The 144,179-nt window shown below is 39.9% G+C and overlaps 4 protein-coding genes across 14 annotated transcripts; all 4 read right to left on the reverse strand.

The window, feature by feature from the left end:
• Positions 1 to 7,668: 7,668 nt before the first annotated feature.
• Positions 7,669 to 22,974, reverse strand: LOC134646267 (nectin-4-like). Of its 5 annotated transcripts, XM_063500110.1 has the most exons (8): positions 22,705 to 22,974; positions 17,314 to 17,655; positions 16,895 to 17,197; positions 15,687 to 15,780; positions 11,926 to 12,080; positions 11,315 to 11,414; positions 10,038 to 10,107; positions 7,669 to 9,813 (listed from the first exon to the last, which is right to left on the reverse strand). In XM_063500110.1, the coding sequence occupies exons 1-8, from the start codon at positions 22,796 to 22,798 to the stop codon at positions 9,766 to 9,768; spliced, it is 1,206 nt and encodes a 401-aa protein (XP_063356180.1). In that variant the 5' UTR covers positions 22,799 to 22,974; the 3' UTR covers positions 7,669 to 9,765. The 5 variants fall into 5 exon arrangements, with proteins under 5 accessions (XP_063356180.1, XP_063356183.1, XP_063356182.1 ...); XM_063500113.1 differs by lacking the exon at positions 11,315 to 11,414; XM_063500112.1 differs by lacking the exon at positions 10,038 to 10,107.
• A 354-nt stretch (positions 22,975 to 23,328) lies between these two features.
• LOC134646252 (poliovirus receptor-like) lies at positions 23,329 to 57,642 on the reverse strand. Of its 5 annotated transcripts, none has more exons than XR_010096633.1 (8): positions 56,580 to 56,745; positions 54,119 to 54,460; positions 53,706 to 54,008; positions 52,390 to 52,483; positions 47,778 to 47,932; positions 46,199 to 46,298; positions 44,735 to 44,854; positions 44,163 to 44,623 (listed from the first exon to the last, which is right to left on the reverse strand). XR_010096633.1 is itself a non-coding variant. In XM_063500080.1 (8 exons), exons 2-8 carry the CDS (start codon positions 56,668 to 56,670, stop codon positions 44,842 to 44,844), a joined length of 1,098 nt encoding a protein of 365 aa, XP_063356150.1. In that variant the 5' UTR covers positions 56,671 to 56,679; positions 57,441 to 57,642; the 3' UTR covers positions 44,163 to 44,841. The 5 variants fall into 5 exon arrangements, 4 of the variants coding, with proteins under 4 accessions (XP_063356149.1, XP_063356151.1, XP_063356150.1 ...); XM_063500080.1 differs by adding an exon at positions 57,441 to 57,642 and having other exon boundaries at positions 44,163 to 44,854; positions 56,580 to 56,679; XM_063500079.1 differs by lacking the exons at positions 44,163 to 44,623; positions 44,735 to 44,854 and adding an exon at positions 23,329 to 26,690.
• A 731-nt stretch (positions 57,643 to 58,373) lies between these two features.
• Positions 58,374 to 101,797, reverse strand: LOC134646151 (poliovirus receptor-like). 3 transcript variants are annotated; one of them, XM_063499888.1, is made up of 11 exons: positions 101,575 to 101,797; positions 95,469 to 95,654; positions 94,904 to 95,206; positions 82,544 to 82,637; positions 79,753 to 79,907; positions 76,683 to 76,779; positions 63,012 to 63,105; positions 61,341 to 61,486; positions 60,486 to 60,585; positions 59,344 to 59,421; positions 58,374 to 59,017 (listed from the first exon to the last, which is right to left on the reverse strand). In XM_063499888.1, the coding sequence occupies exons 1-8, from the start codon at positions 101,690 to 101,692 to the stop codon at positions 61,412 to 61,414; spliced, it is 1,122 nt and encodes a 373-aa protein (XP_063355958.1). In that variant the 5' UTR covers positions 101,693 to 101,797; the 3' UTR covers positions 58,374 to 59,017; positions 59,344 to 59,421; positions 60,486 to 60,585; positions 61,341 to 61,411. The 3 variants fall into 3 exon arrangements, with proteins under 3 accessions (XP_063355958.1, XP_063355956.1, XP_063355957.1); XM_063499886.1 differs by having other exon boundaries at positions 95,313 to 95,654; XM_063499887.1 differs by lacking the exons at positions 58,374 to 59,017; positions 59,344 to 59,421; positions 60,486 to 60,585; positions 61,341 to 61,486; positions 63,012 to 63,105 and adding exons at positions 72,085 to 75,536; positions 75,640 to 75,727 and having other exon boundaries at positions 95,313 to 95,654.
• A 13,148-nt stretch (positions 101,798 to 114,945) lies between these two features.
• On the reverse strand, positions 114,946 to 121,296 carry LOC134644161 (nectin-3-like protein). The gene is made up of 6 exons (XM_063496911.1): positions 121,257 to 121,296; positions 119,760 to 120,116; positions 119,347 to 119,649; positions 118,696 to 118,789; positions 115,047 to 115,206; positions 114,946 to 114,954 (listed from the first exon to the last, which is right to left on the reverse strand). The coding sequence occupies exons 1-6, from the start codon at positions 121,294 to 121,296 to the stop codon at positions 114,946 to 114,948; spliced, it is 963 nt and encodes a 320-aa protein (XP_063352981.1).
• Between the last annotated feature and the right edge of the window lie 22,883 nt (positions 121,297 to 144,179).

The following is a 144,179-nucleotide window of genomic DNA, read 5'->3' on the forward strand; positions in this document are numbered from 1 at the left end:
ATTCAGTTTGTTATTTCACATTTCATTAAAAAGACTGAGACAATAAAGAAACATAACCTACCCAACACAAATCAAGCATGCGGCTCACAAAGAATGAGATTTCCACACTGGATCAGTGGGTGGCTGGGTTTATAATGAGGGTTTACAGTGACTGTCTCCAGTGCTTTTGGCCAACAGGATGCTGGTAGAAACTGTGCTACTGTTGGCCAAACACAGGTCACTTGAGACAAACAAAAAGAAGAAATGAAATGAATGTTTCAGCTGAAACTGTTATTCAAGCTACTTTACCTGCTCCATGTAAAATTTGCACTTGGGTTGGCTTCTGTCACACAGTCAAATGAGTCCCCAGAACTTGCTCTAATGTTCACTTCTGTGGGAGAGACTGAAAGAGCAGAAAGACAAATAACATGAAAATAATGTTTCGCCTCTGTCTCCTACACCTTCGATCCGAAATTGACAAACTTTTGGGACTGAGGCTGATGCTGTATGGTTCAGGCCATGATTCAGTCTTTAGCAATAATTGTGAAACAATGCTCTTTTTTAAAATTAGTCTAGATGTTTTTGTCTTTCAGGAAGTATTTTCCCATCTATTGTGACAACATGCTACTGTGTGACAAACACGAGGCAAAGTCATGAGATCTGGGATATTTCACTCCCATTCATTTAAAAAACAAAAGTAGAACAAACTCCAAAACAAACTTTCTGGAGTTGATTAGTTTTAGTCATTTCTTTGAGGGTTTTGTGAAACATCAAAGTAAAACTACCTCTGTTTACATCATTTAATGATGTAAGGAGTCAAACCAAAGTTTGGTACATAGGATGTTTTGTCTTTACTACACATGAAACTTTTAGCAATTTCAGAATTGGGAAACAGATCATATCTATCAGTCCCTCGGTAGAGCTGTAGGTATTTTGTCTTTTGTAAATCAACTGTTCAATCGTTTCACTAACAGAGTCCTGCGACTGAGTCTGTTCATACATTGCGACAGATGTGTCCACTGGCTAATCCACTAGCAAACTTTGCAGAGATTTCCAAGGAAAAATATAACAAATACATCAACCGTGGATAAAAGACAAATAATAAATTACATCAGCAGCTAATAGTCACAGTAGATCTGTATGGTGAAGGGCAGGGTTTCTTCTGTAAAAAGGGAGTCACCACTGATGACACACTGGACCTGGTGACCGTTAATCTCTCTCGTGGGAACGCCAAATAGAGAGCTGACTGTGGTAGTCGTACCGTTGTCATACTGGGTGGAGTTTGTTGTCATCCTAACTTTTTCTCCCAAAGCGCTGCAGGCGACGGCGTGGAAGCCAGAGACGGTGGCACTGCAGGCGACGGCGTGACAGCCGCAGGTGGTGGCGCAGCAGGCTGGACGGATCCCTTGGACCCTCCAGCCACCTCACCTCTGCAGGAGGCTTCAAGTCAGCAGCTGTGCAGGTAGCAAATAAAACCTCTTCTGTGCCCAAAGTGGGAAGATTGTCCTTGACACTTGTGAAAGGAGGCACTAGGAGAGTTAGAGCACACAAATAAATCAGTATGCAAGCAGAATGGTGAAAGTAACTCTGTCTCACATACAAACACAAGAGTATTTTAAAATAAAGAAAAAAAGTTTACTATACAGAGAAGGTTAAGGGGAATCTCAGTCTTCTGATTTCCACTTGGAAACAAGGTGAAGATGCACGTGTAGCTGCCTTCATCCTTCAGGGTAACACTGGATAACCGGAGAGTTCGATTTTTGTCATTAAAATTTCCGATATAGCAAAACAAAACAGGAGCACTAGAAGGTCATAAAACAAAACACGAGTCCAAAACCAAAAGAAGACAAAAAAGAAACACACTGGAGCCCAAGAAAACAAAGTCCAAAACAGAACAGTTCAGGGGGCCGGCCCGGGGGCCGACAACACAGGAGCCCGAACAGTTCGGGGGGCCGGCCTGGAGGCCGACAGCACAGGAGCCTGAAAAGTTCAGGGGGCCGACCGTGTGGACGGCAACGGCGTCGTCGTTGGTGAAGGCGATGACTGAGCTGGTCCGGAGGCTGGACCAGGCGAGGCTGAAGGCTCGGAGGCTGGACCAGGCGAGGGTGTGGAAGCCGGAGACGGCAGCGCTGCAGGCGAGGGCGTGACAGCCGGAGACGGCGGCGCTGCAGGCGACGGCGTGACAGCCGCAGGTGGTGGCGCAGCAGGCTCCAGCGATGACAGGAGACGAAGGCCGACGGGCCCCTTGGACCCTCCAGCGGAGACTATCACAAAGCCAGCAGGCACGGAGTCCTCTGGCAGACACGAAGGCAAAGGGTGCTGTGCTGAGCAATGGCTCTGCCCAGACAGTGCTGACACGGAGTAGTTCTCTGAGGGCTGCTTAATCTTCAGGAGTCCAGAAACAGCTGGGGACTGAAACCTAGCTTCTAGGGAGGCCCTGGAGTGCCCGAAGCTGCTAAAGCGCGAGAAACTCCCTGATTGGAACTTAGATTTTCTCCCTGCATAGAGTGAATGTGTGAGACTGGTGACAGAATGAATGACGGAGCTAGCGGCGACACTGGAGCCACGGGTAGCAGGGACACTGGAGGCACTGGGGACAGAGCTGAGGGTGGCTGCTGGGCAGCTAACTGAGCTGAGGGTGGCTGCTGGTGAGCAGATGATAAGCTGTTCACATTACTATCTGCAGCACAAAACACAGCCCCTGAATGAACAGTCCCACAGTTCGACACAGAAAGAGAGTCCTCACTCACCACAGCCGGCGATTTAGAAGTCCGAACGTCCGGTTGTGGGGTGGCGCGCCAGCAGCGCGATCATCATTTCTTCCCCACAGACGGCTCCGACGGGCCAGACAAAACCACATCCGGCAGGTGAGGCTGACGCAGCTGCTCCGGGGTGGCCGTTGTCTGTTGCTGCTGGACCAAGTCCGTTATTTCCCGAGCTCGCGCCGCCTCCCGGGCTTCATACAAATTGGCCAATAAGTCCAAACATCTTCTGACCTGGCGGAGATAGGGATTTCCTTTGAGGATCACCTCAATAGCATTTATCCCCACGATCCTTGCTCTCATATTAGAGGTGTGGGTTATCCACTCGACCAGGCATTGGACTCGCATCAGATCGCTCTCCCCAGGTAAGTCTGCTGGATCCATGTTGTGGCTGGTTCGTACTGTCACGGGTTGCCGAGGCAGGCCGTGTGTGACTATAAACGGACCCAAGATACAGACTGCTTAAGTTGTGAGCGAGCTTTATTAACAAAAGGGTGAAACAAACGGGGACGAGGAGGAAGAAAACCAAAACTTAAGAGTAAACTAAACTGGGAAAAGCTAAGCAAAAAACAAACCTGAAACCTTGAGACGTGAAACAGAGCTGCAGGGAGAATACACAAGAAAATGGAGGGGAACAACACAGACGAACCAGCAACTACTAAGACAGAAGACACGACTTAAATACACTCAGAGAACACAGGGAGATTACACACAGGTGGGGGACACAGCTGGGAGTGGTTAACGTGATGAGAGGAGGCAAACTGAAAACACTCACATAAGACGCAGACCTTCACAATAAAACAGGAAACCCATACACTCAATGACACACAGTGTTGGGAAGGTTACTTTTAAAATGTATTCCATTACAGATTACAGAATACATGCCCCAAAATGTATTCTGTAACGTATTCCGTTACGTTACTCAATGACAGTAACGTATTCTGAATACTTTGGATTACTTAATATATTATCATGCTTTTTACAACTACATGAATGTACTATTGCTGTGATTTATTACTGTTACTGAAGGTCCGCGGCTCCGAACCGTAGTAAAGGGACCTCTGGCTAATACGGCGGGTTCCGTGTCGGGCTCGTAGCCGAAAAATAGCTTTACTTTGTTGTGTGGGTCAACTTTACTTGTGAGAGACAAAGAGAGGTGTTGAAAGGCTGCTCCAACGGAACTTATTGTTTCGGAGGAAAACACGAACACAGTCTACAGTCGAGTCTTAATAGCTTACTTACAACTGGGCTCGTCAGGCACTCTTCTTGGCTGCAGTGGTTATTATTATATTTACATGCTTCCAGCTCCCGTTTTTGCTCGATGACAACTCATACTTTTCCACTCGCCTTTTTCTGCCTCCTGGCGCTCACAGACACATAAAGAATATGGCAGTCCATTCTCCCTGCAGCACGGACTACACTGCCCATGATGCTACATTCTTTAGTAGCATTCTGCCTATTAGCTTAGCACAACAACAACAACAAAAAGGCGCTCTCTCACCTGGGAAACAAGCAGAGAGAGAGCTTCACCCTGTAACCATGGCAACCGTAACGCTGCCGCATGGAACAACAGAACGTAGCTGTCAAACAAACCCAAACAGTCCTGACCCGCCACAATATGAAACAGGAAAGTACCGCCGTGTAATCCATTTATTTCAACAAAGTAACTGTATTCTGAATACCACCTTTTTAAACGGTAACTGTAACGGAATACAGTTACTCATATTTTGTATTTTAAATACGTAACGGCGGTACACGTATTCCGTTACTCCCCCCACACTGATGACACAACACACAAACTTAACACAGACTGGGGAACACAGAACATAGGAACATGAAACGTGAAACAGAAGAGTACAAAAAACCCAAGATAACCAAAACCACAGAATAATAATAACATAAACACGGAGTCACAGACTCCGGACCATGACAGTAAACTTTATTGTCATCTCCGCTACATACAGTACAGTATATAGATAGACGAGACGACGAGGCTCTAGTTACAGAAGTGCAAGTAAACAAACAATAAATATAAGAAGAGTAAGAAAAGAAATATACACTTTAGGCCTAGGGGTAAAGCGATCAATAACAATTTAAAATTTATAATTTACAGTTTGATGATTTAAAGTCTCACACACAACCTGTCGAAAGGGGAGGGGGAACAACTGCTTCCAAATAGAGCACATTTCATTCATAATGTTGTAAATCCAAGCTCATTATGTATTCATGATTTGAATCCTAGGTTGTGCGAAACCCCGAAATAAACCCTAGACAAAGTGAATCTGTGAACTAAGGTGTAGGTCTATTAGGTTATGTTGTGGTGATCCTTGGGTTGGGGGGGATGGGTGTTCATACTGGAGTGCAAAATTAAAACCAATGGGAGATGGACAAGAAAAAAAAGGCCTTTAGAAAAAAGAGAAAAGAAGAGGAGGAGAAACGAGCAAAAGATACAGGTAAGCAGATGTGTCCTTGGATAAAGGCAGGTCATGTATCCTGAAACAATCAGAATCAGAATACTTTATTAATCCCTAAGGAAATTATGTGGGTTACAGTTGTTCCAAGAAGAAATTGTAAAAATAGCAACAGTAGCAGACTAAGCTCCAAACAATACATCATGTGACAGATTTTACACATTTAAGAAATAGCACTAATATATACAGATCACTCAATTATAAATATCAAGGATTAACAGAGGGGATTATAAATATAAATATAAACAAAATTGAAAAGAATATTACAGAGTAGAAAAGAGTGTGTGTAAAAAGGGTGTAACTATTGCAGTGTTTACAGTGTATTAGATGGAGGAGTTGTACAGGGAGATGGCCACAGGCAGGAATGATTTCCTGCTTTTTGGTAACCTCAGTCTCTCACTGAACGTGCTCCTGTTACTAGCCAGTACGTCATGGAGTGGGTGGGAGGTATTATCCATGATTGTCCTTATCTTGGACAACATCTGCCTCTCAGACACCACCCTAATGGAGTCCAGCTCCATCCCCAACACATTACTGGCCTTGTGGCCTGTTTATTTAGTCTATTGGCATCTGTGACCCCCAACCTGCTGCCCCAGCATGCAGCATAGAGGATAGGACTGACCACAACTGAGATACAACAAGATAACATTTATTAGTAGGTATAGTGAAAACTTCTGTTTATGTTTGTTGGCCACTTGGCTATGATTGTAAACAGTAGACACTGATGTAGCTTACTGAATCTTTTGGACTGTGTTCAGCACAGTATTAAGTAATGATTGTCAATTGTTGATTTTGTCATGGCTGTGCTGTGTGGCAGGCAGGTAGGCAGGAAAAAGGACCCAAAACGCAGGACTCTCAAAACGGGAGTGGAACTCAAAACGCAGCTTTATTGCTGGCAAAACTTTCTCGTAAAATAAAACTCACAAAAGCAAAGCAAAGCAAAAATAAAACAAGACTCAGAACAGAGGTGCTGGAACACTGGACATAACAAACACACAGCATGTTGAGGGTACAACGCGACAGAGAGCAAAGGCAAACACAGGGCTTATATAGACAGGGGAGTAACCAGGGAATGGGAAACAGCGCCAGAGGGAGTGTTCGCCCAGGGCGCCAAACAGGCTAGAACCGCCACTGGGGGCAGCATGAGTACGAGCAACTTTTTTTTCGCCGATACTTGTGATGCTGTCCCCCACCACAATGCCACTCCCTGGGCAACTGCCCATGTCGCCAAAAACCGCTACTGTTCCCAGAGCAGGAGAGCTGAAGACATTCCTGTTAAACTGTCACAAACACAGGTGCTGTCCAAAAAGGTGAATTGAAACATTTTAAATGATTTGAGAGACATCTTATTGTGACACCTGATTGTTTTGTAAATAGTTGTACAAAAAAAACCAAACAAACACCCGAGGCATTACCTTTTTGTGTAAATTGCTGAATATAACTTTGTTGTTTGGAAAATATGGACATATATTTTTGAAATTTACAAATTATATTTCAGGTTATGAAAACGATTCTTTAAACATGTTTGTGGTTTTTACACAAATAATCTGACTTTTTTCTACTCTGATTTTATCGGATTTTTCTGGGTTTGTAATTCTAGTGTATTAATACAGTATGTCAAAAAAACCTTTAAAACATGACACATGAAATTGCTGTAAAAATGATACCAAACAATTCAAGGTAAATCGTTTTTAAAGGTGAAATATAAAGGTAAAATCGAAAGTGGTCAAAAACGGCCAATTAACGGGTTAATAAGGTGATTTTTGTGTTTTTTGCCTTTGTGTCCACTAGAGGGCAGTGTTGATGAGATCCAGTCCACTGTAGCGTTGATTCTATTTTTTTTTTGTATTATCTGCTTCTATCCCATGGTTAACATTATATTTTATTGTGTTATTGACTATAATACTTAATGCTAAAAATGATGATGAGAATGATGAGATGTTTATATTATTTCCTACTTGTACTGATTTCATCATCACCATCCACCCGTCTGTTTGTGACACTTATAAAGTACTAAACACAGTTTGTTTGTTGTTTTTAAATTGGAGCTGGGATGAAACAGAAGAAGGATGTAAGTATGATTAACTGGTCATGCGAATGCATTGTGAAAATATAATTTAAAATTGGTTCTTTGCTAAGCTATCTATTACTTGTAGACACAACACTGGCTCATCTCCTGAGTTTGGTGCCTTTTGTTTAATGCATAAATGATTTACAGTTCAGTGTTAAGTAGCTTAGTGTTCTGGGCCAGCCGTGAGAACAGTGAGCTACTGTGGTGTGCTTCGACTGAGTTTTAACTGAGATCTGTGAGTAATGCCTGTCCTTTTGTTTGGTTGATATAGTTGCAGAGCAGTCTCAGCAGGCTTTGTCTTTTCCTGGTCCTACTACTGTCTTCCGTCCATCCACTATCCCCTTATTCAGGGGCGAACAGTTAAAAGAGGACAACCAAACCATTTTCAAAACACATTTATGTGAGAGGTGCCCCCCAAAATGTACAACAAATATAAATCAGAGTGTAGAAGCACTAAATAGATTAAAACACATATACAAAGGTAATAATGCTGGTACATTACTTAAGAAGAATAAAACTAGGGCACACATTTAGTTTGCTTTTTTTTTACATGTTGCAGACAACAGTGAAATAGATTACATAAAAATCAGTAATGTTACACAAAATAATAAAAACAATTCAAAAACAAACTTCCATTTTAAAATTTTCATTAAAGAACATATTTAAAAGTAATGTACATGTAGAATGATCCATTTAATATGCAGAGCAAACACCATGCTTTAATGATTTAATGTTTTACAAAAAGCTGCCACATTTGAAACTCCAGTGTGAGATATATGATTAAAATTAATTGTGATAGAAAGCTTTACACACACGAGCCCAACTGTATAATGCTTTAGCAAAGTGGTTCTCGAACATCTTCTGCCATGCCCTAACTCTTAAAGTTTAATCCTTGTGCAGTTTCTGTCATCAGTCATTAACAACCAGCAATGTGCAAGATGATATAATGTTAAAGGTCAGCGTTTACACATAATCAGACTTCTGTTGTTTTGTTGACATTTACATTTAATCAACCAACAAACAAACATACAAAAACATATCAGTTTACCTTCATTTCACCTCAGTCCCAAACCCCCTCACCCACCCTGCTGATCCATGGTTTTACAGCAATGACTTCCAGCAGGGTATGCCCAACAGTTTTTGAACCACTGTTTTAAAGTGCACATGAAACACTACATGCATAGAGTCTAATTTACATCATGGAGCCCTGCTCTCAAAAACTGACATAGATTTAACACTGTCTGTCAGTCTGGATTGAAGAAATAAGTGCTTACAGTTAAAGTTTTTGATTAGCGCCAACTTGTGACAGTACAGAATATTACATCAATGAGTTGGTTGGTTGGTTGGTTGCGACAAATAGACTTAGGTTAGCTTATGTTAGCTAACTAGTGACAGAACCCGGTGACATAATGATCTGTACTAGGACATGATGTCGCTATACATATTCTTAAACTTCCAGCACGTATTTCTTAAATCAAGCTTCACAGACAGTGCTAAATCTACAGTTGTATGAAAAAGTGTTTGCCTGCTTTCTAATTTTTTATTTTTTGTATGTTTGTCACAATTAAATATTTAAGATCATCAAACAAGTTTTAATATTAGACAAAAAATAACACAAGGAAACACAAAGACTTGATTACAGATGTTCCTGCTAAGGGTGGCCCAAACAGTTATTAGGTTTAGGTTAGTAGCTTAGCTTAATAACTAACACTTTATTTTAGCAACTGCTTTTTGTGTTTATTTGTGTCATCTTTGTCCAGTGTTTAAATTTGTTTCATGATCTGAAACATTTCAATGTGACAAAAAAAAAAGAAAAAGAAAAGAAAAGAAACCAGGAAGGAGGCTCCATAGTTTAAATTGCAGCTCAGTGGCTGCAAGTTATGGGCAGAGGTGCTCCCAACCAACCTCTTTTCTGAGTCTGGTGTGAATGTTTGTGCTTTCTGAGTGCTGTATTAAACTGTCTGCATGAGCTTCTGTGGTTTACTGGTAATACATCTGTTGTTACATATGAATGGTTGATATGTCAGAACTTGTGTCCTTGCATTAGATTGTAAACTTAAAATGTAACATTAATATTGTTACCCTTAATGAAGGGACATACTAATATTCAGGTGGGGGAAAAATAAACAAATGAATTTACAGTAACTACATTAATACAGCTTCTGATGAAAGCAGTTCACACTCTTGGTAGAAACACAAGCACAGACCGCAAGTGCCATTAAAGTTGTTACACATGAAAACAAAGGAACAGGCAGTTAAAGCCACATCCAAAATGCTTGTCGCAGAGTGGGAGTCAATTAACAATGTTTTGCTTTTAAAATACTGTAATTACTGCAAATATAAGGTATAGTGACAGCAAGACAGAAACATTCACATCTATGAATTAAAAAAAAAATTGATTCAGGAATATAAAAGCACCGAGTACCTCGACCTGTTCATCTGTTCATCTACCAGCTGACCCTAGAACACGCTGGTGGAGCCTTCAGTCCAGATGTGGTCCATTACATGCGCCCACAGCTGTCAGAGGATGCTGAGGCAGATAATTCAGAATATATAGGAAGTATTCAGCTTCTAATAATGTTGCAAACATCTATTCAACTTGATACAAGTTACAATGTTTCAACATCAGCTTAATTGTTGGCTGATTTATTGTGGTGTTAAAAATAATTCAGAATGATTAACTACAAGTTCCAACGGACAAGACGAGAAACAACATTGTTGTAAACACACTGAAACAAATTTGCTGTTACTGACTTCTCCTTGCTGTTCTTGCTCTGCTCTCCCATCTGCTGCTTCATTTGCTGAGAAATTCTGCCAACAAAACCTAAAATGATTTTTAAAAATGTTGGGCCTGAATGTTATTGTACAGCAACACAACTGCAGACTATTAGTTTTAACCTCTTAAGACCTGAACTCTTTCATGGCATGCATTTTGTATTTCTCTTTACTATTTGTTCTGATTGGGACCTGATGAATGTAAAAACAAAGAATCCACATGTGAATTTGTTTTAAGTTTTGATAGAACAGTGAACATACTTGTAAGTTGATATCAGGCCCTTTATTTAATTTAAGAATTCAAGTAAAAATGTACATTTTTTTGGTCTAGACAACCCAAAATGTGATGTCCACATATGTGGAAGCCAGGTCCTAGGAGGTTAATTCAAGGCTTGCACATAAAATACTGCATTGTCTGCAGCTGAAATCTAAAAACAATGTAACAAGTAAACAATCATGAAACAGACTATGCTGTCTGAATACTTTGTTGAATCCTTTGCAGGCCACAAGTGAAAGTCTGAACTCTCATATATCCTCAAATAATGAGTTTCCTTCTTTGTGATCTTTTACTGTAGTTGGCTTCATTTATTTTTTCTTTATGAAAGAGGATGTAGTACTTTTTTCCAAATGATGATCATTTTCCATTAATTTTCTTCCCATAATTTTAATACTTGTTGTATTTCCATCTGCTTCATTAATAGAAAGAAAGCTGTTAGATAACTAGTAGTCTGTCTTTTTTTAATAAATTTCTTTTCTATATAAAGCCTGAACTTCTTTTGATTGTTACTGAGCCAACTAATACACTTTGCTATTCAAAGAATGTACCACTCCCAATGTTCCTGATCTCTCTTTGATGAATTTCTGTTGATACAGCTTGTTTAACTTACACTCGGAGCTCCTTTGATCACATGTTGGGAGCTTCTAGGCTGCAAATGTCACAGTTGCAGTCTACTCAATACCTTTTACCTATTTCATTTACAAAACAGCTTTTTGATGTTTTTGAGGGAATTAACCAATTATATTTGTAACTGTTAAAATTTACTTGGTTGACTGACAGTTGTGTAAAAAAAAGACAAACCCTAAAACAACCAACTGACTGAATTAAACCTGAGAATCTGCACAACTGCAATATTTTTGTTTTTGTTTTAACTTACCAAAAATTCCCAGAATAATCTGTTCATTATGTGTGTATATACTTTTTCATCCTACATATTATGCTACATATTAGGTGTATGCAGAGTTATTATTCTGAGCACCTTTGAAAACGTCCAGTTTTATAAAAGCACCATGCTGCCATCCCAACGACATTCAGGAAAAGCAAAACAAGAAATAAGGCCCAAGCTGCAGAGCATGCTCCTAAATAAACACAAGAAGGAAGAATAAAATAAGATTAGGGTGATCTATTGTTCTTTCTCCCTAGAATAGAATAGAAATGTATTAATCCCCTCAGAGATATTATGATTCTGGTAGCACAACACCAGTTTATAATAAACAAATAACCCAAATGGGTACAAATAACTGACTTCCTTAACATTTAATTTTATATTTCACATTCGAAACTTTCTTGTACTGAAAAGTTTTAGGATACAAAAACACAAGATGGACTTGATATGACCTTGGAAGAACCTTTCACAGGGTAGGAGAAGTAATGGATTTCAAACCTCTCATTTGGGCATTGCTTTAATATTCAGTCATTCATTTTAATATATGTCTAGATGCTGAAGTTCCTTTTTTATTCCTTTTTAAAGAAGTCCACAGAAAAATAAAACAGAATAACTTCACAATGACACCACATCCACCAAACCTCAAATTTAAAACTCAAACAAATCCAGAAAGATTTAGACAAACTGCAGAGCTAAATCCTCACCTGATGCCACATGCACATAGAGCCGACCGTGTTTACTTCCATATGTGTTAGATGCTTCACACTGATAGAGGCCATTTAGATCGGAGTTTAGACTCAGCAGTTGTAGTTTTGCACCCTCCACTCTTACAGCAGACTGCAGCAAAGACTGGCCAGATCTGGAAAAACATGAAAGCGCATTAACATTAAATGCACAGAGAGGGCAAAAAAAAATATGAGTTGTGCCAGAAGCAGAATAAATTTGAATTATTATCTTTTGCTCACACCAGGATTTTTTGTTGTTTCATTTGAACCTAAATACAAGAGTAAACCACACTTTACATGTTAATTTCTGCTTTTGTGAAGACAATCTTAGTTTTAGTGAGGTTTCACACCACACTCCTTGTTTCTACAAGCAGAGTCCTGCTAACTCTGTGTTCACGTTCAGGGAATCAGTCTGCAACTTAAGAGAATAAAACATTGACAAATGTCTTCAATTTTCTTAATGATTTGAGAGCATTGACCCAAGTATTCAATAATATGCAGCCAAACAGTATCAAGTTTTAATACCAGACAATAAAACAATTAAGTTTCACCACAGGGCCCATCAAGCTCGCAGTTATGTCACATGATTAACACCAGTGGAAAGTAGAAGAAGAGTTTGCTGTCTTAAGCAGTGAAAAAAATCAATTAATGTAGTTTTAGAGCTACTTACTGCAAAAAAGAAAACACTTAATATTTAAACACACAAACACTGCATTTACCAGGAATTTCTCACTTTTAATGGATCAGCAGTGAAATATAGACAGAGAAGCTTCAGTACAAATAAAACTGCTTTGCATGTGAAAAGAATATTGTAATTTGTATGTTGTTTGTAATTTCACTGTCAATTTATGAATTAATTTTGAAAGAATGGAGCTTAAATGCTGAAGATATTTAATGAAGTTTTACAGAATCAGTTATAATAACACATTTACACAGATTCTCTTGTTATAAATATGAGTTTCTTTTACTTTTTCTGTTTTATGCTGATAGTTGTAAAATGCTTGGTAGTTGTAAAATGTAAATATACTCTTGCACCCTTTACTCCAACTCATTTGATAATTCAAACAAACATTGCTTAATTTTAGGAATCAGTATTTCATATTACTACGTCCTAACTTTTCGTATAAACTGCATGCATAATGAAAATAACCTGCGTTAAAGAACAAGCAATTCTAGATCTCAGAACCACTTAAAAAGATGATGATTTATTTGGTTAGTACTTATTTTGGAAAGTGTCATCCAGTGACATCACCTCTTGGTTCAAACGAGACCATTTTTTCATCATCTTGTCTGGTGAGCTGAAACAGCCCATGCAATCCTCCACAGTTCCCAACAACACTACTGCAAAGGCAAACACTGTCCAGGTCTCCACCCAGCAGTCCATACTCAGAGAAGTTTGAAATTTTCTTATATTGCAGTGGACGTACTCCAGTGTCACAATGTCCCTTGACTACTATGCAAGGAAAAAGCCATACAAACATATCTGCTCTAATCTTTCACTGGACTTTGGCATTGGTTAAGGATAAAAACAAAACAAAAAAAAAAAACCTTACACTTTTTCTCTAGAGAAAACGTAAACAAGAAATAATCAAAAAAAGGGGGTTTATATCCATCATTTTTATTGTGCTTTTAAGCCAAAGAAGGCATGATTCATGACTGTACTGGATCAATTCATTGACCAACAGGATGCCAATGGAAAATACACTGCTGATGGCCTTCAGCTTTTAGGCCCATCTTCTGTGGAACCAGCTGCCAGTTTGGATTCAGGAGACAGACACCCTCTCTGCTTTTAGGATTAGGCTTAAAACTTACCTTTTTGCTAAAGCATATAGTTAGGGCTGGCTAACGATGATTCAAATTTGGTTAAGCCACATACCTCAGATTGATAATGTTCTACCTAAATGTAAGAACTTTTTTACCAATTTGTAAACAGTAATTATAAACAACAAAAGGCAAATGTATATTTCTGGATAATATAATAGTATTGCAAAGACAATCAATAGGAACTCTTACATACTGTTTCACTCACAGTTGGTATATATATTAAATGAGGATATTTAAATCCATCCAACCTTCAACACAGCATCTCTGCATTCCTATACATACACAAAGGAAATGCCTCAAACATTCCAACACCCAATCAGAGGACTAGTGAGATTTACTTGACTAATGTGCATATGTGTGCTAGGAGTCAAATGTCATTTGCAGAATCACCACTTTTATATACAAAAATTACATTATCAGCCACATTCAATATGTATTAAATAAATAAGAAATAGAAATACCAAGTCGCTGTGTAATGAAACTCATAAGTTAATAAATAAAATGTGCAAGCACCTGCATAAACAGCATAACAACGCCAAGCTAGCCAAGACCTCATAGGGATGTTAAAGCTTAGTGAATGATGAATCTAGACCAGCAGCCAGAGTCTGAACTTCAACAGGTAAAAACTGATGAGCAATCCATTTCTACCTGTTCAAGCTTCTACGGTAAAATTCCCAAGGCAATTGCTTTGTGCCGATTTTCATCTTTTCCTTGCGTTGTCAGCTTTGTGTTTATCCCCAAATTTAAGAAAGAAAGATCATTATATGTCCTCATTAGGATAGAGATTTGTGTTGGTGTGTGCGATGTAGTCTATAGGTTTACATTATTACATTTTCATAGAGAGGCAATGAGTTTCAGGTCATTTTATGGGAAAATATTTTTTCCCAAGTGGAGCATTACAGCTTTTGCTATAATGACCCACTTGATAGTCATATTTTATTAGATTTTTTATTAGGATGTTTCTATTTTTAGTTATTACAATCTCAACGCACACAAAAAGGATATAGTTAGAAAAAATGCAAAAGTAATGTAACCAGTTTTGTAGCAAATTACTTTCTCCTGGGAGTAAGGAGCTTACAGGATTACTTTTTTGAAAAGTGTTCTCTGCAAAATATGTAATACATTTTTTTTTTGAGTAACGACTCCAACACTGATCACAACAAAGAGGAGAAATACCTCCAAAATGCACTTAAATTTGACCACACAGCATGCAATTTGATTTAATCTGCATGAATGTAGTGTCTTTGATATGCTGCTTAGAGCTGGTGATGATTCTCAAAGCGGAGCAAATGAGAATTGATAAGGAAGCTCATAATTCATCACTCGCTATAGGTTAATGTGATGTTAAAGTGGAAAACCAAAGTGATAAGTTCTGGTGGCACTGGCTGTCTTTGTTGCAGAAACTCACAAGAATTCAAATCCACTGAGGAGGCAAGGAGGCCTCCAGACAGTCATATCCAACACTAATTAATCTAATTTCATTAGTTTGACTAATACTCCAGGAGGAGTAGTGATTCTTGTGAACATGGAAAAGTGCCTCTAAAGCAAAATATATGACCTTGAGCACAATTTCTGTAAATACCCATTAGGTTATAACTGTGCATATTTCACTAAAATATGAAGTGAAAATATGAAAAAAGTGCGTAAAATCCAAAATGGCAAATTGTTGCATTTTCTGTCACATCCTCCTGAGAACCACCCCGTTCCTTCCTTCCGCTTAAAGTGTTTACACCGAGTTCTCAAGTGATACCATAGTTTGTAGCTTATTTTCCAAAGTTCACTGCCAACACCACTAAAACAACTTTTAATAACATCTAGTATAGTTAGTATAATTGTAGCTTAATATACCTGTCTCTCTCTCTCTCTCAGCATTTAAATGAATATTTCAAATGTAAAAACTGTTCAAATGACTTTACCTGCTCCAGATAAAGTTTGCACTTGGGTTGGCTTCTGTCAAACACTCAAATGAGCCCTCTGAAATCTCTGTAATGTTCACTTCTGTGGGAGAGACTGCAAACAATGAAGACACAGATGTGTTAAACCTGAACTGATGAAATACTAATAATGTCAAAATAATGTTTCAAATTCTCAAATTGTAAATGCTTGGTACTGAAGGGGGAATGTCGGCAGAGAGAGCAACTGAAATCACAAAAAGTGACATACATTATTAAAAAATGTATCTAGCTAGAATACATATATAAACCTACACTGCACACAAAGATTGTAGATAGTGTATTGTACTACTGCCATTCAGTGAAGAAACACTGGTGTCTGGACTCAACAGCAATTATTTGATCCAGATTTCTTCCCCTATCAAAAAACATCATTGGAATGACTGACTGCTCTAATTTGCTGCATTTCAGCTAAATCGCCTATTATGTCAGGCAAAACCATAAATCTTGGTTTTCATTCAGTTTCTAGGAGTAATCCTCTCACACACATTCAAAAGTGTCACCGGCTCACTTACAATCACCTTGGATTAAAAACAACATATTAGGTTTCTTTTGGGGAATTCCACCAGAAACAGAACACCACAGTTATATAACATCACTAAAAAAGAGCACACAATGCTTCATTTTCAAAACAGCCTCAGTTAATTTTACTTTAAGAATACATACATGGACTACTGCCAGTAAATTAAGAAACAGACTTGTGTCTGGACTCAAAGTCAATAGTTTCATCTCATTTTAAATGTCTACTGTGGTATGACTTTACTGAATTTGTTGGTTTCGGGTCACATGGTTACATCATTTAGTGTTTTGCAATAATGGTGTAACAATGTCCTTTATATCAGTCTAAAGGTTGTCATTAAGTCTTTCAGGTCTTTCGGGAATTCTCTCTGTCTACTGTGACAACCTAGTATTGAGAGACCTAACACAGAGGCAAAGTCATGACAGCAGGGATAAGATTGTAATCTCAAACGGGGGGAAAAAAAAGACTTCTCCTGAACAAAGATGGAAACATGAGAACATTTTGAGGATTTATGCCTGTTTTTGTATAAAACAGAGTTTGATCCTGGGTGTGTCTGTTCTTTTCTAATTATTTCATTAAACTATTAAAATTCTTAAATGACAAAAGAACAAAAGAAGACAAATAATAAAATACATTAACAGCTGATACTCACAGTAGATCTGTATGGTGAAGGGCAGGGTTTCTTCTTTAGTCAGGGAGTCACCGCTAATGACACACTGGACCTGGTGACCATTAATCTCTCTCATAGGTACGCCAAACAGAGAGCTGACTGTGGTAGTCGTACCGTTATCATACTTGATGGAGTTTGTTGTCGTCCTCACTTTGTCTCCCAAAGCACCAGTGAGCCACCTCACCTCAGCAGGAGGCTTCGATCCAGCAGCCGTGCAGGTAGCAAATAAAACCTCTTCTGTGCCCAAAGTCGGAAGGTTGTCCTTGACGCTTGTGAAAGGAGGCACTAGGAGAGTTACAGAAAACTAATAATTCAATATGTAAGCGTGACAGTAAAAGTAACTCTGTCTACATCTCATATACAAACACATCTCTTAAATACATTTTTTGTTTTTTCTATACCAATCACTATAAGAGGTATCTCAGTCTTCTGATTTCCACTGGGAAACAATGTGAAGATGCACGTGTAGCTGCCTTCATCCTTCAGTGCAACACTGGATAACTGGAGGGTTCCATTTTTGTTGTTAAAATTCCCGATATATTTAAATCGATCATCATGTCCATTGACAAACCGTGGTCCTTCCCTTGGTTGGACAGTGATAAAATTGTCATTATGAGGTTTTTCTCTGGTTGTCCTCTGCCAGGTAATCTGCGTCAAATCATCATCAGTGTGGATGATTTGGCACGGTAAGATAGCAGTGCCTCCTTGAACCACTGTCACACTTCCACCAATCACCTGGAGAGCTGTAAAGAGCATGAAACACTATTAAAGCTCAGACCTCAGCGTAAAAATAGAAACAAGAAAGAAGCAGATTTGCATAAGGTAAAACACCAGTTTCACAATTACAGCTACAAATCCAAATAGGATCAATTTTTCAAAACCTGAACCAGGACTATCAGAGCAGCTTGGCGTCTGGTCTGGGTGAGGAATAAGGAATTAATACTGTACAGATCTAATCAGAGAACAGAACTGAATAGTCATAATTTTTCAGTTTCCTTTCTATTCAACACAATTTTATTTACAAACCGTCAAATCACAACAACAGTGACCTCAAGGCGCTTTATTATGTAATGTAGACCCTACAATAATAAACACAGAGAAAAACCCAACAATCATATGAGCCCCTATGAGAAAGCTCTTTGGTGACAGTGGGAAGGAAAAACTCCCTTTTAACAGGAAGAAGCCTCTAGCAGAACCAGGCTCAGGGAGGGGCGGCCATCTACTGCGACTGGTTGATTGAGGGAAGGAAGACAGGACAGAAGACATGCTGTGGAAGAGAGCCAGAGATTAATAACAAGTATGATTCAGTGCAGAGAGGTCTATTAACACATAGTGAGTGAGAAAGGTGAGTGAAGAAGAAATACTCAATGCATCATGGGAATCCCCCAGCAGCAAGGGCGTAGATTTGGCATGGACAGAAAGGACATGTCCCCACCAATATCCAACGATTATTGAATTGTCCCCACCAATAATTTGATCTCTTCCAGCAAAGAAAAACAAAACCGATAGCAAGAAAAAAAGCGATCTGTCAACGTCTCATTCACCTAGCGGTGCACAAAGAGTTCAATTACGTTCTCTACTGGACTCCTACATCATGTGACAAATATGGCCAATGTGATTGGCTGTGCCTTTCAGAGAGCTCTGTTTAGTTTTAGCAGCGGCAAGCCTGCGCTGTGAGGACCTGTAAGGAAGAGAGGAGGATGGCAGAAAAAAGGAAGAACCTGGATATAAGAAAGTATTTTTCAAATAAACCTGCAAGTCACTTAAAGTCAAGTTCACGCATAAAATGTGTCCGTCATAATAACATTACAGGCTATGCTAGGCCATACACTCCCGATTTTTCCGGGAGAATCCCGAATTTCAGTGCCCCTCCCGAAAATCTCCCAGAGCCACCATTTTCCCCAATTTCTCCCGATTTTCCACCCGGACAACAAAATTGAAAAACCATATCCCAGATTGGCCCAGACAATTCCAGTTTCCAACAATGGCTACTATTACTGCAACTACTTAGTTTTAATATTACTATTATTACTCTTTCTGGGTCGCAAAATAAACTTTTAGCATATTTTCAGGCGAGAATGTAACTGTGTAAACTTCAAATGTCTGAGCCGACGAGAACAGCAAACTCCGGGCACATTGTTTTCAAACCGCCGTGGTCTTTCGCTACTCAGGTTAAACATGATATAGAAGTTACTTAAATAACTTAAACATGTTATTGTTTGGCCTTTTTTAGTGTTTTATTTGTTCGTGAGTAAATCGGTTTGGCTGAGATTAAAGTTATTAGATTAGATTAAATAAAACTTTATTAATCCCTCTGGAGGGTTCCTCCGGGGGTTTCCACACAGCTGTATAAACGTCAAACAGAAAACTGATTAAACAGAAGCGTGAGATGGTCGAGAATTTACGCCAGCGTCCGGTTATATTTTAGATAGCAAGGAGCAGACGGCAGAGTTTCACTCCACCGAGAGAGCTCATGACGTAATTCTGAAGTATAGATCATCACAGTCGCTCACTTCCGGCCTACCCGGCTTTCGGAGGACTCGGCCCACTTAGACCGCGAAGGTCGGGTCCTCAGGTGGACGCAGCCTCTGAATTTGGACACCCCCGGCCTGTTTCCGGCCGGCAGGGCTGGACTGGGACAAAAAATCAGTCCGGGCATTTTGACTAGAGACCGGCCCACCAGGTATTATGGGAAAAACCATAAAGCCTTTGAATGAAAACAAACGTCGTTGTGACAGTGATGTACACAGTCTTGTTGGTATATATGTATCAATCTAGAACTTAACTTAAACCTACACCATCCTCCCTATTCTGGTATTCTAAACAGTACTTAGCCGAAACCCAAAGACTGCTTGGTTAACCTCCTGAACTATCTACAACATATGGTGGAAACTTGAAATTAAGACAGAGAAGACTAGAGGTGAGACATGATCATTACTGAATATTAAAAATAATAAATGACAGATTTAGTGATATTTTCATTAACTATTTATTTACCACATCAATAAACAGCATGGCAGGGTAAAATATTTTTTCTAACATGGCAACCTTTAAAAAGTGAAAGGAGACAGAAAGAAAGGTGAGAAAGAATAAAACTTCCCCACTCAAAACTTACCATCAAAACTTAATTTTGATGGTATTTTACACACAGTACTGGTACAGTATCTAGAAAATGTGGGAAAATACTGGCATCATATACAGTACTTACTTCTGAAGAAATTATGTTGGGACCCTGAAAAAAATTACTATGTACAATAATGGATTTCTATACATTTGACATCAGATGAAAACTTTGGTTGTATGATTCAGATAATTATTTGTTAAAAGCTAGAAATTTTAAATGAGAATAAGAAAGAAACACATTTTTTGTGCCCCCCTTTTCCTATTAATGCCCTACCTGCCCCCTGGCAAATCTTTCCTAGACCCGCCCCTGCACAGTTACCAGCTGTCAGCTACGTAGAAAAGGATCTTGGTGTTATTTGTCTCTCAGAAACAGTTCATAACTTCCCTTCAACTCATTCATGTCACCTAAAAGGTAAACCTGTTTCTCCATCACCTGTTCAGCTCTGATGATTCAGTAAGGACATCTCCTGCTTTCATCTGCATGTTTCCCTCTCACCAGATAACCAAACTGATATGATGACCAGTAGCTTTTACAGCTGTGGCTCCAGCAAACATCAGCTGATACTAGAAATTAATATTAAATAAATTCTAACAACAGCTGATCAAGCTTAAACGTGCTGCTGTTGTTTAACGCGACCTCCGCTGGTTTGCTCTTTCTGACGCAGAGAGAAAAGCCGATCAGCTGATCATTGATCATTGATCAGCTGATTGGGACAAATCGCGTTGCTTTTCACCTCAACTTTAAAGTTCGACCTCCTCGGCTGTAATTGGTCCAGCCCAGAGTCGATCATGACCAACTAGCCAATACACCACCATTCATTTATACCGTTGAAAAAAATAAAAGAAATAAAACCCCATCGGCCCATAAAAACGAAAAATCACGAGCGGCCCACCGGGCAAATGCCCGGTATGCCCAATGGCCAGTCCAGCTATGCCGGCCGGACAATAATAACGGTGACATTTAACTTATTTTATCCGATAAATAAACACTGTAAGATTCAAGTTTTTTGTATTTATATGTATATGTATACCACTCCCACCCCCCAACCCCCAACAGCCCTTTTGAATGTCTCCCTAATTCTGAGGTCTCAAGGTTGGCAAGTATGTGCTAGGCTTGGTCCACATCAGTCTAAAATTGTATGTAACCATGAATAACGTGTTGCCATGTCCACCAGGAGAGACTGGACAGTATAGATGTAAAACAAATATGCCAGCAGTTTATCTCAGCTAACGAGAGGAGAAGGCATGTGTTTGGCTGCTTCACATAGTGAACATTGAGTTGTTGTGTGGGGCACCAGTAGTCCATGTCTGTTGGTGTAACAGTAGTTCATGTTTAGAATAAAAAATCCCAGCTCACTGATTTGATAGGGGCAATAGTGTGCCTAAAATGTTGCATAATTTTGGTGAGAAATCTTTTACTTTGTGGTAATCTTAGATGAGTAGTTGTGTATAAGAGATGTTGGTGTACTATAACTGAAGTAATGTTGTTAAGTCCCTAAAGTCATATTCTTTTATTGTCATGACTGTATTTGAAGCTATTTTTATTTTTGTATGATACCTGATTTATATGGAATATGGCTGAAGTAAACTAAAGTCTAAAATACTTAGTCATTTGTTTAAAAGTAATTTAACATTATATAATTCACATATAAAACTATGAATTGTGATTTTAAATGGTTTAAAAGCATGTAGAATAGGATATGTAGGCAAGTATATTTCTCCTCTTTTTATTAAGAAGCAAAGACAAAAAGAAAAAAAAAAAGAAACAGGGCAGGGTTCTGTGGTTGAATCATCCGTCCCCACCAATGCCAAAACCAAATCTACGTCCTTGCCCAGCAGCCTATGGTTGTTGCAGCACAACAAAGGGAGGATTCACGGTTTATTTCTCATCTGTGAGACTTGGGAGAGGGAATGCTACACATGGGAAAGTTAACCTTCATAGCTTTCTCACCAAGTCCAGTCAGGAGGGTTTGTATATATGTGGTCACACGAATTAAAGTAGCAGAAGCCACAATCTTTTAATGAGAGGAGGGTTTGCAGCTAAAACTACTAAAAGATTTTAGAAAGTTTTTCCTGAACTAATAAAAACAAGTTTCCACAAAATGACTACAGTCTGTCAACTGCCAATAAAGTAAAAATTTAACCCGAAAAAACTCACAAACATTACGCTTAGCTAGTTGGTGTCCTGCAGGTTACAAAGTAACTATGTGTATTACAGCAATGGTGGGTAATTAATTTTCCCCAAAGGGCCACATGAGAAACTGGAACTGCTGTGTCTGTACCTGAGCCAAACTCGATTCTTCCCAATATCAAACTGGCTCTCTCTTTACAAACTGGTACAAGTAGTTGTTTTAATGAGACAATGAAAACGTGAAATAGGCATGGCAAAAGCAATAGCATTGTAATCACTATTTAATCAACATTCTCAGAAACAAATGTGATGCAAAATGTGTATATTTCTGCAACATTTCGTTTTATTCAAAAAGTGTTATTCCTGTTTCGGTTGTACTTCACTTACTTCATGTTCAGTTCTTTTTGCTTGTTCAGTAAGAGAACTCTAGTCAGTTAGTCAGATTTGGACAGCATTAATTGTAACACCTGCCAGTTCATTTCATTTCAGCCTAAGCCCATCCAAGCATAAATAAAACAAACAAAAACTTTGTACATACTGTTCGTTTCTCTGGTCAGCAGGAGCGCAGATATTATCGCCAAACGACATATAATCGTGGGAAAATAGCGCGACATGACTTCTCGTAGTAGCATAAAGAAAACAACACGCAGCTTCTTTTCTTCGCTTTTCGCCCTTGTTATTCCCGGATGACTGAGGAGAAAAACAGCCCTCCAGACTCCAGTACTGAGTCGTGTCTGGCATCCAGATGGCGAAGGATACTTCTACTTAAGTTTAGGACAAAGGGGTGAAAAAAAGAAGAACAATATATCAGAACATGTTGCCTTTGAAAAACTCTTCCGTCAGATAGAAACGGGACCGCGTGGTGGTGGTGGTGGTGGTGGTGGTGGTGGTGGGGGGGGGGGAGGGTTGAGGAACGAGAGGAGAAGTTGAATGGAGTAAAAGTAAGATTAGGATATTCGCTACTTAAACTGTTTGACAATTGCGCTTTGTGTGTGTGTGTGTGTGTTTTTAAACAACTATAAAAGATTGTTTTGAAAGCAAAAGATTTTCGGATTGCAAATATGTTGCCCGCTACACCCCAAAATCACACTGCTCAATCATAAAAGTCAGAATGCTAATGACTCGGGTGGGTGGAAAAAAGACAGAACAAAGATGTTTTCCTCTAAAATTTGTAACTTTTATTTCTTATTCCAACTGTGCTTGTTCTACCATATACAATAGGCCCTTCTCTACACCTCCTGTGCTCATTTTCTTTGCTGCTGCTCACTGATCATCACCTCTCTTCTTAACCTAGCTTCTAGGGTTAAGAAGAAAACTTATTATTTTCCAAATATTTATGTTATAGCTCATCAGCTTTATCAGAAAAAACCTTTTCCTTTGACACCTTGTTCTTTGCTGGACACCTAACAGTACACCCAGTACTCCTGTCTACTTTCTTTCTAATCTTTCTCACTATCCCACTTCGTCTTTAATTCACTGGGAAAGTTGATCCCCCAAAACAATGTTATACCATCATCAGACTAAACAGATTTACAAGCAGCTTCCAAGGCTGTTTCACCGATAATCTTGTAAAAGCAGCAGGTATGGAGCTCTCTCCCAACCGTTTAAAACAAAACAAACATCACAGACAGACAGTGCCCAATTTTGTTACAAATGGTTCAAGCAAAAGAGGAGAGAAAGACTGGCCTGCTGCATGCTTTAGATATGCTAGGGGTGCAGCTTAGTAGTCAAATGTAAAGGTTCCTAACTCAGAAGTACATGTGTAACAGCCATAGCAAAAGCCATCTGAAATCTCTAAGAAAGACCCTTCAATGCTTCACTGTGCTAAATAGCTAAATAACTGTGGCAAATCATGTTTTTCATTTCATTCCATGAGTTGCAGCCAAAAAAGTGTTAACAAAAGAGGAAATGACTTCTACTAGAAGTCATTTCTAGGGGGGAAAAAAACAAGGAAAAAACAACACACATTTTATTTTCACTTTCAGTTTTTATAAAGGAGTCATAACATTCTTTTATATGACCTGGGTGATACATTACTGTAAGAATGTACTGCTGTTAAATAGGATACACAAGCTGTAGTCCATCTTTGTAAATTTGGAAAAGCAGACATTGTCAAATTGTTAAGGAGTCAGCTGGAAGTGTGATTAGATCTTCTGCAAAGTCAAGGAAAAACTAATAGGAAATGTAGGTAGTAGTATTGGGAGGTTAGTTTTTTTTAATATACAAACATAACTGATGAACCTCCCAGCTCTGGCCATAGACAACATAAGTAAAAACTGAGAGGAGGGTGGCTGTCTCAACAGCCTTTTTATTGCACATGGAAAACTGGAATGAGTGAGTGGCCTGGATAGAGTGAGAAATGAAAGCACAAATAGAATTCCTTTTTTTACCTTCTTGAATCACTGAAAACACGACTTTCTTCAACACTTTTTCTTGGCTTTTATGGGCTCTGTAAAACAGAAGGCAGGTTTAGCACACAAGCCAGTGTACTGCTCCTGCACGTGCTCCAGTTTAACTGAGAATTCTGTGAACTGACCATTATGGGTTATACACTTTTGGTCCACATGTTTTTTTTGGGTTTTTTTGCACAGATTTGTTATTTTTTACAAACATTACCCAACACGTGTGGGTGTTCCAGGAAATATTTAGCAAGAGTAGAGTTAAAATTGTAGCTAAATTACCATAACTATGCATAATTGCAATACACACAAGTTTTAGTTTTACTTACATTTTTACTTATTTGTTCACTTTTTTATTCTGCTTTCTTTTTTCCTTAGAAAACTCACAGCTAGTGTCCAGAGTCTAAAAACAGCAGTTACACATGCCATGTTTTAAGGTCCACAACATCTTCTGCTCCTGTCTTCAGACAGTTTCAACTTTAGTTTGCATCAACTGTAATTTGTTTAAAAAACAGTCAAAACCATCATAGTCTGGCATTTTTCGAGATACATACAATACACAAACATCACATTTGGGAGACAGGTCAGGCTAGGTAGCAAAAAGGAAAAACAATGAAATGTGTAAAACAGAAGGGCAATCTAGGAGAAAAAAGGAAATTCAGCCAGTGTTGGGGAGTAACGGAATACATGTACCGCCGTTACGTATTTAGAATACAAAATATGAGTATTCCGTTACAGTTACCGTTTAAAAAGGTGGTATTCAGAATACAGTTACTTTGGTGAAATAAATGGATTACACGGCGGTACTTTGCTGTTTCATATTGTCGCGGGTCAGGACTGTTTGGGTTTGTTTGACAGCTACGCTCTGTTGTTCCAGGCGGCAGCGTTACGGTTGCCATGGTTACAGGGTGACGCGCTCTCTCGCTGCGTGTTTCCTGGGTGAGAGAGCGCTTTGTTGTTGTTGTTGTTGTTGTGCTAAGCTAAAAGGCAGAATGCTACAGGCATGGCCCTAAAGAATGTAGCCTCATGGGCAGTGTAGTCCGTGCTGCAGGGAGAATGGACTGCCATACACGTTATGTGTCTGTGAGCGAGGGAGGGAGAGAAAGGAAAGTCCGAGCTGTTACGGAGCAAAAACGGGAGCTGGAAGCATGTAAATATAATAATAACCACTGCAGCCAAGAAGAGTGCCTGACGAGCCCAGCTGTAAGTAAGCTATTAAGACTCGACTGTACACTGTGTTCGTGTTTTCCTCCGAAACAATAAGTTCCGTTGGAGCAGCCTTTCAACGCCTCTCTCTGTCTCTGGCAAGCAAAGTTGACCCACACAACAAAGTAAAGCTATTTTTCGGCTACCAGCCCGACACGGAACCCGACGTATTAGCCAGAGGTCCCTTTACTACGGTTCGGAGCCGCGGACCTTCAGTAACAGTAATAAATCACAGCAATAGTACATTCACGTAGTTGTAAACAGCATGATAATATATTAAGTAATCCAAAGTATTCAGAATACGTTACTCTCATGGAGTAACGTAACGGAATACGCTACAGAATACATTTTGGGGCATGTATTCAGTATTCTGTAATGGAATACATTTTAAAAGTAACCTTCCCAACACTGAATTCAGCTCATACTGGTCCCCAAAAGGGAGTCAGTATGATGAGAAAAACAAAAACTCATAACACATAAAGGAAGCACAGATATCACGAAACCATAACACAGTAAAACACAGACAAGCAACATGGGAAAATATTCCAGTGTGAACAGCTGCATCTGGGACACTGCAATCTCGCGATTGTGCCTCCAGCTGGGCCGCTGACCACATCAGATGGGAGGAAAGGATGGGAGGTGTTGGATTCTGGCAGGGGAGGGTGGTGGTAAGGGCGTATCAGTATCATTGTACATTTGTGCGTGTGTGTGGGGATGTGTATCCTGTGTTCAGCCCGAGACAGTATCCTTTCACCTATTAGGTGAAAATCAGCAGTCCACAGCCTACGCGGGTGGCCTTGAGGAATAGGGCAGGAGAGTCAGTTCATTCTTGTTATCATATCTCTGGGAAGAATTGTTGTTGTTCTCATCGGTTTCAACCTTCAAGCATTGTCCAGCTGGCGCCTTTTTAACCTGTTACCTGTTAAATGAGGGTTCAGTTAAAAAAAATGTGAAATTACAATATTTTACCCTCAAACATTTTATTTAAGGACTATCATGCCGTACATCCTGAACTCACCCAAATACTTTTTCAGAATCTCGCTCACCTTAACCAAAGAAACTATGCATAGAATAAACTCAGACAGGCTTTACTGGGCAAAAATTGCATTCTTGGGAGAAATCAAGGAGAAAACCACTGACTGCTGAGCAAAAGGAACACAATGGCTGGTCTCACATTTCCCATAAAACATCTTGATGATCCCCAAGACTTTTGGGAAGATAGTCTGTAGTTCAATGAAAATAAAGTTGAACCTTCTGGAATGTTTGAGTCCTGTTACTGTCATGGTGGGTGGTCGGAAGGACTCAAAATGCAGACTCACAAATCGACAGTTCAGTGCATTTATTTACAGTGCAGGCAATCTAAACAGGGAAGTAATGAATTTGCAATTGTATCTCGAGAACAGCAGTGTGGTGGAGTGAGCTCAAAGGGGTGGTGACAGGAGGCAGGTGAGGCCACAGGTGGTGGTGATTGAACTGATGAGTCTCTTTTCCTTTTATATTGAAGCATGAGACGCGCGCGGGTGTGTGAGCTGAGACCAGCGCTGAGTGGGGACTATGGCATTGTGTGTTTAATTACAATAAACACTGAGAACTGTGAACACAGCCATTGTGTGTGTGGGTCCATCTTACAAGAAGGAAATCCAGAAGGCTCCTGAGCCATGCTAAGGGGATGGCCACAGTGTGGTGGCGATTGAACTACTATATGCCATGCTTTGGTGGACACGGGCTGTACGCAGACCCTCGTGCACCAAAGCTTGGTTCACCCCGAGGCATTGCTGCAGGCAGAGTGGGTGGAGGTGAAGTGTGCTCATGGTGATATTCACAGGTATCCTGTAGTGCCGTTGTTGTTAAAATATAAGGGCAAAACACATAGAATTTAGGCTGCAGTTGCAGAAATGATTTTCCAGGCGGCTCGCAATAACCCCATGGCGGGGCATATGGGATATGAAAAATTCCGGAGCGAATAACACTGCAGTGGTCTCAGCTCAAAGTCCATGATTCTGAAGTTCATGCACGAGGATGAACGCAATTGGGATCTCAGGTTAGACCCTCTGTTATCTGCAGTGCGGGAGGTGCCTCCACGGGATTTTCTCCCTTTGAAATGCTGTTTGGCAGGAAGCCGTGTGGGGTGCTCGACCTGATTAAAGAAAGCTGGGAGGAAGGTTGCAAAAAAAGAGATTCAGTATGTGTTGGACCTGAGAGCAAAACTCCAAACTTTGGGGGGGTTATCACAAGAGAATTTGCTCCAGGCTCAGACAGTTTTAACCGGGAGATAAAGTGCTTATATTAGTCCCTTCCCCTAGCTCAGACCTTCCCAAAGTGTGGGGCCTGCCCCCTAGGGGGGGGGGCGCGGAGCCATTGCAGGGGGGGCGTGGTATGAAAAGGGGGGGAAAAAACAAAACGCTTGGACACTGCTAGCACGGGGCGGCCACAGAAACACAAAGCAGGAGATGAAGCATCGCTGAATATGTTTCCAAACCAACTTCATTCTAAGCCAAAGACTAGAAAATATGGTGAAGCATATCTTCCCTTTGGCTTCACCTGCACAAGTGCCAAGGTAGGTCTCCCCTGCAGAATTGGTTTTCCCTGCATGAGGAACACGCGCTGGGCTCTCCAAATCACGGACAAACAGTATCCCACATTCTTGATTTTTAGTTCACAAACACTTGTTGTAATGACTAACTACTCCTGACATTTTGGAGATGTTAGCTCTTTATACAGTAAAGTTACAGTGGGATACAAATAATATCAGGCTGATCCTGCCACGATTTGTTCCCCCTGTTCAAATCACAGACAAACAGTGTCCCAGAGTTGTTTATGTTCTTGAACCCATTTTGCACAGAGAGACAAGTGGCAAGGACCTTTTGTGGTCACACAGCGAGTGGGGGACATTGACTATGAGGTCACACGGTCGGACAGGGGAGAGGTCACGCAGATTTAACACCTCAGCATCCAGAAAGCATGGAAAGAGGCAGAAACCGCTTCTCTGGTGAGCCTGGCGAAGGAAAGAGATGAGTTGGGGTCGGAGATGCCAAATTCCATCATTCCCACCTCCCTCCATTGTGATAACCATCTCACACAGGCCCAGAGAGCAGATGTTGCCAAGTTGCAACAGCCCTTTGCAGACATCTCCCCCCTGTCCAGCCAAACATCGCTCATCGAGCATCATTTTGAAACAGCCTGGTGTGATGGTGCGCTCACACCCTACAGGCGTCCTGAAAATAAAAGGCAAATTGTTCAGAGGAAATTGGCTGACATGCTGAAACTGGGAGTAATAGAAAAGTCACACAGCTACTATATATTTGAAATTATATATAATTGTGGTGAAATTAAGGTGAAATTCAAGCTCAGAATCGTAGTTTTAATTCAAGGCTTTGAGAAAAATACTGTTTTACATGCAGTTTTAACCATAAATAGACAAATAAACATAATCGTAATGAGAATGTCCTGTTTGAACATTTTGGTAGATCCTTTGAAAGCAATGACTGACTTAAGTCTTGAACTCTTGGATGTCACCAAATAGTGATTTTCTTCCTTTGTGATACATTTGTTCAGTAGTAGGCTTCATTTTTTTTCTTGTCCATGTATTGTTGAGCCTTTATTCTTGTCTTCATCACAGAGGACTGAGTCGGTCAATGCAGAATCCTGCTCTACCTTCAAAAAGGTTTTTTTTGTACTGTGATCATTGTCCATATATACTGTCAGACACTGTCCAATCATCTTTACTGTATTTGGCTGAAATGAATTCATACAACAAGTAATGTTAAATCAAAAATAAACAACAGTAGTAGTAAATTCTCAGTGTCTAAAAGAGGATGTTGTACTTTTCAGATTATGAGCTTTTCCTTTCACTTTCTTTAAATCAAGCGACACTTGGAATCCTCTCCATACATTTTACCTATTTAATTTATAGCATAGCATATATAGAATGAAACTTGAATATATATAATTAAACTTGAATACATAGACTGTATGAACCTCATGTTTAGAGATGAAGTTTTTCTGAATTCTCTGCCTTTATAAAATGGCATCAGCTGAACTATTTCAGTACTTTGTAGAGCTTACATCGCATCACCTTGAAGAACACGTTTTCGTTATTGCAACATTTCTAGTGCTCATGAATAATGTTCAACGAAATGTTTCTGGGAGAAGATTATGCATGCTTCTTGAGGGAATTTATTAATCACTGATGGAGATGTCTTATCCTCCCTCGCACGGCGTTAATGTGCGCAGTGTTTATCCACTGCGCACATTAACGCCGTGGATAAAAACATGAAGTTCACCAGGGAAGACACAAAGGACAGCTGTTTGCCTTTCCTGGACTGCACTGTGCACATTGAAGAAAATGGCAACCTCAACATCGAAGTTTATCAGAAGCCCACACACACGGACCAGTACCTGAAAGGGAATCAAGGAAACTAGCGGATTATAGGAACCATCTCCATTTCAACCTAAGATGCAGACAAAGCAGAGTTGTTCCTAAGAGCTTGCGCCTTGGATCCACTGTCAGGGGATACAGAGCAGACTTGATTCTACAGAGAGCACAAAATCAGCTTTTAAGTGAAACAATAAGACAGGTCCATTTCACAATAGATGCCCTCCAGATCAAGATCAGCCAGACTCTGCAGGAACTGGAAACCCTTCTACCCTCTCCAATCTTAGAACAGGTTTACAAGTTTGAGGACAAGGCTCAGCGGGCCCAACACTCTAAAGGAAAAGAAAGACAACGCAGGAAATTTCACACCTTGCTTTCAAAAACACACACTCCTCATTCTGAACCTACACAACTCAGAGAAGAAAACACACCTGAAGACAGTCAGGAAAAATGGGTAAAGAACTTTTCAGACCGGAATCTCACTGAACCTGAAAAGAGAATATTAGCCAAAGGACTCAATTTTGCCATTTCTCCGCAACAGTTGCCCATAGTGGACCTCATCACAGCCACAGAAACCGCCATACGGATGAATAAATTATCACAGACAGAAGCAGAGCAAATCAGGATGAAAGTCTCAGCCACCCTCTCCAGTGCCAAAGTCCCTCCATCCAACCTCACAATACAAGAAAAGAAGGCCGTTGCTTCCCTGAGCAAGGACCACAACATCACTATATTACCAGCTGATAAGGGAAAATGCACCGTGGTCCTAAACACTACAGATTACCACACAAAGATCACTACTCTCCTCAGTGACAACAATACCTATGAAGCCTTAAAGCGAGACCCCACAAGCAGCTACAAAAAGAAAGTTATAGCTTGCCTTCAAGACCTTGAAAAGGACAAAATCATTGACCGCCTTACATATCACCGCCTTTATCCAGGGGATGCCATACCCTGCAATTACGGACTTCCTAAAATCCACAAGGAAGTGGTCCCACTCAGACCCATAGTCAGTAGCATAAACTCAGCCGCTTATAACATTGCAAAACACCTTGCTACCATCCTTGCATCTCTCGTGGGGAACACCCCACACCACATCAAGAACTCCACCGACTTCACCGACATGGTCCAGAAACTTACCCTGGATCCAGATGAAACCATGGTGTCCTTTGATGTAGTCTCTCTCTCTTCACTTGCATACCCACCACGGAGGCCGTGGAGACTGTCAGAAAACGACTACAAGAAGACAGCTCCTTAGAAGACAGGACCAACTTCACCCCCGATCAGATCTGCACACTGTTAGACCTCTGCCTTACCACAACATACTTCAAATACAACGAAGGCTTCTACAGACAAAAACATGGCTGTGCCATGGGCTCCCCCGTGTCACCTATTGTGGCCAACCTTTAAATGGAGGAAGTGGAAAGGAAGGCTCTTGGCTCTTTCAAAGGAAGAGTACCCAGCCACTGGTACAGATATGTAGACAACACCTGGGTCAAAATCAAGACACAAGAAGTGGAATCCTTCACTGCGCACATTAACGCCATGGATAAAACCATCAAGTTCACCAGGGAATACACAAAGGATAACTGTTTGCCTTTCCTGGAGTGCGCTGTGCACATTAAAGAGAATGGCAACCTCAACATCGAAGTTTACCGGAAGCCCACACACACGGACCAGTACCTCCTCTTTGACTCCCATCACCCTCTGGAACACAAACTTGGAGTAATCAGGACCCTACACCACCGGGCAGAACGTGTTTCCTCTAAGCCTGAAGGAAAAAAGAAGGAACACACACATGTAAAGGAAGCACTCAAAACATGCGGTTATCCTAATTGGGCATTTATAAAGTCAGCAAGGAGGCACAGAAAAGAAGATCAGACACCAGCGAGGGAGGATAAGAAAGACAGACGCAACAACATTGTCATCCCCTATGTAGCCGGTGTATCAGAAAAACTCAGCTGAGTTTTCTCCAAGCACGACATCCCAGTGTACTTCAGAGCCAGCAACACACTCAGACAGAAACTTGTTCACCCGGAAGACAAAACTCCAAATCACAAACTTAACAATGTGGTGTAAGCTGTACAGTGTAGCGAGGAATGCCCAGACCTCTACACTGGAGAGACCAAACAGCCACTTCACAAGCGCATGGCACAACATAGAAGAGCCACCTCCACGGGACAAGACTCAGCAGTCCATCTGCATCTTAAGGATAAAGGACACTCTTTCGAGGATGCCAATGTTCACATTTTGGACAGAGAGGACAGATGGTTTGAAAGAGGAGTGAAAGAAGCCATCTATGTCCACTGTGAGCGACCATCTTTGAACAGAGGTGGTGGTTTATGACACCAACTGTCTGCCATCTATAATCCAGTTTTGAGATCCTTCCCAGACGCCTTAACGCCCACTCACACCCTTGGCCATCTGACCTCAGGAAATCGCATGATAAGGTGGGGCCAGGTTTCACAATGAGCTCACCCAAAACCCTGGCTGATTGGGACCCACACCCGTTTTCACACCTTGGCTTATGTGATTAGAGGATCATCAGGGTGTCCTTTTGTCCCTCTTTGGGGGAAACTCCCACTGGGTTTAAATCTGGGACTCACCACCATTTGACCTTAGAACTGAAGAAGCTTCTCGGATGAGAGGTGAAACATCTTCAAGCAACTTAAAGAAGTCCAGACGCTTTTCTTTGCAAGCTCCTTTGACTACGATGACCTGGATGACTGAGAACCTTCACAGACATATTCTATACCTTAAATCCTTCCCAAATCAAAAACCCTGGATTAACGGAGATGTTCGCACAGCACTGGCGGCACGGAGCACCGCTTTTGCCTCCGCGAACACATCGGACTACAAACACGCACATTACCAACTCCGGAAGACGATCAAAGCAGCCAAACGTGAGTACAGGGACAAGGTGGAGCAACATTTTGACAACCCTCGGAGTATGTGGCAGGGACTAAACACGATCACAGACTTTAGAGGGAAAACCAGCACACCGCAGACCACGGCCTCTCTGTGTGAGGATCTAAACGTATTCTACGCTAGATTCGACACAGCGAACACCACGAGACCGGACAGTGTGCGCACCGCGGATGACGTCAGTGCGCACACTGTGTCTGAGGAGGATGTGCGGAAGTGCTTCAGGAGGGTGAACGCACGCAAAGCTACTGGTCCAGACGGGATTCCCGGCCGCGTCCCCAAGTCATGCGCGGCTCAGCTGGCTGGAGTGTTTACACACATCTTCAACCTTTCCCTCTCTCTGTCTGTAGTCCCAGCCTGCTTCAAAATGGCCACCATCGTCCCTGTACCCAAATCCTCCACCATCTCCTCATTGAACGACTGGCGACCTGTAGCCCTGACCCCCATCGTGAGCAAATGCTTCGAGAAGCTGGTCAGGGACTTCATCTGCTCTGCACTACCCGACTCACTAGACCCTCTACAGTTCGCATACCGCCACAACAGGTCCACTGATGATGCCATAGCCCTGACACTCCATGCTGCCCTGTCACACCTGGAGAAGAGAGACACGTATGTGAGAATGCTGTTTGTAGATTACAGCTCAGCATTCAACACCATCGTTCCCTCGAAGCTGGACAGGAAACTGCAGGATCTAGGACTGAGCAGCTCCCTCGGCAGCTGGATCCTTAACTTCCTGTCTGACAGACGCCAAGTGGTCAGACTGGGCAGCACCACCTCATCCCCCATCACACTGAACACTGGTGCTCCACAGGGGTGTGTACTGAGCCCTCTCCTGTACTCACTCTACACCTACGACTGCACGGCCACTAGAAACTCCAACATCATTGTGAAGTTTGCGGACGACACTACAGTGGTGGGTCTTATCACCAACGGTGATGAGACGGCCTACAGGGAGGAGGTCAGCGCCCTGACCCACTGGTGTCAAGACAACCATCTCACCCTCAACGTCGCAAAGACAAAGGAGTTGATAGTGGACATACGGAGGTGCAGAGGAGTACACACCCCCATCACCATCAACGGCGCCGCTGTGGAGAGAGTGAGCAGCTTCCGCTTCCTTGGTGTACATCTGGCTGAGGATCTTACGTGGTCAGTACACATAAACAAAACAGTGAAGAAGGCGCAGCAGCGCCTCTTCTTTCTCAGGAGACTGAAAAGATTCGGCATGAGCCCCCGCATCCTCAGGACCTTCTATCGCTGTGCCATTGAGAGCATCCTCACTGGATGCATCACCACCTGGTACGGCAACAGCACCGCTCACAACCGCAAAGCTCTCCAGAGAGTAGTGCGGTGTGCTGAACGGATAATCGGAGGTGAGCTTCCCTCCCTCCAAGACATCTACAGGAAGCGGTGCCTGAGGAAAGCGGGGAGGATCATCAAGGACTCCAGTCACCCCAGCCATAAACTGTTCAGACTACTTCCATCAGGAAGGAGGTTCTGCAGCATCCGGTCCCGTACCAGCAGACTGAGAGACAGCTTTTTCCATCAGGCCATCAGACTGCTGAACACTTCATAGACACCTCACCCTCACTACTGGAACTTCAACATTATGCACTCCATACTGTATATAAATACCACTGTTTTGCACATACCAACCTCTGTATATTTTATTTTATATATCTTATTTTATTGTTTACTTTATTTCATTTGTAAAACATGTATATACATACTATATACACACTCAAACACACACACGTAGAAAAACATATTTAGTATACACATTCAGTAATGTATATACCTTTACATATTGTACATATATTTATTACTTTTTAGATTAGCCATTTTTATATTTTGCTTGTCTTACATTATTGTATTTTGCACAACTCTGTTGCTTGTGAAGCTCGCACACAAGAATTTCACTCACATGTACTGTACCAGTGTACCTGCACATGTGATGTGACAATAAAAGTGATTTGATTTGATTTGATTTGATTTGACCTACTGCACAATCCACTTTGTATTGTCTCTGTCCTGTCTTTGTTTATTGTACTGTTAGTATTGTTCAGTTATCATTATAGTATTGTATAGTTAGTAATTAGTACCTTTTTATCCCTTAGTTTTACACAAATTTAGCATGTTATTTATTTGTAATTTCTAGTTTTATATCTCTTGGAGATATATATTTTATTTACTTATAAATGCACCAGTTTTCACAAAAAGGCACTTCATCTGAAGAGGGTATGTCTGTAGAGCATCTAGGACACCTAGAGACCTCAAGCCATCTCTGAACCTAGCCAAAATAAAACAAAATCTAGTTGTATTTTATATTATAAATATAATAAATATTATTATATTATATTATAATTATTATTGTTACTTACTATCCTATGGACTGATGCTCTGTATCAGGGGTGAACAACAATTTTTTCCCCTTACAGGGCCAGACTCAAAAACTTTCATAATTTTTTTATTACTGTGCTATTTTTTATAGTACAAGTTACCAAATGTTAGTTCTGAAAAAAACTATTGTCTATACAGTTACACCAATGAGAGTTTGGATGATGACACAATCATCTTAATTTTGCTGTGGACCCTGGATTTTAAAAACCAAATAATCAAGATGAGACTGAAATGGAATCTGTCAAGGTATTTTATTAAAAAAAAAAAAAACTGGCACCAGCTGATTAGGAATTACAGTCCATTTTATACATTATCCACCATCTTTAGAGGCTAAAGATGGTGCCTTTGAACAAGTGATTGGACAAGCTAGCACAATTCTATGTATTATTTTTAAGACAAGAATTAAAATTCAGAATTAAAATTTGGCAGCACGGTGGCACGGTGGTTAGCACTGTTGCCGCACAGCAAGAAGGTCCTGAGTTCAATTCCACCATCAGGCTGGGGTCTTTCTGTGTGGAGTTTGCATGTTGTCCCCGTGTTTGCGTGGGTTCCCTCTGGATGCTCCGGCTTCCTCCCACTGTCCAAAAAACATGCAACTTGTGGGGGATAGGTTAATTGGATAATCCAAATTGCCACTAGGTGTGAATGTGCGAATGGTTGTCTGTCCCTGTGTGTTAGCCCTGCGACAGACTGGCGACCTGTCCAGGGTGTACCCCGCCTCTCGCCCTATGACAGCTGGGATAGTCAGTGAGTTATCACTGACAGTGGCAGATGTTCCACTGGAGTAAGACTCATCCTCATCAGTAGCAATGACAGAAGGATTAGTGGACATTGTGAGGGTACAATGTAATTAAGGGAGTTTTAAATCCATCTTTGCCTTTCTCACTCTCATTTTATGAACATAGATACATTTGCTGACATGCTCGGGATTACTTACTGATTCATTGTCCTCACATAAAATGACCTTGTCAGGGCTGACATAAATTGACTTCTGATGAAACAGTTTTTTCACAAGGTCTCCATTCAAAATCTTTTTGGAAGTGAGTGATGGCTCAACTAGTTTGGTGTGGCATGCCAGCAAAATTTGTAGCCTAGGGAAGAAGAAAACATAGTGTATATGAAAGTTTTGTTCATGCTAATAGACTACAATACAATACATTTTGTTAACTCTAAAAGATATCAAACCAGTCATCTGATCAGTGCTCTAAGATCCTTTTTGGAAATATCCAAAGTTGACCTTTAATAGTATAATAGGAACTAAAAAAAAACAATTTCTGTAAAAAACTTTGTCTGAGTCCCAGTCACAGCTAAACTCCAGTGCAGATTTTATATGTCCATTTTCAAAAAGCCAAGCTTTTTTGTTACGCCTTGGCACATGTGCAGTTAGATGGTCCAATTTGCATAAACAAACACCCTCTAGCCCCGTGGTAGCTAGGATAAGCTCTTGGAATCCTAAATTGGATAAGTGGAAGAGAATGGATGGATGAATGGATAGATGATGGAACATAGTGGGTTGAATGGTGGAGAAACTTAACAATCACATGAAAAAATTTCTTAAATTCACAGAGTACTTTTTTTTTAAACTATGTATTGTAACAACTGAATGATGTGCTTTGCTTTTACACAATGTTTGCAGATTAAGCTTATGGGGTGTGAAATGTTATAGAAATCGCATGTTTCCACAATTAAACAAATTAACTGTTGTGCACAGTTTAGTCTCCACAATCACACGCTGTCAGTCTATCTCACACAGTTTTTTACTGTGATTGTATCTACTCTGGTCGAAAGAATCCACGCTTCGTACTGATGTCCACAATTCTTTTATTCCTCTCACAATCATGGAGCACCGTGAAAACTAGAAACAAGTAAAATAATATCAATAGCACATATGATATTCATCTCAGCCACTTATTTCCTTTCACAAAGTGCACAAGTGTTAAACAAATAACAGCATAATGTTTTTTACCGTGTACGCCTCGTAAACCAGCAGTAGAAAAGATGTACATTCCAAAAAGTCCGCCGTGTTACCGCTCTGTCTTGTCTCTCCCGCGCACCACTTCCGGTTCCCGCGACTCACAGGAAGTGACTAATTCACAATAATTTTAACAAAAACGTTTTTTATAAGCAGGATGTATTACTGGATTCACAGATTATCTTTTCCTACTGCAAATGTACACAAACATGAGTACCAAATAAAGAAAACAAACAGAAAACAACATAATGATCTCAGATGCGCTACTGGTGTTGTCATGGCAACCAACACAAACATTTCAGCGTCAGCTACACTCCCACCAATTACCTTTGATTATTACAATTGTGAATGTAAATACACTTGCATTGTTCATTAAATCAATGGTAATTCCCAAGCACCATGTTGTTGTTGTTGTTGTTAAACACTCTTGCATTGACATAAACAATAATCTTTCCTCAACAAATGAATTCAACAATATGAACAGAATTTACATCTCCATAACATGTGCATGAAGTACAGCATAATGACAACTTCTATTTTAGAAGTGGAATCTAATAAATGAATGACATTTTTTCTCAATTTTAGCTGTTTTTTTACCAGGACCACTAATTTCTGAATGGGTCTTTGAATGATGGAAGGTTGGACGAGGCGTTCGCCTCCTTTTCCTAACCTCCGATCACCAGTCTGGATTGTCACCTTCCGAACAAGTCCATCATCATCCTCATGTGCTTCCACAACCCTAGTGAGTTTCCATTCATTACGAGGAACATCTTCCTCTTTGAGAATCACAATGTCACCCACCTCCACATTACGTCTTGGTGTATGCCATCGCTGTCTCAGAACAATATTGGCCAGGTATTCCTTTCTCCATCTGTGCCAAAATTGCTCGGTCAGATACTGGACCCTTCTCCACCGTTTCTTGGCGTACAGGTCCTCCTTGACAAATTTACCTGGAGGTGGAAGTGGGATTGAGGATTTCATGGTGATCAAGTGGTTCGGTGTGAGTGGCTCCAAGCTTCTGGGGTCGTTGATGTTATCAACAGTGAGTGGGCGGTTATTCACGATTCACATAGCTTCATAAAGGAATGTTCTTAATGAGGCATCATCCAACCTTCCCACACTGCAGGCAAGGACCGTGCTCAGTACGCTTCTCACTGTCCGGATTTGACGCTCCCATGCACCTCCAGCATGACTAGAGTGGGGCGTATTCATCTGGAAGTCGCACTGATTTTCTGCTAGGTATGCAGTCACTCTTTCCTTATCAAGTTCTTTCAGAGCTTTTGCCATCTCGTTTCTTGCCCCCATAAAGTTAGTTCCCTGATCGGACCTAATGTGCCCAACAGCTCCACGAAGGGCAATGAAGCAGCGCAAAGCATTGATGAACGCGTCAGTCGTCAAATCCTCCAACATCTCTATATGCACTGCCCTTGAGCAAAAACATGTGAAGAGGAGGCCGTACCGTTTTTGATCTTTGCGACCTTGTTTGGTGTGAAAAGGACCAAAGCAGTCCATACCACAATAAGTGAATGGTGGTGTGGGATCAACACGGTCACTAGGTAGATCTGCCATCCGTTGCTCCTCTGGTGGTGCACGGGCTCTCCTGCACTGTACGCACTGCCTGATGTATTGGGCTACAGCCTTACTTCCACCAGCAATCCAGTAACCACTGGCTCTCAGTGCATTGAGGGTTTGTCCTCTCCCTTGGTGTTGTATCTTGCTATGATGGTGTGCAATGATGAGGTTTGTAACAGCACCATCCTTAGGAAGGATCACTGGGTGTCTTAACTCGAGAGGCGCAGATGCCTTCCTCAACCTTCCTCCTACTCTCATTATGCCATCTTGGAGGAATGGGTCAAGCTGAAAGAGTTGGTGGTTGCAAGGCAGCCTTCCTGGTTTCTGGCTGAGTGCGTTTAACTCCTCTTGAAAGGCATCTTGTTGTGCCAGCTTGACAAGAGTCTGTGCAGCTTGTTTTCTCTCTTCCACGTTTAAAGGCTCAGCGGTCCTGATCCTCTTTGCCAGCCGCTGGATACGAGCAATGACGTTGACAGCTGTAGTCCATCTTGAGAACCGCAGCAGATGCTTCTGGATGTCAAACTGCCTTGCTACATCAACCTTCAACACCTGAGTAGTCCTCACCTCAGGGTCTCCCACCAGCAAATCTGAAGTAGCCTGTTTTGTGGCTATCTCTCTTTCCCATAGAAAGCTGGGACCAGAGAACCAATTTGACTTGATGAGGTCAGCTACTTTGAGGCCTCTAGAGGCATGATCAGCAGGGTTTTCTCCTGTGTCAACATAATACCATTTCCGTGCATCAGTGGTTTCTCGAATTCTCTGAACGCGGTTTGCCACGAACACATGGAACCTTCTTGCTTCATTATTAATGTAACCAAGCACGACCTTTGAGTCTGTCCAGAAATATTCGTCGTCAATCTTGAGCTCCAGCTCCTCCCTTAACATGCTACTCACAGCTGCCGAGGTTACTGCAGCAGTTAACTCAAGTCTCGGTATGGTAACTATTTTGGTTGGTGCAACCCTTGCCTTGCCCATGACCAAGGAGCAGCATATCCTTTCTCTGCTTACCACTCTGATGTAAGAGCACTGGCCATACCCTTGACTGCTTGCATCAGAGAAATGATGAAGCTCGGCTCTCTGAATCTCACCAAGGCTGTCAGGTATGAAGCATCTTGGAATCTCAATTCTTTCCAGGTTCTCCAAATCCTTCATCCAAGTCTCCCACCTTAACTTCAGGTCCTTGGGTAGTGGCTCATCCCACCCTGTGCCTCTCTGACACATCTCTTGCAGCACTCTTTTTCCTTCAAGAATGACTGGGGCTAGAAACCCTAAAGGGTCATACAAGGAGGCCACAATTGAGAGAATCCCTCGACGCGTTGCTGGTTTCTCCTCAAGCGACACCTTGAAGGAGAAGCTATCATTTTCAATGTTCCATCTTATACCTAGCACTCTTTGGACTGGTAAATCATCGTGATTAAGATCAACATTCTTTATCTCTGTAGCACGCTCTGCAACATCAACAGAGTCAAGGACCTCTCGGCTGTTGGAGAGAAATTTGTGAAGGTGCAGCTTTCCTTTAGCACACACAGCTTGGGCTTCTTTGACCAGTTCAATTGCCTTACCCACCGACTCCACACTTATGAGACCATCATCGACGTAGAAATGTTTCCGGACGAAACTAGCTGCGGAGGGGTACTCTTTCTCACATTGACTGGCAAGGTGTTTCATCCCATAATTGGCGCAGCCAGGGGAGGATGATGCACCAAACAGGTGAACCTTCATGCGGTACTCTCTGGGTTCAGAGTTTGTGTCTCCATTTTCCCACCAGAGAAACCGCAAGTAGTCTCTATCATCCTCGCTCACATGAAACCTGTGGAACATTTTCTCCACATCACACATGATTGCGATGGGATACTTACGGAAGCGGCACAGCACAGCTGTTAGGCTATTTGTGAGGTCGGGTCCTGTTAGTAGATGGTCGTTTAAGGAGGTGCCTTCATACCTTGCAGAGCAGTCGAAAACCACTCTGATTTTGCCTGGTTTTCTGGGGTGGTAGACTCCTTGATGTGGGATATACCAGACTTTCCCCAGCTCTGCTTGGTTTTCCACTTTCTCTGCGTCACCATCCTTGAAGATGCCGTCCATAAATCTCACATAGTCTATTTTGAATTTTGGATCTCTGTCCAGCTTCCTCTTTAGATGCTTCAGCCGTACTAACGCCAGCTTTTTGTTGTCTGGGAGATGCGGACGAGCTTTGAAAGGGAGAGGCATCTCCAGGTGACCATCCTTATTTTGTTGGATTCTGTCTTTCAAGATCTGCAGGAAGCAAATATCTTCTTGAGATATGCTTCTGTCACCAGGTTTTGTGTCTGCAAAATCGGATTCGAGGGCCTTGATGACAGCAAATGGTGTTATGGGTGGCACCTCTCTGACAGACACTCGATGGCAAAAACCAGTCACATCTTTAGCCTGCATACGCTGTGGTGCGCTTCCCACAATGCTCCAACCAAGGTCCCTCTCAATGGCATAAGGCTCATAGTCGCCCCCAGTGATGACCCTTCTTGGAATTAACGCTCTGGAGCAGTCATATCCAATCAACAATCCAACACCACAGTCCATCAACGGAGGTATCTCCCGGGCTATGCTGACAAGGTGTTTCCAGTTGTTGGCTGTCTGACAAGTGGGAATATGTGCGCGGTCAAGAGGAATGAAGTCCCTTGTGTAGGCTGGAGGCAAGCTGATGGAAATGTTAGAGGAAAATCCTCTAACTTTGAGCTCGCATACTCTTTGACTCTTCACAACGGAGTCTCTCCCCATCATGGTGGAAAGTTTAAGTTTCACTGGTTCCATTGTTGCCTGCAGCACACCTCCTGATCAACAAATGTGTGACTGCTTTGAGTGTCCAATAGTGCATATACTAGGGTTTCGGTGTCCGGAGCACTAAGTGTTGAGATCCACACTGGGACTATCATCGATGTACTCCCACCTTCACCGCCACTCACACAACATGATAATGATGACGTACTTTCTCCAACTGCGCCTTGTGTTGATGCTGCTGTAGAACGATCTTCATGCAATGGCGTTGGGTGACTCTTTCTGCATATGCCACACATGGCCCTGTTCCTACAGTCTTTAGAATTGTGACCCTTTCTTAGACATGCAAAACACAACTTCTTTTCAAGTATGCATTTTTTCTTATCCTCTACAGACATGTCCATAAGCCTCTTGCATTTATGTATGGAATGGTTCTCACCACAGCAAACACACTGGCTATTATTGGAATTTTGTGTTGGTGTGTTCCATTTCTTTGGTTTCTCCGCATCTCTCAACTTGAATTCACCAAGGTCAGATTTGGCAGTGGAGTTTGATGGAATTGGGGGGTTCACATTTGTGGCAAACGTGTTTGCTTTTGAACGCTTCATCTCTCTTGATGGTGCCTCTGCAGAGTGCCTTAAGGCAAGTAAGGATGACACTGGATTGCATGCTATGCGTGACTCCTTAGAGATAAAGGAAGCAAACTCATGAAAGCTTGGATAGTCGTTCCCCCGATCCAGCTGCTCTGTGACATAACGGTTCCACCTAGATGACACCCAATCAGGAAGCTTGACTAGTATTTTCTGATTCTCCTCGCAGTCGTTAAGAACCTGTAAGCCCTTTATGTGAGGCATGGCATTACTACATGTTTGGAGGAAATCACTGAACTCTCTTAGCTTGAGATATTCCTTTCCACCAATCTTCGGCCACCCATTTAGCTTCTCTCTGAAAGCCCGCTGCACTACAAAGGAATGGCCATATCTAGCATTTAACCTATCCCAGGCTTGTTGATAGGCTTCTTCATCTTTTCTGTAGAAGCTGCCTTCAAGAGAGGATTTTGCCTCACCTGCTATGTACTTTTGCAGGTAGAATAGCCTGTCTGCAGGGTCAGAGCACCGTCTCTCTATAAGGGCTTTGAAGCTTATGCTCCATTCTGTGAATTTCAGAGGATCACCCGAGAATACAGAAGGTTCTGGAGTTGGCAAGTGAGTGAGGGCTAATGACTCTTGTAGCGATTGGACCAATGATGTCTCGTTTTGTGCGACCTGCCGTTCTTCATCTGGGATGTGGCGAGTGAAGGGGCGTGCATCACTCACTTTGCTGAATGGAGGACTGCGTGTCCCATCCCTTCCCTCTTCTTCAGTGTAGACATTTAGCTTTGCCTGAATGACATCAATGTCCCTCTGATTTTCAAGTTTTCTCAACTGCTGACGCTGAGCTTCGATGGCAGCTTCCATATCAATTTCGGCTCTCTTTGCAGCCAGCTGAGCAGCCGCTTCCGCCCTCATAGCTGAAATGCTAGGTGACTCTGAGAGATGGTTAGAATTGTGACAGCTGGGTGCAGTAACTCTGGAGGCTGTGGATCCATATATGGATCTAGCATATTCATTATCAAGTAGCATGCATAACCTTGATCTTTCTGCCACTGTGTCAAACTCACCTTCATCTTCAGTGAGACGTACTCTCATCAGCTGCAGCAAGTCGGCCGTCACGGCTGAGCATGCATCAATCTTTCTTCGAATTTCTTGACTTGGTGAGGTTTGGAGTCGAATTCTGTCATACTGTTCCTTTAATTCAGACTCTAGCTTCTCAGCCTCATCCATCATATCATACATGTCACTCTCAGAGCATACTTGCTTTAACCTTGTGCGAATGTCTCTTACGTTGCTTTTCCATTTCTCATATGTTGCTTTGAACCTTTTCTCCTTTTGAGTTAACTCTTGATCTTTCAGTTCCTGCATTTTTGGCGTTAATCGCCTTTCACGAGAGGATTTTCTTGTTTTTGTCTCAGATTTCTCAGACACTACACTTTTTTACTCTTCCAAATCCCCTGCGTCTTGTACTTCTGACATAACATCAGGGTGACTATGGCCATCTTTAGACATTTTCAGACTTTAAAAGGGGTATCTTATGAAGAGGACAAGATATCTAAGGTAATTACAAGAATGGAATGGATGCAATAGGCGGAGAATTATTAAAATTAACACAAAGGCACCTTAGCTTAGATTCTTACGTATGACAGCAAATAAAACTTCAGTTTCAGCCTTCTTAAAGCTTGCAACAATATGTAAGAAAACAACAATAATTTTCAGAACTTCAACAGATTGTCCTGTTTTTTTTTTTGTTTTTGTTTTTTTACACAGTCTGAAATTTGAACACTATTAATTTCTTGTCCATTATAGCAAATTTGCAGCTCATGTTCTATCCACCAACACAGGAGGCATAATAACTTCGTAATATAACCTGAGGACTCACGCTTCTTGAAACCGCTTCTTGAAACCGCTTCTTGGAGCGTCCGCTGAATCTGCAGCTCCTGATTGGTTGTTACAAAATGCAAAGCAACGTGTCCACTGAAGCCTGTAGCTCACTGCAGGATGAGAAGCAACCAAGACCTGTAGCTTGCTGCAGGATGAGAAGAGCTTTGCACACCGAAGCCTGTAGCTTGCTGCAGGAAGAGAAGCGCGTTGCAAACCGAGACCTGTAGCTTGCTGCAGGATGAGAAGAGCTTTGTACACCGAAGCCTCCAGATGGATTGGGACACGTTTTCACTGTATCTACTCTGGTCGAAAGAATCCACGCTTCGTACTGATGTCCACAATTCTTTTATTCCTCTCACAATCATGGAGCACCGTGAAAACTAGAAACAAGTAAAATAATATCAATAGCACATATGATATTCATCTCAGCCACTTATTTCCTTTCACAAAGTGCACAAGTGTTAAACAAATAACAGCATAATGTTTTTTACCGTGTACGCCTCGTAAACCAGCAGTAGAAAAGATGTACATTCCAAAAAGTCCGCCGTGTTACCGCTCTGTCTTGTCTCTCCCGCGCACAACTTCCGGTTCCCGCGACTCACAGGAAGTGACTAATTCACAATAATTTTAACAAAAACGTTTTTTATAAGCAGGATGTATTACTGGATTCACAGATTATCTTTTCCTACTGCAAATGTACACAAACATGAGTACCAAATAAAGAAAACAAACAGAAAACAACATAATGATCTCAGATGCGCTACTGGTGTTGTCATGGCAACCAACACAAACATTTCAGCGTCAGCTATAGTGATATTTTTGTTTACTTAGCTTAGTCTAGCAATTGAAACGTACGGGCAATTACTAAACTTCCACTAGTAATTTCAAGGCATTTAGTTCCGATCTTATCTCTTCTGCCTTGGGCCCTTTTGAGTGAAAGGTCTAAGATTGTAGATGGGACCTGTTGTGGGGAACACCAGTCATATGGTAGGCACGTTCTCTATAACGTTAGCTGGATAACCAGGAGCTATCTGATCGGAGAGTTTCACTGCATTTGGTCTCCCACGATGAAGCAGTGAATAAATTTCTTCATCAGTAGTACGATGCGGGACACTGGTACAAATATTAGGTTGGCCAGGACATGCATTTGCCAGGGTGTTAATTAGCTCCTCATTACTTAGAATTTGAGCCACAAGATTCCGTGCGGACTAGCTCATAGTGCCACTTCTCGCAGCTAAAAACAAGGAAAACACTAGATGGCGCAAGCGCCTCCGTGACGTCAAGTTTCATTCTATATATTCAGACTTTGATTGTAATATATATGTATACATATATACATATATATATATACACACACACACACACATATATATATATATATATATATATAGATAGATAGATATAGATATACATATAATATACATGCCCTTGGAATGCTGTTTAGGAAAAAATTATGGAAAAAATTATATCTCTATCTTTATCTCTCTCCCTCTCTATCTATATATCGCCCTCTCTCTCTCCCCCTCTCTCTCTCTCTCTCTTCTCTATTTTTCTTTCCCACTCCTCCTGTACACTTTCTTCCCGACTCGTCTTTTTTTCTTCTTTTTCTTTCCCATGTCCTCTCCTTGATAGTTTTTCCTAAGTGGACCATTATAGCAAAGCTGTAATGGTCCACTTGGGAAAAAATATGTTTCCATAAAATGACCTCTAACTCATCTCTCTCTCTCCCTCTCTCTCTCCCTCTATATATCTCTCTCTCTCCCTCTATCTCTCTCTCTCTCTCCCCCTCTCTCATTTCACACATACTCTTACTTGCAATTAAAGCTGACAGTCTGTCTCTCTATTGCATTTGATTGTTTATTTCAACCTTTAGACCTATTTGAACATTATGTGTATATGGTTTAATATCAGGAGAACTACATATTAAGTGTGTGAAGTGTTGCTGTTCTGAGTACCTTTGAAAACATCCAGATTTAAAGAAGTACGATGCTGCAACCCCAATGACATTCAGAGTAAGCAAAAGACCAAATAAGGCCCAAGCAGCAGAACAAGCTCCTACAGGGACACAAGAAGGAAGAATATAATTAAACTGATGTTGTTCTCTTTCACTTTCATGGCTTTTAGTTTTATATTTCACATTTAGATGACTCAGACAGTATTGCAAGTCCTCTAAATGGTAATAGGACACTTCAGGTGGCTTGGCTGTATTCCAAAATCATTCTATACCTGGACTCAACATATTTAAAAACTTCCATCTACTGGCAGGTGAGGCACAAAAATAAAAGACAAACTTGATATGACCGTGAAAGAACCTATCGCAAGCTGGCAGTTTTTGGGAGTAACAGAATACATGTACCGGCGTTACGTATTTAAAATACAAAATAATTGGTAACTGTATTCTGTTACAGGTACCGTTTAAAAAGGTAGTATTCCGAATACAGTTACTTTGTTGACATAAAGGGATTACACGCAGGTCTTTTCCTGTTTCATATTTTCCTTTTCCTGTTAGGCTGTCCCCTCTCTAGTTTTGGTAATTCCATGCTGGTGGAAAACCAAACAAAACACGCATTAGGAGGCTCTAATGTCTGTGTTTCAATCTCACGGCCCATGTCACCTCTACCTGCGGCCCGCATAATGATGTGAAGAAATATTTAAAAAAATTATTGTTCAAAAATTTATTTAATATGAAGGTAATAGGCAGAGTGTTACAGGCATAGCCCTAAAGAATGTAGCCTTATGGTCAGTGTAGCCCAGTTGTAAGTGAGCTATTCAGACTCGAATGTACACTGTGTTCATGTTTTTCTCCTTCTTTCTTCCGTTGGAGCAGCCTTTCAACGCCTCTCTCTGTCTCTCACTGGCAAAGTTGACCCAGACAACAAAGTAAAGTTTTTGGCTACGAGCCCGACATGGAACCCGACGTATTAGTCAGAGGTCCCTTTATTACGGTTCGGAGCCGCGGACCTGTTTTATATACGCACAGAATAGTTTTCTGTACGAGATCGCTGCAAAAACCTAATGTCCACCCCTCATTTTATGTTAAGATTTAAAAATCTAGCTGGTATTGGTATAGTAAGTAACCTTCAGTAATAGTAATAAATCACACAGCAATAGTACATTCATGTAGTTGTAAAAAGCATGATAATATATTAAGTAATCCAAAGTATTCGGAACACATTACTCTCATTGAGTAACGTAACGGAATACGTTACAAAATACATTTTGGAGCGTGTATTCTGTAATCTGTAGTGGAATACATTTTAAAGGAACCTTCCCAACACTGCAAGCTGGTACATGTTTTGAGCTTGTAATGGTGGCCTGAGTTATAACGATGTATTGCACTGAGTGGCGCTTGAGTCATCCATTCATTCACTTGTCAGTTTCATGCTGTTTATACTTTAAGACAATCTCTTCAAGCTAGTTGGTGTTCAGAACAAGATCAGAATGAAGCAACAACAGCAAAAGCTCAAATAAAACTCAGAAACAAATCCAAAAAGATTTGGACAAACTGCACAGCTAAATCCAAGCTGACCTCACCTGCTGCAACATGCACATAGAGCTGACCATGTTTACGTCCATATGTGTTAGATACTTCACACTGATAGAGGCCATTTAGATCAGAGGTCAGACTCAGCAGTAGTAGCTTTACACCCTCTACTTTGACACCAGGCTGTGGCAAAGGCTGTCCAGATCTGAAAAAAACATGAACAAGACTCTACATGAAATGTACAGAGACTTTTTTTCTACAAGGTGGATGGTAGGCCAGTCATGTTAAGAGATTTGTCCAGTGTCAGTAATGAAAAAGAATAAATGAGTGGCAGTCAGTGCTTGTAGGGCTAGTGCGCAGTGGACCACTAGCCAGCCTGTAGGCTGTAAAATTATATTGACAAAGAAAAAAAATGATATTGACCCGTCGGCCCACAAGTGTCCTGGCAAACTGGGAAAATGCCTGGTATACCAGATTACCAGTTCAGCCCTGGTAGGTAGAAAGACTAAACACAGATGGGCACAACAGACACAAACACAGTGAAGGAACACAAAGCTCAGAAAAAAGGAGTATCAAAATAAAACAGTAAGTAACTAATACAAAGGTTAAATAAAAACCTACACATACCAACTTAACATTGAGGGAAACACTGGGAAAGGATAGAAAACATGCAGGGCTCTAATTTCTCAATGGCACCAATGCAACCAGCTGCTTGAGTAAGAAAAAAAAAGTCTCCGTGTGGTCAGCAACAGACACAATATGCCTATATCGTGCTCTAAACTAATCAGAGATAGTCAAGGGCAGGACCTCTCTGATTGGCCGTGGTACAGATATTCCTGTAGGCCTACATGTGTACGTTTGAAAGTGCAGGCGGATAGAGAGAGGTGAGTAGCCTAGGCCCGATAGAAGTTGATGTAACTGTGGGTAATGAGAAAAGATGAAGACAACGAATTATAACTTTTTTGTTAAAGCCTGATCCATCTGAAATTCATAGCCAGCGTTCTGACACGGAGCCATCAAGCTCTTAGGTTATGTCTAACACTAGTCCAGAGGCGGCATCAGATAATGAGCCACATACGATTGACTCCGAGCCAGAGCCCACTGAAAGTAAAAGGGGGAAAGTGTATAAATTTCAAACAGAGTGGCTTGACCAGTTTCACTGGATAAGATACAGTAAAGCTGACAACGTGATGCACTGCATTTACTGTCGTGAGTGTGGAAAGACCCTGGCCGGATGTTCTGGGAATCCATCCTACCTGACAAACTATCATACCCATTGTTTCTGCGCATGTGCATAAAGTACATAAGGTAGGAGGTTTTGCCAAAGTAGTATGGTTTGTCAGAACACCAGCAATACTGCATTTGTGACTGTTGCTAAAAGGTTTCAGACTGAAACGCTGAAAAAGCACAGTGTATCCAGAAAACTCATTATATGCTGCGATAAATGCACTGCCCAAGTGTCCCCTCTCCCCTCTGCTGCCTTTCAGTGGCAGGCAGCAGTAAACAGGTCGTCAGAGGAAGCCGAGATGATGAAGTTTAACATTGCCTACAATATTGCCAAAGAAGAAGTTCTGTTCACTAAGTTCAAGTCCAAAAAAATTCTTCACAAGAAAATGGCTTTAACGTAAACCCATTGTACAGTAATGATGTTGCGTGCGCCCAGTTTATAGGTGTCATCGCAGATGCATTCAAGTTGGCCACCTAAGGACTGCAATGGAGGACAGTCCATAAGATATCAAGCTGTTCAGATGTTCAGATATTGAGATGTTATGTTTGAAGCCTTTGAGACACTTTAAGGCCCTTTTAATTTAGATTTTCTTTTTATTTAATACATCTGGAGGTGTTTTAAGTTTAAACTTCAGCTCAGAGAAGCACTTTAAGCACTAGCACTTTTTCAGTAAGTTATCTTTCTTGTAGAACTGTGCTCCAAATAAAGAACTTTGTGTTGACAAGATTGTTAGTTAATTATTTACAAATCAATATTGTCTGTATGGACAGCAATTTTCAAAAAAAAAAAGTGAACATTTAAAACTGCAGTGTTAAGCGATGCGGTAGAAAGATTTGGGTGCACCGAACTTTTGTTCTGGTGCACCTAAGAAGAATGTTAGTCTAGAGCCCTGACATGTACAAGACACTTAACAACTAAAAGCAAAATGATAACAGAAAAGCACTAAATAAGCCAAAAGTAATATTAAACAAAAGCACAAAAACCTTTTCTTTATATTAGTTTGTGGCACAGGCAGTTAAAAATCACTTAATTTAGATTTTGAGTACACCACGTGACCAGATGATTCATTATTTAGTTTCTTTTTTTTTTAAACATCTCTGTCCAGCCTTTCTATGGGGAGTTTGTTTGTTCTTCTCATATTTGCACGGGTTCATGGGTTCACCAGCTACTCCGGCTTCCTCCCACAGGGCAAAGACATGCAGTTACTGGTCCTCTGTTTTAGTAGGCTGGTGACGCGCCTCTTACCATTATAGCAACTAGGATAAGCCCCAGCCCCCACACGCATGACCCTGAATTAGATAAGTGGACAATGATAAGTGAAACTATGTGTCAACAGTCTTTCAGCTTCTGTCTCCTGAGCTAAAACAGCCTCCGCAATCCTCCAGAGTTCCAATGACAAAACACTTTTCTTTTTATCTGCAACATTTTTTTTCAGTCAAGTCACAATGTCTCTTGACTATTGCACAGCAATTGCAATAGGCTACAGCAGATCATTTTAAGTGGCTTTTTGAATGCAGTTTTCCTATCCTGTCACTGCACATTGACTTGAGTAGAAAAGATGATCAGATATGTTTAACTGGATATCATCAAAAGGAGGGTTGAACCACTATTTTTATGAGAACATTTATTTTTGGAACCCACAGTTCCGGTCTGGCTGGAGTGCAGTTTTACTGGGTGTCTTCTGGGTTTGGCCTTTATTCCAGTTTCCAGAGTGTTATGTGTATGCAGTCCCACACATCCCGACCATGAAAATTTGCTTTGATTCTTTCATTTCTCTGTTAGTGACCAAAGTCTCTTGTCACAACCCAGCTCAAAGGATGTGACAAGTAAGTGGGAGACGACACACAGGCTTTTAAAGGCTGTAAGATATTTTAGTGGAATAAAGTAAAGAAATTCAAGCATGTTGCACCAGGAGCTTCAAATTTGTTACAAAGAAAGACTGCAGCGTATTCCTGACTTAACAATCTGGCTCGGAGTCAACTGACTTAACAGTTAACAGGGTTGTTGAGCTGTAGGGTGCTGGTGGAAACGATACTGCTGTTTGGTGAAGAAGAGGATGAGCAGGACAGGCTGAGATGAAGGCAGATGAGCAATGATCCCTGAAAGGAGCAGCTACCAGAAGAAAATCAGCTTAAATAGATTCCATTGTAAATGAACTTTAATTTATGTGGTCAGTGCAAGATAATTAAAGGAATAGAAAATAAAAGGTTCAAAAGGTTTGATGAATTTGACCTGAAATAATTTTTGAGAAATACTTACTTTCTTACTTTACATGCAACTTGTTTTACTTGATTAAGATTTAATTTTGAGACTTTTTTATGTTTTGGAAAACTGTAAAATGAATGTCATAATTATGATTAGTAGTAGCAGTTTTCAATTATAGGCTTGTTTTATAGCCTCGGTTGTGGACATTTTGTTGTACTTCTTTTTTGCATGTTGTCAGAGGTTGTCAATAAATGTTAGTTAACCAAAAACAGCTGATGAGTTTGAGTGATACTGGTAGGCCTGTCATGGGACTAGTGAGCAGGGGGAGTTGTACTCTTGGTTGGGTTGCTAGCTTGACTTTGGCCACAATGTTCATCCTCAATCATTGGATTTTCTTGTTATTGAAGCTTTCTGGATTTTTGGCCTCCGTTTTTTTTTTTTTTGTTTGTTTTTTAAACTTTACAAAAAAATATTCACTCAGTTCGGACCATCCACACATTAACAGCCATGCCTTTGGGAGTTCTATAGTTTATGCTGAAGACTAGAATTCTCTGAGCATCTTCAACTAAAATTCAAATGCACATTTTGCACATTTATCTCCTGGAAAGAGCTCACTGTCAGTGAAAGGAAAAAAAACCTAAAAAAAAAACTCCACCACCACCACCAACAACAACAACAACAACAACAACAAAACTTATGGCATCAAGTCTATTCAGGTGAAAAAAAAAACTTCACAAACACAATCGTGTAATATACTTCTTTCAGTGTTTCCCTTTTCACAAGCAGTCGCGACAGTGGATGGCTCTGAATATTTGAGCTTGCAGGGGTCTCCTCCTGGTCTCAAACCAGCGAGATTTCACGTACGAATGTATAAACTACTACACTATGGAGTCACCACAAGTATCTAATGCAACAGTATCCAAATTTGCCCAACTTTAACAGAATTTTTATTTAATTTACTTTGTGATCTTTTCCATGTGAGTAGGCTACATCAGATTTGACAGTTGCTGCATGCAGAGCATTCATGGAAATAATCTTACACAGCTGCATTAGAAGCAGTTTGCATTTCACATGAGATTAACTCTTACACGTGACCAGTTTTTGTATAGTTTATGTGATTCTTAGGTTTGTGGTTATTTGTATGTCATCTATTAAGTATGTTTCTTTTAGTCTTCCGTGCCACTCACCATACACACACACACACACAGTAATTATTCAAACGACTTTACCTGCTCCAGTTAAATTTTGCATTTGGGTTGGCTTCTGTCACACACTCAAACGAGTCCTCTGAAATTGCTCTAATGTTCACTTCTGTGGGTGGAACTGCAAAAAAATATAGAGAAAAGTGTGTTAATCCTGAACTAAGGAAATATTAATGATTTCACATATGTTTGAATCCTATTATGGCACGCAAATCCATAAATCTTGGTTACTTTTCATTTAGATTCAAGGAGTGATCCCTTCATAGTGATTTAAAGGTGTCACTGACTCAATTACAAACACCTTCAACTAAAAAAACTGAAAGTTGGTAACACTGCAGGATAGTGCTGTGTCACTGAAATGGTCATGGATTGGTATTGAGGGATGAATGTCTGCTGAGAGAGCATTTCTCTATGTCTTCACTGGCATTACCTTGGATTTCTGGCACTGCCCAGTCCATTAACTGTAGCTACTGACAGTCAACATGTCTCTGACGAAATCAATGAGTGTTAAGTTTGACTTTTTTCCATGCCTCAGTTCAGGTAAACTAAGGTCATTCAAGATAGCTAAAAGCTCCAAATTGAGGTATATTGACCTCAGTAAAGATCAATTATTTTGGTACTTGATGTTTTGTCTTTCATCTGACAGTCCAAAAAATAAAACACCCACATTAAGTATTATTTAGTCTTTAACAATAATGGCGTAACAATAGTTTTTGTATCAACCTAGATATCCTCATTTTGTCTTGACTTTTGCTCTGCTTATCTTTCAGAAATTCTTTCTTCATCTGTTGTGACATAATATTGACTACCAGGAGACAAGGTCATGAGAGCAGGGGAAATGTCACAATGGCATATGAAGAAAGAAAAAAAAACTTAGCAAGTCCTGGATGTGTACTTTTAAAAAAAATTTTTTATGGCAGCTGGATGTGGGCTGTGGCGCAGACTGGACACAGCTCCAGTGCCAGAGGAGGCAGGATGGAAAAGTTGACAGCCAATATCTAATTATACCTCTCCTGTTTCTACACAGCAGCAAAATGGTGCATTGGGAGAAAACGCTGAGCGGACAGAGAGAGGACAGCATAGAGCTGGCGTACAGTGCTCTAAAGCAAATAACAGTGTAGAAAATGTAAATAAAAACACTGTAATAAAGAAACGGCATGCGCAAAGTGCATGTGTGTGTGTGTGTGTCTGTGTGTGTGTGTGTGTCTGTGTGTGTGTGTGTGTGGGGGGGGGGGGGTTCATAGCGGCAGACATGCTACAATTTGATTAAACAATTAAAATTCTAAAATCAACAGTGACACAACAAAAGAAAATAATAAACTACATCATCAGCTGATACTCACAGTAGACCTGTATGGTGAAGGGCAGGGTTTCTTCTGTAGACAGGGAGTCACCACTGATGACACACTGGACCTGGTGACCATTAATCTCTCTCGTAGGAACACCAAACAGAGAGCTGACTGTGGTAGTCGTACCGTTGTTATACTGGGTGGAGTTTGTTGTCGTCCTCAGTTTGTCTCCCAAAGCACCAGTGAGCCACCTCACCTCTGCAGGAGGCTTCGAGCCAGCAGCCGTGCAGGTAGCAAATAAAACCTCTTCTGTGCCCAAAGTCGGAAGGTTGTCCTTGACGTTTGTGAAAGGAGGCACTAGGAGAGTTAGAGCACACAAATAAATCACCATGCATACAGGATGGTGAAAGTAACTCTGTCTCACACACAAACACCCAGAATATTTTAAATAAAGTGTTTTTTCATACCAAGCAAGTTTAGAGGTATCTCAGTCTTCTGATTTCCACTGGGAAACAAGGTGAAGATGCACGTGTAGCTGCCTTCATCCTTCAGGGTAACATTGGATAACTGGAGAGTTCCATTTTTATTGTTAAAATTCCCGACATATTTAAATCGATCATCGTCTCCATTAACAAACTGTGGTCCATTTCTGGGTAAGATAGTTAGGAAATTATCATTGTGAGGTTTTTCTCTCGTCTTCCTCTGCCAGGTAATCTGTGTCAGGTCATCGTTGGTATCAATGACATAGCACGGTAGGATAGCAGTACCTCCTTGCTCCACTGTCACACTTCCACCAATCACCTGAAGAGCTGGAAAGTACATGAAAGATCAGATCACAGATGAAAAAGCAAAACCAAAAGAGCATCCAAGAAGATTTTCACACTTAAACACTTAAAACACACAATTAATTGACTGTTTATCTTGATCATTATTTTGACTTTCAACAATTAAATAAAAGTGCCTGAGTGAGAATAGAAATAGAAAACAAAGCAAAAGCAGACCAAGCTCTCTCTGACCATGTGCCTGGATCTGCCAGTCAGCTGTTTTGGATTAGTCTGAATGAGTAACACTATGTCAATTACAGAAATACAGTGCTATGAAAAAGCATTTGCTGCTTTTCTGATTTCTTATTTTGCATATTTATTGCAGTTAAATATTTCAGATATTAAATAAGAATAACCCAAATGAAGAAAAAAAATACAGCTTTGAAATGCTGATTTTATTTATTAAGGGAAAGAAGTTGTCCAAACCTAACTGATCATGTTTTCCCCCCAAATCTAATTATTGGTTGTGTCACTATTGGCAACGAGAACTGAAATTGAATTGAAAATAACACTGCATTATGCATTTCCTCAGGTTATTTTTGTCTGACATCTGAAATATGTAAGTGTGAGAAACATGCAAAAGAATAAGAGATCAGGGAGTGGGCAAGCGTAAAAAACAACAAACAGATGTAGATGTGCAGGCAGCTGTGCAAACACAGTGAGTGAGAGTAAGAGAGGAGAGTATTTATGCTTCCAAGAGAAGAAATGAGGAGAAAGCTTATAAGAACCAAAAAGCAGAGTTAATCTGTTTCACACACACAGACACACCGATGAATGAATATTCCTACTATGATTATTTAGTGGCCGTAGATGGGCCTAATGGCAAAAAACATGGACATTAATTTACACAAAATAAAAGGTCCTCAATTAATTATACTAATTTTGATATTAACAGCTACTTCATTGAAGATTTCATTAGAAAGAAAGAAATTATTTCATCCCCAACCATGTTCACCTCACATACTTTGTCATGATAAGGATGCATTAATTCAAACATACAATGAATTTCTGATTTTGAGGGGAACAATTGGTGGACCAGCAAACATGAGGTAGTATTAAGTGTTTTTATTTCAAAATTTAAAAAAAGTGCTAGTAAAGACAGCCTTTAGTGCTAAATTTCTGACAAGCAATAAACATGAACAAAACTTGTGCTATTTACAGAAACTATATAATATAAATGATATTAGGTGCCCTTCAAATCATAAAATTTACAGGTCTTCACTTCAGGTCTTGCTTTAGTCTGCTGTAGCTTGGCATCTGTTTCCGATGTTACGTTTAACATAAAGCACACTTTAGGTATTAAGTAATCTGAATACAGGCAGTCAAAAATCATTTGACTTTCATATTACTAAAATAAGTGGACTAGCTGGATTATACTTTGCTCCAAATACTGACTTAGTAAACACACCCTTACTATTGCTTAAGTTTTCACAGCAGATTGAAAAAGAAGAATCTTAAAATTCTCATTTATTCAACTCCAGGAGACTAGAGGATTGCTTTCTTTGTGTGTGACTTTGCTGACAGACAAACTACTGAAAGGTAAATGAAAACATTTTGCTAGTTTCCCACGTCCTTGTGTACTCAAGGTAAAACCAACAGGCCCTGGCTGTGTACTGAGCTGATAATGTAACAATGACATAATTTTGTAACATCACCCACCACAATGAAGATCTTTCGAGTTATATCTTGATTTTGTTACTACCCAGTGAATTGCTATAATCTTACCTCATGTGAAAAATCCCCTCACAAAAAACAAAACTCAACCATACTTTTTTGTTTTATTTTATGAACTGTGGGTGAAGTGAGGGGGAAAATCACGCATAAGTGGGAATTTATTAGTTTATATGAACTGTCCTGAAAATGAAAAAGAAATAGAACTGTACATATTAAAGCTGTAGAGCTACGATCTGTACACACTCTTAATCCACCAGATATCCCATCATTTTGATTATGTTTCTACATCACCATCACCAGGACCCGCATTGGTAATGAGCAGTTACTTTTTTTCATTTTCACGTTTCCCTGCCGTCCGTTGTGACACCTGCAAGTTTATCTCATTTCAGCCCAAGCCGATCCAAGCGTGTACAAAAAAGTTTCAACATACCGTCAGCAGCTTCTCTGGTCAGCAGGAACGCAGATATTATCACCAAACGACAGGGTATCATGGAAAACATGGAGTGGCGCTGAATTATCATAGTAATTGTCTGTGAAAACATAAACAAAACATGTAACTCTATCCGCTTCATTTGGTCTTCTTTCTTGTGATTTGCTCATTGCTGCTGCTGCGGCTATCCACGCCCTCTGGTTCATGCAGGAAGCAAGGGTTACTTTCAAAGTCAAATGTAGGAATGCCGGGGGGGGGGGGATACTTGGTCAGATTTCAGAAACATCACATGATGTTTTACATTCTTTTCGTTGTTTTCGGAAGGTGCCGCTTGTTTTGCTATGATCACACAGAAATGAAAGACATGGGATAAGCATGAGTCTAAGCCAGCTGCCGTAGGACGACAGGTCCATGGTCAGTGTTGGGAAGGTTACTTTTAAAATGTATTCCACTACAGATTACAGAATACATGCCCCAAAATGTATTTTGTCACGTATTCCGTTATGTTACTCAATGAGAGTAACGTATTCTGAATACTTTGGATTACTTAATATATTATCATGCTTTTTTACAGCTACATGAATGTACTAATGCTGTGTGATTTATTACTATTACTGAAGGTCCGCGGCTCCGAACCATACTAAAGGGACCTCTGACTAATACGGCGGGTTCCTTTGTTGTGTGGGTCAACTTTGATTGCGAGAGAGGCGAGAGACAGAGAGAGGCGTTGAAAGGCTGCTCCAACTGAACTTATTGTTTCGGAGGAAAACAGGAACACAGTGTACAGTCGAGTCTTAATAGCATACACAACTGGGCTCGTCAGGCACTCTTATTGGCTGCAGTGATTATTATTATATTTACATGCTTCCAGCTCCCGTTTCTGCTCGATGACAACTCGTACTTTTCTCCTTTTTCTCCCTCCGTCGCTCACAGACACATAACGGGTATGGCAGTCCATTCTCCCTGCAGTACGGACTACACTGCCCATGAGGCTACATTCTTTAGCGCTATGCCTGTTACACTCTGCCTATTGCCTTCACATTAAATCATGCAGCATGAATGGTCTGACCTGCTCAATCTGCTCAATCATCCAGGTAAGAAAATCCACAAAAGTTGATTCTGTTCTTCTTGAAGTAGTATTTTCAAGAAGATGTTTTGTCACTCATCAAAATATCATTCAAGTGACAGTGAGCACCTGGATGGTCTTTCCCTTTTAGGTGAAAAGGTGCTGGTTTCAGTCATTATGCAAATGCATTGTTTATACGTTTGGGGAAACTGCAGTCATCTGAGACTGAAGAAGTCACTTGGATGAGTGACGAAACGTTTCTCCCACTGAAAACCCTACGTCCAGATGAACAGAATCAAATTTTGAAGATTTAGTTACCTGGACCATTGAGCCTGCATTAAGATCATATTTTCTAGTCTTTGGCTTGGAAGTTTGCTTGGAAGCAAGCATCTGGCGATGCTTCAACCTCTGCTTTGCGTTTGTGTGGGAGCCCTGTCAAAAAACCTGTCCATTATGCTAGCAGTGTCCAAGCATTCTTTTTTTTATCCATACCGTTCCCCCACTTTGGGTATCACTGGCATAATAGATAATGAAGTGCCATCTGCTGGTTATTTCACCTCATTACATGCTAATGAATCATTTCAGGTAAATTCATCCTGTGCATTCAAATCTTTTCCAAAAGATGGCAGATCAAGACACTTCCAAACATGCAAATATGTCAAGCTTAATGTTGGCAAAATGGACTTTAAACAAGAACAACATTTTTATTAAAATCACAAGTACTCCTCTCAGTAGACTGAGGCGTGCTGGAGAACACTCTGTTCTCCTGCAACACTGTTTGGCAGCTGGTCTGTACAAGTGTTCATTCATAGTTTTGATGTCTTCAGTGAGAATCTATAATGTAAATAGGCACGAAAATAAAGAAAAACGATAAATGCAATCCATTGTTGCTGAATTTGGTTTCTGTCTCAAGCAAGTATACTTATACCCTGAAGTCAACACAAAACAGATGATCAGAGGGTTTCACTGAGATTACTTTGTGTGAAGACAGCAGTGAAATATTCTACTCAGCCTTTTACATTTTGAAATGGAAAGCAGCTTACAGAAAACACAGTACATGACATCAAAGTGCATTTAGAGTATAAAGAGACATGGTGCTGAATGAATACATTTTTATAGCTGTGGATCATCTTTGTAATGGTAACATGTTTTTGTGCTGGTGGTTCGAATACTAATAAGTGGGTGGAAAACAATAAAACCGCTGCAACCAGTTTTATTGCTGATGAAACCCAAATGGCAATGACAGGCAGATGGGGATATAGATGAGAACCAAGAATCTTCATCCATTTTCATCCTATTTAGTAGTCGAGTCTGGAACAGGCTCAGTCCAAGGCTTCAGTCCAAATTGCTTCCACAACTGCCAGAGACACTCCTGAGGCAGAGAATTCAGACACATTGTTTAAAGCTGTGTTTAAATTTAACTGAACATAAAAAGACTTTCAGTGTTTCTGCAGATTTTAGAAAAATATATTAATTTAAATGTTCTAAGTAGTCAACACACATAATAGTAATGAAAATGATAAGTTAATACATTTATTGCTCAACTGCTCTCTCTAAAAAACAGTTACAATAACTAAAAAGAAATATCGTGCATAACTAAAGCTATAAAGTATGGCATACATAACACATACAGACATTAAGTCATTATTCGCCCCCAACACACGCACACACCCATCTTTTCCCACTGTTTAAACATACCTTTTGTGCTGCCTCTTTATTCTTCTTTTAAATATGCTGATCACCTTCTGGAGCTTGCTGCTCTGGACATCTTCCTGGCTGAAGAATTATAAAATATTTTACTTACTACTACTACTACTACTTAATTACTATTAGCTGACAATGACGAGTGGTCGAATAATTTTTTTTGAACCATTCCTTTAGTAAAATAGCAATAAAACACTGAAAACACACTACTCCACATAAATCTGTATGATTGACAAGTGTATTTATAAAGCACTTTTAGTTATATGTAAACTCTATGTGCTTAATATAAACGAGTTACTGACAACGCGTATGTAGGTGATGTCAAGTAAAAGGAATTATTCTACAGAAAAGTGTTTCCCATCTGTGTTTTATAATTAATATTACTGCTGCAGATGGTTAAGGTTGATGCTTTTCACTCTGTTTAGTCTAAAGTAATAATAATAATAATGGATTGCATTTATATAGCGCTTTTCTAGGCACCCAAAGCGCTTTGCAATTCCACTATTCATTCCCTCTCACATTCACACACTGGTGGAGGCAAGCTACAGTTGTAGCCACAACTGCAACTGTCTGGGGCAGACTGACAGAAGTGAGGCTGCCATATCGCGCCATCGGCCCCTCTGGCAGGGTAAAGGTAGGGTAAGTGTCTTGCCCAAGGACACAACAACCAGGACAGAGAGCAGGGGGATCGAACCGGCAACCTTCCCAACCCCCTGAGCCACGGTCGTCCCAGCAATCATCATATTTAATAAAATCCAGTATGACTGTCCTGTGAGGACAGCATTTCTCTGAAGAAACAGTTGTTTAAGAGCTCAAAAAAAATAGCATCAAAATCATGATTGTTTTTTAGAAAAAACAAACAAAGAAAAGAAGACTGAATTAAAGGGCTTAGGTGTTGTGTGACACAGTAAGATACAGATTAGTGTGAAATCAGAATTTTCCACTACTTCAGAACTTCCTTTAACTTTATTGTATTTGGTTGTATTTGTTTTTGTTTATTTTTGTGAAATCTCAAATAAACATCAATGACTCAGTGGATCAGATATTTCTGGCAAGGTTTATGATAAACTTTGATATAAGGAGTTTTCCATACTATGCTACATATCAAGTGTATGCTGGGTTATGGTTCTAAGTACCTTTGAAAATGTCTGCATCTATAGATGTACCATGCTGCAGCTCCAACAACATTCAGAGAAAGCAGAGCACCAAATAAGGCCCAAACAGCACAGCATGCTTCTACAGGGACACAAGGAAGAATATAATGAGATTGGGATGTGTTGTTTACACTTTCATTGCATTTAGTTTTGCATTTCACATTTAGATGAATCAAACAGTATTCAAACACCTGTACCCAACATATTCCCGATATGACCTAGAAAGCAACAATCAGTAGCTTGAACATCCTCTGAGGTGAAACTGACTTGCATAATAATGTGTTGCACTGGATGCATCATCTCATTCAAACTCATCCAAAGCATGTCTTTATCTGCTCACCCCAAACCGGTTGCAGCAGATGAGCCTGGTTCTGGAGGTTTCTTCCTGTTAAAAGGGAAGTTTTCCTTCCCACTCTCGCCAAAGTGCTTGCTCATAGGGCATCATGATTGTTGGGGTTTTCTGTGTTCTGTATACTATTGTAGGGTCTTTACCTTACAATATAAAGCACCTTGAGGCAACTGTTGTTGTGATTTGCTGCTATATAAATAAATCTGAACTGAAACTTGTATGTGGTGCTGGCTGCCGTTTAAGTCAACCACTTCATTAAAATGTCTGTTTATCAAGGAATTCTAACCTGTTGTTTCAGGATGGTTGCAATAATTTTACTTTAAATCTGGAAGCAAATGTTTCTCTTTCAATCCTTGACAGAAGTCAACAAAGAAGAAAACTGAACAACATCACAATGAAAACATCTACAAAAGGTCAAATCCAAAACGTAAGAAACAAATTCAGAAAGATTTTGACAAACTGCACAGCTAAATACAAGCTCACTTCACCTGATGCCACATACACATACAGCTGACCGTGTTTTCTTCCATATGCTTCACACTGATAAAGGACATTTAGGTCAGAGCTCAGACTCAGCAGTTGTAGCTTTGCACCCTCTACTTTGACAGCAGACTGCAGCAAAGACTGGCCAGATCTGGAAAAACAGGAACGAGACTCTACATGAAATTTTACAGAGAGGGCAGTACAATGTGAGTTGTGCCAAAAGTCAAAAGAATTTCAGGTATTAGCTCTTTGTTATCTCTTCCCTTGAGAATTTAGTGGGTTTCACATCAAACTACTTTGTGTCTGTAAGCAGAGCCCAGCTACTTTTTTATGAAAAAGAAAGTTTTCACTGGACTCCATTCCTATGGATATATAGTTTTTCACATAAACTGTATACATCCTTACTGTATATATAGGAATCAAGAGAGTATGTAGCAGACAGTTTCTACAAATCAAATGCACTTGATTAATTGATCAGCATTATATGTGAGCACCTCTATAAAAGTAGATGTTTTATTAGTTTGTTGGTCTGGAGCATTCAGCTGTAATGACAAAGAGGAACGACATTAGCATTGATGTCTTTTCTCATTTTCTACTACTAAATAAGTGTTTCACTTTTTGTGCCTATGAAATTGGCAGCTTACACTATCAGTGTGGAAAGTTATATACAGGTGTTAGAGCAACATATGCTCTCATCCAGATGATGCGTTTTCAGGAAAAGCCCTGCATACTTCAGAAAGGCAATGCTAAACTGCACACTGTGGTATTCAACAGTCTGGCTTCATAGCAGAAGAGTCCAGAGTCTGAACTCTCCAGACCTTTCACCACGTGAAAAAATCTGCAGCTAGTATCGTCAGGTTATAGGTTATGGACTGTTATTAAATGAAGACATAAGACTACACAGTAGTAAACACAGTCCTGTCCTAACTTGTTTTTAGATGTATTGTTTCGAGTTAAAAGTTAACCAGAAAAAAAAAAATTCTGATTGAACATTTTATATGTTTGCTGTGTTCTACTGTTAATAAAATGCAACATTTTTGTAGATCAATGCATTCTGTTTTTATTGACACATTGTCTCAATATTTTTTGTAACTGATTTTGTATCTGCATGCTAATGTTGATTGCTATACAAAGATTTGGGCCTTTTGATGAACAAAATGAAAGTTAACCTTGAATAGATGAAAGCTGTAAAACACTTGTTGTCAGCATCCAAATGATGTTTCCTTTGTTGGAAGACCAAAACCTTATCTTACATTTTTTAAAGTATTTGTTTACCTTAAATCAATGTCATTTATTTTCTGAATATACAGCTTACTCACACGCTGCTCCCAGTGCTGATATTTTCTGAAACACTGTCACCTAAGGTTTAAATGCTGTCTTTTTTAAATTGGTTGGCCATCTGATCAGACTGCAGCTTATGTGCTTGAAGTGTTTACACTGAGCTTTAATCTGATATTATTGTTTCTACAGTTTATTTTCTGTCGGTCTTTTGCCCTGTCTCCCTCCTCCTCCCTCCTAAAATTTAATTGGCCTCTGTTACAGGTAATATAGCTCTAAATACAATGTCACTCTCCCTCTCTCTAAAGGCTTTTCCAGCACAGGTCACTTAAGGTAAACAAAAAAGAAAAATACTGAAATTAATGTTTCAGCTGAAACCATTATATAAACTACTTTACCTGTACCAGGTAACGTTTGCATTTGGGCTCTCTTCTGTCACACACTCGAATGAGTCCTCTGAAATTGCTCGAATGTTCACTTTGGTGGGAGAGACTGCAAAAACAGAGAGAGAACTGTGTTAGAAATACTAATGATGTCTGGAAGTGATATTTTCCAAATTTTCCTCTTGTGTAAACCTTGTCGCAAATACTGCAATCCAGTGCTTCACATCTTTGTACTTAATTATTTTAATTCAGCCACACACGAGAGTTTTTGAGCATGAATGACCTTATTTTTTTATCCATACACAAGTGGACTTGCTGGTGCCCTGCTGGATAATCCAAATGTGGTTGAGCTTCAGGTCACAAACTGATGGGCGGACATTCCCCATCATGATTTTGATCAGAATTCCTGTTTCCATCAATTATGGAAAGTCGTCCAGGTCCTGAAGCAACTAAGCAGCCCCAGACTCGTTGTAGCTTAAATTGTAGACCACAAACTTCTACTGCTTCCCATGTGTGCTGCATGGATCTTATGACTGTGGAGCTTTTGAAACTGCTTTTCCTGAATGACATAGCATCTCTTCATGCAGGAAGCATGAGACCGGAAAAACAATAAACAGGCAAAATTGGTCAGCAACATTACTCTGCCAGACAGGCTGCATCATTAGAGTCATCACTGACTGGTACTTCATCAGAATTACCCAGTATTTCCAACACAGGTCAGGTCCACTGACATGTAAATCTGCATGGCTCAAAAAAAAAAAAAATCTGAAAAAAAAATATTACGTTGAAAACAGCTGATTCGAAGTCTGAAAACTCAAAATTCTAGGTATATATTGAACTCAACAGATTACATTAATTATTTTGTACTGCCTTCAACTGTCCAAAAAGTAACTCCAATGCTAAGGCTCTTTGCAGTGGAAATTGCTGCTTTTGCTTTTTTCATGTTTTGGGAATGAAAAAAAAATAAGCTCAGTTCCCAAGCATCCAGATGACAACTAAAATGATTATCATCCAGATTTCTTAACGCCCCAAAGCCTCTTTGGAATTCTTTAATAATATTTGAGTTCAGTTCAGTTGTATCACCTTCCAGTTGAGTTGGTACTTTTTGTACTTCTTTGGACAGCGAGTGACCACTGATGACTCACTGGATCTGGTTACTGTTTCTCTCTCTCGTAGGAAACAAAAATCTGTCTGCAGCTGAAAAAGCAGTGACTGTGTGATGTAACTCCATGCATCACCATTTTGTGTATGACATGTAATGTTAGGAATTTTTTTAAAACTGAGTATTACATATACAGTAAAACTCAGACATCAACCTAAAACACTTTGGATCTTTCTAACTCACATTAATTATAATTTTTTGACAATGATTTCAGTGTTGTCGTTTTGTGGTGTTGCCTAACCGCACAGCCCATAATGACTGTGTGCGTCACGGACCCTGGCCATGTGGATCAGTTTATTTAGTCTGTTGGCATTGTGACCCTCAACCTGCTGCCCCAGCATGCAACAGCATAGAGGTGGTGTTCTCCCAGGGGACTAAACAGGCTAGGACCACCACTGTTCTCAGGACCTCACACAGTCCCAGCTCTTTCTAGCAGATGAGTTCAGCCTTATAGAAAACCATGCAGATTCTTCCTCAGCCTCTCATTTATAAAAACGGCCACTTTGTTTTTAGAGAAAAACTGTGCTGCTCATGGGCAGGTTTACTGAAATGAATTGACTTTATATTTGTATGTACACTAGCACACTGTTAGTTTCTTAGTCCATGGGTGTATTTTTAAATACATTTAAAAGTTAGGAAGATCATATCTAAATTCATTGTGGGTCAAGAAGAGTGGGTTTGTAATATCAATTTCATTAGGATTTAGACTTAAAACAGCTTTTATATCACAATTAAAAAGAACATGGATTTCTGTTCACAGTTCAGCCAATTAGCTTCCACTGCTGTCAGTAAGCAGTGTCTGCAATTTCTACAATGACAACAGTCTTTTTTTTTTTTTAACTTAATTTACAAAAGTACAGCTTTAGATATTTGTTCGGACTTTGCTGCTTCCCTGTGACCGTTGGAAAAACCCTTAAATTAGTAGTTACGTCCGCACCAGAGCAAAGACAATGGCTACATACCGTCAGCATCGCTGGTGAACAGGAGCGAAGAGATAAGCACCAAACCAAAGAGTTTCGCAGAAAAGTGGCTGGTAAAGTAAAAAAAACTCATGGCTGGTTCCACGAGAGATGAGCGATGTGCCAGCAACAGATTACGTTTAGTCTGCCTTATTAAGAGATACGTCTTACAAAATCTGATAGGGAGAAAAGGAATGACACAGAAAAATCTACTCTGCGATCTACAGAGAAAGGAGGGGTTTGGCTAATTGCTCTACATTCTTTGGAGGAGATGGCTTTGGAATACACGCTTCTTTGCGCCATTTAAAAGCAACCATAAAAACTCTTCTGAGATTTCGGTGACTGCGAATTAAAAAAAAAAAAAAAGATTGCAGGACTGCAAGTTTAGGCGAGTTTACAGCCCCAGGTCCAGGTGAAAACAAGTAAAAAATATCTTACCTGACAATGGGCACCAGCAGGCAGTTCTCTTCAGTTAGAATATTGATATAAATTAAGATGGTGCGGTTTATGTGTTGCAGCTTGTAGCATGGTGGAAAAGAATTGAGAGAATCCTCCACTAAACATTTGGGTTGGCATTGCTTTTCATTTTTTTGCTAATTGCATGCTTAGATGTTTTTGTGTCTTGTGTGAGGTGTGTGTCACACCCATGGGGGAGTTGAGATTCTACTCTCGTCCAGCTGGCTGTTTGGAGCTGAGTACAGGAAGCTGTTGATTGGGAAGGATTTTAGCCCTTCTTTATAAAGGGGAGAGGAAACTGGAAGGGCGGGGGGGGGGGTGTTATTTTTAGTAGGACACTGTTACAGCAGGGAAGTTGACCTTGGAGGCTCCAGGATGAAAAGTGCACATTTTAAAGCGAAGGATTTTTAACCTGGCCTGGTTTTGCTTTTAAAATAATCTGATAATACTGGAGAGAGGACTAGTTTTAATTAGGATTCAAGTGGATCTGCTGGGATAAAAACACTGGACTGGAGACCCTCTGTGTCCAAGGAAACTGGCCAAGATTTAGAGAAGTTTGAGCTGAGAATAGAAGCTCCAGGATCTGGTGTAGAGACCCACCCTCTAACAACGCCAGGCCTAGTAAGGTGGGTGGAAAGCCTTTCTCAGGAAGATGCAAGATTGATATGTTTTTGGGTGCTTGTTCTTCCAAGTGACCAGCTTTCCCTGTTTGTAACCAGGCTAACAACCTTAACAACCCGCGGCAGCTTTGGGCCTTGGATTCCAGGCCGGAGTTGTCTTCAGCCAGTTGTCTGACTTGGAGGGAAAAAATAAAAAAATATTGTGTACCCCATTGCAGTGTGAGTGTGGTGGTTTCTTACTGGTCAATATTAGAGCTTACTACGTTCTTGTACAGAGGCCATTTTGGGCCGTACATAACACATGCCAGGAGTGTCAAACTCATTTTGCATCACGGGCCACATACTGCCCATTTTGATTAGAATCAGTGAAACTCCATTTTCTTCCCGTGTAAAGCAGTTAAATATTTAACTGTTTTTGGGTTTTTTTTAAATATAAGCCTAAGGAAAAAGCTGCTGTGACAAAGAAATCTGTCTGCATGACTCCTTGGAGTTTGTGAGCTGAAATTTCTGTCAGTTTCTTGTCAGAGGTCATTTTGGGGGGTAAAAAAAAAAAACGTCACACTGGTGGGTAATAAGCAAGCCAATAAGGCAGAAAATGAGATTTCTGATGGGAAATAGAGGTAAAGCTGTGCAGGAGATGTTTTTTTTATCTTGGTGGAACCAAGGCAGCCAGTGTAAGAGGGAAATCATTACAATGTTTTTCAAACATTAAGCCTGCTTTGGTCTTCTTTTGATTAGATTAGATAGAACTTTATTAATTCCTCGGGTGGGTTCCTCAGGGACATTCTGTTTCCAGTAGCACAGCACTGACAGAAATTGCAAAAGAATGTAAGCAGAAATAGAAATATACCATATATACACATATATAAATGCAGAATATGTAATAACAATAAATAGGAATACCAAGGAATTCCACATTTCAGCTATTGTGAGCCTATTGCACCGTTGAATATAGAAAAATATTGCACTGTGAAAAGGGCACTACAGCTTAGTTGTTCCCATCCTCCTTTGTCCCCCCGTTTCTTCTCCCTCTCCCCTCCAGCGAGGAGTTAAACAATTTGATGGCGTGTGGGACAAAGGACTTTTTAAGTCTGTTGGTCCTTGACTTGGGGAGAAGCAACCTGTCACTGAACAGACTCCTCTGGTTGTTTATGGCCGTGTGCAGAGGATGCCCAACATTGTTCATAATGTCCAACAGTTTCTTTAATGTCCTCTTCTGTGCCACTGTCACCAGAGTGTCCAGCTTCATGCCAACCACAGAGCCAGCCTTCCTGATTAGTTTTTCCAGCCTGGATGAGTCCTTTGCTGTGCTGCTCCCCCAGCACACCATCACATAGAACAGTACTCCAGCAACCACCGACTGGTAAAACATCCTCAGGAGCTTCCTGCAGATGTTGACTGTTACTGTGGTACTAACAGATACAAGACTATGACCCCTCTCAGGAATGTGGATAGAGGTTGTGATATCTGCAAAAGGGCTGTAAATGTCAGGGAATGTTCTTCCACTCCTTCCCCATTCTCTAACTTTCTACAGGCCTGACAGGATTACCACATGCAATAAAAGTGCTTACTGCCTGTGTGTGGGAGCCTTTGTCTCTGAGCCAGAGAGACTCAGGTCCATGACGCTAACTATTTCAAAATAAATTGTGAAAACCTATAATTTGAGCATATTTGCCTCCAGTACTGGGGGTTCAACAAGTTAATTGTTTATTGGTTAATTGCTATGAGTAGTATGAATGGCCATAAGGTTTTTATCAGTAAGAAAAGCTGTAAAATTTAAGAGAATACAGTTTTAAAAAAAACAAAACGTGTGCTTGTGCTTGTTTGTGGTGAGCAGCAAGTTAATTTGTTATTGTTATAAATGGCTTCAAGTGCACATTCATGACTGTGAGACTCATTCAAACATAAACCATGGCTCTGTGCTACATGCAGACATTTCTGCATCTCTGCCATTCAAACACACTTTGTATACAATCAATTTTATGTAACATTCAATACTCTACTGTAAATGTAGGCTTTTTTAAGGAAGATTTTTTTATTCAGTGTTTTCATGAATGCCTTAATTTTTTGCATTTCCTACCACTAGGGAGAAAACGTGAGGTTTAAGGCCTGGACAAATTTGAAATATTTTGTTCATCATTTGCTTCATCCCCAGCAGACTGCAGCATCAGAAAAGCATATTTGTCATTACAGGTAGTCTAGTTTGTTATCTAAGTGTAAACCTAGATATTTATATTTCGTTACCATCTCTGTGTCCGCTCTACAAACTTTCACAAGCTGAAGGAGCTCTGAATCTTCTGAAATCTACTCTCATTTCCTTCGTCTTTGAGGTGTTCAATATGATACCAGAACACCCTCTGAGTGTATCAAATTAACTTTACTTGGCTCTATCAAGAAACGAAAGTGATTTTGTTTATGTGACAGTATGCATTTGTTAAAGTGTATCTAATTTAAAGTTTCGCAGTCAAATATTTTGCAGCCAAAGATTGCACCAAATCAACTGCTTTCCACCAAAAAGTGAGGACTCAAGCAAACCCAGAGCACACAGAGCAGCCAGGCGTCATCTGTAGATGTAAACAACAATTTTGAGCATCAGTTGAGTCAGAGTAGCTGCATTTCCACCTGCAGAAGCTTGATACATACAGATCCAGTAGATTGGAAAGATTAGTACAACGTTACGGCCACTATGTGGAGCCCTCTGTCTATTTTCTATATTAGTTAGACTCTGAGATTGTTGTATCTGACCTTCTCGATGCATGCTCAATCATCCAGGTAAGAAAATCCCCACAAGTTGATTCTGTTCTTCTTGAAGTAGCGGTTTCAGTGGGAGAAATGTTTTGTCACTCATCAAAATATCATCGAGGTGACAGTGAGCACCTGGATGGTCTTTTCCTTTTAGGTGAAAAGGGAAATAAAATCAATGTCCAAAACCAGAGCTTTGGGAGAGCCCTTGATACTGGGGATGCTGAAATAATTGAATATGTAGGTGGGTGTGTCTGTGTTGGGGGCCAGGGTGTACTAGGTTCTGAGGTATACATATATAGTTTATATTATTACGTTTATAAATGTTTTCATGAAGGCCACTGATTTCTAACATCTTCAAAATGTCTGCGAGGACAATTATCAGGGACAGGTTTGTGAATCTATTTTTCATTATGGTTACCATTAATTGGGTTTTTAACAGTATGATACTCGGATTAGGCCAACTCCAACAGTTTTCAGGGTGATGAAACTCTTTAATCTGATGGTCGTCTGCTGCACCCACATTGGAAGTTAACACAAAGTTAACGAAATAAAGTTTTCTTTTCAAATCCCGAACATAGACAGGACGACTCGAGCTACAACCCGAGGAGACTTGTTTATACCCCACAGACAACAGCATTTGGGCAGAACGTCCTTTCTGTCCAGGGTGGCCATCTGTGGAACAGTCTTCCTCAATCCATTAGAGAATGCTCGACATTCAACTTGTTTAAGGTACAGGTTAAAAACTGGTTCTGGACAAATCAAGTGTCTGATCATGTATAAGTTGTATAGTTTTAATGTTTTATTTGGGAATAGAATGGTGTGTATGTGTGAGTTTGGTGATGGAGTTTTTATTATGAATTTATTATGAAATTTTTCTTTATGAATTATTATGTCTATTTTTTTATGTTTTATGGACAACAGATGGAAATTAGCCCTTGGCTATAATCTGGTATGTTTACATTCATGTAATTTTTTTTACAACTTTTTTTACATGTATGTTCATTAACATGCACTGTCCTAAATAAATCCATTTTCAGGAAAAAAAAAAGTATTTATTCATTCATTCACTTTCTTTCTTTCTTTCTAAACCAGACTGTGGATCTGACATGATGTGTTGCTGAAGTTATGACTTCATTTCATACATAGAAATACCTTTCAAAAGAAATGAAAATATACCTGCTATTCAGATGAACTTTGGCCTGTTTTTACAGCTGCTTATCCCACCACATTGTTTGAAGAGTATTCATCATGGAGAGGAAGTGAATCTGTAATCAGGGCCATCTCCATAGTAAATAAAGAATGTAAACAGAATGTAAAACATTAAAATATTACTTGCAGCTACTGAAATGGATGGCTGCTTCATCACACATTTTAGTCCAGATCTGTCTGTAAATTACTAGCTTTAATTTCCAGTGACAATGCAACATTTTGCACTTCTTTACAGCAGGTGGCAATATTGAGCTATGTATCAACGGGTTTTAGTTTCTATTCGATTGGAGAATTTATGTCACACTTAGAGACCAAAGCTGGAAACCTGATTTTAGAGGATTTTAAACTTCCTAAAGGCCAGATTATATGTTTAGCATGAGTTACCACGGTGTTTTAGACAGATTAAAAGAAAGACACCATAAACCCTGACCAGTGTTGGGTCAAATGAATTGGTTACTGTAATCACATGACATTTTGTAGTAACGCAGTAATGTAGTAGTAAGTAGTAGTACTTACTGTAATAAGTAGTTACAATAATTACATAATTGTAATTACAATAATTACATTACAGCTACAATTATGTCATTACTTGTATTAAAAAGGTTCTTCTGTTGCCTGCATGCCAGGCAGATAGAAAGAAAGAAAAGAACAGAAAAAAAGTCCATATCTGTCAGAAAAAAAGCTCAGTTTTTACTCAGCTTCCTTGTGTATGGTTTGTATAATAATCACGTTTTATATCCATGCAGCCTGGACAATCAGATTGGGTGCATGTTATTTAAAGCATAAATAGTATACATGGTTATAAGAATATAATGACAAAATAACTAATAACAAACAGTTTTTACAGAATGTTACATAAACTAATTCAAATCAATTCATTCACACAATTCAGAGCAATTGTTTGTCCTGGCAATCTGGATAAAAATGTAACATTCTCTGCATACGTTAAATATTTGTTTCAATTATTATTCAGTTTATTCAACATTTTTTTAAACACCAAGCGTATTACAAAGCAGTTCCTGCCAGCATTAAGACAGAAGACAATCTTAAACCTCCAGGCAGTAGACAAACTCACCTGCATATTGAACAACTGATTAGGTAACCTGAGTATTAACTAATACTAATATAATTCTCAGTAACCTGAGAACAGTCTGTGTATCTTTTCTGCTGTGGATGTACACTAAGTAATTACATTCGCTTTGTTTTTCCCTTGAGAATGGAAAGGGAATCTACACATTATTACATAGCAGCATTAATCTGCATTTCCTAAGTCATTTACTTTATCTCGCTGTGTTGTGTGTGTGTGTGTGTGTGTGTGGCGGATCAGCTCTCAGGCACACATTTTCAGTCAGTTTCTGATTTCTGTATAGGCACCAGTATAGGCTATTTGGTATTGAAAAATAATAATACTTAATGGTCATAAATAGTTTTCCGCTTTAACACAGTGGTTCTCAAACTTTCTGACATGCCAAATGTACAAATGAAAAAATAAATAATTAAGAAAAATGTTTTGTGCCCACACCAAGGAGTTTGTAATTAGTTAAGTAATTAAACAGTCATTAACAAATCAAAAAAGTACAAGATAAATTTTAGTTAAAAGTTGACATTAAGAGCAACAGGCTCTTGTTTTTTAATGGCCTTTACAAAAACAACAAAAAACAATTAAAAACTTTTTTTCCCATGATGCTTCACCAGCTGGGCCATGTTCCACAGCTTGAGAACCACTGTTATCATGTGCAGTGGATGGATATACGTTAAAAATTAAAACATTTTTACTGATCTTACTTTCTCAAAAGGTTTAAAAAACAGAAAGTGTCATGTCTTCATTGTTAGGTTTAAAGAAAAGAATAAAAACTTGATAAATAATATAAAGTGTAGAGTTAAAATACACACGCAAGCGTTGCTAACAAGTATTTTATTTTAAAATTGATGTAACTGAATTTACCATACTGAGGTATGCAGGTAAAAGGCGAAAAATATCTTTATATCCATTATTAAATCTAAACACAGATTCAGCAACAAGATCCAGACAAAATGAGTCAGCAGTTTATATCCTAAAATAAAAATAAAACAACATGCTGCTGTGGCCCCTTTGTGGTACTGAAGGTAGGTAACATGTAATAATACGTACAGTATGCCCTCCAACCAGCCACCATCCAATTCAGAGTCATTTACATTAAATGTAAGAAAACACCTTAAGTTTTCCTGAACTGCAAACAGCAAATCAACAGATCTGTGAAAACATGAAATTATAATGTGACCTTTGACACTGCACATTTCATAAATTCTGTTTTTGCTGACTTTGCTTTCTGTCTTAAGTTTGTATACTCGTAGTTCACAAATGAATTCAACACAAAACAGATGATCAGAGGGTTTCACTGACATGACTTTAGAAGCTTGTTTATAAACAGCTGTTAAATATGCTAATTAACCTTTTACAAAAGTGAAGCAGCCAAAGCAAAAACTTAAGGCAGTACCAGAATACATTTTTCTAAAAAGTATAAAAAGAGGTATTGTTTTAATAGCTATTGTTAATAGCTGCAGTGCTGACATGTCTGCTTGTAAATATTGTAAGTAAAGTTTTATACGCAAACATCCACATAAGTACCATCATGACCACTGAGACAATGGAAACTGAATCAACAAGACTAGAACATTTTTTTAAAAAACCCTCAGAATTTAATGATAATAATTTAGAATATGCACTTAACACATGAAAACATGGAAAATCATTAAAAAAAATTTCAACTTGACATTACACTAACAAAATACCCACCTTCTAATCTATCACATAATATTTCAGTCAGTGACCAATATGGTGGGGAAAAAAATCGAACCATAAAACAATGAATGTTTATTAATTAGCAGTAAATTTCATAAATCCATGTATGAAGTGTGACTTTATAGACTGGTCACTGCTCTCTACAGCAGCTGGAGTTATGAATCATTAACAAAGCTTGTTTTGCCTGAGTGGACATTTTAGAAAACCTTTCCATCTCATTATGTATGATAGCCAACATAGTACACTGCTCAAAAAGGAACACTTATTATCACCATATATCACAAACCAGTTTTAGCACCCGATTCACATAACACTAGACCACTATGGCCCCTGCAGCAGGTGATGGGTTCACTGGAGTAACTGGGGTCAGCCAGGACCCATGAATAATAGGTTTTTAATAAAAAGCCCCTTGACTAAGCTTGGCCTTATGAAGGGGCCCTGGTAACCAAGATTCTGTCAAGTAACTTCTCATCATCGAACTCTTTAGAATCACACTTGGTCTGGCCCTTTACCCATGACCAATTTGCCTAGGGAGACCCTACCAGGGACAAACTGTCCCCGACAACAGAGTTCCTGGGATCAGAAGGGCACGCAAACCCCTTCACCGTGATAAGGTGGTGATTCATGAAGGGGGATGTAGGGAATACTTCTTTCCTACACCTGGACAAATCTTTGCTTTTACTTCTGTATCAATTACCCTATGCTTACTTTGGATCTGTGCCTGAATTTAACTGTTTACTTTTGCTTCTCAGTTCCTTTTTTAAATCATTCCTCACACTGCGCATTATGACAGGGAGTGAAGATAAGGAAAACAGAAAGATAACATCAAAGGGCAAACTAATAACAATACGTTGTCAAGGTGTGCTGTGTGCAGCAGGATGTAGGACTCAAATGCTGGACTCAGAGACTGAATGACAAACTAAAGGCAGCAGTTTTATTGCTGGAAACTTGAATATGAATTCAAGGAAACTAAAACTAGAAACTCAAAGCACGAAGCACTAACTAGAAAAACCAGGGAACTAGGAAACAAAACTGCGAACAGAGAACTAGAATGCTACCAGAAACAGAGAGACGAAAACACAGCACGGTGAGGGTACAACACGACACAGAACAAGGAAAACACAGGGCTTAAATACACAGAGGGATAACGAGGGAATGAGACAAAGGAGGAGAGCACAGCTGGGAGTAATCAAACATGACGAGACGAAGGGGAAGCAAAATTGAAAACATTTATATAGGACAGGGACTGTCAAAGTAAAACAGGAAACGTGACAGTTCACAAAGACTGCAGCATCCAATCTAAGTAAATACACCGATTACGATTAATGATTGATGAGAGAAACCAAATTTTCCAGCTTTCCTGGAAAATGAAAGCTGCACTCTCCTGGAAAATGCTACAATGTATTGCTTTTTACAGTTAAATGAAAAGATTTCAGCAGGGTGAAGACCTTTAATTTTCTTAAAATTAATTTTAAAAAACAAACAAAATCCCTATGATTCAACACAGTAACAAAGTCTCATTATAACCTTTTTAAAGATGTTTTTTTTCTCTTTCAAATTTCCTTGTATGTTGCTTTATGTTAGGTTATCCGAGCAAAACATCTGCTTTCGCCCCCATGTACAAACAAGGGTGGGGCTGTATTATTCAAGTATTATATACTATGTGGTAATCTTACTGGTTGGAATTACAAGGTATTCAGACGGTGTGCTTCGCTTGACTGTTTGTGCTGTCTGAACCAAGTGCCTCCACCAGTTCTCCATCTGTTCATTTACCAGCTGACTTGAGAATGTCATGTTGGTCGAGCTTTCAGTGCAGATATACTCCATCTTTTGCTTCCACAGCTGTCAGGGAGATTGCTGTGGTAGACAGTTCAGAACATTTGTTTAAAATGGTATGTAATTTTAGCTGAACGTGCAAAGACCTTCAGTGTATCTGCATATTTTAAAAAGAACATTTAAACTTCTATAATATCCAACGCACACATTCATTTTTTAAGAAGAGCAGATTTAATAAAATGACTTGTTCAAAACTAAAACTACTAATATATCTACCATAACTGCATAACAAAGATTTTTACATTAAATAAAGTCATTAGTGTTGGAGTCAAATTGTTAAATGTTGCCATTATTGTACTTAAATTTGTAAGTCTTGGTTCAAACTATATGATCAAGGACATTCCTTTGTTTCTGACCCCCTCCCCAGCTTGTTGAATGGTGGGGGAGGCTGTAGTGTTTTATTATAGGCACATCCTAGGTGAAGGTTCTGTTTACTTCTGCTTAGTAAACTTCCTGCCCTTTATGGTCTCACCTGTGTTTGTGTATGGTGAGACCGTTAGAGGGGTTAAGCCATATACAGGGTGAGCCGGAGGTCACACAAAGGCACCCCCAAACACAAAAACACACACACTCACGTGCACATGCATACACACACACACACACACCTAGTGCCTGACATCATATGGGGGTTTTACACTGGGTGTTTGTGAAAACTATGTGTCACAGAAATAAAAGGCTGCAGGGGAAGCTGGTTCTTCGAAGTGGTCTGACACCAAGGGCAGAAGGGCATAATGGTAGGGCAACAGGAATAAGTTTCTAAACCAGCAGGGCCTGTGGAAGCGCAGACCCAACAATTAGCGTCAACATATTTGGAGAGAGAAATTAAACTTTGAGTGAAAAAACTGCATATTTCAACAAATTATCTGTTACTGACCGCCATCTGATGGTGTTCTTGCTGCGCTGCACTGTCACCAGCTGGTTCATTTGTTCGGACACGCCACCAAAAAAGTCTAAACCTATGCCTGGAATTTTTGGGACATTAATTAAAAATCCCTCCAACACCACTGCAATACAGCTGAAATAAAACAATCAAGTGCATGAGTAACCCAATGTTAAAAGAGAGATATCCAAATACGCGAAACAAAGGCCAATGGCAAACGAGGAGCTTGTCCCCAGAAGTGGATCATGTATTGTCTGGAAACACTTTTGATTTTAGAGCGATGCACTAATTTAGGTGCATCACTCGTGACAGTACAATACAACATTTTTTCATGAAAAAAAAAATCACTGAATAATAATCAAATAATCATATTCTCCATATTGATTCAAATTCATAGACATCAACATGTTACGAGACTAAATTCACTGTGTTTTAAAGAGGATATGTACTTCTTAGATTATCCGATTTTTTTATGTTTCCATCCTTTTCCTTTCTACTATTTTGGTACCAGTTTTACTTAGTTTCATCTGTATAAAAACATTGTTCACAAGCTAGTCTTCCTTTTTTTCCCTCTCGCTGAATGAAATCTAGCCTAAAATGTCTATTGTAACACACTAACTAGTGCACTTTTTTGCCCCACAGAAAGTATCAAAACTGCCAGTTAGGCCATTCCTAAGATTTGCACTCTCTCTGATAAGATTGCTTTGATTTTGCAGCATAAGTACGGCCTGACTAACTACCGTCAAGAGCTCATTTGTCCACACTTCCATACTGTTTTCCTCTTTAATTTAAGAAAAAATGAAGAAGCATTCCACACAGCTTTTAAATAAAGTGTCCATTGAAATTCTAACACCTCAAAATAGAGACTGTATATATATAAAAAAAAAACTAAAGTAAAAATAAAAACATTTTTGTTCAACCCCTTCGAATTAAAGAGTCTATACTTCAGTTTGGACAGTAGGTCCACATGCTTTAAAGTCAGGTCTACTAAATATTATTCTACATATTGGATACATGCAAGTTAATGTATGAAGTACCTTTGATCTTCATGTGTATAAAAGTACCATACTGCAGCCCCAACGATGCTCAGGAAAATCAAAACACCAAGTAAGGCCCATGCAACAGAGCACACTCCTGCAGGGACACAAGAATGAAGGATATAATGAGGATTACATTATCGGGCATTTACGTTTTATATTTCATATTTAGATGACTCAGACAATACTTAAACTTATACCACACACAAATCAAACATGTAGCTCATGTAGGTTGAGGGCAGGTTAACAATGATCACTTCTGGTACTGTTGGTCAAAAATGTTCTGGTGAAAACTTTTCTAGTCTTGGGCGAAGATAAAGGAAGAGAAGATGGGAAAGGTGTGTGAGAAAGCTGTCTGATACAGTTGGGGAAAAGCAGAAAGAAATGAACTGTCTCTAATTTTTATGGTAGTTTCATTTTAATGAGACAAAATATCAACCTAAAGTCCAGAACAAAAAGCCAGAATTCTGGTTTCAACGGACTGACACACAGATTACAACCAATCAATTAATCACAGATGCTTCTGACCTGAACTGAAGAAACCACAGAATTAGTTCCTTCTTTTCTAACTCTGCACCATGGGAAAGACCAAAGAGCTATCAAAGGACATCATGGACAAGAATGTAGATCTGCTGTAATGGATTACAAGACCCTCAGCAAGTAGCTCAGTGAGAAGGTGACAACTGCTGGTGTGAATATTTGGAATAGGAAGAAATATAAAATGACCATCAATTGCCCTCAGCCTGGAGCATGACAGTGACCCAAGGCCACATAGTAGGTCACAAAGGAGTCTCTAAAGAACAGCGGTTTCTCGACCAAGTACTAAGTGATATTTTGCTTGGGGAAAAACAAAACATACAAATCAATTTATAACTTATGTGTTTTTTCTGGGGTTTTTTGATTGATATTCTGACAACACTTCAATGAAGCTAAATGAAACCATTGGAGCCTGTTCATTTCTTTGTAACTGAGAAAAATGACCAATTCACCAGGGGATCAAATAATTTTTCCTCTACTGTACCTGCGGAGGTACAGATATGTCTAGGAGAGCGGACAGTAAACATGTTGACCAGAATGTATAACAGAGAGTGTTGGAGAGTGGGATGATGTCTGAGGAATATGAGGCTATAACATGAAGATTTGAGAGAGAGCTGCTGAACCTCGGGTAAGACGAGAGGTGAGCAGCAGTATGGCTTCATGCCAAGAAAGAGCACTAAAGATGTTTTCTCTCAGAGTGTTGATGGAGAAGTACAGAAAAGGCCAGCAGGAGTTTCATTGGGTCTTTATGGAGTAGAGGTGGTGAAGGTACATGAGTGTAAATACCTAATATCAGCCATCAAAAGCAACAGACAATGCACAAAAGAAGTGAAGAAGAGAGTGCAGGCAGTGTGGAGTGGGTGGATATACATATTGGGGTGATTTGTGACCCCAATATAGCAGCAATGGTGAAAGCTATGATACTGCTATATGGTTTGCAAATGGTGGCATTGCAAAAAAAGACAGGATGTTAAGTTGAAGATGCTCAGATTTTCATCAGGAATGGCTGGGATGGACATGATTAGAAATGAGTAAATCAGAGGGGAAGCTACGTTTGGAGACAAAATTAGAGAGACTGAGACAGTTTGGACGTGTGCAGAGGAGGGAGAGTGCATATTTTAGATGATGAATATTTAGTTCCCGGGCAGAAGGAAAAGAGAAAGTGAAAGAGGAACACTGATGTTTAATGAATGTAATAAAAGAGGACATGGAGGTTGGCATGAAAGAGGAGGATGCTAGAGCATGAGGCAAATAGTTTGATCCCTAAACGGTCTGAAAAAAGAAGCAAAGATTTTTGAGCCAATCCTCATTTTTTCATAGTTTAGTCTTAAGGAGCCAGACTTTCTTTCTTTAAAGTATTTTTTCATAGCTTCTCTAAGGAGAACAGCCGAAAAAAGACTACATGCACCCACGGCACATTCAGAATCTCTCAGACTGACACAATCTAAGGCATAAGACCATGAACAGAATATATCATAATTTAAGACATGCTTTAGGTTTTAAATTGTAGAACTGACTTGAGTAATATGTACTGCACTGGGTGGGCATTAGTCATCCATTAACTTGTCTGTTTTATGCTGGCTCTAAGTTTAGGCAATCATTTCCTTAAGCTATTTGCTTACAAACGATTCTTAACCTCTTATTTATATGTGGGTGGAGTGCCTACAGAAGACCATCATTTGTCTGTCATAGTAGATGTTCAAGTTTCTATTTATTTCCTTTGAAAGAAGTCCACAGAAAATGAAACAGAACAACATAAGAATTAGGGCAGGGCAATATGGCCAAAAATATTTATCACAATATATATTTGAAAATTTGTGATAACGATATAACTGACGATATAATTTATGTGAGACAAAATACTTTACAACTCCAAACCTTTATTAGTGCAAAAAAAACCCCATCAATGTATTTTCACTTAAACAAGCAGCTGTTTTTATGTGCATTAAAGTTATACAAAAATTTAACAGTGCAATTGCAAATTCCTTGCTGACAGTTTAACCAAAAGGCATTTCCAGTGGAAATGGGCCGACATATCCTCAGCATAACCATGTATATCCACAAAACTTAAAAAGAGGTTATACACACACAATACGGTAATATTATGTTGAAGCACAGTACGTTTTACTCTGCGAGGCTCCTGATTATGGTAGCCACAATGCTCCGACAATCCATCAAGCGGTGCTGCTTCATAACTTACCAAAGTCGTATTAAAACTAGTGCTGTCAGTGTTAATCTTGTTAAAATGACATTAACGATCCGCTTTCGCCCTTCTCATTCTCCCTCGCCGCCACGCTTTTTCCGCCATGTGTGTATGAAAACAAAGGCACTGCCTTTGCTTTACCCATATTCTATCGCGATATTTCATTTTCTTATCGTTGCCTAACATTATACCGGTATTACCATGAACGGTATGATATGGCCCAGCCCTAATCAGAATGATGCAACATCCACAAAAGCTAAAATCCAAAAATCAGAAACCAGTTCAAAAAGATTTGGACAAACTGCACAGCTAAGTCCAAGTTGACCTCACCTGATGCCACATGCACATAGAGATGACCACGTTTACTTCCATATGTGTTAGATGCTTCACACTGATAAAGGCCATTTAGAGCAGAAGTCAGGCTCAGCAGTTGTAGCTTTGCACCGTCTACTTTGACAGAAGACTCCAGCAAAGACTGGCCAGATCTGGAAAAACATGAACGAGACCTGAACGTGAAATGTGTATTAAATGTACAGAGACTGCAGAAAAATGTGAGTTGTGCTAAAAGCTAAACATCTACGTTAATGGTGGCAGTTTTATAAATTATGGTCTACATTGAGTGGATGGATCTATGCAGGTCAGACTTTTGAAAGTAACCTTCATGTCTCTTTAAAACTAAAATGAGTTCACTTCAGCTTGTACAGCTAGTTTTGACCTCCTAGGACCTGGCGTCCACATACAGGTCCTTCTCAAAAAATTAGCATATTGTGATAAAGTTCATTATTTCCTGTAATGTACTGATAAACATTAGACTTTCATATATTTTAGATTCATTACACACAACTGAAGTAGTTCAAGCCTTTCATTGTTTTAATATTGATGATTTTGGCATACATAACTCATGAAAACCCAAAATTCCTATCTCAAAAAATTAGCATATCATGAAAAGGTTCTCTAAACGAGCTATTAACCTAACCATCTGAATCAACGAATTAACTCTAAACACCTGCAAAAGATTCCTGAGGCTTTTAAAAACTCCCAGCCTGGTTCATTACTCAAAACCGCAATCATGGGTAAGACTGCCGACCTGACTGCTGTCCAGAAGGCCATCATTGACACCCTCAAGCAAGAGGGTAAGACACAGAAAGAAATTTCTGAACGAATAGGCTGTTCCCAGAGTGCTGTATCAAGGCACCTCAGTGGGAAGTCTGTGGGAAGGAAAAAGTGTGGCAGAAAACGCTGCACAACGAAAAGAGGTGACCGGACCCTGAGGAAGATTGTGGAGAAGAACCGATTCCAGACCTTGGGGGACCTGCGGAAGAAGTGGACTGAGTCTGGAGTAGAAACATCCAGAGCCACCGTGTACAGGCGTGTGCAGGAAATGGGCTACAGGTGCCGCTTTCCCCAGGTCAAGCCACTTTTGAACCAGAAACAGCGGCAGAAGCGCCTGACCTGGGCTACAGAGAAGCAGCACTGGACTGTTGCTCAGTGGTCCAAAGTACGTTTTTCTTATGAAAGCAACTTTTGCATGTCATTCGGAAATCAAGGTGCCAGAGTCTGGAGGAAGACTGGGGAGAGGGAAATGCCAAAATGCCTGAAGTCCAGTGTCAAGTACCCACAGTCAGTGATGGTCTGGGGTGCCATGTCAGCTGCCGGTGTTGGTCCACTGTGTTTTATCAAGCGCAGGGTCAATGCAGCTAGCTATCAGGAGATTTTGGAGCACTTCATGCTTCCATCTGCTGAAAAGCTTTATGGAGATGAAGATTTCATTTTTCAGCATGACCTGGCACCTGCTCACAGTGCCAAAACCACTGGTAAATGGTTTACTGACCATGGTATTACTGTGCTCAATTGGCCTGCCAACTCTCCTGACCTGAACCCCATAGAGAATCTGTGGGATATTGTGAAGAGAAAGTTGAGAGACGCAAGACCCAACACTCTGGATGAGCTTAAGGCCGCTATCGAAGCATCCTGGGCCTCCATAACACCTCAGCAGTGCCACAGGCTGATTGCCTCCATGCCACGCCGCATTGAAGCAGTCATTTCTGCAAAAGGATTACCGACCAAGTGTTGAGTGCATAACTGAACATAATTATTTGAAGGTTGACTTTTTTTGTATTAAAAACACTTTTCTTTTATTGGTCAGATGAAATATGCTAATTTTTTGAGATAGGAATTTTGGGTTTTCATGAGTTATGTATGCCAAAATCATAAATATTAAAACAATGAAAGGCTTGAACTACTTCAGTTGTGTGTAATGAATCTAAAATATATGAAAGTCTAATGTTTATCAGTACATTACAGGAAATAATGAACTTTATCACAATATGCTAATTTTTTGAGAAGGACCTGTATGTGGACATCACATTTTGGGTTATTTAGACCAAAATACTAAATTTTGCTCTACAAGGGCCTGATATCCACTTACGAGGACATTATACTGCAACTGTTCTATCGAAATTTTAAATGAATATCCTCATATGTAGCTCTCTAGTTTCTTAGAAACAAAAATTAGGTAAAAGAAAATCTGGTAATTCTTTCTTTTTACATTCATCAGGTCCCAATATGCCCAAATATCAAAGAGAAATTAAAAATGCATGCCGTGGAAGAGTTCGGGTCTTAGGAGGTTAAACCACAGGCCTGCTTGAAAATAGCAAAACCAGTGGAACTATGAGGATATGGTGTGCTCACAGCTAACTGTCTTGTTTGGCGAACAAATTGATCGACTTGTACACAGAACTTCAGATAACGTCTTTACTGACATGTGCTTGGTGATAACACTCTTTCCTGGGGGGTGGCTGTAGCTCAGTAGGTAGAGAAGGTCATCTACTGAATGGAAGGTTGGTGGTTTGGTCCCTGGTTCCCCAGTCTCAGTGCCAAGCATGCTTGGGGAAGATACTGGCCAGATACTAACAAGTTGCATCCATTGGTGTGTAAATGTTAACTAGTGAGCACTTAAAAAGCATAGGAGAAAGTGCTTATGTGAATGAGTGAGTATAAAGCACTTTGAGTGCTCCAGGAGAGTAGACAAGCACTATATAAGACTCGGTGCCTTTATTATTACCACTCCCGTGAAATGAAATGAATATTTCAACTGAAACCAATATTCAAACTACTTTACCTGCTCCAGATAAAGTTTGCATTTGGTTTGGCTTCTGTCACACACTCGAACGAGTCCTCTGAAATCACTCTAATGTTCACTTCTGTGGGAGAAACTGCAAAAAAAAAGAAGAAAGAAAGGGTGACCTGTGTTAATATGTAAAAAACAAACAAACAAAGAAATGCATTTTGGGTACTTTTCATGTAGTTTCAAGGAGAGATCCTTTCATACACATTCACGCATGTCGTTGGCCAATTTAAAAAGCATGGCCTTTATGGGGATTTCAACCAGAAATAGAACACCACAGATGAACCGTGTCATTTAAAAAAAGAGCCCACAATACTGGAAGAGCATGCTTTAACTTTGAAAACAGCTTCAAGTATTTTTGCTTCACTGGATAGATCCGAAACAAATGAAGTCGTTGTCAAGCTTTAGAAATAGGTTTAAGCTAGTCTGTGCACCATGGTGTTGTGTCACTTGCCTTTAGCTGCTGACAGTAATTTTTTTCAACCTGAACATCTGCACTCTTACCGAGAGCAAATATATAGTGCAAACCCATATTTCACATGAGCAATGTAGATAGTGCATTGCACAACTGCTAGTAAGTTAAAAAAAACACAGTTGGACTTTGATTAAAGACAGTTTTAGTTCTACTTTTCCCCTACCAAAGCCTTGCTGGTACACGCACTGATGCAAAACTTTACTGAGTTTGCTGCATTTCAGTTGAACTGGGTGGTTCTGTCTCAGGACCAGTGTTGGGTAAGTTACTTTAAATTAGTAACTTAGTTACATTACTAGTTACTTCTATCAAAAGTAACTCAGTTACTTCAAGTTACTCGTTACTAGGGAAAGTAACTTTGCTTTTACTCAGAATTCTCTTGTTAATGTGTTGCTTCTGTAACTGGATACCCAGCAAGATTGCCAGTCTTCTAGCTTGCTTACTTGCCACAAGTGCACTGTGCCACCTACCAATAGAGAGGAAAAAATAATCTGTATATTTCCACGAGAGAAATCCCATGCCTGGACCGTCGTTGATCGCCGACATGATTCTAGCCTACGTCACAGCGTCATGTGCGCTTTTTACATCCAACACAAAAACTGCAGTCGTGGTGCTTTCGATTGTACTCAGAACTCGGAAATTCTGCCTTCTGAATAGGAAGATGTAGGTAACACCAGACTGCAGATGAGCTGCATACAGGGCTGGACTGGGACAAAAAATTGGCCCGGGCGTTTTGACTGACCGGCCCACCATTATAGGAAAAATCATAAAGCCTTTGAATGAAAACAAACGCCGTTGTGACAGTGATGTACACTGTTTTGATGGTATATATGTATCAATCTATCAATCGTTTGTTGTAAGATTCAGATAATTTTTTTTTTAATGGTAGATATTTTAAATGAGAATAAGAAAGAAATGTACTTCTTTGTGCCCCCCTCTCCCTGCTAATGCCCTACCTGGCCCCCCTGGCAACACTTTGCTAGACCCGCCCCTGCACAGTTACCAGCTGCCAGCTACTTAGAAAAGGATCCTGGTGTTATTTGTCTCTCAGAAACAGTTCATAACTTCCCTTCAACTCATTCATGTCACCTAAAAGGTAAACCTGTTTCTCCATCACCTGTTCAGCTCTGATGATTCAGTAAGGACATCTCCTGGTTTCATCTTCATGTTTCCCTCTCACCAGATAACCAAACCGATATCATGACCAGCAGCTTTTACAGCTGTGGCTCCAGCAAATATCAACTGATACTAGAAAGTAATATTAAATAAATTCTAACAACAGCTGATCAAGCTTAAACGTGCTGCTGTTTAACGCGACATCCGCTGGTTTCTTCTTTCTGGCGCATAGTGGGCGATAAACAAACAAAAGAGAAAAGGCGATCAGCTGATCATTGATCAGTTTCATGACTGAAGTAGAAACGGGAGAGGGAGGGGAGAGGATGAGAGAAGAAGAGGCAGCTCTGCAGCAAAGAAACGGAATAACTCCAGCTTTGTGTCTTTTTTTACTTGTGTCAAGCCAGCCTCCAATTCGAGACTTGCAGTCAAGCCAGCCTCCAGTTTGTTTTCTGTTCCCTGTGTATTCAAAGTATTACGGGAATGGATGTGGAAACCGGATTTCAAAATAAAAGCCAACTTCGAGTGAATTAACAGATATGTTAAGAACATAATAACATATAATTTAGGTTTGTTTACAAACTTTAATGTTAGATCTACATGACACAACATTGTACCCTAATAGCGCCCTGTCAATATCAAGGCCATCTTATTTTGGATTTCAAAGTAAAAGCCCTGTGACTTTTCATTTTTGAACTACTCTTTCAATGACTTCAGAATGCTCTTAAAAGCAAAAGTCATATTTCCAAAGACTAGTTGCATTTTGTATCAACACTATCCAACCACAGAAATTTGAAATTGCCCATATTTGACTTACTCTTCTAACGATTTCAAAATGCTCTAAAAAGAAGAATTCTTGTTTCCACAGGGTAATTTCACTCTGTATTTACAGTATAAAGCACCACAGTGATACCATGTCAATATCAAGTCAGTCTGATTTTACTTTCCAAAGTAATGGCCCATTGAAATTGCCCATATATGACTTACTTTTGTAACAATTTCGAAATGCTCTAAATAGAAAAAATCCTGTTTCCACAGGATGATTTCACTTTAGATCAACAGTATACAACCTCACGATGTTACCATATCAATTTCAAGTCATTCTGATTTTACCTTCCAAACTAATGGCCTGTTGAAATTGCCCATAATTTACCTAACTTTCAGTGGTTTCAGAATGCTCTAAAAATGAAAATTGCTGTTTCCACAGGGTAATTCCACTTCAGATCAAAAGTATCCGACCATACAGTGATACCATATCAATATCAAGTCAGCCTGATTTTGCTTTCCAAAATAAAAGCCTTTTCAAATTCACCATATATGACCTACTCTTTTAACGATTTCAAAATGCTCTAAAAATGAAAAATGTTGTTTCCACAGGATAATTCCACTTTCGATCAATAGTATCCAACCCCACAGTGATACCATATCAATATCAAATCAGTCTGATTTTGCCTTCCAGAATAAAAGCCTTTTCAAATTGCCAAGATACGACCTACTCTTTTAAAGATTTCAGAATGCTCTAAAATGGGAAATTGCTGTTTCCACGGGATAATTTCACTTTAGATCACCAATATCCAACCTCACGATGTTGCCAAGTCAATTTCAAGGCATTCTGATTTTGCCTTCCAAAATAAAAGCCTTTTCAAAATGCCAATATAGGACCTACTCTTTTAACGAATTCAAAATGCTCTAAAATGGAAAATTGCTGTTTCCACAGGATAATTTCACCTTAGATCAAAAGTATCCATCCTCGCCATGTTACAATGACAATTTCAAGTCATTCTGATTTTACCTTCCAAATTAATGGCCTGTTGAAAATGCCCATAATTTACCTAACTTTCAGCGATTTCAGAATGCTCTAAAAAGGAAACTTTCTGTTTCCACAGGGTAATTCCACATTAGATCAATAGTATCCAACCTTGCAATGTTACCATATCAATTTTAAGTCATTCTGATTTTGCCTTCCAAAATAATGGCCTGTTGAAAATGCCCATAATTTACCTAACTTTCAGCGATTTCAGAATGCTCTAAAAAGGAAACTTTCTGTTTCCACAGGGTAATTCCACGTTAGATCAATAGTTAATTCCACGTTAGATCAATAGTGTCCAACCTTGCAATGTTACCATATCAATTTCAAGTCATTCTGATTTTGCCTTCCAAAATAATGGCCTGTTGAAAATGCCCATAATTTACCTAACTTTCAGCTATTTCAGAATGCTCTAAAAAGGAACATTTCTGTTTCCACAAGGTAATTCCACTTCAGACCAATAGTATCCAACCTTGCAATGTTACCATATCAATTTCAAGTCATTCTGATTTTGCCTTCCAAAGTAATGGCCTGTTGAAATTGCCCATAATTTACCTAACTTTCAGCGATTTCAGAATGCTCTAAAAAGGAACACTTCTGTTTCCACAAGGTAATTCCACTTTAGATCAATAGTATCCAACCTTGCAATGTTACCATATCAATTTCAAGTCATTCTGATTTTGCCTTCCAAAATAATGGCCTGTTGAAAATGCCCATAATTTACCTAACTTTCAGCGATTTCAGAATGCTCTAAAAAGGAAAATTTCTGTTTCCACAGGGTAATTCCACTTTAGATCAATAGTATCCAACCCGACAGTAAAACCATGTTAATTTCAAGTTGGTCTGATTTTGCCTTTCAAATTAATGGCCCGTCGAATTTGCCCATATGTGATATACTCTTTCAATTATTTCAGAATGTTTTAAAAATGAAAATTGCTGTTTCCACGGGATAATTCCACTTTAGATCGACAGTGTACACTATCACGGGGATATCAAGTCAATTTCAAGTCGCCTTGATTTTGCCTTTCAAAGTAATGGCCCGTTGAAATTTCCCATGTATGACCCACTCTTTCACTGACTTCAGAATCCCATTAAAAGCAAAGTTGCTGTTTCCACAAGATCATTTCACTCTACATTGACATTATACAACCCCATAGTTTTATCACGTCAATATCGTAATTATAATTGTTTATTTGGTACTTTTAATAATTAAACGCGGATGCTGTTAACAGGACAATTACTATTTCCACTAAGTAATTGGAGTTCATGCAAACCATACACAACCTCTACAGTGGTAACATCTCAATCTCAAATCAATCTCGTTTTGCATTTCAGAGTAAAAGCCTTTTGACTTTGTTTATAGGAGCTTGTCTTTCCATAACTTCAGAATGGCATTAAATGGAAAGTTCCAGCTTCCACGAATTAATACCAGTTCATGCCAACACATATCATTGCATATAATCTAACAGTGGAGTCGGGGACCATACTTTTCGGTGACTTCAGAATGCTGTTAAATAGGAAAATCCCTGTTCCTATGGACTAATTTTTCTCTAAATCAATAATATACTCCCTCAAAGTTGTACACTGTGAAAATCAAGTCGTTCTTATTTTGGATTTAAAAATAATTGCCCTGCAAATGTTTTACAAGCTGTTTTGTAATTTCTTTATTTTCTGGGAAAACTGAGGATCAAGGATATTAAAGGGCAAAGGCACTGATATTCAATAACTAATTCAATATCAGTGCCTGGAGCTCAAATGTCAGTAAAAAGGCATGACGGATGCGCAGGAATTAATAAAGATCATTACTGGGATTAAGGGGACAGGCAACCAGTCAGCAGCCTTAATATACAGTATATGAGTTTTAAAAAATTCTCAAAAGGAGTCAGTTTGCAGCTCTCCATTTCCTCTTCCACACCAAGCAATGGCCTCCAAACATCACTAAGCCTTTGATTATTTAATCATGTGTTGATCCTTTTCCTTGACTGTATTTTGTGGCTTTAAACCTGACAAACACCCCCAACTTGATTATGACTTCTGGCCTGGTTATGCTACATACAACTTGAGAAACTAGACCAGGGCAAGGAAGGTTACAGGTTATGGTGGTATCAGCCAGTGTTCTCGGGACTAGCCCAGTAAAATCCACAATCTGTTTCTGAAGCCAGACAAGATGCTTGTGTTATGGAACTTATTTTGTCTGGCTCCTGTATTGATGAAGACAACACCATCACGGTTTAAGAACTATCAGCCAAATGCCATCATGCGAGTTGAAAGTGCCAGGGAGCCAAATTCTCATTTATCTGAGACTGCAATTTAAAACATCTACTGACTCACACCAGGGCCAAGGCAATGTTGTTCTCAGCAAGTATCTGGTTAGACACCATGTTTCGAAGGCCTTTGGTAATTGTGTTATGTTTGAACTTTGAAGCCGAATATTACAGGTCACCATGGCATTATGATTTTAGTTTAGCTAATTGATTTGTGTGATCTAGCGTCATAGATAAATATATAGATAAAAGATATATAGCAATAGCAATGGACTGGAACAAAATCTCTAGTGTTTCCAAAAAATACTGCTTCATGGAAACATGTATAAAATGAAAATGTTGAAAAGGTCCTTAAAAAGAAGTCTAATATTAATTTCTGCAACTGAAGACTTTTATAAATACTGTCAGTTAGCTTCATCCATCCATTCTCTTCCACTTATACTATCCAGGGTCGTGGGGGGTGCTGGAGCATATCCCAGGGAGATGCAGGGTACATATAGCCAGAGGCAAGGTACACCCTGGACAGGTCGCCAGTCTGCTGCAGGGCTAACACACAGAGACAGACAATCATTTGCACTCAAATTCACATTCACACCTATGGGCAGTTTGGATTAATCAATTAACCTATCCCCACAAACTGCATGTCTTTGGACTGTGGGAGGAAAATGAAAACCAACGCAAACACGGGGAGAACATGCAAACTTCACACAGAAAGACCCCGGCCTGATGGTGGAATTGAACTCAGGACCTTCTTGCTGTGAGGCAACAGTGCTAACCAAGCACACGGTAAAGGCAATTTTTTAGCTATTAAATCAGCTCTAGTGCATATGATTACAAAGTTAAAAATTTGAATATAGAGAAAACAGAGCTGGTTCGACAGAAACAACACAACTTTGTCAGGTTGGGGAACAGCATTTCTGGAACATTACTGAGGAGCATGGGGGCTCTAGAGAGATTGTCCTGGCTCCACTTTTTTTATTATATGCAGCAGACTTCAAATATATATCTTTAGTCTTGCCAAATCCAGAAATACTCAGATGACACTGCAATTGTAACGTGTCTCAGGAATGGGCAGGAATCTAAAGACTGGGACCTTTTCTTACCTTGAGCAACTGGATTCAGATAATTATCTGCAGGCTTTTCAATTCTCATACAAATAGCAGATGAGCTAGGAATTTTTCTCTGTGATCAGATAAATTATTGTAATTATTGTTTTTGTATGTAAGCCATTGTCTGGCACCTCTGGTTTTTTATAAAAACTGTTCCCGACTCCACTGTTAGATTATATGCAATGATATGTGTTGGCATGAACTGGTATTAATTCGTGGAAGCTGGAACTTTCCATTTAATGCCATTCTGAAGTTATGGAAAGACAAGCTCCTATAAACAAAGTCAAAAGGCTTTTACTCTGAAATGCAAAACGAGATTGATTTGAGATTGAGATGTTACCACTGTAGAGGTTGTGTATGGTTTGCATGAACTCCAATTACTTAGTGGAAATAGTAATTGTCCTGTTAACAGCATCCGCGTTTAATTATTAAAAGTACCAAATAAACAATTATAATTACGATATTGACGTGATAAAACTATGGGGTTGTATACTGTCAATGTAGAGTGAAATGATCTTGTGGAAACAGCAACTTTGCTTTTAATGGGATTCTGAAGTCAGTGAAAGAGTGGGTCATACATGGGAAATTTCAACGGGCCATTACTTTGAAAGGCAAAATCAAGGCGACTTGAAATTGACTTGATATCCCCGTGATAGTCGATCTTGAGTGACTGTCGATCTTGAGTGAAATTATCCCGTGGAAACAGCAATTTTCATTTTTAAAACATTCTGAAATAATTGAAAGAGTATATCACATATGGGCAAATTCGACGGGCCATTAATTTGAAAGGCAAAATCAGACCAACTTGAAATTAACATGGTTTTACTGTCGGGTTGGATACTATTGATCTAAAGTGGAATTACCCTGTGGAAACAGAAATTTTCCTTTTTAGAGCATTCTGAAATCGCTGAAAGTTAGGTAAATTATGGGCATTTTCAACAGGCCATTATTTTGGAAGGCAAAATCAGAATGACTTGAAATTGATATGGTAACATGGCGAGGATGGTTACTTTTGATCTAAAGTGGATGCATCCTGTGGAAATAGCAATTTTTATTTTTAGAGCATTTTGAAATCGTTAAAAGAGTAGGTCGTATCTTGGTAATTTGAAAAGACTTTTATTTTGGAAGGCAAAATCAGACTTATTTGAAATTGATATGGTATCACTGTGGGGTTGGACACTATTGATCTGAAGTGGAATTATCCTGTGGAAACAGAAATTTTCCATTTTAGGGCATTTTGAATTCGCTCAAAGAGTAAGTCATATATGGGCAATTTGAAAAGCCTTTTATTTTGGAAAGCAAAATCAGACTGACTTGATATTGATATGTTATCACTGTGGGGTTGTACACTGTTGATCTAAAGTGGAATTATCCTGTGGAAACAGAAATTTTCCATTTTAGAGCATTTTGAATTCGTTCAAAGAGTAAGTCATATATGGGCAATTTGAAAAGGCTTTTATTTTGGAAGGCAAAATCAGACTGACTTGATATTGATATGGTATCACTGTGGGGTTGGATATTGGTGATCTAAAGTGGAATTATTCTGTGGAAACAGAAATTTTCCATTTTAGATCATTTTGAATTCGTTCCAAGAGTAAGTCCTATATGGTCAATTTGAAAAGTGTTTTATTTTGGAAGGCAAAATCAGACTGACTTGATATTGATATGGTATCACTGTGGGGTTGTACACTGTTGATCTAAAGTGGAGTTATCCTGTGGAAACAGAAATTTTCCATTTTAGAGCATTTTGAATTCGTTCCAAGAGTAGGTCATATATGGTGAATTTGAAAAGGCTTTTATTTTGGAAGGCAAAATCAGAATGACTTGATATTGATATGGTATCACTGTGGGGTTGTATACTATTGATCTAAAGTGGAATTACCCTGTGGAAACAGAAAATTTCCTTTTTAGAGCATTCTGAAACCACTGAAAGTTAGGTCTTAAATGTTCAAATTCAACAGGCCATTAATTTTGGAAGGCAAAATCAGACTGACTTGATATTGATATGGTGTCACTGTGGGGTTGTATACTGTTGATCTAAAGTAAAATTATCCTGTGGAAACAGCAATTTTCCTTTTTAGAGCATTCTGAATTCGTTAAAAGAGTAGGTTGTATATGGGCAACTTGAAAAGACTTTTATTTTGGAAGGCAAAATCAGAATGACTTGAAATTGATATGGTATCACTGTGGGTTTGCATACTCTTGAGCCAGATTGAAATTATCCTGTGGAAACAAGAATTTGTCTTTTTAGAGAAATCAGAATTCATTGAAAGATTATTTCCCATATGTGCAATTTGAAAGGGCTCTTATTTTGAAAGGCAAAATCATAATGACCTGAGATTAACCTGGTATCACTGTGGGATGGAATACTGTCAATATAGATAGTAATTATTCTGTGGAAACAGCAATTTTCCATTTTATAGCTTTCTGAAGTCATTGAAAGCTCACACTGATATATGGTCAATTTGAAAGGGCCATTATTTTGAAAGGGAAAATAAGAATGATTGATATTGACATGGTATCACTATGGGGCTGTATACTGTCAATATAGACTGCAACTAGTCTGTGGAAATGTGAATTTTCCATTCTGAATTAATTGAAAAAGTAGTTCAAAAATAAACATTCAGAGGGCTTTTACTTTGAAATCCAACATTAGAGTGTGCAAACAAGACTAATTGATATTTGTGAATGTGCTCTTAATTTACTGGAAGTTGGTTTTTATTTAGAAGTCATGCTTCAGGAGCTTTTATTTTGAAATCAGGTTTCCACGTCTTTTGCCATAATACTTTGAATACACAGGGAACGTAAAACAAAGTGGAGGCTGGCTTAACTGCAATGCTGGAATTGGAGCTGAAGTACGGGACAAACTGTGTTCCTTTTCACCTCAATACGAAACGCGTAATATTTTCTCTGAATACGGAATGATTCCGTTTTTTACGGGATGTTTGGCAACTCTAATAATTAACCTTATGAACAAAATAAAGTTCACTATCAGTAACATCATAGCACCCACCGAGCTGTATAGAAACCCCGTCATGCTAGCTAGTACCCAGTACGAAAAAGTCAGCACAACGAAAATTAACTACACCTTAACTTGGTTTATATCTGACCCAGATAGACTGCAGGTCATAACTTCTTACCTGAAGTTCAGTTCACCTGACACTCCGACCGGCGGCCGCCTCGGGTCTCTGCTCCTAATGCCTCCCCTTTCCCTCATCCACCTGCTGACCTCCACCACTTGCTAATGTTACTGAATCTGTGGAAGTTCCGCGATAGCCACCACACGAAGTAACGAATAAATCTAAATCCCAGTAACGATTAACGCGTTCCTGATTTTGGTATAATAACTAGTTACCGTGCTCGTTACCACAATAATAACGTAGTTACCAGTGGCGGTCCTTGCCTGTTTGGCGCCCTGGGCGGACACTCCGACCGGCGGCCGCCTCGGGTCTCTGCTCCTCCTGCCTCCCCTTTCCCTCATCCACCTGCTGACCTCCACCACTTGCTAATGTTACTGAATCTGTGGAAGTTCCGCGATAGCCACCACACGAAGTAACGAATAAATCTAAATCCCAGTAACGATTAACGCGTTCCTGATTTTGGTATAATAACTAGTTACCGTGCTCGTTACCACAATAATAACGTAGTTACCAGTGGCGGTCCTTGCCTGTTTGGCGCCCTGGGCGGACACTCCCTCTGGCGCCCCCCCCCCCCCCCCCCCCACACACACACACACACAAACATAAAACATATTAAGGATTGTACATTAACATAAAACTGTTGTCGGAACCATACTGAATTTCACCAGAGAAACACACACACACACATATGAAGAGCGAGAGTTTGCACTGTATGCAAACAGCTACCAAACAGCCATCATAATTCGTCATACAATGAGAACAGGACAAATCAACAACTGACAATGACTAATTAATATTAAAATCTGTAACATAATGTATTGTTTGGAGTTTAGTCTGTTACTGTTAGTATTTTTACCATTTCTTTTTGGAGCAACTATAACCCACATTATTTCCTTAGAGATTAATAAAGTATTCTGATTCTGATTGTTTCAGGATGACCTGCCATTATCCAATGACACATCTGCTTACCTGTATCTTTTGCTCATTTCTCCTCTTCTTTTCTATTTTTTCTAAACTGATCACCTGATGGCTTTGAACTTTTCTTGTCCATCTTCCATTGGTTTTAATTTTGCACTCTAGTATGAACACAAATCCCCAAACTCGAAGATCACCACAGCATAACCTAACAGACCTACACCTTAGTTCACAGATTCACTTTGTCTAAGGTGTACTTCTGGGATTTCGCACGACCCAGGATTCAAACCATAAATACATAACGGGCTTGGAGTTACATGAAATGTGCTTTATTTGGAAGCAGCCGGCCCCCCTCCCCTGTCAACAGGTTGTATGTGAGACATTAAATCATCAAACTGTAAATTATACATTTTAAATTGTTATTGATCCCTATACCTCTAGTCCTAAACTGTATATTTATTTTCTTACTCTTCTTATATTTATTGTTTGTTTACTTGCACTGCTGTAACTGGAGCCTCGTTGTCTCGTCTCTCTACATGTACTGTAGCGGAGATGACAATAAAGTTTACTTTGTCTTCAGCAGTAAGCAGGCGCACCGAGGGCTCTCGCGCTCACTTTTCGCGTACAGAATTTCGAAAAAACATCGGTGCAAATTATAAGTCTGTATCATAATGTCTGGTGTTTTTGTGTTTGTTGGTTTGTTTTTATTTTGTTTTATTTTGCGAGTTGGTTATTAGATGCTGCTCCCGCCAGCCAGAGAATCCCCCGCCGCCCCGCCCTCTCCTCCCTGTGCCGCAAGCAGCAGGTGCACCTCGCAAACGGAGTGCGCCCTTACTCCCAGCAAATGGGCGATAGAAAACAGATCGGTGCCTATGCCATTCCCAATACGCACTGGCTGATGTCGGGGCAGCATGAGTACGAGCAATTTTTTAATTTTTTCTTGCCGATGCCCGTGATGCCGCCCCCCACCACGATGCCGCCCCGGGCAACCGCCCGTGTCGCCCGTTTCAAAAACCGCTACTGGTAGTTACTGTAACGCGTTAGTCCCAACACTGCTCAGGACACAGATCAGGTTCCATTACTCGTCTCATCTTTCGCAAAATCTTTATCCAGCTATTGTGAAAACATGGGTGAGTGACAATAGCATGAGAGCAAGGATAAAGCTGGTATCCCATACTGGGAAAAACAAAAAGCAAAACAAAAAAATCAACTCATGAACAAAGGAAAAAAAGCAAAACCATGTCAACTGTTCAAAACAAAGATGCAGGGTATAGTTTAAAAAAAGTGCAGCTATTACTTTTATTTTATCCACAATTTATGAAACTATTTCTGTTGCATGAGTAGATAATAAAGATTAACTGGTAGCAAGTAATTAAGTTCTATAGTATTGCTTTGTAGCTGCAGTTGCAGTTTAATCAGTTAATCCTGGGTGTGCCTGTGTACTTTTAATATTTGATTAAATAATCAAAACTGTTAAGTCAACAACAACACAAAAGAAGACAAATAATAAACTACATAAGCAGTTGATACTCACAGTAGACCTGTATGGTGAAGGGCAGACTTCTTTCTGTAGACAGGGAGTCACCGCTGATGACACACTGGACCTGGTGACCGTTAATCTCTCTCATAGGTACGCCAAACAGAGAGCTGACTGTGGTAGTCGTACCGTTGTTATGCTGTGTGGAGTTCGTTGTCGTCCTCACATTTTCTGTCAAAGCACCAGTGAGCCATTTTACCTCTGCAGGAGGCCTAGAGCCAGCAGCCGTGCAGGTAGCAAATAAAACCTCTTCTATGCCAAAAGTGGGAAGATTGTCCTTGACGTTTGTGAAAGGAGGCACTAGGAGATTTACAGCACACAATTAGTCAACATGCGAGCAACATAGTGAAATGTCTGTCTCACACGCAAACACCCAGAATATTTTAAATAAAGTTTTTCTTTATACCAAGCAAGTTTAGAGGTATCTCAGTTTTTTGATCTCCACTGGGAAACAAGGTGAAGATGCACGTGTAGCTGCCTTCATCCTTCAGGGCAACATTGGACAACTGAAGAGTTCCATTTTTGTCATTAAAATTCCCGATATATTTAAATTGATCATCACCTCCATTGACAAACAATGGTCCATCTCTGGGGAAGATCGTCAGAAAATTATCATTATGAGGTTTTTCTCTCGTCCTCCTCTGCCAGGTAATTTGTGTCAGGTCATCATTGGTACCAGTAACATAGCACGATAAGATAGCGGTACTTCCTTGTTCCACTGTCACACTTCCACCAATCACCTGGAGAGCTGTAAAGTACAGAAAACGTGATTAAGGCACAGCTGAAAATAGAAACAAAAGAGAATCCAAGTAGGGGAGACCGGGGATAGTTGTAACGTGGGTCAGTTGTAACACTTCTAATTTCTCCAATGAGGGCTAAGTTTCAAATCATGTGATTCACTCTGTACATGCGCAATTCAGTTCTTCTATCACTGGTGAAAAATCAGCACCCTTCGACAAACACAGACAATTTTAGAAGAAAAAAACTAATTTGTAAGCCAAAAAGTAAGTTTTTTGACTTTATTTCATTTTCTAATAGCACTAACTGCTTTGCAGTTAAACCCATCAAACTTAAATTATGTTATTTGTATGTCTATGGGGATATATTCTGTGCATGTCTTTAGTGCTAATGTTTTAGGTGTTAGCTGTAATGCGAGCTAGATCGTGGCTATAGGAGTCTGGGTCAGTTGTAACAGCAACAGCCTGGGTTAGTTGTAACAACCATGCAAATGTTACAACTTACCCCACTATTACTTTAACTCATATTTTTTTGTTTTCTTTGAATTACAGTATGCCTAGGTCATGGAAAAGACAGACTGACCGAGGGGTGCCTCTCAGTATTTTGGAGAGAGCATCAAATGATGTTAGAAATCAGGGAAAGTCCACCAGATCTGTGGCAAAATTGTATGGCATTTGCCATGTCACTTTGCACCGATTTTGTAAAGAGAGGATGAAGCTGGAAGAGCAGGGAGCAATGGAACTCCCACGTGTAGGATACCATAGTGGAAAGAAGGTCTTCACTGATGAACAAGAGAAGGAATTAACAGAATACCTGATGAGAGCTGCAGATGCATTTTATGGACTATGTCCACGTGAGGTAAGCAGATAGGAAGCAATAAAGGATAAGACAAGGGAAAGTTAGAAATTTGTAATGGTAGCAATTAAAAATATAGTATATCAGAAATACTACCATATTTCGTGATTAAAATTACAGGTAAAAGAACTGGCATATCAGCTTGCAGTGAAACATGGATGCAAATATCCAAAGTCATGGGACAAATTCTCAAGGGCTGGACAAGACTGGTTCTCAGCCTACATGAAACAAAACCCAACTTTGTCCATTAGAAGTGCTGAGGCTACAAGTCTGGCACGGGCCACCAGTTTTAATCAACACAATGTCGCATTGTTTTTCAAAAAATTTGATGAAGTGCTAAAGAGACACACCTTAACAGCAAATGACATATGGAATATTGATGAGACTGGCATAACAACTGTGCAAACCCCGGACAGAGTGATTGCAAAACGTGGCACTAAACAAGTTGGAGCAATGACATCAGCAGAGAGAGGTTCACTGGTCACCCTTGCATGTGCAGTTAATGCCATTGGCAACACAATTCCTCCAATGTTTGTGTTCCCACGCATACGTTATGCAGACCACTTTGTCAGAGATGGGCCAGTAGGAAGTATTGGCAGTGGAAATAAGTCAGGATGGATGCAAGAAACAGAGTTCCTCATCTTTCTAAAGCATTTTGCAAACCACACCAAGGTCAGCAATGAAAAAAAGTGATTCTTCTCATGGATAACCACAGTTCACACCTGTCAATTGCAGCCATTGACTTCTGCAAGAGCAATGGAATTGTGATGCTTACATTTCCCCCTCACTGCAGTCACAAACTCCAACCACTTGACAGGAGTGTTTATGGCCCACTGAAAAAGATGGTGAACAGTGCAAGTGATTCCTGGATGAGAATGAATCCAGGAAAGACCATGACAATATATGAAATACCAGGTCTTGTCAGGACGGCACTTCCAGCAGCAGCTACACCAAAGAATATACAGGCTGGATTCCAGTGCTGTGGAATTTGGCCATACAATCCAAACATATTTGAGGACAGTGACTTTGCTCCATCACAGGTCACAGATCGTCCTTCTCCAGCAGTCCATATGGACATTTCTCCAGCTGACCAACAGTCCGCTCCTCTTGCTGCTAATCTCACCAGTCCTACAGCTGACGACATGACCACTCCTCCAGATGCTCACGTCTCCAGTCTCCCAACCGACCTCCAAGCTGCTCCCTCATCAGGCTGTGATGAAAACCCACAGACCTCCTTGGGCTTTAACCCAGAAGATGTACGACCCTTACCAAAAGCTGGACCTAGAAAAAACCCTTCAACGGGAAGAAAAAGGAAACAAACAGCAATACTCACTGATACACCAGTTAAGATGGCCCTTGAAGCAGACCAGAGAAGCAGGAAAATAAGTTTACAAAAGAAGAGGCTGTGCCAGAAACAAGGCAAATCCACTCCCACAAACCTAAAACAATCCAAGCTTTCCACATCACGAAAGAAAAATCAGAAAATGAATAACACTGAACAGGACAACACAGATTCCTCAGATGCTGATGAGAATTTCTGTATTGTGTGCATGGAAAACTTCAATAACTCAAAGCCAAAAGAAGCTTGGGTTAAGTGCCTGACCTGTGCACTGTGGGCTCATGAGGCCTGCACTCCAGGACAGCCATACATCTGTCACCACTGTGATTCTGATGGTGATTAAAAACTTGACAAAAACACATACAGTTCATTTGATGAAGTTGGTGCACAGCTACATTTTTTCAGGTTAATTATTATGTCCAAATGTGGCAAGAGTTGTCGGTTATAATCCCCACCGAGCCAATGAAGACTCAATGAAGGCCAACCAAAATTATTGAAAAATTCAGTTAGTGAAAAGTTATCTTTTTTTGTTACAGTATTGTTCAAAATCTATATTTCTGCACTCTGTCACACACTCCTACACACACTCACAAACAGCTACATAAATGTTTATAAGTGCATTCAGGTGTTAAATAAAAAAGATTACATCTTAAGATTTTGTCAGTACCCTTATTTCATTGTGTTACATCTCACCCCAGGATATGTCACAACTAACCCAGACTATGGGGTTAATTTCACTCTTTGTGTTTGAGAGCATACCATGCAATGGGTAATTGTGCTGCAGAGAAAATAGCTGCACTATTTAATAGCAGAGACATGTAAATACTTTGCATTACATTTTGAATCCACTACCTTAAAAGAGCTCCAAGCTACAGACAGAAATGTCAAAAATGTTACAACTATCCCCGGTCTCCCCTACATTCATATCAAAGTGTGATGAACTCTTTTGTTTTTGCGTGTGTGCATGCTTCATCTTTTAAACAAATTTTGAAATTAAGCTGGGTAGACATTGAAAAATAACTATGATAAATATTCTTAACTAGTTTCTGGAGTGTTAAATCTACTCAAGCTTGAAACTTGTTTTGTTCATCAAATGATCAAAATAAGAAAATACACAGATGTCTAGTAGGTAACGTAACACAGCTTATTTTCTTAACTCGATGTGAGCCAGTCAAGGTTATGTGAGTAGTCATGCATCAAAGCATAGGAAAATGGCCCTAAAAACACCCACCTCCACTCTCCTTAACAGAGGAATGAAAACAATATTCTCCAGCGTCCTTACCATGCCCTTAGTTAACTACATACAAGCAGAAACCATCGATTTCAAGTTAAATATGCATATGTAACAAATAGATAATAAATGATGATACACAACCATTCAGTTTGATGAACAACAAAGTTCGTTAAAAAAAAAAAAAAACGTAATAAGACCCTGCAGCGCACATTGACGCCATATGTCTTGTAAGCAAGGGCGTAGATTTGGTTCTGGCATTGGTGGGGACGAATGATTCAACCACCGAACCCTGCCCTGTTTCTTTCTTTTTTTTTCCTTTTTGTTTTTGCTTCTTAATAAAAAAGAGGAGAAATATACTTGCCTACATATGCTATTCTACATGCTTTTAAACCATTTAAAATCACAATTCATAGTTTTATATGTGAATTATATAATGTTAAATTACTATTAAACAAATGACTAAGTATTTTAGACTTTAGTTTACTTCAGCTATATTCCATATAAATCAGGTATCATACAAAAATAAAAATAGCTTCAAATACAGTCATGACAATAAAAGAATATGACTTGAAGGACTTAACAACATTACTTCAGTTACAGTACACCAACATCTCTGATACATTAGCACTAAGGGAACACTGAATGACCTGGTGGTTTTTGTCCATAAAACTACTCATCTAAGATTACCACAAAGTAAAAGATCTCTCAGCAAAATCATGCAACAGTTTAGGCACACTGTTGCCCCGATCAAATCAGTGAGCTGGGATTTTTTATTCTAAACATGAACTACTGTTACAGCAACAGACATGGACTACTGGTGCCCCACACAACAACTCAATGTCCACTATGTGAAGGAGCCAAATACATGCCTTCTCCTCTTGTTAACTGAGATAAACTGCTGGCATATTTGTTTTACATCTATACTGTCCAGTCTCTCCTGGTGAACATGGCATACAGCAGCATTGTTTAATCTCATTTGAGTCATTGTTAACCTTAGCCATGTTTTTAGTCTTCTGAGAGCACTGAAGCTTCTTTCAGCCTGAGTACATGCGTTTTATCCTCAGATTAAAATTATTATTCTGTGCTTGATGTGCCTCACCTTTGGCCCTGGCTCCTCCCTCTGACTGCACTAGGACACCTTGCCACCTGATAAAATAACACATTGATTCGTGCCATATAAAAAGTGAGACATGTCAATTCAGATTCTTTGTCAAATATACACTAATGAATCAATTTACATCAGCAGCCTAACAACTGTCATGATAATAAATACTAGTTAATCTATAGCACCAAATCATCAGTCAGTCACCTGTGACCTCGCCTGTTCACCTCTGTCCGAGCTACAACATGGCAGAGCTGCCTCTGTCACCTGATAAATAACAGTGAGACACTCCACATACATGCAGTCACACATGTGCTTCAAATACAGTCATGAACCAACAAGTCATCATCCAATTCCACCTGTGATCTTGTATCACCGTTACTCTCTGAGCTTTGTGTTGGTTCTTCTGTCATCTGACAAATAGGACATACATGACAATAAGAATAAAATGTGGAGCTGCTTCAGTGTTTTTGTCACTTTGTGCAGATCTTGACGCATAAGTAATGTTTGTAGGGTGAGTGCATTTTTAAAACAATTTGTGCAAACTGCACTACAAGTTGAAATATTTGCAAAATCACGACTACCTCATGATATTTTGTCTCAAAAATGAACCCTATGAATATGTCAACACTATTAGGATGAAATTATTGTGTCACCAACATTTTAACGTTAGACATATAATTTTAAGAGCCTCTGTAAACTAATATCCTGGCTTGCTCGAGGCTGCAGTTTTCTCTGACAGTTTCAATCAAAATTAGAAATGCTGCTCTGAGACTGAGATAACTAATAGTGCTGCCTGTTGTGCAGTTAGTTTCCAAAACACGTTATTCATGGTTACATACAATTTTAGACTGATGTGGGCCAAAGCCTAGCATAGCCTGTAACGTTATTATGACGGACACATTTTATGAGTGAACTTGACTTTAAGTGACTTACAGGTTTCTTTGAAAAATACTTTCTTATATCCAGGTTCTTCCTTTTTACTACCGTCCTCCTCTCCTCCTTGCAGGTCCAGCGCAGGCTTGCCGCTGCTAAAACTAAACAGAGCTCCCTGAAAGGCACAGCCAATCACATTGGCCATATTTGTCACATGAGGTAGGACTCCAGTAGAGAACGTAATTTAACTCTTTCTGCACCGCTGGGTGAATGAGACGTTGACAGATCGTTTTTTCTTTCTTTCTATCGGGTTTGTTTTTCTTTACTCGAAGAGATCAAATTATTGGTGGGGACAATTCAGTAATCGCTGGATATTGGTGGGGACGTGTCCCTTCCGTCCATGCCAAATCGACGCCCTTGCTTGTAAGCCAAATCTCTGAAGCTTGAATGTTAAAATAAGAAGCTGCAGTGGACAAATACAACATTTAAATTCAGTTCATCGCAGCCTAGGCACTACAAAATACCTTCTACATCAGCACATAGAAGAGACAACGTCACGAGAAGGACACGTAGTAGCGCAGAGTCACATATGGACGGTATGCTGTGGCAGAAACTGCCACAAAAGGAAGCAGCTCCATCCATCCGCTAATCATTGCTGTCCACTAATCATAATATTTACACATTCCAACTTCCGGGAGAAAAAAGTCCACAGCCCAAAAATGTTAGAACACAACAGGACCGATGATTCTTTTGTGAGTCTAGCAAAGAAAGAAAGAAGGAGGCGGGCTGAAAATGGCTGAGCATAGTGACAGGGGGTGGGAATAAAATCTTTCAGACATAAGAGTGAATTAAGGATACAGCATGGTTTCTGTTCAGCCTTTTAAACAGCCTAACGGACGGAAACACACGTGGCTTTACCTTAAATGTACATCAAAACAACGGCGATCACGGGGAGGACCAAAATCCTTGCTGTCTGCGCTGTCTGAGAAAAGAGTGGGGTTTTTCTTGTTTTGTTTTTGTCACGGACCCGGTTCCAGGGACTCGAGGTCCGTGAGCAGTATGGACTATGATTATTATTATTATATTATATGTATGTGTTCTGTGCTGCTTCTGTCCTGTGTTCCATGGTTGTGCATTGGCAGGTGTGTGTGTGCAGTGTGGCTGAGAGCTCCTCGACGCTGGATCGTTGAGTAACTACTCGTCAATGTTTCCAGCAAAGTCAGTGCATGCTAAGTCAATCGCTATTGAGTTGTGGGTTAACGGCTGCCTTTGTGGTTTTCCAGCAGGAGTGCGGGAACGGGAGAGCAGCGAGCACAAATTTCACGGGAGCGGAGACACGGAGCACGGGCACTGAAAAGGAGACACGGCACGGGAGTTGGAGACGCACGGGGAATTTATTGTGTACTATTTACTCCACTTTAAATAAACGCACTGTTTGCATCGCAGAAGTCCTGCATCTTGGGTCCTCCTTCCCCACACACCCACAGTCTGCCACACAGACCGTGAAACTTTTCAGGGGCGCATCCAGGATTTTACTTAATTGGGTGGCACAGGACCCAAAAACCAGGCAGAGGGGCTCACATGAAATCTGAATAAAACAATGGGCACCATTTTCAGGTTAGTATACACCACTGTGTCCTGTTCTCAAGAAAACATGGTGCTGCACAAGGGTTTAAGTATCATTTGTGTTGGATAATGTTTTACAAAGCAGGAATAATGTATTTAGATTTTTTCCTTCGGTAAACAGAAAATAGTGAAAGCTTCTTAGGTAGGATGGTTAAGTAATTCACCTCTGGGAGATCTTAAAATGAAAAAAATATACAAATTATTATATTATTATTATTAGTTGACATTATTAGAATTTTACTCCTCAATTTAGATGATGCAGTAAAACCAAGAGATGCGTGATGAAATGTATGGGCTGATTTCTTGGCACTAAGTGATCAGCCAGAGACCATTCATGTGTAAAACTTCCAAGTGAAGCTTAGTGTCACTTAATGTTACTGACCTCCATCTGAGGTTGTTCTTGCTGTGCTGCACTGTCACCAGCTGGTTCATTTGTTCGGACACGCCACCAAAAAAGTCTAAACCTATGCCTGGAATTTTTGGGACATTAATTAAAAATCCCTCCAACACCACTGCAATACAGCTGAAATAAAACAATCAAGTGCATGAGTAACCCAATGTTAAAAGAGAGATATCCAAATACGCGAAACAAAGGCCAATGGCAAACGAGGAGCTTGTCCCCAGAAGTGGATCATGTATTGTCTGGAAACACTTTTAATTTTAGAGCGATGCACTAATTTAGGTGCATCACTCGTGACAGTACAATAAAACATTTTTTAATGAAAAAAAAATCACTGAATAATAATCAAATAATCATATTCTCCATATTGATTCAAATCATAGAGATCAACATGTCACGAGACTAAATTCACTGTGTTTTAAAGAGGATATGTACTTCTCAGATTATCCGATTTTTTCTTTGTTTCCATCCTTTTCCTTTCTACTATTTTGGTACCAGTTTTACTTAGTTTCATCTGTACAAAAAACATTATTCACAAGCAGTCTTCCTTTTTTCCCTCTCGCTGAATGAAATCTAGCCTAAAATGTCTATTGTAACACACTAACTAGTGCACTTTTTTGCCCCACAGAAAGTATCAAAACTGCCAGTTAGGCCATTCCTAAGATTTGCACTCTCTCTGATAAGATTGCTTTGATTTTGCAGCATAAGTACGGCCTGACTAACTACCGTCAAGAACACTGCACCATGGGAAAGACCAAAGAGCTATCAAAGGACAGTGTAGGAGCCATAACCAAATGTACTGAATTTTGGTGATCACTGGGTTTTCATTTGTTTGGTTGCTATGGTGATGTGTAACTGGAGTCATGTGGGTGCTAGCGGTGACATTAAGAGGGCGTTGTCAGTCTGTCATTAACTGATTTGATTTTGACAGAGAGGAGGGCTGGGTAGCCATAGTTTTTGTTGACCGCTGCACAACGAGTTTCCCCTTGTTGGATTAGAGCTGTGATGTTTTAAGAGTCTGAATCAGGAGCCAATCACATTACTCTGTAAACTCTCAAAGCACTTTAATAAACAAGCAAGCAATTCCACCTCTCGCATTATTGCGTAAAGTTGACAGCGCGTCAGGCAAAGAGGCATGCTCCATCCCCGGCCTCTAGCGACTGTGGAAGTCGCTACAGACATCATGGACAAGAATGTAGATCTGCTGTAATGGATTACAAGACCATCAGCAAATAGCTCAGTGAGAAGGTGACAACTGCTGGTGTGAATATTTGGAATAGGAAGAAATATAAAATGACCATCAATTGCCCTCAGCCTGGAGCATGACAGTGACCCAAGGCCACATAGTAGGTCACAAAGGAGTCTCTAAAGAACAGCGGTTTCTCGACCAAGTACTAAGTGATATTTTGCTTGGGGAAAAAACAAAACATGCAAATACATTTATAACTTATGTGTTTTTTCTGGGGTTTTTTGGTTGATATTCTGACAACACTTCAATGAAGCTAAATGAAACCATTGGAGCCTGTTCATTTCTTTGTAACTGAGAAAAATTACCAATTCACCAGGGGATCAAATACTTTTTCCTCAACTGTACCTGTGGAGGTACAGATATGTCTAGGAGAACGGTCAGTAAACACTGTGACCAGAATGTATAACAGAGAGTGTTGGAGAGTGGGACGATGTCTGAGGAATATGAGGCTATAACATGAAGATTTGAGAGAGAGCTGCTGAACCTCGGGTAAGACGAGAGGTCAGCAGCAGTATGGCTTCATGCCAAGAAAGAGCACTACAGATGTTTTCTTTCAGAGTGCTGATGGAGAAGTACAGAAAAGGCCAGCAGGAGTTTCACTGGGTCTTTATGGATCTAAAGAAAGGATATGATAGGGACCCAAGAAAGAAACTTATACTGCATGAGGAAGTCAGAAGAGGCAGAGAAGCATGTGAAGGTGGTGCAGAACATGTATGAGGACAACGAGACAGTGAGATGTGCGACAGGGGTGACAGATGGGTTCAGGGAGGCTGTGGCTGATGGGATCAGCTCTGAGCCCCTTTTTGTCTCCGATGGTAATGGATAGGCTGACAGATGAGGTCAGACAGGAGTCTTTTCAGACTGTGATCATTGCAGACAACAGTGTGATCTGTACTAAGTGCAGGAGAGGAGTTGGAAGTGAACCCGAAAAGGTGGAGGTATGGACTGAAGAGAAGATATGAACGTCAGTAGAAGCAAGAAAGAATAAATGTGTGTGAATGAGAAGAAGACAAGTGTAACACTGAAGCTGTAAAGAGTAGAGGTGGTGAAGGTGTAGCCGCTAAACTGGTGGCCTAAATCTTCGTCACCACGTCTATATACATACAAGCGTGCGGGGAGAGAGTGAATCAGCGCTCGGAGTACGGACACTGGGCCGGCTTTAAATACACAATTTATTTTTTAAAAGAACAGTCAGAATCACAAGTATGAGTTAAAATCCCCACTATACAATGAAAAATAAATGTTCACAACCCGCTAAAAGCCCTGCCGGCAGAGATGAAGATACAATAAGAAAAAAAAGTCAAAGCTAAATGAATGTCCTTTTTATATGATAAAAACTTCCCCCCTAAAGTCCTCTATTCTCAGTGTCCAACCACACGCACTCGGCCAAATGTTCCTTAACTGAAAGTGACCGAAGGGGAGCTCCTCTTCCAGGATGGGGAGATCTCGCCAGCGAAAGGCCAGGGAGGAGGCTCCTATCCCCACCTGGCAGCGCGTGACCGTGCGGTCCAGCACTCTCCGCACCCGCACACGGCTTCCCTCGTAGCCCGGCCCTGAAACAATAAAACACGGGCCAGCAACGTTGTCGGCACAGCCACTGTCACCCTTCCCCGGCAAAGCCACACCTAGCGCCCAACAGTGGGAAAGCGATACTCACTCGCAGGCAGAGGCGTCCCCTCTGCCCTACTGTGGATTTCACACGTCGCCTCCCACTGTTGCTATTCTGAATCGCCGGGTTATGCTGGCCGCTCGCCAGAAGTCTCGTGACGCCTCACAGGCAGGCCGGTCCTCCTATACATGTGCCCGTCTACACACGTTCGGTTTCCTGCTCCCCGCTTTGACCCCGTGTGTCTCTCCTCTCTCTTCTCCCTTTGCGCTCACCATCTCTCTTAAGTCCGTTTGGCGGCCAATAGGCCACCTCGGGGGCACGCCCCGACCTCACAGGTGCACGCAATTGTCTGTCCAATCCACAGTGGAATAAAAAAAGAATACTATACAGCGACACAAAACACAGTATAAATATGGGGATAAAATCATGCAATAAGAATATCAATAAACAATCATGCAATAGCACTATAACAATAAAACATGCAAATAAAATCACTATGTAGCAACACACAGTCTGATTCAAAACAAAATATAAAAACACAATTTTCCACTGTGTGACAAAGGTACATGAGTATAAATACCTAATATCAGCCATCAAAAGCAACAGACAATGCACAAAAGAAGTGAAGAAGAGAGTACAGGCAGTGTGGAGTGGGTGGAAAAACATATTGGGATGATTTGTGACAGAGGGATAGCAGCAGGGGTGAAAGGTAAGGTTTACGAGATGATACCACTATGATACTGCTATAAGGTTTCCAAATGGTCGCACTGAAAAAAAGACAGAATGTTGAGCTGAAGATGCTCAGATTTTCATCAGGAGTAACAGGATAGACAGGATTAGAAATGAGTAAATCAGAGGGAAAGCTAAGGACTGAGATGGTTTGGGCGTGTGCAGAGGACGGAGAGTGAATATTTTAGATGTTGAATATTTAGCTCCCAGGCTGAAGAAAAAGAGAAACACTGACGTTTCATGAATGTAATAAAAGAGGACATGGAGGTTAGCATGAAAGAGGAGAGTGCTAGAGCATGAGACGGAAACTGTTTTGATTTCTAAACGATCTGAAAAAAAGAAGCAAAATTCTTGAGCCAACCCTCACTTCTTCATAGTTTAGTTTTAAGGAGCTGGACTTTCTTTCTTTAAAGTGCAAACAAAAAAGTGCAGCTATTACTGTTATTTTATCTATAACTTATGAAACTATTTCTGTTGCATGAGTAGATAATACAGATTAACTGGTAACAAGTAATTAAGTTCTATAGTATTGCTTTGCAGTTGCAGTTTAATCAGTTAATCCTTGATGTGCCTGTGTACTTTTAATATTTGATTAAATAATTAACATTCTTAAGTCAAAGGCAACACAAAAGAAGACAAATAATAAGCTACATGAGTAGTTGACACTCACAGTAGACCTGTATAGTGAAGGGCAGACTTTCTTCTTTAGACAGGGAGTCACCACTGATGACACACTGGACCTGGTGACCGCTAATCTCTCTCCTAGGAACACCAAACAGAGAGCTGACTGTGGAAGTCGTCCCGTTGTCAGACTGTGTGGAGTTTGTTGTCATCCTCACATTGTCTCCCAAAGCACCAGTGAGCCACCTCACCTCTGCAGGAGGCTTCGATCCAGCAGCTGTGCAGGTAGCAAATAAAACCTCTTCTGTGCCCAAAGTCGGAAGATTGTCCTTGACGCTTGTGAAAGGAGGCACAACGTTGTAACATTGACAACCAACAACACTGAAACTCTTATCTTCAACTTCATCAGTTAGAGCTACTGAAGATATTTGTAGCTAAATTTAGACTTGTAGGAGACCCTCCCCCACCTTGAGCTGTGAAAATAAGACAAGGAGAAGCTAAAGCTGAGTGGAAATTCCCCAGGGGATACCTGGGTGGGGGTCTCAATGTTCATAACTGGATTACTTTGGTCTGGAAGGGAGATGGACCTTTATGACTCACGGGAAGTCACATACACAGAGGTACATAGGAGACAAAGGAGTTGAGGTCTGCAGAGGAATTTTGGGGTCCTGTACATCTCCCTTCTAGAAGCTGTATTAATAAGTGTGGATGAATAAAAGTGTTGTGAATTGACTACTAAGTCCCAGTGTTGTCTCTGGAGGCCTGAGGAATCCAAGAACTGGGGTGAGACAGTTTAGAGGTAACACTACCCAGTCTTCAAATTAGCAACACAGTATGTTGGTATAACACAGTTGTTCCCCAAACTTTTCCTTGCATCATCCCCAGCAGACTGCAGCATCAGAAAAGCATACTTGTCATTACAGGTAGTCTAGTATGTTATCTAAGTGTAAACCTAGATATTTATATTTCGTTACCATCTCTGTGTCCGCCCTACAAACTTTCACAAGCTGAAGGAGCCCTGAATCTTCTGAAATCTACTATCATTTCCTTCGTCTTTGAGGTGTTCAATATGATACCAGAACACCCTCTGAGTGTATCAAATTAACTTCACTTGGCTCTATCAAGAAACTAAAGTGATGTTGTTTATGTGACAGTAAGCATTTCGTAGTCAAATATGTTGCAGCCAAGATTGCACCAAATCAACTGCTTTCCACCAAAAGGTGAGGAATCAAGCAAAACCCAGAGCACACAGATCCCTTAAAACACTGCAACAGCAGCCAGGAGTCATCTGTAGATGTAAACGCCAACTTTGAGCATCAGTTGTGTCAGAGTAGCTGCATTTCCACCTGCAGAAGCTTGATACATACCGGTCCTGTAGCTTGGACAGATTAGTACAACGTTACGGCCACTATGTGGAGCTCTTTGTCTATTTTCTATATTAGTTAGACTCTGAGATTGTTGTAGCTGACCTTCTTGATGCATGCTCAATCATCCAGGTAAGAAAATCCTGAAAAGTATATTCTGTTCTTCTTGAAGTAGAGTTTTTAGTGGGAGAAATGTTTTGTCACTTATCAAAATATCATCCAGGTGACAGTGAGCACCTGGATGATACCCTTTTCACCTTTTAGGTGAAAAGGGAAAGACCATCTCTGAATCGAGGAGGGTATCTAAGGGTACATCTTTCACCATCTTACAATGCTGTGATTGCAACCATTCCCCAAGTCTCTGTGAATAGTACTCTTGGCCATTGATCAGTGGTCTTTGATCAATGGTCGTTGATCAGTGGTTGTTGATCAATGGTCATGAGAATTTGCATATTAATGGTGAAGGAACTGACCTCACAGCCCATTGTTCCTTCAGTGGGCTGGTTTCAGTCATTATGCAAATGTACTGTTTTTAAGGTTGGAGGAAACTGCAGTCAGCTGAGACTGAAGAAGTCACTTGGATGAGTGACAAAACGCTTCTCCCACTGAAAACGCTACATCCAGATGAACAAAATCAGCTTTTGGTTTCTGACCTTACATGGCCTCTCTATGTGCTTTATTCTCATCAGCATTATCAAAATCATACTGCTGTCTGCAGATATCTCAAATAGGAAATTTACCACTTTTTTTCCAGTCATTTGTTATTACTTCTTAAAGTAAATTAGTTGTCGCCACTACCATTGCCCGTGGGAGCTCCGTCTGGGGCCTCCATCTGTTTTGTCCTTACCTTCTTTGATGAGCCTTTCCCATGTGTTTCTGCCTCAAAATTTTCTTCTTCCTTGGATTTTCTCTATTGTTGCTGTTCCTTTTTTTCTTTTTTGTTTTTCTACAATTTGTATCAGCTCTCACACATTTGCAACCATCAGTGTATTAATTTGACTTGTTCTAGATCTAGTTTCACAAAAAAAAAAAAAACCAAACATGTCATCTAATTAGTCAGGCACTGAATATACACAAAATACTTCTGAGAGGTAACCATCTGAATCCTTTAAAACTTGCTTAGTTTGTCTTACCTCAGCAAAAATAATGAACATCTAATATTGTGGCTATGTGAACCTCAATTTCAGTCTTAGACATACAAAGGTCTAATGCCACAGTCACATTTAAAAAGGTTGACCTAACAAGTATTCAATTTAGGCATAACATATGTTAAACTATCACCATCTGCTGGCTATTATAATTTTTAGGTCAAGGTTCAAATCTTGAACTCAGAGAAAGAGGAGAGACAGAACAGAGGAGAGGCATATACAGATAAAAACATAAATGTAAAGTATGTCAAATCCAGGTTTGATGTTTTAGATTATCATTTGAAAAATAAAAAAGCAGAAAAATGTCTCAAGTAATGTTTGAAAAGCACATCATACAGTTTCTGAAAAACAAAAGATACATTGTCCAGGTACTGTAGGCTGAGCCGATTTTAATCAGTTTAAATGCCTGTTTGTGTCCAAGTAATTTAATTATGGTGGGGATGTTGTCCTTGTGTCATAGAGCTAGTTTGTTTAAGAGGAATCATCATGATGTCCCTGCAGTTCAAAGACTCCCTCTGGCTACAGTCTGTGACAGGGGATTTCTTTAAATCACCCCGCAGTTCTTCAGCTAAGACCCCTGAGTTAGAAAACACAAACACTGCAGCTTCTTTCACTCGCGAGGGCAGGACGCACGACCTGCGTCTCATCACTGTCTGCGTGCTTTATTTATACTTTTCTGTGTGTCTGTGTATGTGTGTGTACAAAGATAACAAGGTTATTCTCAGAACTCAGAGCTGAGGTTCCCCTTTTTCTAAATCTGTATGTTCTTACAGAAAGGGGAAGCTGTAAGTTGTTTGTGAGGAGGAAGAGTCAGGAAGCCAATGAGGGCCTGCAGGACTGCGTCGACACTGCAGACTGGGGCGTGCTCTAGGATCCACATGTGGATGACATAAACAGAATCATAGACTGCATCACTGACTATGTAAATATGTGTAAACCATAATTCCAACAACAAGCCCTGGATCACCACTGACCTGAATACTGAATGAAAAGATGAGGGCCTGCAAATTGTTTTGTTTTTTTTGTTTGTTTTTGTACTGATGCATGTTTATTTACCTTTGAAGAAAAATCCCACTATCTTTTCCCACTATGGGAAAAGATAGTGGGAGTTATTCTCTGCCCAGTAACAGCCCGTGGGACGGAAACCTGTTTTTACTGGGAAGATACAGAGAGTTGTGTGTGAGGGTATGAAAGAGGAGCTGAGACACCCCAGGGGCAGAGCGCACCTAACTTAGACCTGTAATGTTTTGATGTGTGTGTTCGCTCTCCTGCATGCATGCAGTAATAAAATAGCTTGACCACAGCTGACCGTGTTGCAGACTTTTTTCTTTTTTTTTAATACAGAAAATTCCATGACACGTCACCACCACCCGCCCATGACAATACTCCATCAGCCTTTTTACGGCTGAGGGGTAAAAAATTATGGGCCAAAGTTTAAACACACATGAGTGCTGTGAAATTTTAGCTTCATATATCAAATACAGTTTTGTGAAAAATGGTCTATCGACCCACTATCAAGCCATTTTTTTCTCATATTGAAATCTGAGACAATGTTTGAACACAAACATCTCAAAAACTATTTTTAAAAAAAGCCTAAAGTTTTACTTTACCATTAAAATGAATCAGGAATTTAAACAAGTCAAGGAAAAAGTGAGATTAGCAGTTGAGAGTACAGTGCATTTTGAAGGTTGACATTGTTTTTTCACAATATTTCAGTGCTTTACTGTAGTGCTTGTAATACAGAACTTAAATTTGAATTTTGATACTGAGCGTGTCACAAATTCTGTTTTTGCTGACTTTGCCTCCTGTCGTTAGCTTGTATACTCATAACAAAAGTCGGCACAAAACAGATGATCAAAGGGTTTCACTGACAATACAAAATGTTTGTGTGTCAACAGAAGTTAAACTTGCCTTTCACCATTTTGGAAAGTGAAGCAGCTTACAGCAAACACTGTAGAGCGAGTCTGGCTCCAGGGTGAGTCAGTGGAAACAGAGATCCAAGTAAGCTAACTTTGTTCATTTTTGTATTTTACATGATAGAAGTCTTTTGAATAGCATTTGATCTGGCCCCTAACCCATGACCAATTTGCAGTGGGAACAATTCTTGCCAACAGCATAGCTCCTGGGAAAACACAGGCATCATAAGCTTTGCAGAAATATGTAAGCAGATATCGAACAGAATTATCAGCTACAGTCAGTTTCCATCTTTATGATGACACGCTTTTCATAACAGTGAAGAAAAAATGGCTCTTTATCAGTCAGCACACTTATTAGCCTCGTCTATGTTTTAAATAAGTCAGCTCGGCTGAATGGATGGAGTTAAAGGTCTGAACCAGAACAACAAAAGATAAGAAATTAAGAGAGTGCATTTGCATTTGTGAAACTTAGCATTTGTTGCTTCACGCACTGTGTAGTCTTGTATTCATACAATATTAAAAGTTAAATTGACTATTTTTAGTATTTTATTATTACCTAAAAATGAGTATTTAATCATACTTCCATTTCCACATTCACAGCAAGTACAGACAAGTGCAGGCCTGTTTTATTATATTTTTATGTAGTAGTTTTACTGGTGGGGAGTAAGTGTGTGCACCATCATTGTGCACAAGAGAAATTTAGCACCATTCACAGTGTGCAGTGAAGCTATTCTCTGTGTGAGTTTTTGTATTGTACTGGTAATTAATTTAGTTTTTCTGATAAAAACACTGTGGGTTTTATAAACTGCAGCTTAATGGCTCGTGTTATCAGGAGGAGTAAAGAACATCAGCCAGAGCTTCATTGCAGATGGCCAGACACACCTGCTGCAGCTGTGCTAGCGCAGTGACTGGATGCTGTCATGGTGCTTTTGATAGACACAATAAGGAAAACATGTAATTGCATATGAATGGGCTATGTGTCCACAATTGCCCAGTATTATACATTATAAGCTTAAACCTTAAATACTTCCATTATTACCCTTAGGGAAGGGTGTTACTGAAGGCAAGTGGATCTTTCTTTCCTGAATTTACAGTAACCACATTACTATAACTGTCAACAGCTTTCACTGATGATGAAAGCATTTCACAAGTTTGGTGGAAACACAAGAACAGATGGCGAATACAGTTAAAGCTTTTTCATGACAACAAAGGAACAGGCAGTTAAAACCACAACGGTTGTTCCAGTTACACGCGATGTCGTTTCTCAACGTGTCCCTTTTAAAAAGACTTCGTAATATTTCATTGACAAGCAGGCATCAGTTCTGAAACCTTTACAGAAACAAGGGGAAGATAAATAAATCGAAGGCAGGGGTATGAATGGATAACAAAAACTTCCACCCGTCCTTCATCTGTTTATTGACCAGCGAACTCTGGAAAGACGTGGGTGGAGCTTTCAGTCAGCATATTGTCCATCATTGGCTTCCACAACTGTCAGAGGGATTGCTGAGGCAGAGAATTCAGAACATTTGTTCATAATAATAAAAAATTATGCTTATAATTTTTTATAAATTTTTTTTCGATCGCTTTAGCCCAGTTCTCACAGCAGAAAAGTCAGTCTCATTATTCTATTTTTGCCTGTTTTCTTTTGCATATAGTTTAAAGAGTATTATTTTTGCTTCTCTCAATTTCATCATTTTGTAAAATAAATTTAAAAATCCTTCAGATTTCACTTTTGTTTCTGATTTTTCAGAATGTGTACACTACATTAAGCCTACATTTTTCCAATACTCTTTCTAAAGTCACTTAAGCTTTTGAGAAAAAAACTAACCAATTCGATGACTATGTTTTTAAAGGGTGGTGAAAGGTTTCTATTCATTCATCACAGAGTTAAAGTGACTGACTGACTTTATTTTTTGACAAATGCGAGAAAAGTTTTGATTGTAGTAGCTTCTTTTGCACAAGGGACTCAGTTATGAGAAATGCTGTTTTGAGAACTGCATGGAGAGTAGCTTCATTGACTTTTCTGCTCTGAGAATTGCACAGAAGCAATTGAGAAAAACTAAGTTAAGTCATTAGCACCAAAATATTGAGAGACATATTTAATTAATATGTAACATAATTAATTTTGAGTTTAACATCACTACAAATTAACTGTTACTGACCTCGCTCACTTCCTGCAGTTTCTCTTGCTCTTGTCTGTGATCATCTCCTGCACTCCTGGGAGATGGTGGGTCTCTAGACCCATCACCATGTGATGGAAAACACCTAACACCACAGAAAACAATAACAACGGTTCATCAATGTGTCTCAATGAATGAAAACTTTGTCTGCAAATAATTTGAGGAATGTAGTGAAATGTAACAGAGAAACCAGTGCCCTGTTTAATTGTTTGTGTTGAACTTTGCAACAAATGCAATTTGCAATTTGCAATTTATAAAGAAATAACCAAGCAGTTCACACAGTTTTTGAGTGAACTGTCAAATTGCATCTCTCTCTCTCTCTCTGTGTGTGTGTGTGAGTGTGTGTGTTTGAAGTACCTTTGAAGTTGTCTGGATTTATCAAGGTACCATACTGCAGCTCCAACAACAATCAGGAAAAACAAAACACCAACCAGGACCCAGGCAGCAGGGCATGCTTCTACAGACAAACATGAAAAAAAATTATTGTGAGAATGAGGTAATCCTTTCTCTCCTTCATGGTGTTTAGTCTTTTCAGACATTGTTCAAACACCATGCAGCACTTCTACCAAACATTCAAAAACTTCTATGTGCTGAAAGATACTGAGGCAAATCTGAAATGAGGACTCATGTGGTAGAGCAGGTCAGCTACTAACCGGAAGGTTGGTGGTTCTATCCCAGGCTCCTCCACTGTGCATGTCAAATATCCTTGGGCAAGATACTAACCCCGCGTTGCTCTCCGATGAATCCATCGGAGTTTGAATGTGTATGAATGTTAGATAGTAAGCACTTAACAGCTTAGAAAAAGTACTTGTGTGAATGGGTGAATGAATTAATTGTATAAAGCGCTTTGAGTGCTCAGATAGATTAGAAAAGCGCTATATAAGAACCAGTCCATTTACCATTTACCATATGACCATGAAAAGAACCACATCCTACGATATGTTCTTCCAGTGATGGAGCTGACTTGAATATAATTTTTGCTCTGCGTGGAGCTTCAGTCATCCATTCATTAACACTATGTTTTATGCTGGTTACTTCAAACCAACCATCTCTTTAAGCTGGCTGGTTTTCAGAAAAAGATCAAAATGAAGCAACAACAGCAAAAGCTCAAATAAAAACTCAGAAACAAACTGCACAGCCAAATCCAAGCTGACCTTACCTGATGCCACATGCACATAGAGCTGACCATATTTACTTCCATATGCATTAGATGCTTCACAGTGATAGAGGCCATTTAGATCAGAAGTCAGGCTCAGCAGATGTAGCGTTGCACCGTCTACTTTGACAGCAGACTGCAGCAAAGACTGGCCAGATCTGGAAAAACATCAAGGTTCAACATGAAATGTACAGAGAGGGCAGAATAATGTGTTGTGCCAAAAAAAATAAAATAAAATCAAGTGTCCTTTCCTTGCTCACATGAGCATTGTTGTATTCTTTGATTGTAACCCAAACCTATTATTATATATAGCTATATAGATATATAGATATAGATATAGACATAGATATATATTTGCTGAGCATGCAGTCGGTTGGGGCGATCTTCCTGATGTATTCGTGGATGTTCATTGTCTCATCCTGGACTGTGGTGCTGACACTCACTAGTCCCCGGCCTCCTTCCTTCTGCTTAGCATAACAGCCTCAGGGTGCTGGACTTGAGGTGAAACCCTCCATGCATGATCAGGAGTTTCCTGGTCTTGATGTCAGTGGCTTCTATCTCCTCCTTTGGCAAGCTTATTGATCATAGCCTGGATCTTGTTCTTACCGTTCAGCTGACTCCTCATGACTTGCCTGACCCTCTGCAGGTACTTGGTACCTTCACATACACATACATGTACCTGCTTTACGTATTTAAAATACAAATTATGAGTAACAGTATTCCGTTATTGTTACAATTTAAAAATGTGGTAATCAGAATATAGTTACTTTTTTGAAATAAATGGATTACACGGGGGTCTTTTACTGTTTCATATGTTAGGCTATGCCCTCTCTATTTTTGGTAACTCCATGCCAGTGGAAACTTAAACAAAACACGCAATAAGAGAATAATGCAGGGGTCTCAGTCTCGTGGCCCACGTCACCCCTACTTGCGGCCCGCATAATGACGTGAGGAAATATATTTTTTCAAATTATTATTGAAACATAATAATAATGAGCAGAGTGTTCATATATATGTATATATATATACATACATATATATATATATATATAAACTAACGGAGTTGCAGAAAGGCGCGACACAGAAGGTGCATAAGAAATACAGCAAGCTGTCCATACCTGAGGCCTTGGAAACTGCCAAGCAAAGACTCACAGCCTTGGCCAGCCGCTTGAGGAGGTACACCAGAGAGATAGAAGGCAGGAGAATAAACCAGCTGTTCTCCACAGAACCAGCAAAGGTGTACTCTCAGTGGCAAGGGAACAATAAGAGAACAGCACCACCAAGGCTGGAGACGGAGCAATACTGGAAGAGCATATGGGAGAAGGATGCAACCCATAACAGCAATGCTCAGTGGCTAGTGGATCTGAGGGCAGACCATAGCGACCTCCCTGAACAGGGTCCAGTAACCATCACAGTGGCAGACATCCAAGAAAGGGTCTCCAGTATGAAGATTTGGACAGCACCAGGCCCCGACATGGTTCACGCCTACTGGCTGAAGAAGCTGACTGCACTCCATGAGCGTCTGGCAGCACAAATGAACCAGCTGCTAGTTAACGAGAGACACCCGGAATGGCTAACCGAAGGTCGGACGGTCCTGATCCCCAAGGACCCCAAGAAGGGACCGGTCCCATCCAACTACCGACCAATAACCTGCCTCAGTACTACATGGAAGCTCCTGTCAGGCATCATATCGGCTAAGATGAACAGGCACATGGGTCAATACATGAGCGGGGCACAGAAAGGGATTGGCAAGAATACCAGAGGCGCAAAACACCAGCTACTGGTAGACAGAACAGTCAGTCGAGACTGCAAGACCAGACTGACCAACATGTGCACAGCCTGGATTGATTACAAGAAGGCCTATGACTCAATGCCCCACAGCTGGATACTGGAATGCCTAGAATTGTACAAGATCAACAGGACCCTAAGAGCCTTCATCAGGAACTCAATGGGGATGTGGCGTACAACACTAGAGGCCAACTTCAAGCCCATAGCACAAGTCACCATCAAGTGCGGGATCTACCAAGGAGATGCTCTGTCCCCACTGCTGTTCTGCATAGGCCTGAACCCCCTCAGTGAGATCATTAACAAGACTGGCTACGGATACCGACTACGAAACGGAGCGGTTGTCAGCCACCTGCTGTACATGGATGACATCAAGCTGTATGCCAAGAGTGAACGAGACATCGATTCACTCTTGGCACAGCAATGACATTGGAATGTCGTTCAGACTGGAGAAGTGTAGTCGGATGGTAACAAAGAGAGGGAAGGTAGTCAGAACTGAGGGGACTGAACTACCAGAAGGCAACATTGCAGACATAGAGGACAGTTACAAGTACCTGGGGATCCCGCAGGCAAATGGGAACCATGAAGAGGCCGCTAGGAAAGCTGCAACCACCAAGTACCTGCAGAGGGTCAGGTAAGTCCTGAGGAGTCAGCTGAACGGTAAGAACAAGATCCGGGCCATCAACACCTACGCCATGCCCGTGATCAGGTACCCTGCTGGGGTAATAGGCTGGCCAAAGGAGGAGATAGAAGCCACTGACATAAAGACAAGAAAGCTCCTGACCATGCATGGAGAGTTTCACCCCAAGTCCAGCACCCTGAGGCTGTACGCTAAGCGGAAGGAAGGAGGCCGGGGACTGGTGAGTGTCAGCACCACAGTCCAGGATGAGACAAGAAACATCCACGAATACATCACGAAGATGGCCCCAACTGACAGCGTGCTCAGTGAATACCTCAGGCAGCAGAAACCCAAGAAAGAGGAGGAAGGCGAGGAACCATCATGGAAGGACAGGCCCCTGCACGGTATGCACCACCGGCAGATAGAGGAGGTGGCTGATATCCAGAAATCCTACCAGTGGCTGGACAAAGCTGGACTGAAAGACAGCACAGAGGCACTAATCATGGCAGCACAGGAACAAGCTCTGAGTACAAGATCCATAGAGGCTGGGGTCTATCACACCAGGCAAGACCCCAGGTGCAGGCTGTGTAAAGATGCCCCAGAGACAATCCAGCACATAACAGCAGGGTGCAAGATGCTAGCAGGCAAGGCATACATGGAACGCCATAACCAAGCGGCCGGCATAGTGTACAGGAACATCTGTGCCGAGTATAACCTGGAAGTCCCGAGGTCAAAATGGGAGATGCCCCCAAGGGTGATGGAGAATGACCGAGCTAAGATCCTGTGGGACTTCCAGATACAGACGGACAAAATGGTGGTGGCTAACCAACCATAGTGGTGGTAGACAAATAGAAGAAGACGGCCGTAGTGATCGATGTAGCGGTTCCGAATGACAGCAATATAAGGAAGAAGGAACACGAGAAGCTGGAGAAATACCAAGGGCTCAGAGAAGAGCTCGAGAGGATGTGGAGGGTGAAGGTAACGGTGGTCCCCGTGGTAATCGGAGCACTAGGTGCGGTGACTCCCAAGCTAGGCGAGTGGCTCCAGCAGATCCCGGGAACAACATTGGAGATCTCTGTCCAGAAGAGCACAGTCCTGGGAACAGCTAAGATACTGCGCAGGACCCTCAAGCTCCCAGGCCTCTGGTAGAGGACCCGAGCCTGAAGGATAAACCGCCCGCAGGGGCGAGATGGGTGTTTTTTTTTTTTTATACACACACACATTTTTTTCTGAATTACTTTACCTACTCCAGGTAAAGTTGGCATTTGGGTTGGCTTCCGTCACACACTCAAATGATTCTTCTGTAATCACTCTAATGTTCACTTCTATGGGAGAGACTGCAAAAAAAAAGAGACAAAACTGTGTTATTCCTGAACTGAGGACAAAGTACTGATATTTAAATAACAAATGTTTGATTCTCATTACTTCAGACAAAACAGTCAATCTTTTCAAGGCAATAACAGTTACAAGGTTGTTACTGGCTAATTTATAATCACCTTGATGATGAAAAAAAGAATATTACATTTCATGGGAATTCCACAAGAAAGAGGACCTCACAGCTGTACTGTATCAATAACAATCACTCGCTACTAAATGAGCCTACTTTTCACTTTCAGTGCAGCTTCAGTTATTTTTGCTGATGGTGTGACCAACAAACCTCCTCCTCTGCCATTTCCCATTTATATTGTATGACTTATGACTAGACAGATAAATTACATTTATCTTAACTTCACGCATGTCAGTCACAAATAACCTTTATGCCTGACAAACGAATCTGAAACAGCTTTTGTTCTGTGACTTGGTGTGTTATGAACATCTATGGTTTGATGGTATGGTAGGTTATGCTTCTTTGCATGTGTAAATTAGATATTACATATTAACAGCTGATACTCACAGTAGACCTGTATGGTGAAGGGCAGGGTTTCTTCTGTAGACAGGGAGTCACATCTGATGACACACTGGACCTGGTGACCGTTAATCTCTCTCGTAGGTACACCAAACACAGAGCTGACTGTGGTAGTCGTCCCGTTGTCATACTGTGTGGAGTTTGTTGTCATCCTCACGTTGTCTCCCAAAGCACCAGTGAGCCACCTCACCTCTGCAGGAGGCTTCGATCCAGCAGCTGTGCAGGTAGCAAATAAAACCTCTTCTTTGCCCAAAGTCGGAAGATTGTCCTTGACGTTTGTGAAAGGAGTCACTAGGAGAGTTACAGCACTAAAATAAATCAACATGCAAGCAGAATGGTGAAAGTAAATCTGTCTCACACGCAAACACCCAGAATATTTTAAATAAAATGTTTTTTCATACCAAGCAAGTTTAGAGGTATCTCAGTCTTCTGATTTCCACTGGGAAACAAGGTGAAAATGCACGTGTAGCTGCCTTCATCCTTCAGGGTAACATCAGCTAATTGGAGAGTTCCATTTTTTTTATTAAAATTTCCAATATAGCTAAATCGATCATCACCTCCATTGACAAACTGTGGTCCCTCTCTGGGTAGGATAGTTAGGAAATTGTCATTGTGAGGTTTTTCTCTTGTCTTCCTCTGCCAGGTAATCTGTGTCAGGTCATCATTGGTATCAGTGACATGGCACGGTAAGATAGCGATACCTCCTTGAACCACTGTCACACTTCCACCAATTACCTGGAGAGCTGTAAAGTGAAATACTATTAAAGAACAGACCAAAAAAAATTAAAATTTTAGGGCTTCACAATTAATCAAATATGAATTTTAGTTTTATACAATTAAATGAATATGACTGATATTAAAAATGTTTGCACAAACTTTAGAACAAGCATTCCCCTGACAATATCCTGCAAGTAGCAAAACAGATTTCCCCTACACTATGCAGCTTTCTGATTAATCTGGATGAGTACATTAAATCAACCTAAAAATTATAATTTGTATTATACATGCGTCTCAATAAAACATTTTAAACAAAATTTTAAGCTTTTTACAGCTTATAGAATCCAAAGATTCCTGCCAATTCTGCTCCAGTCAGATGGCTAAAGATAATAAAATACACCATTTTAGTATGTAAAGCTTTAAGGTCACAGGTCCATGGTCAGGGTCACAAGAATAGGAAAAAGTTTTAGTTTCCACTGGGGGCCATAAGTACTTACTTTGTTACATTATTTGTAATATGTACTTTTGTTTTTTTTAAATACAACATTATAAGACTTCGCAATGATACAAAAACATTATTACCCTTTATTAGATTTCTGTATTAATATTGCTGACATCACCATGTTGTGATAAAAACATCATAAAATAATAAAGTTTAGTATAGTCTGTAAACTTCTGGGGGAGTTGCACTCTCCAAATAATTTTGTTGTTATTATTGTACTGGCTCTATTTGCTTGTTAGCATTATCATCCACAGTTTTCAAGGTATCGTGTTCAAATTTTGTGTGATGGTAGATACCAATAACATCTCAAATTGATTTAATTTTGATGAAAATTGAAAGATTAGATGCTATTTAGTCAACATTCCCCAAAATAATTATGAAGAAAATGTGTATTTTTTTTTTTTTTTTTGCAAAATTTGTATTTTACACAAAGTCCTATTGCTATGTCATCTGTTGTTTTTCAGTTCTTTTTCTTATTCAGTAAGCGAAATCTAGTCTATTTGGGGACTGAACAAATCTTAATGCAATATCACTGAGAGTAACTGTATCTGGATTTGTTAAATTTAATCCTTCAATTGAATTGAAGATCAATTCAAAGAGAATGGTCATCTTCTTTATGTGGAAAGAATAATTAAAAAAATATCAGTGACACTGATATTGATATAAGTGCTCTCGGTACAGTAGCGGTTTTTGACATGGGTGGTTGCCCAGGGCGACATCGTGGTGGGGGCGACATCATGGCATCGGCAAAAGGTTGCTCGCACCCATGCTGCCCCGACACTATGCCAGCGCATTTTGGGGATTGCATGGGCAGCAATCGGTTTTCTTTTGAGAAATTTGCGGGGAGTAAAGGTGCGCTCCGTTTGCGAGGTGCGCCTGCTGCTTGCCACACAGGGAGGAGAGTCGCGGGATGGCGGGGGATTCTCTGGCTGGCTGGAGCGGCATCTAATAACCAACTCGCACAATAAACAACAAACTAAGGCTGTCAACGTTAACGCTGTCATCACGATTAACGCGTTTAAAATTTTTAACGCAATCGATCGATTTGGAGCGCAGAATGACTCAAAATCCCTGAAATGTCTTTGTCAACACATTTCGGCAGTTTGTTCAAAGTTTGTCCAATCTGCGCTCCAGATGGGTTGATTGCGTTAAAAATTTTTTTTAATCATGTTAACATTGACAGCCCTACAACAGACACAAAAACTGAAGACATTATGGTATAGACTGATAATTTGCACCGATGTGTTTTCTAAATTCTGTCACACATTAAAAGCAAAAACTGAGCGCGAGGGCCCTCGGTGCGCCTGCTTGCTGCTGTGCTGAAGTCTCACACACACAACTTGTCGAAAGGGGAGGGGGCGGGCTGCTTCCAAATAGTGCACATTTCATTCATAATATTGTCAATCCAAGCCCATTATTTATTAATTATTTTTCTTGGGTTGTGTAAAAAACTATAAAAGGTGTAGGTCTATTAGTCAATTAGTTTATGTTGTGGGTGTTGATACTGGAGTGCAAAATTACTGATGGAAGGAAAGGCTCAAAGTCATCAGGTCCTCGTTTAAAAAAAAAACAGAAAAGAAGAGGAGAAACAAGCAAAAACTATAAGTAAGCAGATGTGACTTTGGATAATGGCAGGTATTATGTATCCTAAAACAAGATAACATTCATTAGTAGGGATTGGGAAAACTTCTGTTTACCGTTGTTAGCCACTTGGCTATGGTAGTAAATAGTAGACAGACAGTAGAAACTGATGTGGCTTATTGAATCTTTTGGACTGTTTTGAGCACAATATTAATTAGCCAATAATTGGAAGAGGTGTAGGGGAGACCGGGGATAGTTGTAACGTGGGTCAGTTGTAATACTTCCAATTTCTCCAATGAGGGCTAAGTTTCAAATGATGTGATTCATCCTGTGCATGCCCAATTCAGTTCTGCTATCACATGTGAAAAATCAGCACATTTTGTCAAACACAGACAATTTAACATGAAAAAAAGTAATTTGTATGCCAAAAAGTAAGTTTTTCTACTTTATTTCAATTTCTAATAGCATTATCTGCTTTGCAGTTAAACTCATCAAACTAAAATTATGTTATTTGTATGTCTATGGGGATATGTTCTGTGTAGGTCTTTAGTGCTAATGTTTTAGCCGTTGGCTGTAATCTTAGCTAGTTCATGGCTATATGAGTCTGGGTCAGTTGTAACAGCAACAGTCTGGGTTAGTTGTAACAATAAAGCAGATGTTACAACTTACCACACTATTACTTTAACTTATATTAAACAAGTTGGGGCAACGACATCAGCAGAGACAGGTTCACTGGTCGCTTTTGTATATGCGGTTAATGCCATTGGCAACACAATTCCTAGGAAGTAGGAAGTATTGGTAGTGGAAATAAATCAGGATGGGTGCAAGAAACAGATTTCCTCATGTTTCTGAAGCACTTTGCAAACCACACCAAGGTAAGCCATGATAAAAAATAATGGAATTGCGATGCTGGTGCACAACTACATTTTTTCAGCTTCATTGTTATGTTCAAACGTTGGTGCAAGAGTTGTAGGTTATAATGCCCACTGAGCCAATAAGGCCAAACTCAAGGAAGACCAACCAAAATTATTGAAATATTCAGTTGCATAAAATTCCCTAATTTGTCTTTTTAGGGGGTTGGAATATGTTCAAAAGCTAGATTTCTGCATTCTGTCACACACACACAAAGCTACATAAATGGCTCTAAGTGCATTCATGTGTTGAATAAAAAAGATTACATGTTAATGTTTTGTCAGTACCCTTATTTCATTGTGTTACATTTCACCCCAGGATATGTTACAACTAACCCAGACTATGGGGTTAATTGTAACATTTCACTCTTTGTGTTTGAGATCATACCATCCAATGGGTAATTGTGCTGCAGAGAAAATAGCTGCACTATTTAATAGCAGAGACATGTAAATACTTTGCATTACATTTTGAATCCACTACCTTAAAAGAGCTCCAAGCTACAGACAGAAATGTCAAAAATGTTACAACTATCCCCGGTCTCCCCTATTGCTGATGTGTCTGCTATTATGTTAGTTATTCAGTCATCCGCTTCAAAAGTCCCACATTTTTCCCTGTCAGATTTGGACAACCATCAGTTGTAAGACCTGCCAGTTTATCTAATTTCAGCCCAAGCAAATCCAAGCATAAACAAAAAACCAAAACTTTCGACATACCGCCAGCTTCTCTGATCAGCAGGAGCGCAGATATTAGCAACAAAAAACAGGTTATCGCGGAAAAACAGCGTGGCATGACTTATCGCAGCAGTTGCCCATAAAAACACAAATGAAAGTAGCAGTTCCATCCATTCGCATGGCTGCTCCCAAACAAAGGGGCATAATGGACGGTTACGTCACGTTTACTGAAGTCGCCAGGTGGGTGTGCCTATGGGATACTTGTGCTGGGTCTTATAATTATGAATAAAAGGGAACAATTCCCTTTTTCTCAGTATTATTTGTGCTGTGGATTGTGAAGGCCCATATAGGCTATGTATTCATTTTTACAGTCAGATCCAAAGTGTAATTACATAAATAATGGCTTACCGTCATATAAGAGAAAGAGAGAAAGGGCGAGACTGATGGGTGAGAGAGATAGGGGCGCGCTGGGTTGTAAATTTATTAAAGTATTTTAATAAAAAGCCTCCTCTGAGGGGCAAATATTTTAAAGTTACAGGGGATACAAATAATACCAGGCTGACCCTGCCACAATCTGTTTCCCATGTCCATGAACAAACAGTTGGCTATCCCACATTCGTGTTTTAGCTGCATGTGTTTTACGAGAATAAAATAAAACAATGTTTTTAATTGATGTACTCAGAAAGGTGTATTTTGGTTCCAACACAATGAATCACACAGACATGATTATCTTATCAGAAAAAAACGTCCTCTGCATTTAATAATCACGTGAGAACAGTATATATCATTTGCTGTTGTAACCCACAAACTGAATGGCAATGTAACAATAATGATTTTTAACTTTTTCACAAAAATGACACATCACTACTTTCACTTTTAGTTGGTTGGAATGGAGGCGAACTGAACTGGATCCGCTCTCCCTGCCAGTGCGCCATGGCACCACACCTTTTGACAGAAAGCCCAAGACATATGGTATGGTATTTGCGAAAAAAAAAAAAAAAAGTTTCCTGTATTTAAACTGTTGTAAATGACTTGTTGGCCTATAATCTGTGACACATATCTCAAACATATCTCTCATGAATGATATGAAGCCAGTTTGAGCCACAGACAACATTCCCATCAGACGGTAGAAGCTCCAGTCAGTCTTTTGGCAAAATTACTTTTGTATCTCCTTTATTTATCCATCTAAAAAGTCTCATTGACAGTAAAAAAAATGTTTGTTTGTTTTTTTTTAAAAGACAGATATGGCCAATTGGACAGCAGACAAATAAATATAATAGTTTTATAAAGTTTTTTTTATATAGCCAAAAAGGACTGAATGATTTTATGTAGGCACAATAATTCAGAGTCATAAAGTTATTTTCAAAACTGCTAATTTCTTTAATTTTTTAATACATCCCCTTTCATAACTCCTGTTGTCTATAGACTATTTACTAATATAAGTAAAGACATTACACAGAACCTAGCAGAACAGAGTTTAGTGTGGAAGGAGTGGTAACAGATTCACAAACAAAAGCGAAAAGCTGGAGCTTTATCCTGCACTCAGTCATTACATTTTCTATAACAATAATGAGTCTCTTATCTCTAAGTGAATCAGTTAGAGCCCTCACCTGCTCCCTACCACAAACAAAAAAAAGGAGTTTGTGGCATAACTGGTGTAGACAACTGGGGAACAGAAACAGCTCTTTTATTTCTTGTTACTTTCTTTGTGTGATGATTTTGGATAAAAAGTCAGAAATCACGCTGTTAATTGCTGGGTGAGTCCAGAGCATTGAAGTTTATTTCAAAGAAATAAACAAAAAAAGCTTTTTTACTTCTAATTTGTAGGCTCAAGGTTACAAATACTGAACTCGGATAGGGAGTGGAGACAGAATCAAGAACAGGCTAGTTCATTAAAAAAACAAAAAACAGGCTAGTTCATTAAAAAAAAAATCCTAACAACACTCTTTTGTTTTCATAATTCCATCCATTTTGAGAAACAAAACACATTTAATAAAAATAAATAGATAAATAAAAAAAAACACTTAAACAGCAGAATAACTGCAGGACCAAAGAGCATAGAGCACAAGTTTAATGTAACAATATATAGTTCGTTATTCTAGCATTTTTTTTTCAAGGTGTGGATATGGATGTAGTTGTCCAGGGCTGGAATCATTTTGTCACTTAACAGCTCACGTTATCAGGAGGAGTAAGAAAAAACTGATCATTAATCAGCATGGCCAGACAGACCATTCATGCACATGCATCAATTTTCATCTGACTCTCAAATAATTCTCGAATCTGCTTTCTGATCGACAATTCAGAACATTTGTTTAAAATTGTATCCAAGATGAGGCCCAAGAAACAGGTCTGGGTGATGTAACTCGGCCCTTGATCTATTGAATTGCACTTGGTCTGGCCCCTCAGCGATGGCAAAACCTTGCCTGTTTGAAGGTGTCTTGTTGTTGCCTTTTCAGATTACCTGTTGTCACTTTCATTGGTTTATGCTTCTCAACTGGACAAACTGATATTTTTAAAAAGCCATCCCGCACACCAGAGTGTTTGCTTTGCACGTGCTGCTATAGTTTTCCATGCTCGCAAGTAGCTCTCTACGCTTGGAGATAAATCCTGCTCGCCCAAATAAACTTGCTATACTGACAACTTTCACTGGATTACTTTAATGTTGAAGAAAAATTTTAAACCAGAGGATTCTAATGCAAGTTCAGAAGCCTCTGCACTGCTGTCCCATTAATCGGTTTTACAGTATCATGAAGCCTCTATGATTTAAAAAATGTAAAAAAAACAAAAAAAAAAAAACAGGATACAGAAAAGGAAGTGTGCATCAGAATCTGGCTATTATAAGCAAAAATACAGACGTATTTTTAGACCTGCCAACAAAATGATGCTTAGTCTGCAGCAAACACATGTAACTGCACATACTTGACTGGACGGGACTTCTTCAAAACATGCCCCAGAATTCTAACATTTTCAAGATGTTTTTCAGTAATAAAGTAAAGGCCACGATAAATCAGTACACCCACTGGTGCCCAATAGCAATAACAGCTGCAGTTAAACTGGCAAACTACACTTTCAAAAAGCCAATAAATCCTCAAGACTGATGTGTAGCACAGATCAAGTCTTTCATACTGATTTTTCTGATTAAGGCCTATTCATAAAAGAATAAGTACACAAATGCAAATATTACGTTATGAACTCTAATCCAATGTAGCAGAATGAGATTAATATGAACTATAAATTAACTTATAAACTGTGGTGTGATTTAGCTACAATGAATCAGCTCCAGCTGTGGTGTGCACTTTAATGACTCAAAAATTATATAGAGTTTGACATATATTTTAATGCAGATATTTAATATTATATTTAAATATTTCTCTTGCTAGTCTCTTTATGGACTATTAAGATTTTAAATAAATATATAAGTTTAGCAAAGAAAAAATAAAAGAATTTCAATAAAACTGTACAAAAAAATATTTGACAAAACACCCCAGATAATTGTGTGGCGTTTCTCTGTGTGAAAAAGAAATGGAATCATTTGCTCAGATTATGTTTTAGGGCACCAACAGATAAGAAATTAACTTCAATGTTGATCAACTGGATATTGCAAATTTAAAAACTTCCATTGTTACCCAGAAGGAAGGACTGTAGGGAGCAAAATATGTATTTTTATTATTTTTACTTACATTTATGTAAGGTGCACAACATATCACAGTAAAGAGTTTATCCTAGCCTCCCAGACTGTCTTCTAATAAGCAGATGTGGAAACAAGCAATTATCAAATTACAATGACTACATGCTTACTACTGCTGCAAGCACTTTCAACTGCTGATTAAAGCAGTTTAAACTGTTGGTGGAAACAGAAGCACAGATCTCAAACTGTACCTACACCTGTTCCTCAGGTCTGTCGGTGGAGCCTTCTGTTCAAATCTTTATCCTTTTCTTCCACAGCTGTCAGACAGATTGCTGAGGCAGACAATTCAGAACGTTTGTATAAATTTACATTTAATTTCAAATCTTTAAAGATATTTAATATTAAATAATGCAGTATTCAACACACTATGGAAAAGATCAGTTTTATTCCTGAGCTGCTTATTTCATTTAAGAGCAATGTTTTTAAAATGTTTTGTAAAAGTAAATATATCTTCAGTATTTTCATAACAGACAGTTTTACATTACATAAATTCATTAGTACAAGAATATTTCGAGACATATTTAACTTTGAGTGAAACAAAAGAGAGCTAGGACATATTTTAACAAATTGTAATTGACCTCAGTCTCTCCCAGCTGTTGTTGTTGTTGTTGTTGTTGTTCTCCGTGTTGTCGATGTTCTTGTTGCTCATATTTCGCTCCTCTGGCTGATGGCTGCCCACCACTATGTGTGTTCAAAAAGATACAATACAAAAGAATGACACAGTATGTACAGTTAGGCCTTCACAATGTATTCATAATTATGTAACAGTACAATAACATTTTTTGTTAATAAAATCAATGAATAATTGTCAGGAATGATGTGTAACATTGTGCTGTGTGATCAAACTGCATATTTTTCAGAGTGGCCTTTTATTGTGGGCAGTCTCAGGCACACCTGTGCAATATTCATGCTGTCTAATCAGCAGCTTGACATGCCACACCTGTTAGGTGGGATGGATTATCTCGGCAAAGGAGAAGTTCTTACTAACACAGATTTAGACAAATTTGTGAACAATATTTGATAGTAATAGATCCTTTGTGTATGTAGTAAATGTTTCAGATCTTTAAGTTCAGTTCATGGAAAATGGGAGGAGAAATTTATTTTGAGCGAAGAAAAGCTAAATTTAAGTGAACAAAATTCATTGCTGCGTGCAAAAAATGTATTTCAGTGTTTGCTATTATCCATATACACACACAATAGCAGCCCCTCTCGCTCTGTTTTTCCATTTGCGCTTGCTCGCAATGTGTTGCTTGCGCTCTCAACATTTCTGCCCGTGCGCATTCAACTCTTTCTGTACACCGTTATATTTGTGCCGATTTATCGGTATGCCGATATCGGCACCGGTATGCCCAATGTCCAGTCCAACTGTGCAGTCAGCTGGTGGGTAACAGGCATCTCCGAAAACGTTACAGCACTTATGCAAATATGTGATGTCTTGATAAATCAAGCAGATATTAGAAGTTTACACAGCACCATTCTCGCCTGAAAATATCTTAAAAGTTTATTTTGTGACCCTGAAAGAGTAATATTTCAAACTCCGCCACTCTGTGTTCCTCCGCCACTGCCTCGTTTGAGTTTTGGACGAAATGCATTCTGGGATATTGCATTTCGTCATTTCGAGCTGATTGTAGACCAAAACAGCCAATCAGATTTTTTTTGCATCCAAGTCTGTGATTGGCTGGTTTTGTGGCACAAATATAACGGTGTACAGAAAGAGTTGAACGCGCACGGGCAGAAATGTTGAAAGTGCAAGCAACACATTGCGAGCAAGCGCAAATGCAAAAACAGAGCGAGAGGGGCTGCTATTGTGAGTGTGTATGGATAATAGCAAACACTGAAATACATTTTTTGCACGCAGCAATGAATTTTGTTCTCTCAAATTTAGCTTTTCTTCGCTCAAAATAAATTTCTCCTCAAAATGCAACACTTGCACCAGCAATTTTTTTTTTTTTTACGTGCGCTCAAAATAATTTTACGTGTGCTCAGAATAGTGGCACAAAAATAACGCCATAGATCTGTACATAGAATATTGCTTATGAATATCCCTTTTATTTCTCCTTCCTGGATGAAGTCAAGTCTATTGTACTTAGCTAATTAGTGCACTTTGTTTTTCACAGAATGTATCAACTTTTTAGAGTTTCTTTGACGACATCTGCAACTTCCAAACAATGTGCAGATTGCAAATGCCACACGTAGATTCCTCTCCATACTTTTTACCTGTTAAATTTATGAAGAAATAACCCAGAAAAGTCCACACAGCTTTTGAGAAAATTGCTGAAAGAATTTGGAGCGCCTCAAAATGAAGACTGTACATAAAAAATAAAACATATTTTTTTCAGAATTTTTGAACTGAAGAGTCTGCACTTCAATTTGGACATTGCAATTTGGATAACTGCATATGCTTTGACATCAGAGGTATTACATATAATTCTACATATTAGTTACATGCAAGTTAATGTTTGACGTACCTTTGAAGTTTATAAAAGTACCATACTGCAGCCCCAACAACATTTAAGGAAAGCAAAACACCAAATAACGCCCAAGCACCAGAGGATGCTCCTACAGAGACAAAATAATCAGGAATATTATTAACATAAGGTGATCTATTATTCGTTCTCATTTTTACACTATTTTGTTTTATAATTCACATTTAAGTGACTCAGGCAGTATTCAAACAACATGTACCCAACACAAACCAAACACAGCAGACCACAAAGAAGAAACATTCGCAGACCAGCTTGGATGGGGCCAAGTTAATGCCTCTGGTGGTCCTCCTCCCATTGTGCAAAAATGAAGCCAAAATATCCCGCTTGTGGAGGCTGCCATCTTGCAAATTTGGAGCCAGAGTCTGCGCAATAGTGACTTGAGGTGGAGCGACTGTGTAACGCTCCCGCCCACACACCCGCTGGACGTGACCGCAAACACGCCCCCCTACACTTTTTACGTAGCCCAGCGGCTCGAGTTTTTTGCTGGTTTACCGCGACTGACGACTCGTTTAATTAAGGTAAATACAACCATGTCACTGTTATGAAAAAGACACACAGCTTATCATCTTATAGTTCTAAAATCACTCTGTTGTTAATTCGTTTGCTAGATTAGCCGCTAGCATACGCACTGTGTTGGAGGCTTGTTGCTAGCTAGTTAGCGATGCTACACACCTAATACTCTAATAGTCTGTTATTGAAGGATTCAGCACTTCTTGTGGTTTTTTTTGTTATCCATTTTAAGACAGCAATGAGATCATCTGCACACTCTACAGAGGCCCAGAGTTACTGTTAATATCAAAAATATAATGCTGTCCTTTGAGATTTTAACATTTAAGACTGTGAGTGTAATGGATCTAAAACTATTTAAATCTTCAGAGCCCTCTACAGCCTGGTAACATGGAAATTTTAAAAACATCAGCAGAACATTTCAGTAGTGTAGTCTAATTTGTTCTTTTCATTTAATAATAGAGTCCATATTATATCAATAGCTACATTCACCCTGGAGAGAAACTAGTGAGGGAGACCATCAGGACCAAGCTGGGTTTCCTGGGTCCAGAGGTTTGGAGAAACTTCTTCCCTTTCTTTCATCACAGCTGTCCTGTGCCAGAAGTTCTGTTGACCCACTGAAAGAGGCATCATTTAAGAAACACCAGGAACACTGAAGCTCATCGCATTGATCAAGCAGGACTCATGATCTTCACCAGCAGCTCCCTCACAGGGAACTCTTCAGCACTCCTCTGTAGGCCCGCCCCAGGAGATGGATAAACCCAGCATTTCATGAACACTGTGATGGAGACCTTTGGTTTGTGTAATGTTATAAATACTCAGATACTCCCCAGAGGCTCCAGGCTTTTACATAAAGATATTATATTTAGTCCTGTAGAAAGTTATATATTTAAAAATATATGATCCTCTCTGGTTACTCTGGTACGAATAACTCTGAATCACTTTATGGTAAATAACACACTATCTGCAAAAAACTGTGAAAGAACTCCAGATCACAAGTTTGTAGTTCAACATACAAGTGACGACCTTTGACCTTCATCAGGTTTTATTTAATTGTGTTAGAGAAAATCTCATATGCTCTTCATGCAGCTGAGTACATCAAGTGTTTAAAATGGAAGCTGTGCAGGTCTGAGATCAGCAGCTTTGTGAAACACCAAACAGGTCCTGTTAATGCTGATATATAGTGACACAGTTACATGAGTGATTAATCCTTTTGTTTTTTTGTCTTTAACTTTATCAATAAAACAGCTGCAGCTTTCACTGACAGCACATGTGGTACTTTAACCTTTGTACTGTTTTCATCAGTTCATTTTGCAGTTAACATGTGAACATGTTGGATGATCTGTCTGCTGTCACTGGGTGGTGCTGAGGTCTGAATCTGAGGGCAGCTCCTGTAATCAGAAAGAGAACAGAACCATCAAACTCCGATATAAATTTTATCCCTCAAAATTGAAATAAAGCTGATTCTTCTGTCCTCACACACTCAGGATCTGAAGTTCTTCTCTTACATTTTTTTCAGTATTACAGTACACTACAGTACTTTAATCCATAGTTCCTGATTAATGAGGAGTTACTAAAGTACAAGCTTTTAAAAAAAAATGTTACTGTCTTTACAGATGTGGCAAGAGACTGAAAACATGTTGTTTGCACATATTTAATATTCAGCTCTGCACAGGAGCTGAAGCAGAGTGCAGCCTATTGTTTTTACAGTATAATACTTGTAATAAAAGTACAGTAACGGTAATTAGTGACTGAGTAGCCCGGGGCGTTTCTCTTGATTTCTTTAGTCAGGGTAAATTCATTCACCTGCATGGGTTAGCTAAACGAACCCTGACAGCCGAGTGCTCATTTTAGCTAGCTAAGGTCTCAGGAGCTAGCTAAGGACGGTAGTTACGGAGTAGCTTACAAACACGTTTAACTTACCGAAAAAGTGCAGCGGGGCCTCGGGTCCTTCTGTCGGGTATTCCAGTTTACTGAAGAACACCTCAGGCAGTCAGGTTAAAACAGTCGGTCGTGTTTTCGTAGCGTAAACGCTGGCCCTCCTCTCAGAGCCTACGCTCTATCTGCTATTCCCGAACAGAGATACGCAAGTTTCTCCGTGACTGCAGCTGTCAGTCAAAGCTGTTATGATGACGTTTCACCCCAATTTAACATCACCGCGGTAGGAATTAGAATCAAACTTATGGGAAAGGAGACCCCTTGGATATCAATCAGCATGATGAGAACTATTGATAACAAAAGAAAGCATCTTTGGGAAAAAATTATCTGAGGAGAATAAATAAATTTTAGTCTGACCCCAGTCCCATCCGCTAACATGGAGGAGGCGGGGTTTATGACCTATACTGCAGCCAGACACCAGGGGGCGATAGAGACGTTTTGGCTTCATTTTTGGGGTGCTGTCGCGTCGTCCATCTTTTATACAGTCATTGGGTCAGACTCAGCAGTTGTAGCTTTGTACCCTCTACTTTGACACCAGGCTGTGGCAAAGGCTGGCCAGATCTGGAAAAATATAAAAGAGGCTCAAGATGAAAATAGAGGGGGCAGAAAAATGTGAGTCATGTCAAAATTTAAATGAACTTCAGTTATTAGCTTTTTGAGCTAGCTATTTCCTTACCCACACCAAGATGATGTATTCTTTAATTCAATTCAATTCGATTCAATTCAATTCAATAAAACTTTATTGATCCTGAAGGTTGACCCCGAAGGAAATTGGGTTAAGGCTGCCGACCTTTGCCAGCGCCATCTTACCCTTCCAACCATACATACATTACATGGCATCACAGGGGGTAGACAGGTCAGAAAGGTATAACAATGGAAAATGCAGAACATGAGGAAAGACGAGGAGAAAAAAGAACTCCCCCCAGACTGAGCTCCAACAGGGAGATCAGTTTGAGAACAGAAAAAAACACCTCAGCACATAGCACATGAATCATCACATCTCACAACATAGAAGACATAAGTTTGAAGGCGTTTGGAGGGGCTGGGGGTGAGTGTAGGTCTGTGTCAGTGTACATGCGTATGTGTGCTTGTGTGTGTGTTCCGTGTTCAGCCGAGAGAAAGTGTAATTTCAACCTACTTTGCATAGCCCAGGTAACTCAAATGTTTACAGTCTTCTATATAAGTTCATAACTTAAGAGTATTAAATATCAAACAAATTCTTCAGTTTTTTCAGATGATTTTTTTTAATGATTTTCATCATGGAGATTTCAACAGGCTATGTCTAACGAGCAGCAAGTTCCAATGCTAAATGAATATGATAATGCATTTATTGCTAACAATCACTTATAATAAGGAGAGGATGAAACTCAAGACATTAGCATTGTGTTTACATTCATGGCAGTACCTTCCTTTAACACATTTTTTATTTGTCTACATCGCTCTGCCTATAGATCCTCAGAGTACTTGTGCCCACCTGCAAATACAAAAACACAAGCACTTCGGTTCATTGTGGCTGACTCTGCAGGCTGCCCTTGCACTTAAACACACAGGACCCCTAGGCTGTCCCATCCAGTGCCAACGGCAGCTTGCATCCATAGATGTTGCATTACTGCTACCCCCTGGAGTTTACTTATATTACATCTAACTCTTTAAATCCTCTTAAATATTCCCGTATTTCTCAGAAAACGAAGAACCACTCCTTTCCCTTCATGACATCCTAACCACTGAACCGCCTTTTCAAATCTGAATTCCCCCGCATTTCCCATTTCTACCTGCATCATTCTCCTATAGTTACCATACCTCCTGCAGTTAATTAATACATGCTCAACCGTTTCAATAACACCACACCAATTACATAACCTTGTCGAATGTTTCCCTATCCTTAAATGAGTGCCATTCAGGTAACAATGCCCTGTTCTTATTCTACTCATAACAATCTCCTCCTGCCGTTTCATTCCTTTATTTCTTTTTACTTCTACTGTATTTTGTACCCTGTACAACTGTCTCCCTCTAGTTTCATTATCCCATGCCATTTTCCATAACTTCTTACTTTCTTTCCAAACTATAAACTTTCCTTCATATTTAGATAATGGTATCTGAACATCTACGTCTACTCTTTTAAAAAGTTCTTTAGCCATCCTATCCGCTCTTTCATTACCCATAATGCCTTTATAGCTGGCGTCCACATTATTACTACACTTTTACCCTGTTGACACACTCTGTGGTGAGCAAACATAACTTCATACAGAATGATTATTTGTATTCCCATTTTCAATGCTTAACACCGCTGACAATGAATCACTGCATATTATTACTTTTGGAATTCTGCTGTCTTCCACCCATTTTAAGGCCATCAATATGGCATATAGCTCTGCTGCATATATACTCAGAAAGTTTATGTTCTTTTCCCAAACTTGATATTTAATTCTGGAACTACCACTGCCACACCAGTTGCTTCACTTTCTGGATCTTTCGATCCATCTGTGTACACCTGCACATAGCCACGGCCCTCCAACCTACTATAAAATTCTTGACAAAGACCTGTTGTGACTTCCCCCTTTTTGATATCCACTAATGTTCTATCCACTTGGACAATCCCATCTCCAAGTGGGCCTTAAAGGCCATACCACTGTCTGGCTGAATTCTTTGTCATATACCTTAAATCAGCAGTCCCCAACCTTTTTTGCGCCACGGACCGGTTTATGCCCGACAATATTTTCACGGACCGGCCTTTAAGGTGTCGCGGATAAATACAACAAAATAAAACTAGTACCGGTACCGAAAAAAAGAAGATTTATTCATAACACACGTGAAAAGACCCAGGAAAACTGAGTTAACGATAAAAACCATAACAAAATAACGCTGAAAACCGATAAAAGCCCTGAAAACCATACATTTCACACCTGAGCCTCAACTCTCGCGGCCCGGTACCAAACGACTCACGGACCGGTACCGGTCCGAGGCCCAGGGGTTGGGGACCGCTGCCTTAAATGCTCTCGCTCTATCACCCCAAACCCATCCAAAACTACTTTTGAACTCCTTCCCTCTTTCTCAACAATGTTCCAACACCTTCTTAACAGGATGATTCTTGTTAGGACCTTTCAAATGAACCCAATAGTTAACCCTTACCTGCTGCCTTCTAATATCCAGAGGCATTTCTCCTGCTTCAACCTGAAGAGCACATACTGGCGTTGTTTTAATCGCCCCTAAACAAATCCTCAATGCATGAGCTTGGATAACATCCAGCTTCTTTAACCAAGTTTTAGCCGCTGCCCCATACACCACACATCCATAATCAATCCTTGATCAAATTAACATGACATAGATACTTTTGAGTGCATCAAAATTGGCACCCCATGACAACCCTGCTAAACACCTCATGATATTAAGAACCTTTTTACTTTTCTCCACAATGTGCTCTCTAGTTTTCCAAGTTAACTTCCTATCAAAAACTACTCCCAAAAAACAAAAGCTCTCCACCCTTTCTAACCCTTTCCCATACAAGAACAACTGTTTGTTTTCCCCCATTTTCCTATTTGTGAAAAACATGACTTTAGTTTTCTCAATTGAAAATTTAAAACCCCTCTCCATTCCCCACTTCTCCACCTTATCTATCCCCTCTTGAAGTTTCTTAACTCGTTCCTCCCCCTTACCCATACCGCTCCATCATCAGCGAAAAGTCATTTACCAAAACTATCAGATATCTCTTTAAAAATATCATTAATCATAACCAAAAACAATGTTGGACTTATTACACCTCTCTGAGGGGTTCCATTTTCTGTTTTGCATGGCTCTGACACGTGTCCCTATCTTAACTAGAATGGTCTTCCACATAAGAAATCCCATATCCAGTTAAACATCCATCCTCTTATTCTTACACCATACAATTTAATCATTAAACCCTCTCTCCAGAGCATATCATATGCCTTTTCTAAGTCATAGAACACAGCCACTACCACTTCTTTATTAATCTCTTCCTTCCAAATTTCATCCTCCAGACATAAAACTGGATCTATAAATCCTCTTCCTCTACGAAAGCCACTTTGGTAGAATGCTAACATATTGCTTGACTCCACGAAGTGAACCTACCTCTCATTCACCGTCCTTTTCATCACTTTACTCACATTAGAAGTCAGAGCAATGGACCTATAGTTCCCAGGATCACTATGGTCCTTCCCAGGTTTCTCTACTGGCTTAATTATTGCTTCACTCCCCCACAGTGAGTGATGTGCATTAAAATTTCCACACCATATAATATTTCCTTTCATATCCATTTCTTCCAGCTTAGTTATTTCCAGCTTTTTACAAGGATTGTAGAAATTAATAATCATAATCACTTTCCTTTCCAACCATACCTCAACCCCAACGTACTACAACTCCTCCTTCCTTCCAGTTTTCCTATATGGTATGCCTTAATCACTGTCAGACACCCCCCTCCATTCCCCTCTTCCCTATCATACCTAACTGCTATATATACATACACCCTAAAGTCCAAACAAGGCTTTAACCATGTTTCCTGAACACAGATTTTGTCAGGCTTTACTATTTGGTCATAAACAAACTACTTAAAATCTTGGCCATTTGCCAAAAGACTGCTTGCATTCCACTGCAAGATTAAGATGATTACAAGAAAAGTTAACCACCACACCTTCTGGCTCACCTGACTACCAAGTTCCCCTCTAATATCCTCCCATCTGATATCCTTTATGTCTAAACTATGACATGCTGCTTTAACAATAATCTGAATCCTCGCTGTGTTCGACTTTACATCTGACGTTGCATTTATTACCCCCGCAATGAATGCCAACATCTTCTTCTTCTCTTCCTCCATTTTCCTTTCTACCATCTCCATAACCTTTTCTAGCAATTGCTTCTTCTCCAGCCTGGGATTCCCAGTCTGCCTCTCTTTCTCTCTTTCTTTCTCTTTTACATGCATACTGTATGTCACTTTTTGCATGGCCCTTATCTTTTGAAGAACTGTCTGCTGCTTCATCACTTCACACCCCAAAAAGCAACACTATGTTCTCCACCACAACTACAACATTTTGGCTTAACTGCCACGCCACACTTTCCATACTCATGGTCCCCAGAACATGGAGCACACCTTCTCTTCCTTTTACACACCTTGGCAATATGTCCAAATTCCTGGCAATTAAAACATCTCAGTGGCTTGGGTACAAATTTCCTCACACTGAACCTTACAAACCCATAGAAGACCTCCTTAGGTACCTCTTTTGTCTCAAACTCCACCATCACAGTTTCTGTTTCCACTTTCTCTGGAGCTCTAGTCATTCTCTGTAACCCCTTTAACCTCACCATTTCTTAACTTTAAGTTCTCCACCAGGTCCTGCATACTTACAGTTACCTGTACTCCCACGATGACTCCTTTACTTCCATTGACTCCCCTTTCCCCAACCCTTGCAGTGTTTTTCACTTTAACTTTACACCCTCCCCTCCCCAATCAGACCAGGAGTGACTTGTTTAGCCGCATGTTCTCCTTAAATTGCTGGCTGTCTGAGTGGTGTCCAAAAAACGATGTGGGCTTCATAGATAATTGGCAAACCTTCTGGAGGAAACCTTGTCTTGTTAGGAGAGACGGCATCCATCCCACTTAGGATGGCGCAGCTCTCATTTCTAGAAATATGGACAAATTTTTTAAACCCCCCAAAATATGACTATCCAGAGTTGGGACCAGGAAGCAGAGTTGCAGTCTTACACGCCTCTCTGCAGCTTCTCTCCTCCTGTTACCCCCCCCCCCCCAAAAAAAACCCCATCCCAAACCAACAAAAAACAAACTAACAACCAGCAATAAACAATTTGAACATAAAAAATCACAAAGAAAGAACAATACAGTATCCACATCTGAACCAAATAGTAAAACAGTGAAATGTGGATTATTAAATATTAGGTCTCTCTCCTCCAAGTCTCTGTTAGTACATGACTTAATAATTGATCAACAAATCGATTTACTCTGCCTTACAGAAACCTGGTTGCAGCAGGATGATTATGTTAGTTTAAATGAATCAACATCCCCGAGTCATTCTAACTACCAGAAATCTCGAAACACAGGCCGAGGGGGCGGTGTGGCAGCAATTTTTCACACCAGCCTATTAATTAACGAAAGACCAAGACAGACTTTTAATTCATTTGAAAGCCTGATGCTTAGCCTTGTCCACCCCAGCTGTAAAACTCAGAAACCAGTCTAATATGTTATCATCTATCGTCCACCTGGGCCTTACACAGAGTTTCTGTCTGATTTCTCAGACTTTTTATCTGATTTAGTGCTCAGCTCAGATCAAATAATTATTGTGGGTGATTTTAACATTCATGTAGATGCTAAAAATGACAGCCTCAACTTGGCATTTAATCTGTTATTAGACTCAAAATGTAAAAGAACCCACCCACCACTTTAATCACACTCTAGATCTTGTTTTAACATATGGCATAGAAACTGAACATTTAACAGTGTTTCCTGAAAACCCTCTCCTGTCTGATCATTTCCTGAGAACATTTACATTTACAATAATTGATTACACAGCAGACTTTATCACAGTTTCTGAAAGCACTGTAACTAAGTTTAAGAATATAATCCACCCACTGTTATCATCTTCAATGCCCTGTACCAACACAGAGCAGAGCAGGTACCTGAACGCTACTCCAACAGAGGTCGATTATCTTGTTAATAATTTTACCTCCTCACTACATTTGACAGTGGATACTGTAGCTCTGGTGAAAACGAAGGCCTCAAATCAGAAGTACCTGACTCCGTGGTATAATTCTCAAACACGTAGCCTAAAGCAGATAACTCATAAGCTGGAGAGGAAATGGCGTGTCACAGGATCATCATTTAGCCTGGAGAAATAGTTTGTTGCTTTATAAGAAAGCCCTCCGCAAAGCCACAACATCTTACTATTCATCACTGATTGAAGAAAATAAGAACAACCCTAGGTTTCTCTTCAGCACTGTAGCCAGGCTGACAACAAGTCAGAGCTCTGTTGAGCCAACCCTTTAATGTTAACTAGTAATGACTTCATGAACTTCTTCACAAATAAAATTTTTATCATTAGAGAAAAAATTACCAATAATCATCCCACAGATGTAATATCGTCTACAGCTACTTTTAGTACCATTGATGTTAAGTTAGAGTCTTTTTCTCCAATTGATCTTTCTGAGTTAACTTCAATAATTACTTCCTCCAAACCATCAATGTGTCTTTTAGACCCCATTCCTACAAAACTGTTCAAAGAAGTCCTGCCGTTAATTATGGCTTAAATCTTAAATATGATCAGCCTATCTCTAATAATCGGCTATGTACCACAGGCCTTCAAGCTGGCAGTAGTTAAACCTTTACTTAAAAAGCCATCCCTAGACCCAACTGTCTTAGCTAATTATAGGCCAATCTCCAACCTTCCTTTCATATCAAAAATCCTTGAAAGAGTAGTTGTCAAACAGCTAACAGATCATCTGCAGAGGAATGGCTTATTTGAAGAGTTTCAGTCAGGTTTCAGAGCTCATCACAGCACAGAAACAGCTTTAGTGAAGGTTACAAATGATCTTTTTATGGCCCCCTCACAGTGAACTTATCTCTGTGCTTCTCCTGCTAGACCTCAGCATTCAATACTGTCGACCATAATATCCTATTAGAGCGATTAGAACATGCTGTAGGTATTACAGGTACTGCGCTGCAGTGGTTTGTATCATATCTATCTAATAGACTCCAATTTGTTCAAGTAAATGAAGAGTCCTCTTCACACACTAAGGTCAATTATGGAGTTCCACAGGGTTCAGTGCTAGGACCAATTCTATTTACATTATACATGCTTCCCCTAGGCAGTATCATTAGAAGACAGTATACATTTTCACTGCTATGCAGATGACACCCACCTCTATCTATCCATGAAGCCAGATAACACACACCAATTCGTTAAACTGCAGGAATGTCTTAAAGACATAAAGACCTGGATGGTCTGACTTTCTGCTTCTTAATTCAGATAAAACTGAGGTTATTTTACTCGGCCCTGAAAATCTTAGAAATATGGTATCTAACCAGATTCTTACTCTGGCATTACCTTGGCCTCCAGTAACACTGTGAGGAACCTTGGAGTCATTTTTGACCAAGACATGTCCTTCAACGCACATATTAAACAAATATGTAAGACTGCTTTCTTCCATTTTTGCAACATCTCTAAAATTAGAAATATCCTGTCTCAGAGTGACGCTGAAAAACTAGTTCATGCATTTATTACTTCCAGGCTGGACTACTGTAATTCATTATTATCAGGATGTCCTAAAAACTCCCTGAAAAGCCTTCAGTTAATCCAAAATGCTGCAGCAAGAGTACTGACAGGGACTAGAAAGACAGAGCATATTTCTCCTGTATTGGCTTCCCTTCATTGGCTCCCTATGAAATCTAGAATTGAATTCAAAAGGTCTTAAATAATCAGGCCCCATCTTATCTTAATGACCTTGTAGTACCATATCACCCTATTAGAGCACTTCGCTCTCGCACTGCTGGCTTACTTGTTGTTCCTAGAGTATTTAAAAGTAGAATGGGAGGGAGAGCCTTCAGTTTTCAGACCCCTCTTCTGTGGAACCAGCTTCCAGTTTGGATTCGGGAGACAGACTCTATCTATACTTTTAAGATTAGGCTTAAAACTTTCCGTTTTGGTAAAGGATATAGTTAGGGCTGGACCAGGTGACCCTGAATCCTCCCTTGATGCATTGAGTATTTCCTTTCCAGTAACCTTTCTCACTCACTATGTGTTAATAGACCTCTCTGCATTGAATCATATCTGTTATTAATCTCTTTCTCTCTTCCACAACATGTCTTTATCCTGTCTTCCTTCTCTCACCCCAGCTGGTCGCAGCAGATGGCCGCCCCTCCCTGAGCCTGGTTCTGCCGGATGTTTCTTCCTGTTAAAAGGGAGTTTTTCCTTCCCACTGTCGCCAAAGTGCTTGCTCATAGGGCGCATGTGTCAAACTCAAGGCCCGCGGACCACATCCGGCCCGGCATGCATTTATATCCGGCCCGCGAGATCATTTTATATAGATTTATTATTATTGTTATGCATGGCCCGGCGATATGAGGTGCTAACAACACATTAACAACAGATCCCATAATGCAGTGCTGCAGTCTCCTTGCCAAACGCAAGGCTACCTGTGAACATTCCCGCGTCAATCAAGTCAAACTTCTGTTATTGCTAAGCTAGCCCCTCACAATGGCGAAGATAAAAGTTGATTCTGAAAACAGAGCCTTCTAGCACCGGTGGGAGGCTGAATATATGTTTACAGACATTGCTGGTAAACCCGTGTGTCTTATTTGTGGAGCTAATGTGGCTGTAATTAAGGAATTCAATTTAAGACGGCACTATGAGACAAAACATCAGGATAAGCTGAAAAACCTAAATGCAGAGCAGAAACAGAAGGTAAAAGAGCTAAAGAAGAATCTGACATTTCAGCAGCCGTTTTTCACCAGAGCAAAATCACAAAGTGAAGCTGTTGTGAAAGCAAGTTTTATTGTAGCAGAGGAGACAGCCAAATCAGCCCAGTCATTACCACTCTGAAGAGCTGCATGATAAAGCTGTGCGACGTCTTGTGTCCAGACAAAACGCAGATTTTGGCAAATGTGAGCCTGAGGAGAAATTCGATTGCTGATCGGGTTTGTGAGATGGCCACTGATTTAAGAACACAGTTGTGTGAAAGAAGCAAAAACTTTATTGCATACTCTCTTGCTGTGGATGAAAGTACAGACATGATGGACATTGCACAGCTGGCCATCTTCATCCGTGGAGTGTAAATATTGGCCATTAAATCGATGCACGGGACAACGACAGGAAAAGACATTTTTGAAAACATATGTCAAAGTTTGACCGACATGAAGCTGCCCTGGGACAAACTTGATGGAGCGCCATATATATATATATATATATATATATATATATATATATATATATATATATATATATACATATACATATACACACACACACACACATATATATATATATATATATATATGTATATATATATGCACGGTATGTACCACTGGCAGATAGAGGAGGTGGCTGATATCCAGAAATCCTACCAGTGGCTGGACAAAGCTGGACTGAAAGACAGCACGGAGGCACTAATCATGGCAGCACAAGAACAAGCACTGAGTACAAGATCCATAGAGGCTGGGGTCTATCACACCAGGCAAGACCCCAGGTGCAGGCTGTGTAAAGATGCCCCAGAGACAATCCAGCACATAACAGCAGGGTGCAAGATGCTAGCAGGCAAGGCATACATGGAACGCCATAACCAAGCGGCCGGCATAGTGTACAGGAACATCTGTGCCGAGTATAACCTGGAAGTCCCGAGGTCAAAATGGGAGATGCCCCCAAGGGTGATGGAGAATGACCGAGCTAAGATCCTGTGGGACTTCCAGATACAGACGGACAAAATGGTGGTGGCTAACCAACCGGACATAGTGGTGGTAGACAAACAGAAGAAGACGGCCGTAGTGATCGATGTAGCGGTTCCGAATGACAGCAATATCAGGAAGAAGGAACACGAGAAGCTGGAGAAATACCAAGGGCTCAGAGAAGAGCTCGAGAGGATGTGGAGGGTGAAGGTAACGGTGGTCCCCATGGTAATCGGAGCACTAGGTGCGGTGACTCCCAAGCTAGGCGAGTGGCTCCAGCAGATCCCGGGAACAACATCGGAGATCTCTGTCCAGAAGAGCACAGTCCTGGGAACAGCTAAGATACTGCGCAGGACCCTCAAGCTCCCAGGCCTCTGGTAGAGGACCCGAGCTTGAAGGATAAACCGCCCACAGATGGGTGTTATATATATATATATATATATATATATATATATATATATATATATATATATATATATATATATGTATACATCCAACAATCACACTCTAATGAACACATCATTCATTATCTTGCCTAAGAATACTTTGGCATACAAACTAGAGGAGCGAACCCTCAACCTTCTGATTAGTGGATGATTTGTATGAAGTATTTGGGCCACAGCCAAACCAAAGTAACACTTACACAACTAATAAACTATGCAACCAATTAGCAATATAAATAAAAACAAACAAACAAACAAAACACAGCAGTGGTAGACAGCATCTTTTAGTCAACTGGTTTTTACTCATAATTGAGAAATGACATCCAAAAGCATTTAAGTTTAATCAAATGTCCAAAACAGGAACCCGGAAAAAAACACACAAAACAAAAAAGGACAAAGGTTAAATCAAATTTTCAACTTTTAGACTGCCTATGAAAAAAAATCTGATAGTCTGAGTGGATTTTAGTTCATACAAATTTCCCAGGTCTTCTGGCTTTTAGCAGCAAATAATATCTGAAAATATTGATCTGTAGGCCTAATTCATGTCCAAATTCTCTATTTCCAGTCGATAAAGTCAGGTTTTCTGCTCCACTTTCTCATTAATCATTGAGCAGCACACACATTTTAGTAAATATTAAACTAAATGATCAAGGTTAATGATTTAGCAGAAAATAACTATAGCAGGAAAAAGACACTTGATTTTCTTAAAGTGAATTAAACAAACATAACAAATCAAACACTGCTGCCAACAGTCTGAACTGCTGATAAACATCACCATACATACAGATGTAAGTACCATTAAACCTGTTCATGACTAACCAACCAACCTATCCTAACTGCTGTTGCTAACGACAGGATAAGTAAGCTAACAACCTGATTATTTTTTTAAAATACTTAATTATATTTCCATCACCAAGCAGGCATCAGTGGGGATTACTCGAAGTTTAATGTGTGGCAACAGTAAAAAAAAAAAA

The sequence above is a fragment of the Pelmatolapia mariae genome, linkage group LG16_19, assembly GCF_036321145.2.
Source record: "Pelmatolapia mariae isolate MD_Pm_ZW linkage group LG16_19, Pm_UMD_F_2, whole genome shotgun sequence".
NCBI lineage: Eukaryota > Metazoa > Chordata > Actinopteri > Cichliformes > Cichlidae > Pelmatolapia > Pelmatolapia mariae.

Coding starts and splice junctions, on each gene's coding strand:
- LOC134646267 (XM_063500109.1), bottom strand. CDS start 22,798: ATGCTACTACGAGAAGTCATGTCGCGCTATTTTCCCACGATTATATGT. Junction 17,656..22,704: donor GCTGACCAGAGAAACGAACA/GTATGTACAAAG, acceptor TGCTCTTTACAG/CTCTCCAGGTGATTGGTGGA. Junction 17,198..17,313: donor GATACCTCTTATAGTGATTG/GTATAGAAAAAA, acceptor TAACTCTCCTAG/TGCCTCCTTTCACAAGCGTC.
- LOC134644161 (XM_063496911.1), bottom strand. CDS start 121,296: ATGTCGCCCTGGGCAACCACCCATGTCAAAAACCGCTACT. Junction 119,650..119,759: donor GATACCTCTAAACTTGCTTG/GTATGAAAAAAC, acceptor TAACTCTCCTAG/TGACTCCTTTCACAAACGTC. Junction 118,790..119,346: donor CTTCACCATACAGGTCTACT/GTGAGTATCAGC, acceptor TTTTTTTTGCAG/TCTCTCCCATAGAAGTGAAC.
- LOC134646252 (XM_063500078.1), bottom strand. CDS start 56,721: ATGAAGCGGATAGAGTTACATGTTTTGTTTATGTTTTCACAGACAATT. Junction 54,461..56,579: donor GACCAGAGAAGCTGCTGACG/GTATGTTGAAAC, acceptor TGTACTTTCCAG/CTCTTCAGGTGATTGGTGGA. Junction 52,484..53,705: donor CTTCACCATACAGGTCTACT/GTGAGTATCAGC, acceptor ATTTTTTTGCAG/TTCCACCCACAGAAGTGAAC.
- LOC134646151 (XM_063499886.1), bottom strand. CDS start 101,692: ATGGATGGAGCTGCTTCCTTTTGTGGCAGTTTCTGCCACAGCATACCG. Junction 95,655..101,574: donor TCTATGTGCTGATGTAGAAG/GTATTTTGTAGT, acceptor TGTACTTTACAG/CTCTCCAGGTGATTGGTGGA. Junction 63,106..76,682: donor TATACACATGAAGATCAAAG/GTACTTCATACA, acceptor CTGTTTTTGCAG/TCTCTCCCACCAAAGTGAAC.